The sequence below is a fragment of the Sparus aurata genome, chromosome 21 (genome assembly GCF_900880675.1).
Source record: "Sparus aurata chromosome 21, fSpaAur1.1, whole genome shotgun sequence".
Lineage (NCBI taxonomy): Eukaryota > Metazoa > Chordata > Actinopteri > Spariformes > Sparidae > Sparus > Sparus aurata.
Genome location: NC_044207.1, coordinates 21217308 through 21345652, shown reverse-complemented (window position 1 = coordinate 21345652; position 128345 = coordinate 21217308). Strand labels below are relative to the sequence as shown.

Genomic DNA, 128345 nt, shown 5'->3' with positions numbered 1-128345 from the left:
GGAAGCTCCAACAACCAGGACACGCTCAGACTTCAGCTGCTTTGCAGCAAATGTTTTAATGCATGATGCTTCTGAATTCATATTTTTGTCAAGTGTGGTGAATTCAAATGATGTTGAACCTGCCAGGTTTACACTGAATTAATAGGAATAAGATCCATCCAGCATCTAGTTCATAGGTTCTAGATGTTTTTAGCTCATTGTTTTGGTTTTCCAGTCCACAGCTGTTCTGTGTGGTTGAGTGTCACTGCTCTCAACAACCCTTCTGTATAAACTCACAAGCTGCTGTTTACACCAAAGATAAAATGACTGTATAGTGACTGTCAAAATGAAAAGCAGTGAACTGTTACATGTCTTGAGAAAGTTCTTGGTGACCGAGACGTTGACCTTTTTTAAATAAATCAGTGCAGAGATTAAAAAAAATGTGTGCGGGAATGACTTTTTTTCTTCGGGAGAGACCTGTTATAAACTAGCACTGGAGAGTAAAATTTGAGCACAGAGTAAGTTAAAAATCCATATGTTTTTGCAGAAGTTTGTGGACAAAGGCAGAGATTAAAGGTGACTGAAAACTGAAGTCAAATTTAAGCAATCTACCAACAGCACTGTGCTGTGTGTCTATGTAATTTTGTTAACATGATAAGCAGATATTATCCCAGAGCTGTACTTCCGTCCCCTGGTGGTCAAAAATCATACCATGCAGCTTTAACGCTTTTTTTTTGCTCAGTTTTCACTCCATTTGTTTACATACGTTTAACAGTCACTACAGCAAGCATGCCACATGTATTTACTTACATAGATTCGTCAGATTTTTTTTTCGTCATTTTTTTATGTTGTATTAAACTTTTAATTATTTATTTATTTTTTTTAATTGCTTGTATGTCCAGTGTTTTGAAACATGGCAAATATCTGTGTATGAATTCAGCAGGTGGTCAGTGTTCCTGTGATATAAAAGCTGTGCAATTGTAATCTGTTACAGTTGCTAAGGGAAAACTATCTACATATACATATTACATATAAGCATTTTACAGCCGATAATGTACGCAGATCTAACCCCTTCATTACCAAAATGTTTGTAATCGACAACATTTTGATGAAAAAACTGTTAGTTAACATTAATTATGCTGCTTTGCACATTCTTGCCGAGCAGGAATGTCTTTCTTTTCATATTTCGGAAAACAAGGGTCGCCAGAGTCGTGGGGACAAATTTGTGTGCAACACCACCAAGGGTTAGATGGTTTACATTATAGAGCTTAGCTATAGACAGTCATTGGACATTCATCGGACTGTGTGCACTCAAATGTCTGGCATTGCTTTTGGACTGACTCTCTTCGTCTATAAATCGAATCAACGTGCACTGCTCGCATTGGTTTGATTGGTTGATTTAATTGATATTAATGTGTGCTTAAGATGTAATTTGGCTCTTTATTTGGTCTGTGCCCGTGTATTAAGCTTTATTGGCCAGTTTAAAACAATTGGTAGGAAACTAATCTAAAAGTAATTAAATGTAAAAAGCTACATTACTTTAATGAAGTGATTAAAATAGTAACATTAGGCTGCTTATTATATTTGTATGAGGGTAACTAGTCATGGAGCCTTAAAAATATCAAAAAGGGCTCTGATAGTGTAAAAGCAAAAAAAACCAAAAAAAAACCTTATACTGTCTTGCACTTTATTCCCTCAGAACAATTTGTTCTCTGTATCCTGGGTGACTCTGACTATGTAGAAGCAGCTAACAGTGGTCGAAGGTTTGGATCAGAACTTGAAGGCGCCACCTGGAATACATTTCAAAGCTATCTAACTCTCTGAGGCAGGTCTCAAATCTATGCAAATTCATTTTCAAACCGAGCTGACATTAAACCGTGAACAGGGAATCCCCCAGAAAGCATTAAAAACACAGTGATCAATATAAAACTCTGTGATGTGCTTTGGGAAAATGTTTGGCAGTCAAACAGAAGATACACATTTAATACACGAGTAAATGTGATCATAATGGCTTTAACTGAGTCTACATGGCGCTCCTCTTGTGTTTTTTTTAGGAAACATTGGAACAAATGTCTATCTGATTTAATCACCGCGGACTTATGAGCTGTGATGACTATATCTTTTCATTGTAGTCCTCGTATTGTTTTCATTATTCTATACAGTTATGGACCCATGTGTCTGCAATAAAGTTAAAAAATAAAATTGAAATGAAATGTGCAAAAAAGAAGGTACTGTCCTGCAGAAATGTCCACAGACTGCTTCTCACTCTGCCTTCTCAGATGTTTGTTTTCGCCTGCAGGGACAGAGGTGACAGGTATAGACAGAAGCGCCTACCAGGGACAGGTTTACCTCAGGGAGCGCGGATCAAATGTTTCACCTGGACCTGCAGCAGTAGGGGACAAACCTGTATCAATTAAGAGCATCGTAATGATTACGACTGAGATCAAACAGCCGACCTGGGCGCTGCTTGTCAATTCGGGCAGACAGCAGCTTTTGGAGTGCCTATAATGTCTGTGAGAGCAGGGATGAGTACGCTGAGGGGGAACTCTCATTTTGATGATGTTTCATCAATCTGTTTGAAGTTTTTTTTCTTTTTTTTTCTGGTCCCCTTTTTTCTTTTTGGCCGTGCTCCTGCTTGGTTTGCAAAAGCTTTCAGTACTGGTTACTCATAGCAATATCTTGCTGTCCTAAAGTGTCCTTGAACCTGGATTTAAAAAAAAAAAAAAAAAAAAAGAAGCTAGCTGAAAACTCCTCATGGTGTTAGCAGGAAAAAACCTGTGGTATCTAAATGCACAATTCAATTAGAGCGAGCTACAAGTTAAGTGGTTTGTTGGCTGGGTTGTGTGGAAGTTTTCCAGATACGTTGCACTGAAAATGACTATATAGATGATAGTTGTCTTATCAGGTTAATCTTGGGCAGGTTTCTGACTCAACCTTTAATCTGTATTTATTCTCAGCATGGAGCACAACTCACCCTGTCAGCCAGCCGCCGCTTATTTTTATCTCTAGCGTGGCTTTGTATTATTTTTACTATCAGCCTCATCAATAGAGTTTTCTACGTTGGTGACGGTTTATAACTTTTTTATTGTTCTGCGTTCCCACTCCCGAGCTTTTTTTCCCGAGACTTTTTGGCATCGGCGCAGCAGACTGCGGTTGTGTGTTTCGAGCAAATAAAACGACTGCTGCCTCCGCTCTAAATATTTAGCCATCGCAAACCTGCAGTTCATGCACTGTGTCTGCCTTAACAAGATGTGACTGTGTCTGGATTTAAAACCCTTTCACGTTATTACAGTTTTCAAATAGCTCTAAATTTCGCCCTGGACACACGAGAGACAGTTTTGGCCTAAGGTACCAGTGTTCAGCAGGGAATGGGGTTGTTAAATAGCTTAAAATCAGAGCTGAGAAGTCTGCACTGGGCTTCTGACACATACTGCTCGAGACATTGCCGATTCCAGGAATACTTTCTGATCTTTCAGTATTCGTCTTCGCTCCAGCTCTCCCTTTGTAAATATAGAATGTGGGAGTGGTATTCTCCACTCATATAGTTTTTTTTTTTCTTCTAAAACCTCCTGATAGCTCTGCTTCCTGTCTTCAAAATCTTTTTCGGAGACCAGGTCTGCCTGCTACCACCGTAATTAAGACCAAAAATGATCAGACCCGAAACGTATGAAAGGCTCATAAAGCACCGCTGCATTTACAATTCAGTATGCCAGGGGCCAGCTCGGTTACAGACTTAATTCATATTCCCTTTGTTCGTCTCCAATCTCACAGAGGGCTCGAGGCAGCTGAAGGACTGGTGGGTCTAGTGACAATATAACAGGTATTAAATAGACCATTTCCAGTGTCACCATGTGGTAACTGAAGGCTTCAAAGAGCCAACAATTTGCTATGAAATTAAACCAGGGATCAGTCTGGCCCACACGATACTGTATGTCTTCAGCACTGCAATGTGAAATGTTATGATGCAGACATTTAACATGCCCACAGCAGAGACTCCTAAACAACATTATTTTCACGAAGATATTAGTCCACTGTGGCAATCGTGTGAGAGAGTTATGTTCCCCTCACTCTGTACATATATCATCATGTGTTTTCCTGGAGTATGTGGCGTGGGCTGGAGTGTGCTACATCATCCGTTTTGCTTTCCTTTTTTTTTTGGCTCCAAACCCTCTAATAGGCCGTTTCAAGTCTATTTCTGTAAACATGGCAGAAATTATGCTGCCTAACCTTGCAAGTAAAAAGGATTCTGTTTGTAAAGGCTGTTTGGTATTCCAGACATTCCCCAACTGAACCATCTGGTGGCGGTCTTTGCACTCTCCCTGTGGAACATTACTCTTAGTGATCTTGTTGTCCTATCATATGCTACCTCATTAAAATGAGTGATGATAATAAATCCCACCAGCCACGTGCAATGAAATCCTATTGATCTGCATACCGCCCACCCCCCCCAACATTATATGCATACATGTCAGTCCGCAAACAAGCCCATGCAGAAGCCGCACTCCACCGTTAAAATGTTTCCTTTCAAATTCACACTCCAGCACGTTTGTAGGTGCTCAATGCACGGACGCCACGGTCGCATATAGAATGGCAGGACTTCAGAATACAAACCAAAGCGGATTGTTTAATCAGCCAAGGTCACTGTGTGTTGCAATGCGCTGTTGTTGAAGGAGGATGTGGGAACGGAGGGGAACATCTCTCATCTGTATTCTCTTCAGATGGCTTGCGTTAGTAGGATCATGCAGATATGGGATTTTTCTCCCCCAGAATTAAAGCCCAGACGTCATGCTAACGGACACACACACATCCTCGCCACAGTAGAATATTATTTATAGTTCTGCAGTCAGCATAACTAAGGCACCCATACTCAGCAATCACTAACTGTGAACAATGCAAAAATAGTCCTCAATTTGAACTTGTTGGCTGTAATCCACTTCCACCCATGCACCAGAATTTATGTGCCTCCCCACCTCTGCTCCTCGCACACACACACACAGACACACACACACACACACAGACACACACACACACACACACACACACCTACACACACACACACACACACACACACACACACACACACAGTTGAAAGATTAACATTAAATGATTTCATTGAAAGCAACAAGAAAGCGCTGTTTCCTTGATTTTAATCTCACCACGGCCTCTGTTATTTCAGGATTTTGGTGCGAATGTCAGCTGAGCGATTTACTGCCCGCTGCATAAATACAGGTTAGGTTGTATTATTGATATATCCTTCACTTGAGAATTCACTAGCTGCCGCATTTAAATGTTCATGCAGTGTTAGATGTGAAAGGCGGGAATAGTGAATGCTGTTAATTAACAATTTGATACCAAGATGAGAGATGAAATCCAGCATCTACATTTCATACTGTAGCCTATAATATCAAATAAGCCTTCCACTGCACAGAGAGCGATAAGGTGATGCAATCGGAGGCGGTTCTCACACAGAGATTCATTTTTTAATGCATTTCTCTTCATTCAATGTAGTTATGATGAATTCATGTTTGAAGAGCGACACTGTATCGGCAGATAGATTTGCCAATATGACATGTTCATACATTTTGTTGTGCGGCAGGAATCCCTGATCCATCCTGAAGTGGCAATTGACTGAGCTGCAGATATGAAGCTGCCAAGAGCCTTTTCCGCTGTTTTACATAGAGAACAGAGGCTTTGATGTCCCAGATGAATTGTGCTGCAATAAGTGTGTCTCAATAGAAGAAATAACATCAACACTTCGCAGGTACAAGCAATGCAATGATAAGACGACGGCGTTTGATGCAATATTTGATTATGCTAATGAAGCAAATAAACAAGGTTACGGGAAGAATATAGACACCAAAGAGGAATTTAATACGTCTGTTCTTTCTCTTTGAGATCATCCAGATGCTACAATAATCACACGTGGAATTTATACTTTACAAAAGAGAACAAATATCCCCGACTTTTCATCCGATAATTCCCCGACTTCTTTTTTAAAACCCCTGATGGGATAATACAACTTGTAGTATGAACTGTTCTGCCCTACAAAGGCAGAGAGCATTACCTGCATAAGCAGGGAAGTTGAGCAAAAAAAGGGTTTCATGTTTTTAAGCGGTCTAACAAACCGGTGAAATGTAAGACGGTTGTAATGCTTTCATTTTATGTCATCTCAGGGTGATACTTTACTGAAAGATGATTACTATAAAAGCTGCATGATAATTACAAAAAAATGTTGCATTCTGCATTTGGAGTTCCGGATGGAAAACACAGTGTGAACCACTTTTATTGTCAACTTAAACAAGCCTTGTTTGTTTGAGAATGAAGTTATTACAGTAGTGTTACGTAGCCTATAGAGTGCCACAGGAATGAGCCTTGGAGTTAATCTTTATGAAAGTAAGTGTTAAATAGCTCTATATTCCGACAGTAATCACTGTTATGGAGTGTTCTTTCAGTAATTAGTGTCTCTCCTCTCGCGCTAATGTAGTGAAAGAGAGAACTGTATTTTCTGGAATCCCTGCCCAGTTTATCCAATCAGGATGGAGAACTCCATGAAGAGGCAGTCCTGTTAGTTAACACAAATAGCCGGATCCAAGAATAAAATGAATGATAACATATCTTTTAAAAGGCTATGTTAGACTACAGAAGTTGTCAGAGACATTAAACGTCATTACACGGAGACTCATTCCTGCTGGTCCGACTGTTGCAAACGATTCTAACTGCACCTTTACAGCTTGTAGATTGATCGCTTGGTGATCGCTGAAGTCTTGCGATTGCATTGTGGTTCATTTATAGCCTAAGATAAGCCGATAATTCAATCGATTGTATTAACTCTTTAAATATCATAATAGTGGAAGTCATTTGTAAAGTAAAATATTTTATAAAATATATATTTATATATATATATATATATATATATATATATGTATATATATATATTTGTAAAATATAAACTTGTCAAGGGACCCCGGGCGATGCTAACTTCATAGTTAGCTTCAGAAAATATGTCATCCCTGCAGCAAACTATATGAATCGAATGTGTCACCTGTATTAGTAGCTGCCTGAATGTCGAACTGTAAATTCATATTTAATATGATTAATTGATTTAAAGTTGAATACATTTACTTTATGTCTGTAATGTAATGGCAGCCTACTCAGGCAAAATGTCAGAGTCGATACGTAAAGAGACACGAGTTTAGCTGAGTTAGGCAATTTTTGCACCACTTCCTCGTTTAGTTATTTGAATAACTAACTAAATAACCAAGTTCATCAACACATATGTTTTTCAATTACAGGAAAAATGATACCTAGTTGCTCTCAGTAAGGTTTTTAGCTCTGTTTTGAAGCGGTTCCGACACAAATACCACATCTCTATGGTGGCCTATGATTTGTGCGTTTTAACACAGTGAAGAGGATGTAACAAATTCAGATTCGGGACGTCAGTGAATTTCAGACAAAACATGTAGCACCAGATAACTGATTTTGCCTTTGCAGGACAGACTGCTGTAGCCCATGTTGGATTAAAATGGTAATGCCAAAGAGATGAGCTTCTTTTGTCATTTTAATGTGTGCCCTGACATTTTTTGGCAAAACACAAAGTTCTTCTGGGCAACCTGCGAGCGAAAACCTTTTTGAATCAGCGCCAGTTTTATTTCATTCCCTGTCCTGTCATTATAATTCCACATAAAGGAGAGCACTCTGAGCCTGTGCCAGCCACCTATACTTAGAGCGGAAGACATTAAATGGAGACATACCTGAAGTGACACAAACTTGGCAGGGCTGAAATAGTTTCCAGATAGTTAATTAACCTTAGTGCCTGGTGCAGCAGTCATGCGTGGCCGGTCAGTGGCAACCTGTGCAGGGATAAATACGACCAGTAATGTTGACATGTCACAGTACATACATGTCATGTGTCTACTGCCAACCTTTACACTTTGTTTAGAGCTGAGCTCATGGGGTATTTTCATCAAGGAGGGGAAAATGTTGCACAGACGTAATGTTATGCAAACATACCAAATGTCCCTCTGCCCGCAACTAACTCAAGTAGTGTGTAAGATGGTATTTATGTAGACTGGTCCTTGCTCACTTTTGATAACCATAACAAATATATATCATCTTTACATAAAGGGCCAGTTCTCCAAAGTAATTAAATAAAAACACATTTTGTCACCTCCCTACGGTGGTATATGACCATGCAATTAGTTTTGGTTTGACCTTCCCAGAAATGTAATGGATGTGAACGGAATTTGATTCTGGAATTAAAGCATTAAAAATGACATTTAAAAATGTAAAAACAACATGTTTTATCTTTTTCTTGTGACCAGATTTTTTGGGGGGTTAAATATTGAACAGCCAAATAGCACTAATCAGTTAAGAGTGTGCACTTCTTGAAATCAGAGCTAAAATTCGTATTATTTGATTAGCAAGTCGACAGAAAATGAGTAAGTAATCATTTTCACAGTAAAAAGCCAAAAGTTGTCTGGTTCCGGCTCCTTAAATGTGAATATTTTCTTTGACGAGCATGCATTTTCTTAGTCTTCCTAATAGTAAATTGATTATCTTTAGGTTTTTGGCATTTAAATGTGTCAACTTAAAGATGCAATATGTAAGATTCTAGTTCAAAACATTTAGTGTAGCTAGCTGCACGGCTAACTGAGCTAACTAGCTAACGGTAACTACAGTCATGGAACAGAATAGAGTTAGCAGCAGTTAGCAGTTACGTATTGCACCATTAAGGCTGCTCTGGGCAATTGTGATTGCGACATTATGCTCTATTGTGTTTAATTTAGCAAATTAATGCATTGATTAATAAAAGTGCTGGTAAATTAACTGCTAATAAAAAGAATCGTTAATTGCAGCCAGACGTGAGATTCTTTTTTTTTGGTGAGTGAGTGAAGACGTTATTGCTTTTCTCTGTAGGAGGGGATTTTTATGGCAGATACTGTAGGTATTGAAAACCACCCTGACGTTCGAAGTATTACTGCGGTTTGCTGCATGAAGTCCAGACACCACTCTGCTGCGATTTTATGGCGAGAAAATGTCAAGCTAGGAGGTGGCAGCCCAGAGTAACCATTAACTCCACAGAGCGACATAGACATTCATGTGGATCACTCTCTCCTGGTTTTGAACGTTTCCATGTTTCCGCACATAGCTACATTTCAACAAGATCTTTAAAATCTATGTCTCCAAATCGAAATGTCTATGCGAGTGGACCGGGAATGAAACATCTGGCGGGTAACACCTCGCAGCTCCTGGGGAAAAGAGATCGCATGTGTCAGGAAAATGGTTATAAAGTTGGTGGAACTGTAATGAGGGAATGATGACACTTGCATGGCCGTGATTACGCAAATAAATAGAAAACAGGTGGAATCGGCATGCACCCACTAGAGACGCTCGATTTCACTTGTGTTAATATTTTGCAGGCTGGTTTTGTGAGTAAGACCCGTCTCCTTTGGTTGTGCACGAAGAATTCACACATGCCTTCTTAGCTGCAGAGTCTCCGTGTAGCTTTCCCCGCTGTATGCATCTCATACCAGGCTCATCCTCTTAGTGTAAGAGCTGAGGATTGAGACCTTTCTGTCCAGGCCTGGAACAAGGCCAGTTAGTTCAGCACACGACTCGATTCAATTCCTTGAATAAGACTTTTTGTCCAGACAAACAAAACGACAGCAATATTTTGTAGCAATTTGTTGGGCAAACCTTGTCAGTCTGAAAAGGCGTATTAACATGGTATTGATGCCAAAGGCAATCATGACTGACAAGTTGGATATACCAACTTCTTTTCTATATAAGCTCCACAAACGTCATACCCCGGCGTCCATTGCCCTGACGTGTTCCTGTCAAATTGCGCCCTGATATTTTGTTTAAACAGAGGCGGGGTGATTTAAGGAACCCTAACAGAAGAAGACATGCGGTTTGTATTCTCATGGCTGTCTCAGCTTAAATGTCTCCAGATTCCTCATGGAAAGGATTGTAGGGGGTGATTTGCTGACGTTATTTACATGGAGAAGGTTTTGTAGCCTCCCAGTTGGCCAGAACATCAGGATTTTGGAATTTTTTGGCAGTGACCTACATCTGGATTTCTGCACTAGAGGGTGCCCCACCCCCTGACAGCCTCTTGCAGAGCCACAAGCCTCTGCTCTATCCCTGAGTTGCAGGCCACACTGTTGTGAATGTAACCCTCCGGTGTTCCCTGTCACACCTATCTGAGCAAGTCCTGAATCAACACTTCCTCACTGCATGTCTGTTTCAAACGTGAAACAAAGGAGAAGGAGACAGAGAGCATCCTCCGGGTCTTATTCTTCACGCTGTATGTGGATCAGTATGTGGAGCACCCAATCTGGTTTTCATCGTCAGTGCCCCACCCTGGCTGAAATACAATGGATTGGGAGCAGGCCTGTGACTTCTAACTCACTCTGCAGATTCTGTGCTGTGCCGCCAGTCTGGCCAATCTGCAGCCCAGGAAATTCCCTTGATGTGCCGGCCAAAGCAGCTTTGAATCCAATCATAAGGCCATAGGTTCCCTTGTAATAGTACATCCATGCTTTTTCACTTAGACACAGGGGAATTGCGTTTATGGTCAGCAATGTGGAAAAAGACAGATTGATTTTAGCCATGAATCTCTGCTCCCACAGTGATGTATAGCACGACGCAGTTAGTTTAGTAAACCTTCTCAATAGTTAATCAGTGAACTCCCCGGCGTCCCATGGCTGGAAAACAGTTAAAATCTCATTTATTTTGTTGTCAGTTGTTGAAATTTTATCATAATTTTAATATACAGTCAAATATACCGATTGGCTCGCCGCCCAGGGTGTGTAATCAAATCTATATTTGTCTTTGTTACTTCCAGTCTGTTATTGCGGCACGGTTTTCCATAGCAGAACGAGAATGGACACTTTAATTAAAGAAAGCTGGATAGAACGAGGGAATGGCTATGTCAGTCTTTCAAAGCCCAGTTGTTCATCCGTCAAACTTTGAACCGCTGTACTACGGACTCGAGTGTCACCACAGTGGGTTTTGAATGATTTTCTTGTTGTAGCCACCGTACAAACAAAGGCACCCCTGTAGATTTATGTCTCATCCCTCTCTCTCATATTGGACTCTGAGGGCTTTAAGGCTGTAATTAAATTCCAATCCCTACTCTCACTTCTCCACCGACTGTCCCTGTCTCTGTGGGAGGCTGAGAAGCTGGGTTTACCGCCTGTTGTGGTTTGTTTGAACGATCCAGAATTCTCTGGAAACCCCAGCCATTATGATAGAATTCACACATGTGGTGCAGAAAAGAGAAAAAGAAAAAGGGCCTGTGCTCATGCACAGACGCAGGACTGGTGGGACATCCGGTCTGGTCAGGCAGTTGAGACGTGTGTGCCTCACCCACATCGCCATCTCTCCCTGTGAACTGCAGGATTTGAGCATTCTCACGTCAGAGCCAGGCATTGCCATTCCAACATGTTGCTATTTCATGCATATGATTGTGCTTGAGGGGTGTTAAGATGCCCATATGAATAACTCCATCATTGCACCTATCAAAGCTTTTCCTTACCAGACGGCCACCCACTGCCAGAGCACAGATTGCTGGCATCGGCCCATAGCGGGGCCAACAAACTGGAATCAGCTGCAGCAGCAGGCTGTCAGTTGGGACTCCTGACAGCGATATGAGGGGCTGGACCGAGCAAGTCCAGTCCGGCGGGGACCAGCGGGAGAGGAAGGATGAGTTCTGCACCACTGATCCAGAGTGACAGTGATGGACAGGTTCAGAGAGGAGAGCTGATGGCCAAGGTTTTTCTCCTGTCTGGACAGTGTTTGAAAAGATGGACATGACGGTCGCAAGGCTTCAAAGTCCAACAGGGCATGTGTGCCCGAGTGCAATGCGCGCGTGTTTGTGCGGGCCGCGTGTGTGCGGTGCGTGCATGTGTATAAGTGGCTGTGGGTGTGCATGCATGTCAAACGGTCAAGCAGAGCAATAAATGTGAAAAGTGACACTGAAATCTCAGATCAGAAACTTGTCTGTGTTCAATTTTAGGTCAATTGTAGACAGAGTGATCTTTTAAATACACTGCATGCAATGTAAAAATACATTAGGGCAACTTATATTCATTCATGCTCATTCATTCCACTGATTAATTTTACGATTAATTGATTAATATAAAATGTCAGAAAACAGTGAAAAGTGCACTTTGCAAATTACCAAAATCAATCAAAGTCACAATTTCAGATGTCTTGTTTTTTCTCTCCCTCACTCTGAAACTGAAGGATTTTCAATTTACTATCAAATGAGATGCATCTGCCAGAGAGGAATCGATTATCACCACTGTAATCGATTGATCCACTAATTCCTCCAGCTCCAGATTTCAGGAAGTTATGAACCAACATTAATACCGAACAAAGATATTTTCATTCTTGGTTCTAGCCTATGCTGGTAGCCCAATTACTATACAAGCACCAGTCACAGTGGGACACATTTGCTCTTTATAGTGTTGGGAATCAGCTCTGTCTTGTTAAAAACCTGAATTATTTGTCACAAAACACACTCCTCTGCAGCCTGCGTTTCATCGAGAGTCAGGGTTCCCTCTGACAAGTAATTACGTCAAGAACAAACACTCCCAATGGCGGCAATTAATGCTGAACTCATAACACACAATGATGCCCCAGGGCCTGGGATCTAATATGAACGTTTGCACCCCTTGTTGTGCCGTTTACCCAGTTGTCTGCTTTGATGACACATACTTACACAGTTTTTCTTATTAAGTTGCGTGCATGTGTGCACATGTTTCCCTCACTCACTCTCAATATTTTTCCTCTGTGTCCTTTCTGTTCTATGTGCTGATGTCAGAGAGAAGGATTATACGTGCTATCCTACCCAAGGACAGGTAACAGAACTTGTATTTTTCAGAGACATATATTATCAAATGGTACAACTTCCAGACCCAGCCTGGCTGTATATCCTCTTGATGATGAAATGAATCTCCTTTGACTATGACTTCTCCTTCAAGATTTGCTGTTCCTCCAGGAAATATATTTCCGGTACATCCAGGACAGATTCCCCCCCGCTCCCCCCCCCTGGAAATAAGCTACAGCACAAGCCTTGTCCTCCCCATTTCTCCTGGATGCCTTCAAGGTCTCCGCTATATCTCACACATCCCGTGTCCCCAAAATTTGAATTGTGTTTAGTAAAATTCAATCGTGGTCAGGGGATGCTTTCAAGATCAATACTTGATAGGCTCAGTCGCACAAATGAAAGTGAAATGACCATTGCATATGCCCAACAGGGAAGATTGACGTGCAGCATTTGGAGTCTGCAGTTTGAGGGACTGCTTCCTCTTGTGCGTGAGGTGGTCAGAGGCAGCTCTGGGTTTAGGCTTTAGGGGCTTTGTGAGGTTGTTAAAAATGTTCCTGTTCTCTTTTCCAGCTGTAGCCTTTTAACGGTGCATTAAATGATGGTCCCCCCCCCACAACCCCCCCATGAGAAGTCACCAGGGAAAACAAGAATTGCCGTTTAAAAATCAAGGGAGGGTCAAGAACAATCCTTTTGCGCTAGTCAATCTTTTTTTTTTTTTTTTTCCTTTAAGGAGTTGTGTGGACGTGCAAAGAGAAAAACCAGATACACTTTTAAGGCCATCTTATATAGGAAACAAAATTTCTTCCAAATCTTCACAGAAGTGCAGTTTTAGGAAAAACAAAACATGCACTTATGTGCTTTAACTGAAGCCATTCCAACACATATGTCATCCTATGGAATATTACTATCATAACTGTGTTTCTACCTCCAGTTATCTGCGCCCACAGGGCTCATAATTGTCTTATAAACCATTCATTGAATAATAGGCTACTGACTGATTGATATAATTTACATACTGCTTAGAAATACTTTAAGTTAAGTGTGGTGGAGGGAGCATTTGATATAACAGGCATGTTTAATTTAACACTCACAGTTTAGCACCCTTAATATAACAGAGTATGGTAAGCTATACAGTCTACAGTCATAGGCCAAGTACATTCTGTGAGGCTGTACTTGGAGGCAGAAGTGCTTTGAGCTAAATGCTAATTAAAAAAATGCACATTTACCTTAATATTTAGCTGATGTTCACATCTTACTTTAATTTCATATTTGACATTACATTTCACTGAGACTGAAGCTATACAATCTCATGTAAAAAGAAACTGAATTGATTGATGGATTGATCACATGCTTATTAGCTAATAAAAAATACAAGCGCTAAACAGAAAGTATAGCTGATTGTTAGTATGCTAACATTTGCTACTAAGCAATTAACGGTAGGTAGAGCTAAATGTTAGCATGTTTATATTTGCTAATAAGCGCTATACAAAGTATAGCTAAATGTTAGTTTGCTAGTATTTGCTTATAAGCACTAAACATAAAGTACAGCTAAATGTGAGTATGCTAACATTTTCTAATAAGCACCAAACACACTACTCTTATGTACTGCACATTTAAATGCAAAGTATCCTAGAAGTGTAGCTGGGAGGACATTTTGAAAGTACAGTATCAGAGGAATTCAAATTTTGAGAAATCGCCTTACATGTCCACGCATACAACTCAAAACGATAAATGTAGCCTTGAGGACAACTTGAGTCAAAGCCTTTTGAGTTGAAGTCAAAAGGATTAATCTGCTGACCATGAATGTGTTGAAATGAATGAAATAGATGTTGAAATGTTTCACTGAATGGGTCAAACTTTGACTTCATGGTGGCACGACAGGAGAATTAAGTCTGTCCCTAAAGACAGAAGGTGACAATGACTATCTGTACAAAATTTTGCAGCGATTCATCCAATAGTCAATCTATTTAAGTTTGAACTCAAGGAGGTGGACTGGCCAACATTTCAACATCCCTACAGAAAAACGCTAGCAACAAAAACTATATTGTTATCAGTTTTATATGTTATATTTCCTACATTTTGCTGTATTAGGCAGAAAGCCATTGTTTGAATTTGAGTTGTTAGACAAGGTTAATTTCTTGTTTGACCTCAGAGAAAAACAGCTCTGACTTAGAGCCTCATACTGTGTATTTATCCTTCCTTGTATGGGCATAAAACCAAGGAGAAATACTAGTGTCACTGCTACATATTTCTCTTCCTTCTTCCACAATGTTCTTTTTTCAATTAACGTCACGACACGGAGCGTTCACATTCTCAGCACTCCTATGGCAGCTCTGAGTCGAGACCTTTCCTGATCGAGAGAAAGCAAAGTGATAAGGAAAGGGGCAGAGGGCACGGAGCACAGACCCTGAGAGCAGTGGGGGGAGGTCGACTAAAAAAGACCCCTCTTGCCCTTCCTAATTCCTAGTTTCTCATCGCCACGGGGGACTGGTGGTCGTGCCCCCGAATACGAGGAATGGAAATTTGTCGCCTCCAATGGTATTTGTAGCCTAACCAGTCAGTGGGTTTCAGGGGACTTCTGAATGTCAAACACTGCATTCAGGTGAGTCACAGAGTGTGATTCTTTTTACCTCAATTTATAGTGGAAATGTCTTTATTTTCCAGGGGGAAAACAAAACATTCAGACATCAGATGACAGTTACAGATATAATGGAAATCTGAGATTCTCCTTTCAGATCAGCATCAAACATCCAGCTATTATTTAATACTGTCATGTGATTTTATAGGTTATATGTAAATTCCAACAGATACGATATCCCACACTACCCTAAATCTGATTGACTGATGACGTATTTTTGTAGGCTAACCCGGAAGGTAGCATGACCCTGGGTCCCTTGACAAAAGGGCCAGTGAGATGAGGATTTTTGTAATTGGTTTCCGGATTACAGCCAAAAATAATCACTGTGGCAAGAACAAGTCTATGATACGTACACATTTTGTTCAGCAGCATAATCCTCACAGATGAACACCACTTTTGTAATTTCTGAAGAATTAATTAAGTCACTAGAAGTATAAAGCTGATGTCAGGCTGTAGACAGACTACACTGCAGTTGCATGACTTGAACATCAGCACCACTGAGCGTCTCACTACACAATTACTGTACACGTTTTCTATAAAGAGTTCAGTGTACAAGTTGTAAAGTGAGAGCTAGAATAGTTTGTGACTACAGTCGGCCTGTAAGGATGGAACAAGTCTTGAGGACTATCTTTGAGATGAGGGGACTGGATGTGCAAAAATGATTTACAGGTTTCCGGATTACAAACTAACTAACTAATTTTGTCAAATTATACAGTATACATTTAAATATGTATGATTTCCTTTTACTTGTAGTTTTGCCACTTCTGGTTCACTTATTTCCACAAAATGACTTTTGATAGTTAAATACATTTAATGTCAGACAATGTAAAGACTTTTACTTAAGTGTTATATATCATATAGGTGTCTTTCAAATTTTACCAAAGCAATGCTTAAATGCAATATCCTTTACTTTTTCCTGAGTATGAGCACTTTGGGCACAGCTGGAGGCATTTGCTGCATCTATGGTGGTTCATTGAAACAAAAGTCCTCTGCTACGTTCATGCTTTATTAAGACAAATTCACATATTCTAAAGACTGAAGGGGAGGTTTAACCCTAACCCGAATCCCCCTACGAACAAGTAATCCAAAATGCCCCCAAAAAGCTAATAGACAGCAAATATTATCCCCATAATACCTGGTGTTAATTCGACTTAAACACTCTGGCTGATCATTGAACTCTTCCTGCTTCACGCTCCTGTTCATGTCAACCAGCAACAGCGAACACAACAGCTGTGCACTCTGTGTTTTTTTCAGGCCATTCTGTATCCTCTGCACACCACGCACAGTTGATTACTCACAGGTCTGCTGCACAGGTAAAACACAGTCTGTTTAAATCATAGCTCCACTGATGCACTGATTAAATATAAACCAATGTGTTACTGCTCTAGTTAGGCACATCTGCTCGGGTGTTTTCCAGTGTAACAGTTCAGAGGCTGATCCAGCCTTTTTTTTTTTTTTTTGAAAAACTGGGTCTGATTTGTCATGAAATTGTGCCACTGTGAAACAAGCAGCTTTTCGTCGTGTTAATGGCGAAAACACACTCATGCTCGCGGGTGTCACTGGTGGGTGTGTGTTGTCTGCGACACCCGGTCCTTACACTCCGTGTCCTGCGTGTGTTTTTACTGAGCATGAAAGTGTGGCTGAAGGTTTTTTGCCCCTGGACGTGACCGGGGGGGCAGGGATGAGCTTTGTACTGCACTCTCTGCAGACCGAGCTGCAAAAGACGTTAGGAGGTGTGGGATGAGAAACTTGGATATTTCTGGCTGCTTCAAGGTTTTTTTTTTCTTTTCTTTTTGGACTGATCTCTCACAGAACGGAGAACACAGAGCCGTGGCTCAGAGAGACTCAACATCAAAATTTTATATAAAGTCGACAGTCGACAGCAGAAAAGCCATAATATTTAAAATATTATGGTTCTTCTGCTGTCGACTTCTGAATGTTCCCCCTTAATACTGCACAAATGAAAGAAAAGAAGAAAAGCGATAACTTGTGAAGAGCGCAGGAGCAGACATTTGCCCTGGTATTTATTATTAATTTTGCAACATTTTTTGCAAAATCTTTTCTATCCAGGAGAACCTGCACTTCTGTGTGAGCAGGCTTGCTTTCATACCAGCACTATGATTCAATTTGAGTCATTCACAGCCATTAAAAAAGCTCTGGAGTAATTGGACCAGGGTCAGGAGGGTCCCACTGAAAAACCTCATGTCTGGTCTGTGAGCCAACGAGAGGAGAGAGGTCGATCTTTTTAGTTTTATTTCACCAGACATGATAATTGTAACATTTATCTCCCCCTTAAGATTTTGAGTTGCAGGAGCTAATCGCTTTTTTTGTGTGTGTTGAGCTTCCTTGGTTGTAATAAAACATGCAAGTGAAATTAACCATTTATGTTGGTTATGATATTTTTCTGTAATATGACAGCTGGAATGAAACTAAAAACCTTGCTTTTTCTTTTGTCAGTTTTTGATTTTTTTTCTTAACTCATACTGCCTTTTTCAACATGTATATACATATATATAAAAATATGTATTTCACCTGTATTTTTTAACTCCTTCCTGTTCACTGACTTTATTTGCCAAACACAAAATTATTATCTATTATCATCTTTAACTGTGCTTTAGAATGTAATACCAGCATATAATATTCAGTTACACAGTATTAAAAAAACTAAACTAAACTACAGGTACCTTTGTTACCGGAAAATAATTCTAATTTTCAATCTTAGAGTTGCTTTACATTGAATTATATTTCAGATTTTCACCACAGACGATCCTCTGACTCCTGCCGTCTGAGTGATAAGGAGTTAAATTAACTGTAAAAAGTAAAGTCGTATTTTTCTTCTGCGGCAGAAAAGGAAGTGTTGAATCTCAGTTCTGGAGACCCCGCTCTCCTCCCATTGGCTCACAACCCTGGAGTCCCCCAGACGAGAGGTCCCCAGTTGGACCTTTCTTGGAAAGCTGCTTTGCTTCGGGGCTCACTGATAGAAGGAAGATGAAACAGCTGAGGAGCTTTTTTCTGAAATTTGATCTCCACCTCTGTAAAAATGTCAGGAATCTTTCCAGAGCATCAAAGTGAAGCGCTCAGTATTTTGTGTATTCACGAGTCCATAGAAGGACATTTCTCGCATAAAAGTTAATATTTTTTTAAGCATTGTTTAGACAGCAGAACATTTCCAAAAACAAATGTCACAATGAAACACTCTGTGCTAGTTTTTCTTCTGTGTTTGTGTGTTTGCGGGTGGTTTGGCGCATGTGTGTCTGTTAACTCCCTAACTAAATATTTTGATGAAATCCAAACCTTTGTTGATGTTGTCAGCAGTAAATGTCACTTAGCGGCTACACGAAGGCAATAATAAAACATGTCACCATGTGTAGTAGCTCGGTTCGAGCTGACGCTGAACCTTTATTCAACTTTCTTTCTCCCTTTGTTTCTTTTTTTGGAAAAACGTCACTTTGATTTTCAAACTGGTGGCCCAAGAAAACATTGCTTTGGGCATCTTTTGAATGCGACTTCAAGCATGACATTGATTATGTTAGCCTCATAATTATCTCCACATGCTACTGTACCACTGTATCTCACAGTCAGACGAGGCTCACAACATCCTGGGTGAGTGATTATAACAACTGTAAGCAAATTAGCTGTGAATAAAAGCCTTTTAAATAAAGCATTAGTCAAAGAGGCTCCCCAAGGTTTTAATGCTGTAAATGTTCACAGCGATCCAACAGTGAAGTCTGTGGAAACACAATAAAAGTAGAAACAGCCACCGTGTCAGTCTGAAGATGACTTATAAAGCACCGCCACAGCAAAACTATCACGGAAACACTTAATAATAATAACCATCATCCATAAATGGTCATTTCATAGCTTTAGTTAATGGTTGGTTCACTGATAGCAAACAATGAAATGCTTTATAAACCATTTTGCTTATTTTAAAGTTGCACCTGCGACCTATACAATTGCATGTTTAAAGCAACCATTTACATAACATTCAGTTTTCAGTTTTCATTGGATATTTTCCTGATTTCTAGCCATGATATCTCATTATACTTAATATGAGACACGTGAACCTTGAAAGCAGCATCTCAGAGAGAGACAGGGACGCCTTTTTGACAATTCTCACTTGTTTTTTTTAGACATTTTTATTTCACTTTTTCACACTCGTCCATGAGAGGCTTTTGTTTGTTGTTAGTTAGAGCTAGGATGAATTAAAGAAAAGCGAAAAGAAAGAATAAGAGTAAAGCAAAAGGAAGACTGAGAGTAAAGCGAAAGGAAGAATAAGAGTAAAGCAAATTGAAGAACAAGACTAAAGCAAAAACAAGAATAAGAGTAAAGCAAAAGGAAGAATAAAAATACATTGAATTAAAAATGCAGTGCAGGTAGAAATACAAGCAGACATTAACATACAGCTCTGTGTAAGTACATACATGCGTGTGCTTGTGTATTAGATCTGAGAACAGTGTTGTTTCTCTTTCAGCTGTGACCTGACACTTCTGCTAAAAACATTAAGGCTGCACTTTCAACTCGCTGGGTAGGTGGTTCCAAAAGTTTTCCTCCTTTAACAGAGAAGTCTGATCGTCTGAATGACATTTTTGAGCATTGCAATGCAACGGTGAGTATTTAATGAGGCCCGCGTGTTGAATCTACTGGGAACTCTAACCCTCTGCAGGGAAGGTGCATTGCCATGTAGGCATTAAAAAAAAAAAAAAAGGGTTTAGATTGCAATATCTTTTGAAGCTTTCAAAGCTGAACAGCTGACCGCCTTTTTTGTGATGGATTGGAAATGTAAAATAGGCGCATATGCGTATGATAGTGGGGTTTACATGTAAATCATGACTATACAGTTTCAGAGATAATACAGAAAACATCTGTGAGAACAATCCGAGAATGACACGAGTGAGGCTTTTTCCCTTGAAGGATTTATATTCTATCCTACATATAAGTTTCAGTGAGAAGAAAAAATAAAATTCTTATTTCTCAAAGATTTTTCTGTCCAAGGTGTTTTTGACAATACTGCCTCTTCGTAAATTGGCATATCAAAAGAGACTTTGAAGTGGCACGAAAAAAAAAAAAAAAAAGAAAGGCCAGATTTAATGTTCGCGTGTGTTTTTCACATGTTTGATGTCGGGTGTGATTGACTGGAATTTATTCACAAATTCACTTTTCTCTCTTTCCCAGTCCCGCGTCTTCAAAATTGCAATCATTACGCTGAGTCTCAAATGGCCCAAAAAACTGTGGGACCAATTGCTTAAATATGGGAAAATTCCTCTCTTGAGCCTTTTGACTAATAGCAGTCATGTGTTATGTTTCTTTTTCTCACCGGGGGGAACGCATTGCTATTATTTTAACAGAGACAACCCAACAAAAACACGGGCCTCTGTTGAGTGTTTACTGTATAATGGGTGTGACAGGCTACCTTAGTCCAATCCTGAGGTCACTGCTGGTGTTTCCTACGAGGTATGACAGTTTTACAACTGCGCGGTTCAGACCCGGATTGTTCCTGACATCTTGGACCGCTGCTGTTCTCCGTCTTTCTCACAATTTCTCCCTCTCTTTCTCTCTTGTTCTTCTCACTTTCTCCTCTCCTCTCCCCTCTCTCTCCTCCATTTCCTCTCTCTATAACACACACACACACACACACACACACACACACACACACAGGCAAGAAATTATATCAAGCCTTTCTCAGCCCGACTCAAAGAGGACTCTGGAGCATATTCTAAGCTGAAAGTCTTAATCTCTCATAATAGGCTTCTTTGTGGAAGTCGTAGAGGAAGCCCCATATTTCTTTTTAAACAGCCCACTGTCGGAGGGGGTTAGTTGTGGTGATATCCTAACAAGCGTTGAAACAACAAACTAAAAAATGCCATGAGGCTAAAATTGAAAATTCTGCAGCACAGGTATATTGTTATAATTGTACGGAGAAGATTATGTAACAGAAACACGATGACGGCAGGGTTTTCAGGGCAACATGTGCAGCTTTTTCCTCAACGCATGCTCTCGCACGTTTACATCCAGCCTATAACGCAGCCTATAAGTGCTGTTTGCATTGTGTGTCACGGCTATAAACATCTGGAGGAACCTGATTTCGGCTTGTTTTCACTGGCAGGAATTCTCCGGATCTTTTTTAAATGCTCACAGAGAAAGCCGAGTCAGCCAAGGCGCTGCTGCTGTTGTTGTTCGTCAGGACAGTGGCAGCCGAGCAGGAGGGATTCAGATGTTCTTTATCTTCCCGCTGCAGAGTGAAATGTAGAGGAATGTAAGCTGTACATTTACAGAGGCCCCGAGGAAATATAATACTCCTTCTCTGCATTGTGGCTGGGCTAATGTAATTATGCATAGTTCCTCCACGTGCTAAAGAAACGATTGCTATCCAACACTGTAAACACTGTCTGCAAGAACTCTCTATCATTTTAATAATGACAATGTTGGGACTGTATTGTGTTGTTGTCTTTGTAACCCTCAGCCGACATGTTGAACATACGAGAAATACCAACCGGGGTCCCTGGGAACTTAAGAATCATCAACATTAAGATACAATCGTCATAGTAATTATATTTGGAAATTAAGTTAATTTGTATATTGTGTAAAAGATAAATATTTTACTTTAATGTATACTGCAGCTCTTATCCCAAGTACAATCCACATTAGTACTAGAAATGTTCTTCACTGAGAAAACCAACTTCTGTCTTCATTTAAAGGCCATTTAAAGTCCTCCCTCCTCCATTTACACACAGGCTGAAGAATTATTTCATAAATCAGTCGATCCTGTTGCTAAACCAAAATTATTGTGCTGCTAACTCAGATCTAATTCTGTGGATAGTATGCAACATGTTTATGGTCATTTGCTTTTAATGTGCTTTTCTACGTCTAGGAATATGTGTAATTGTATTTTTGACCAGTGTTTAAACTTATCGTATCGCATTGCATCGCATTGTATTGTACGGCACAGCACTATACCGTATCCTACTGTACCGTACCATAAGGTATTGTGTCTTATTGTATCATATCATATCGAATCGTATCGTGTCGTATTGTATCAGAAAAACCTTATTTGCCATCCTTTGAGTTGTGGTACTTACATGCAAATACATACTTAATACACTCATATCCAATCAATACATAAAGCCTTCAAATGGCAAGAGTTCATATAGTTTGTATGATTTTCTTTGAATCTGCCAAAATCCAACCCACAGAGCAATGTGTGTACGCCATGGTCCACTCTAATGAATCTTATGAAGGCACATCCTCACAATAAATAATCATCTCATTATCTTGGGCAAATAATTTTGTGATAGTGACATAAAAACGATTGTAAGTAAATCTCACATTATATCTGGAAAACCCCATTTGTTACTGTGTGATAATGACATAAATCGCTCGCCAGCTCGAGAAAACAAATGAAGCTTAATTCGTTATCATTGGGAGACGGAGGAAACGATATGTTAGATCAATGAGCATCCATTAGGGCGTAATCCTGGTATTAATTAGTTTTTAGTAATTTCAAGAAAACCCACAGTCACACATCTGTCTGCTCCATCTGTGTCTGTCTCCCTCAGAGTGAGTGACAGAGTGCCCCTGTGACACTTTATTAAATTAGGGCCCTTGGCAAACATGAACTCAATGAATAGTTCCATCTATAAACACTGCAGAGGCGGGATTGTTTAGTTTTTTTTTTCTTGACTGGGCTCCCGCAGGACGCAAATGCTATGATATTTTTCAAAAAGAACTAATTAAAACAGAAACAGAAAAACAATGATTTGCAGCAATTAGGAGCAAACTGACAATGACAGGATTTAAAAAAAAAAAAAAAAAAAAGCACCTGTGAGAGATCATGAAAAGTTGAACTGGAGTCCGCGGGTGCCCCAGCCGATGGAGCTGAATAACATATGCAGTATTCATCCCAGTTACTGCAAAGTTTAGGATAATCCATGAAAAAATATGTGTACCTCAAAAGCACACACACGTTCAAGTATATATAGGCTACATGCAGTCAGCACACACACCAAATTTTTGGCCGTCCGCTGTGATCTGACTTTGAATCCAGCATCTTGTTTGATGTCTTTTTGATGATGGACATGAAATAATGTCCAAATCACCAGAGGCTGCAACATCAAACGGATTCAAATGAAAACACGGTAATGTCTTCTCGGACTGAGCTTTATTGCGCCTTCATTTGCCACTGCCCCATGGAAGCTGGGCTTTGACTGCGCGTAGATAAAAGATGAGTCGATAAGTGAAGCACTTTCATCTCCAACAAACTTTGACAACTTTTTTTTTTTTTTTTTACTTGCAACACAAACACTGCATGACTAATGCGCCGCATCATAATATAATCAGATAATCACAGAGGGGAAACGCCGGTGGCTCATTGAGGAGTCAAAAGGTTGGTGGTTGTATCTTTGACGAGGATAAATGGCGGGAAATCATCGCAGCAGGATAAAGAGAGTCCAGAATGTGATGATCTTTAAATCAAGAACCCCCTCCACCACCAACACCACCAGCACCACCAGCACCACCCAGTCTTTATGGGGAAAAAGACATGATCATCTATATATTGTTCAATTTCAGGATCCAATGTTCTTTAAGATAATGGGGTGAGGGAGCTAATACTGAGCACAGGTGACTTAGTGATAATGAACCAATATATATGCATCATGCAAAACCGATCCTTATGCTCGGCTAAGGGATCTCGGCACATTCATTCATCACGATTTTGCCTGTTATGAAAATGCAGACGAGGAAACTTCCCCTTCCTCGAAGTGACATCACCGACGCCCCGTAGGGGTTAGTCTCATGCGAGGCCGATCTGCGGGTGTTTATAATAAAGAAATTCTTGCAAGACATTGCCGGCCCGCTCCTGGTGAAACGTGAGCAGGGTCATTGACTTTGCATTTAATTCAAATCCATCTATAACTGAACAGAAGCCAGCTTTCTGTATAATTTACAGACCGGTGCTGGCTTTTGGACGGCTCTGTGTAAACTGAGAGGCTGATGTTCAAACAACAAGGCAGACAGCCCTGGTGGACTCAGAGCTTTGCTTTGGCCTCCGTGTCAGTCTCATGACAGCAAGCTGGCACCCGGCTCCGACTAATAAAAGTACACCACCCATATCCCTCAGTGACTGCATGTACTGTTCGCCTGCTGAGTGTGTGTGTGTGTGGTCAGTCGGACTCCTGGAGAGACACGGATGAAAGACACTAAATCTGCTGAATCTGTGATGTGTCTCCTCCTTAGATGATGTGCTGCAGTTCAGCACATGGAATGATTTAGATGCTGATGAGCAATGATTATGGTACATCTCATTAAACTTGCATAATTACTGTCATAGTGTGTTTATAAAGTGACAGTTAAAGGATTAGGCTGGCGCTATTCTATATTTTACTTACTGTCAACAGTAGAACAAAACAATTCATGAACTGATTGTGTAGCCAAAGCCTGATATAGCTTCTTCATCTGTGTCACAGACATTGATGGTTGTCCAAAAGCTATTTACATTTCTTCTCAGTCGCTTTGGCACGATCGTCAAATGCCAATCATCACATAATTTTAATTAATTTGATCACAAAATTAACTGCATTTTCCTGTCGCTCTCATACAGAAATCAAACGTGGGAGGAGAAAATTCTTCAGATATCCAAAATGGTGTTTATCAGCTACGTACCATATTGACATTCCTATAAAATGTTTCATATCACATTAACGTTACGGGTTTATGACTTGACTTTCATGTCATGAGGTGGAGGGGATGTTGGCAGAGGCTGCCAAGCCAAAGACCGCAGTTCAAGACTGCGTTTCAACTTTCGTAAGCGTGACACTGCCGGATATTTTTAAGAAGATTTCGGAACGATTTCCAACTTTGTTTGTGGCAACCAAAACAGGTATTTTTTACGCCAAAACACGATCTTTTCCTAACCCTAATCAAGTGTTTTTTGTGCCAATTAACCTGACTAGACAAGGTTGCCTCAACATAAAAGAGACAATCTTGTTTTGCACAATGAGATGAAAGCCCTGAATTTAAATGATCTATATATGCCTGAAAAACAAAGAGTAACAGTTTATACTCGTGACGAGGTCACTGGTCGAGGAACCCTTTCAACCCTTGTAGGTTGCTAGCTTGGAGGTTGTTGGAGCAGCCTGAAAAAGATGGAGGGCTTTATACCAACAATCCATATCTGGTGAGTGAGACTAACACAAACAGCTCGACCCTGCAGAATGTTTGCGTCATTCAATATGTATTTGCTTATATAACTCGACTGAAACAGGATGTGTACCCCAGGAATTCACCAACATTATTATTTTCTTTATAACATCTCAAACTCGCGTCAGAGGATCAGGGCCTGGTGCAAATAAACGTCCACTCCCGATCCACTCTTGAGAAAAGCGTGGGGTGGGGATGTTGGTTCATTAAATATTTATACTATATGTTACTGATGTCATAGATCATAACTGTTTACATGTATTACAGAACAGCTAAGCCACTGGCATTTGTGCCCAAGGGTACGATTATAAAGTTGTTCGGTAGAATGAACAACGATCAAAAATTAGGCATGTTTATGTTCATTTTATAAATAATATCAGTTGACTGATGTTAGTTATATCAAGCAGGGATGTTATTAAAATTCTGCTTTGTTTAAAATTATTTAACTGTACTGCAAGTCCCCACGACTGTCGGTGCAGCCGGCAGACTACGGCCTCTTTCCAGTGCCCACACTGCTAGTCAGAACATGATTTAGTGCGCCCCAATGTATGTCAAATGTTGTATGCCAAAAATACCAAGATGTCCTCTTGCATCCGGTCGCATTTTGCAGTATGCAAGCCAGAATGATTTTCTGGCTGTTCCGACCAACAGTCCTCTGTGCAACAGAAGATATGCCACATCGACTGAGGCGGCGACAGAGCACAGGCAGATTTCAGCTGCCTTCCAAACTCTTAGTTTTTCTGTTCACTTGCAGTTTTGCTCTCTGCAAACTGCAAAGAATGTACGAACAAAAGTCTCAAATAACGGTGCAATGACATGACGAAGTAGTGTGTCCCGAATACGCATACTGCAAGAAACAGTACGTACATTGCAGCTGCAGTACTTACTAAAAGTAAAAAGAAAAAAAGTCTGAGATGTAAAGGTTGCCACATCTAGGGCATTCACAACTTCTGCATTTTAGTAGTCATCGGCGAATCCAATGAAATAGTCGAGGAATCAAGGGAGATTTATCATCAATTCTTTTGAATAGCAGACATATAAACCCTCAGTAAGCTGAATCTTTCATTCTCTATATAGCTTAAATTATGTTTTTTGTTTTTTATGTGGCATAATGTAGGAAATTATTGTTTAAACAAAAAAATAACAACTAAAGCTACTGAGTGTCCACCTTCTGTCATTATGATGTCACTTTTTACAGCACGGTGCTAAAATCTCAGTGATTTTGATGTTCCACTGGTCAATTATTCTGCAAAACCTCGAGCCGAATCATCAGGTCAGGTATCCGCCATGTCTCGCTCTTTCACACCTCATCATAAATGCCCCAGTTTATGCAGGATATAACCAAACCTAGAAACTTACAAAGATCTTACTGAAAACACTATGACCTTACCAAAAAACACTATATATTCCTGTGTTTGCTTAAAAACAATCTAAAGTTCCCTTCTGTTGAAGTGTGTTATTTTTGCTTAAGTAAATATTGGTGACCAGAAAGTAAAGACAAACATCTTCATCGGGAGCTGATGGGTTAGGGGCTTTGAAAGTCACACATATTTTAGTTTTGGTCTTTTTGTCGACAAATGTAAGTATATCCCCAGCTTTTGGTCATTTTCCTACATAAATGGATCACAGTTAATCTTCTAAGCAAAGCGTGAATAAGCAGCCAGACGTCTGCGAACAAGAAAAAATTTCACATTTATTTGATATCAAACAGGAGTTGAATTAAATATCAGCTGATGATGGGCTCTTACAAAAGAAATAAAATGAACCTAATCAGTGCTGCAACAACTTTTTCACACTTTCCAACCATGTTCTTTTTTTTCTTCTTCAGTTTTTTGTTTTCTTCTTCTGAATAGTTCAGTTAATAAATTAATTAGTGTCAAAGGATGAAACATGTCCGCAAAAACTGCACTTCGCATTGACATGAACAGAAGTCCTCAAACCTGACAATTTTCTTTCAAGTAAAATAAATTACACAAGTTTTCCAAATTCACCCCAAATCTGTGCATGGCCTGGTGTTAACAAATATACTACTGGCAAAAAACTCATCATTCATGAAAGCAAAAAGCACTTCACAAGCAGAGACGTGAGCATGACTTCATATGGACTGATATCTCTCGAAACTTTTTTTTGTTTTTTTTTCATATTCAAACATACTACAACGAGTCAAGTGTGAGAGGAAAAAGCACATTTCCACCATTTTGATTAACCTTGTCTGAAGAATCTTATTAACATCGAAAGGGCATTACTACTGAATGGTTGCCGTTTCTTTTCTTTTTTTTTTTTTTCTTTGTTTTTTTTTTTGTTTACTTACACTAGTGGTACAGCAAAATATATTTTCTTTAGCTGTTACTTTGACAACAGTTAAATGTGCAATAGAGAAAATATAAGGCCTGAGTCTGAATTAGTGGTTTCTTAACTTTTACAGTCCCGACTGTGTAGTGGAGCCACACTAGTACTAGTTCTGTACTTTCCTCATGACTATAAAGACCCTGGTTCTGTAAAGTCCCCCAGGAATATGACAGGAGTTTCATAGTTCTTTGCTTCGAGTATTTTTTTTTTTTGTATCCCTTATTCATCGACAGTACAGAACAGAAATGCCAGACGTCTCTCTGTCACGGCAGCATGTGTGTCGTTCTCCGCACCTCTTTTAGTCCAACAGCAGAGCTTTCACAGTCCACATTTGTCTGGCCTCGGATGGACGTGTTTTGTGTGTTGATGAGATTTGTGTGCAAAAGTCATTTCTTCATTCCTTTTTCCCACCCAACAACATTTCACTTCCTGTCCTAACAGGAAGGGCATGTTGAGTGCGGAGCCGGGCTTGCTGGCTCTCTTGACATCGACTGAACGGACCCATCTGTTAAATCCTATGCAAATAAAGACTCAGAGGCTGGTAATGAGCTGCATTTGTCCGTCGGTGGGTGCCTCTCCCTCCTGTACGCAGTCTTCATTGTTGGGTGGGATGATGCACCCGTCGCTGGTGCCTCGGTTTATGTGGTAGTAGGACATGGGCTGCGGCGCGTCGCCGAGCTCGGGCATGCTTTTATGATACGCATCCTCGCCTTCGCTTCGGGGTGAGGGGGAGAGCTCCTCCTCCTCCTCCTCAGGGGGGTAAGGCGAAGCCGAGGGCGAGGGTGAGTCTCTCAAGTTTGGCATGCTTGTGTAAAGGGAGTCTCTGTTATTGTTGGGTGAACTGGAGCCCATGTCCTCCACTGCGGTAACAGTCTCAGAGCCATGGCCACCCTGCCCCTCCAGGCGCCTGGGGGCCTTCTGGGCGCTGTAGAGCAGGGAGTGAGTCCTCTGGGGCAGGAGGGGGGCCTCCAGTGCCTCCTTGTGGTGGGGGTGCAGGAGCAGCTCCAGGGTGGCGTGTCCTCCTCTTCCACTTACTCTCTGGGGGGATGAGGCCTCGGGGTGATCTGCCACGATGGCGTCATCCTCGCTGCCGCTCCCACCCCCGCCACGGTCAACTGTCACTCTGGTCTGGGGAGGCAACGGTCTGTCCCGCTCCCTCTGGGCGTCGCGACCTTTGGGGGCCACGCGGGGCCTCAGGTTGTTGTGGACAATCTCAGATATGATCATCTTCTCAAAGGCGGCATCGTCCAGGTTGAGGCCCCCCAGCTCACCCGGGGCTCTGACGCCCACGGACTCATAGTCGTCGTCGCGCAGGGAGTAGCTGTTGTTGAAATTGCCATTGAGGGGGAGGGTGTCCATGGCGCTGATGTCCCTGCTGTTGCTCAGAGAGTGCTGTCCTGCAAGAAAATGCAGAAAGAGTGCATGAGGTATGATTTCATGCCTTTAAATAGAACAAAACAATCTCCACCACGCCATTCACATACAACTTGATACTGCTCAGGACACTTCACTCTTGTGCTCTTTGATCTCTGGGTTAATTTTAATTTTATGCAAATACGACAAGTTTTAAAATTCAAAGGAGAACCCAATTAGCTCCCCACCATGTCCATCCTCATCACAGCTGAATATCATTATAGCCAATCTAAGCGATTATCCTGAACAATATTGGAGAAATGAAAACAAAAGATGACTTCAAAAACTTTTAAAAAGTATAGTATGAGAAGATGGCATACAGGAGCTGATGACCAGGTAACAACACAGCGGCATACAGAGAGCGGCTGACTGGATGGGAGTTAAAGAAATAAATAAATGCAAGCTGATGAGGAAGTGTTGTGACATCGACAATGAATAAAACATTCCAGCCGTTAAAGGAAGGCAAGACAAAAGAGTAATGTCGAACACAGATGGCCAGCCACCTCTCTGCACTGGGGCCCCACAAGCACAGCAACAGCCCCGACACACCACGGACAGACAGGCACGGTGCAATGACTCACTTTGCCACCACTCACATCAAGTGTGTCTGCTCAGGCTATCTGGCCTAAGAACAGCTGATGTGCAAAAAAAGTAAAACAGATGCTTTCTTTCAATTGCAGCAAGAAACAACAAAATCACCGAAATAAGACAAAAGTGGAAGCTCGTAACATCCAACCGGGATTCAGTCAATCCGGCTCGGATCGTGTCCTTGCAATTAACTGTAATTTAGCCCACGTGATGCTTTGCTCAAATTGTTGAAGGTGGGTGGAGAATGACAGCGAAATTACGTGTTTTAACAGTTTGAGTGGAGCTAAAGGACAAACCAAGGACAACTGAATCCTGGACTCAGCAGGTGAAAGGGTTCAGCAGCAAGCACAGTCTTTATTTCAACACAAAGAGTAACAGAACACATCCTGACTAGATCATTTCTTCCTGAATGACACATATACTTTAAAAAAAAAAAAAAATGTTTTACCCCCTTGCAGAAGCGTAACATCTATCACTTTTATGTGAACAAAACACACGCACGCACACACACACACACACACACACACACACACACACATATAATTTTGTGCAGCACTATGACTAAGCTCGAGTAGCAGGATGAAAGTGAAGGCGGGGGGCTAGTTTGATTTGATATGAGGATTTTATTTATTGGGTACACTGTGAGCCTGTTACATTTTGTAGGGTGTGGTGTGGTGGGGGTGGGGGGGGATGATGTCACAGTCACTCAGAAAAAGGGGAAACTGTAGTCTTAGGTTTCAAACCAATGTGTCAGAAAATGGATGAATTGAATTGAGGGGAAGAAAGAAAACGACATCAAAGACATTTCTAAGAAGAGTGAAAGGAGCAAAAGGGCAAAAAAAAAAAAAAATAAATAATAGGGAGGAGGGAAGATTATTAGACACTTCTCTGAATAGACCCCACTTCCAAATTTGCATTTGTTTATGCCCGGCCTGTAATTTTATCGCAGACAGGTATTGTCTACTGGGAGCGAGGGAAATGATGTGAACAGAATTCAACTGGACACGGCGACAGCTGCACTCTGGGAACTGTTCCAGCAGAGATTGTTCCCCTTACCGAGTTTTTACTGCATCGGATGAACATCTGCAGAGTATTACTTAGTATTAATACACTTATAATAGAAGACACGCTCATCCCTTTTCCAGGAGCTAAGTGTAATGACTTTAGCAGGCGCTGAAGTTGACAGTCTCTCTGCGCGCATTTCATACTTGGTTGGTGATCTTCACACCAGGTTTTGACGTTTGTGTGTCACTGCGTTGCCTCCTAGCCTCAAACTGTTTTCCATATGTAAAATCTTTGAATTTTCCTCCCTGCTTTTTCCTGATCTGCCTGTTCAGCGGGTCGCCTCGGGGGAAGAAGTGTTTTCTACAGGTAGAGGAGAGTCTTATGTCGACATTCAAAAAACTGCCTGCTAATTAAACATTGCTCCGTTTTTTTCTTTCTTTTTTTTTTTTATCTGTCTCTGGTGCTCTCCTGTGTTAACGCGCAATTATCCTTACAATAATTAAGTAGGTAAACATTTTAGAGCAATAAAGCACAAGCTGTCTGCATACGCGCCGAGTTCTGTGTCGGAGCTGCTCGGCTGCTGCTGCTGAGCTCTCTCACACACACGCAGGGAGGGGAAATTTTTTTTTTTTAAAAATGTCTTTGATTTTCTGTGAAGACATTGTTTGGTCCCAGCCCTGCTTCATTATCTCTGAGTGTGAAGAAGTCTCGTTGTGCTGTAAGCAACCTCGCGGTAAAAAACAAAGGCCGGGCCCGACTGCAGAAGGTTAACGCTATATGTTGCTGCACATCCTCTCTTTACACACGCTCTCCATACTGCTGTTTTTCTATATTCTCTTTTATCATCAAATGCCTGTGAATATCTGAGGGCTATGACTCTGCCCGCATTGCGTCATGTGCTTCTGTTTTTTTTTCTCCTTCTTTGATTGGGGTTTCTTTTGCTCTGCCAGTGAGGAACTAGGTCACCATAAACACTGACATGCTTTAAATCAGTCTAATTCGAGGTAAAGAAAATGAATGCAGGGTGACAACGTAAATGATTTGAACCAAAGTGTGAAGCTCATATTCAACACAGAGGAATTCCCAATCGACTGCTCGGCAGACGAGATTATCTCCTTCTGAGTTTACAAAGGAGGGAACTTGCTCCTAGATAAGAACTACTGGTAATGCAGAGAAGGTGTGAATGAAGAAGAACAAAAGGCAAATCTGGAATAATTGCTCTCAACATTTCTCAATGCATGCTGCGTCACAGCCACAAACCATTTTTTCATGTTTTTTAATTAGTCACACACTTAAAGGAGAGAGTGAGATGAGACAATCGATGCCGCCCTCATATCTGTCCCTTACCATGAAGCGAGAGCCAGTCGGTTAGCTTAGCTTAGCACAAAAACTCCAAATCAGGGGGGAAAGAGCTAGCCTGGCTCTGTCAAAAGGCTTCTGAAGCTCACTAAGAAACACATTGTGTCTCCTTTGTTCAGTTTGTGTAAAAAAGATAACTACAGCGGATGATGTGCTGTGACCAGCAACTTCTGTGTGTCTCTGTTGGTTTGCTTACAATTGCTCAGGGCCAAGAAGTAGCCAGTCAGCAAATTGTTGCTTTTGTATGGATCAGACAAATTATATATTTGTTAATATTGGAGCTTTGAAAAGCTAGCTTAAGCTCGTTTCCCATTAGGACCGCAGCCTGTTGCTTTTACAGCTCGGTTTTGGTATAAATGAAATAAACATGATATAACGTCAATAAAACCTCACTTCTACCAAATTAGCTCCACCAGTTCATCATCGTAGCCGACACCAAGAATGATTGGCTGGAAAGACGTAATGTAGATGCATTATCCAAAAAAAAAAACAAGCACAGAACAACTGTTACTGATACAAAAAAATATTAAAAAACCTATTTCAGAGAATGCCATTTGCCATCTCCATCCTCTCTTTCCAACCTGTAATATATGACAAGCCCACTACAGTTTGCACTTCATGTCAAGGAAGAACCTGCTCATTTTGGTTCCAGGTTCAGAACCAATTTGTCGTTGGTTTAACAGATTAAAATCAGGCGTGCAAACCGGACTGTTCAATGTTGGTGAAATAAGGGTAATGGTGAGCTTTAAAGATTTCCGTACCATTTTAGCTGTTTGTTCCCCACTTTCCAGTCTTTCTGCTAAGCTAAGCTAACTAGCTGCTAGCTGACGTGACACGTGAGTGGTATAGATTGTCTCATCAAACTCTCCCCGATAAGACGACAAACCTAACACACAAAAACACAAATCTGCGTAAGAATAAAAGGTGGAGGGTGGATGTGCACCTGGGGAGTGAAAGGCCGGTGGAGAGGGGGTGTTGCACACCACAGTTTCTGCCAGCAGGTTGTTATAAGGGTTAGTGTCGTGGGTTCGGAGGAGAGGGTTAGTTAGGAGGTAGTTGCCAGTCATCCCTGAAATAACAGGAAGAAGAGAGAGAGGGAGAAAAAATCAGGAGGGAAAAAAACAGTTGAGGAAAAAAAGAGCTGGAGGTACTGCGCCCCACGGTCTGTGGTGGTGCGCTGGGTAGCTGTCGACATAAACAAAACACTGACATTCCCTGTCCAACATCTGACAACACAAAAGATGTATGACCTCCAACATGTCTGCGTTCTATTACGGACAAAGCAGCCGCAGAAAAGTTGGTCACAGCATGACATTATCCAAACAGTCAGATGATGTGACTGACAAACAATATTATTATAACAAGTGTTGACCAAGGCCTGGCAACACAATCAACTCCAGTGTTTACTTGAGACAAATTTATCTAAACAACCTCATCCAGCGGAGACACTAGACAAAACACGTCTAAGTGGTCTGTCCTGAATTATACAGTATCCCTATCATCGCTTGTGTAAATCCTAAAGAATGTAATAACTATCCTCTGTCGTTTGGACGGTTCGCTGAGAAAGTCTGGCATGTGTGTTTCTTTAAAAAAAAAAAAAAAAAAAACTAAACTAATTCATAAGTACAGCCAAATCTGCGCTGGCACAGTCTGGAGCCTGAGCTTCACGAAGCCGGGATGACTCCCAAAAATCCGCTCTGACCTCAGCCTGACTTTGCTCATCTCCCCTTCAACCCCTGCATTCCCGCTGACAATCAGTCTCGAGTGAAGAAGAGTTAGGAGGCTGCGTCACAGTCGGCCTCTCCAGTCAGGGTCGTTAGGACCTGAACTCCTCGTCAGGAAATGTTTCATGCCACCTCTTTTTCTGTCTCTGTTCCACTCCTCTCACCTGATCCCAGCCGCAAAAATGCTCTGATTCAGCGGCAGCATTTAACACTGTTCTCTCCACTGAAAAGAGAAATGCAACATTGACTATGGTCTCATTTTCCTCTTTTCTGAGCCGACACAGAGCCTCGTAAGCTGCATCCACTGAAGTGTTTATTGTGAATTCAGAGCTTGATCACAAAGAGAATGGCAAATGTGTCTCGTCTGGTGGCGGTGGAAGAAACGCTTGCTTACCCTGGTTGAGCGTAGAGGTGCTGTTTATGTCTCCCGAGATGAAGGAGGACTCTGACTGCTTCCTCACAGTGTCGTTCCACATCCGCCTGATGCGGCTCTGGGTGGAGAGAAAAGCAAAGCATTGATCAGGACTCGACATGGTGCTGCTGTTATTTAAGGATTGTGACCCCCGAGGATCAAGCGGCTACGCGGGATCATGATTCGAACCCGAATTTTGTGGACAAGATTCAACTCTTGGGTCACCGCTTGATACACGACGGTGCCTTTAATGAATACTCCAAAAAATCTCACAGCGCTGTAATGTGAGGGATCAGCGCTGTGAGGCACTTTCTTCTCCACTTCAAGACACCCAGAAGTGCTTTCAATGTAGAAGAGACTAGAGATATGGTACGGTATGTTCAGTTGAACGATACTTTCTTATCTGTTCTGAAATTCTCTCAGTTTCTCTCTTTTCAAATAGGTTTCAAATAGGCTCTCGACAATGATAACAGGTATAAAAGGAGATTCAAATAAGAAAAGCTGAAACACACTTCACTGCCCTGATGTATGAAAAGTTTCACTCCCGTCTCCTGACAAACAACCTTGGCAGCCCTGACACTAAAGCCGAACACCACAAAGGAAAATCAAGTACTGCAGTGAAATCTCTATTTCAATGTTCAGACTGTGTGTTTAGCTGAAAGAATCAAAAGGCTTGGCTTTATGATTACAATATTCAGGTGAAATAAACGGAGAGTTTTGAGTCCATATTGACAGTCACTCAATACTTTCTGACTTTTCTGGCCAAGGCCGTTCGCTCTTCAGAACCTAAGTCTTGAAGGAGAATGTGGACTTGCACTGGCAGGCTTTATCGGCGCTTCAAACATTTTTCTCCACCATGGGAAGAGTCAAACAAAGGCTGTTTCTGATGAATGATGAACGCTGATGTTGGACATCGAAAGGACGTTTAATTATGGCTTCTAAAGAAAGAAACATAATGGGTGGAAATATTTTCTACATTTTTCTTTTTTATGAATGTCACACTTCATCTATGTTGTACTTTTGTAGTATTTTATAGTATTTCTTTTATTTCCTGAATGTGTTGATATGGCTTCCTTCTGTTTGTATTGTGACATGTTCCTCATTGATTTACTGTAACATTTGACCTCGTGTTGCACTATGTTGTTTATGTGTTGGAAAAATTAAAAACAGGGCCATCTGGACACTGTATTTCTTTAATAATTATTATCATTATTTTTTATCTTTTTAAAGATTTTTTTGTGGCATAGACACCTTTATTAGCAGTAGACAGAGAGAAAACATGGGAGAGAGAGGGGGAGGTGACATGCAGCAAAGGACCTCCGTTTTGAGGCATGTGCTCTAACTACTCGACCACCTGCGCTCCTATTTTTATTTATTTTATTTTTTTTTGTTTTACCAAAAAGCTCTGGACTTTTTGGGGCTAATTTTGTTAGTTTATCTTTATTTTTGAGATGAATATTCAATTGTTGCCCTCGGGAGTGATTTCACCACCGAGATGGTGTATCCTTGATCAGCTCAAATAAACTGCAGTACCCATGTTTGTCCTGATGAAGGAACATGTCATCCATTGCAACAGTGTTAATAACATACATTCATTCATGTTTTGGCTTCACATACAGCCAAATCAATTCATGGTTGATTTTGATGGATTTTCTGACCACAAAAAAAACAACTACCACCAGAATGATCCCTTAATTTGTTTTTAAGAAATAAAGAATATTGTTGTTTTTTCGTGCGGAGAAATTCACAGACCAGGATCTCCCATATCATCACATAAACCAGGAAATAATCAGAGGGTTTGAGGATGCAAGACATAACTAAAAGTGCCGCCAAGTCAAATTGTTAATCGAAGCAAAATCAGGCATTCTCAGTGTCAAATCATGGCTAAACTCTTCTTCTAAGGGGGCACTAACTGACTTAAAACACTTTACATAAACTGTATCTGTTGCACCCCAAGCAGAATCAGGCAGACCCAACGTGACCACCCTAAAAGCTCTTTGGATCATTGTCAAATCATGCTGGGACGACATGAGTCATCATGTTTTGTACAAACTTGTGGAGTCCATGCCAGCTTAGGTGCATGCTGTCATTAATGCAAAAAGGGGAACACACAGAATAAAAAGATATTCTTACATTTATTGTTTTTTTTTTCAAGGATTTCAGTCAAATTATTAAGCTGATATTATAATTTCTCATGAAAGAAAATGACATTACATTAGAAACAAATGTAAAATAGAAGTATCTGGATGATTTTCTAAATCCTTAACCCTCATATATCTGATTCCTGGTGGCGTTCACGTACATACCTGTGTTGCGGAGGAGTAGCGGGCCGTGGATCGAGATGTTGCTGTCTTGGCTGAACTGTGTGGACCCTCCGGCGGCAGCGCACCGCAGCACTGAGACTGACGGAAACATTTGCTGTACTCTTTGCGGACCTGCAGAGGAACAAGTGGTCAGGACGGACTGAGGACACAGACAGCGACACAATCTGTCCCTTGAGAGAGTCTTCCATCCTCCATTAGCTATACCCACTTATCCTTGAGGGGCGAGAGGCGGGGTAACACCTTGGACACGCCGCATTCACACCATCCACATTATTCACCCCTAGGGCCAATTTAGAATCGCCGTTTAACTTAACCTGCATGTCTTTGGACGGTAGCAGGAAACTGGAGGCCCTGGGGGGAAAGGGACACTGGGAGAAGATGCCCCCCCCCCATGAGAGATCTCTATCTGATGCCTATCTGATTCCACACCTGCAGTTAGGAAGGGAGAAGGCTGGGTTTGACATTAAATAAAATAAATTAATTTGTTTATTCTTTTTTCAAGTAATTGTTTTGTCTATAAAATGTCAGGGGAAAAAAAAGCTAATCTCTCACCTAAAGGCAACATTTTCAAAATGTCTGGATTGGTCTCAACAGCCTAAAACCCCCAAACCTTAATTTTATCATCAGACAAAGAAACGTAAGAAATCCTCACATTCTGAAAAGCTGAAATAAGAGATTTTTTGAGTTTTTAAATGGTTAAAGATGATGAATCAGTCAATTATTTATTTGAATAATTAATTATTAGTTGCTCTGAACAGTTCAAAATTGCACCATTTCCAAGGTAATGTCTAATTTTATCAGACCATCAGTCTGAAAATCAAAGAATCAGGTTTGTCACCAATATTGACAATAATTGCGATAGTTAAGGAAATGCTGATAGCTTGTTAATAATACACATATTATAAGTAAATAACACATCGCCTTTTAAATAATGTGTTTCTTCCTGTTCTTGCTATGTCAAAGTAGGTGGCGGTTATGCAACTAAACGCTGGTTGCCACCCGACATAATCCAGTTCTCTATCCACCTCCCTCAACCTATATTGAGTCTAATTCATTTACCAAATCAGAGGAAAAAAACACACAATAAACCAAGTTAGAAATCAATTTGACCGATCTTCTGTCTTCATATTTTTTTTATAGGTATCACAAAACTATTGTTATCGTAAGTTCTTTAGAAAATAGGAAGAAAAACTTTTTCTTTACTCTGAAATGATCAAAACAGCAAAACCTTTTCGTGTTTGGTTTTTCACAATTAATAAATGACTTGTTAATTTCACAATTTAAAACTCAAAACTGCCGGATCAACATGACAACTAATGATTTCCAAAGAGTGACAGAGGAGGACATTTGACCTTTTTCTGCAGCAGACAGTGGAAAATGAAGATGAACATCCCTTGCAGGGTGTTGAAGATGGTGAAGAGGTACGCCATCACTATGGAGGATTCATTGAGGAAGAACAAGCCAAAGGACCACGTGAGCCCCAGCAGACAGAGGAGGGCGAACGCTCCCAACACCCACGACCTGCAAAAAGAGAAAGAAGATCGATATTAACGAGTGAAACGGCAAAACTGGGGCAGAAGTCGTCTTTGCTTGGTTTGACGTTTCTCTCCTCCTGGTCAGCAGCTTGTTAAAAAGACAAAAAAAAAAAAACAGACACCCCTATTTGCTATTTTCCCTCTAGACAAGTTGCCCAAGAGGCAGCATAGTGTAGAGATGCTGATGCAAAGTTTCAACAGTGAATGTGCATTCTGCATTTGACACGTCAAAAATATGTTCTCCCTGTCTTCCTCGCAGTTGCCGGTCAGAGGGACTGCGAACACAGCAGGTTTCCAGGAAAGCCTAGAAGAAATAAGATAACTTCACAGTCACTTTCAATGACGACGGCTGGCCGTTATTGATACAGAAGAGAGAAGCGAGCCACCCTGTGAGAGACACGGCGAGCATGCAGGGAGGAAGAGGAAGAAAAGGGACGACAACATATCACATGAGAGAGCGTCCACAGAAAGACATGAGACTTTCTGTCTGAATGATCAGACAAATGCAACCAATTATTTCACTTTTTTTTACACTAAATACAAAGCGGATCTGAGGTAGGCTCGTTAATGACAGTTAATGAGTTTTGACTTCTTAGAATAATGTGTGAAATCCAGCATCCACTAATGCGGCTTCCAGTGTGCTAAAAACAAACCTGGAAAGCCCAATTCAATGCCTATTTTTTTTTGGGGTTTGGACCAAAATCCGAGTGGCAACCTCAAAATCATGCGCCCACATAACATGTCTTGGCCTTCCCTCAAACATGCTGTTGAAGACGAATCCAGGCACGGTAATGTACAGGAACCTGTCTTTTTTATCAAGCCCACTGGAAGCAGAAAGATGAGGGAGGGAGGGGGAGAGGGCTTTTCTTTTCCATTTTTATCATCTTTAAATCTGTGATGCATGTGGTTGAGTCTGTCTTCCAAGGAAGCCTGTAAACTATGCCAGCACAGGAGCAAAGAGATACTGAAGGTCAAACACGCAGTTATGAAGGAATAGCAAAGGCAATATAACCCTGCGCAGTGCAAATACTGAAATCATAAAGTGAAGTAAAAAGGCAGCACCTAAACGGGCCAAAATATAAATCTGAGAGGGGAAAATATAAAATATTGGTCCTGTCGACTTTAAGAGAGGAGAAAATCAAATAAACGTCTTGGTCAAATGCAGCTTCTTTTGGGAGGAAGGCAGAAGCAGTAATGGTGCATATTATTTTTCTTTTTCACACATAAGTGACCCTCCCATCCTGTACTCAACACACACACACACACGCACACACACACGCACACACACACGCACACACACACACACACACACACACAGAGCCTCAGAGCAAGCAACCGCAGTGCGGCCAGCTAATCTCCCAGAGTGACACTCCTCACCTGATACCCCCCAGCCTGGACGAGTCGGGTTTCATGGAGGTGGAGTGCTTCACCATCTTGAACATCGTCACCACCAGGAAGATGACATTGACCTGTCAAAACACACGCGGATCAGGGGTTAACAGACTGCACTTAGACAGGCATCAAATTCCTGTTGCCGCTGTAACAGCGGTGGAGGAAGTATTCAAATACTTTAATTAAAGTACTAATAGCACACTGATAGCACAAACACTACAGGATATAAAAAGAGCTACTTAAGTACATAGGAAAATGCACAAGTATTACGGACCTCCTCAATGCAGAAAAATGGCCCATGTGACTGTTACGCATTCGATCATTATCACTCATTAATTATTTGTAAACAACATTTTATTGTTGTAGTTGGATGTAAGCTTAGGATTTTGGGGGATTTTCATCAAACTGTTCTCACTGAAAGATACCAGCCACCTAAATAAGCCTGATCCATACATTTTTCCATACACATCAGCTTGTCGTATAAAAGAAAGTGAAGAAAAAATGCCTGTACCCGTCCATTTATTGGCACCAAAAATCCATGGTGTCTATTCAATCCAATTTTTATGGAAATTTGTGCAGTAGTTTTTGTGTAATCCTGCTCACAAACCACCCAACAGACAGACATGAGCAAAAACATAACCTCCTCTGAGCTAGAGAAAAAAGGTCTGCACACTAGCAAATGCTCCCATGAACATTTATTACCTCCATGTGTTGTTTCAGGCACCAGCCCTTCTTCAGACTCTATTTGTCATGTCTAAAAATCTGTTTTCTATCTAGTGTGTGTATTTTTCCCTTTCAGTGTGCACAATTCTGCACTTTATTATTTCATTATTTAGCATGGAGTGGAATGTTTCCCTGAAAAAAACAAAACAAACCAAAAAAAAACCTATAATCAAAATGGTTGTTTATTGGTTTTCTGTCAGTCAATCAATTGTTGCAGCTCTACTTGTACCCACTGTATTATGCTGGGTAGTTTAGGCATGACAAAGGATCATATTGAAAAAGCTCTTTTGGGTTTTGAGTGCACACATATACAAAGTAAAGAAACCAAGATAGGCACAGTGGGGTAAAAAGTAAATTTCTGCCTGAAATGGAGTAGAAGAATAAAGTGGCATTACAAGAAGAGATGTCTTACAAGAACGTTAAATGTATGTATACTTGAGTAAATGTAGATAGTTTCATCCCACCACTGGTTGTGAAGCCCTGTCGTTCTGTTTCACATCGACGTAGAGTATTTCTCAATCTTTTGTGGTTTTGGCTCAATAGTGAGCACCACCACCAGCCTACCTTTACTGAGAGGAAAAAGAAAATGTAACGCCTCAGTGCAGATCATAAAGCACACTGACTCCAGGTTAAAGCTTTGGTCTACTTCACACAGCTCTGGCCTTCACCATAAGTTTCTCTTCCATCCTTTGTTTGACATTACAGTCAATCCCAGAGTGCAAATCCACACTGAATATGAGAATGTATATCAGCTCAAGTCCAAACAGAACTGATGTACCGTGGACAAAGAGCTCGGAGACGAAAAGAACGGAGCCCAGCGCCATATTTTAGAAACAATTTTTTACTGAGGCCAGGAAAAACATTTAAGTGATTCAAGCCATACATCCAGAAAGCTTTCCATGCTCTCAGGATGTCTCTCTGCATGCACTGGAGGGCCCGTGGTCACCGAGGTAACGGGAGGAGATGTGCTTCAATTTGGCCTGATATCAATATCAAACATTTGAAATGCTTTTCTGTGAATATTAAACGAAAAACAGAAAATGAATTTGGATTTCTTTTTTTTTTCCGCTATTAAAAATATCTGCTCCCAGCGACCCTTTCTTACAAGCGTGACCAATTGTCTGTACATGAAGGGAAACAAACGGCGAAAAGCATGAGCTGGCAGGAAAACAAGGCAGAACGATCTCCATGTTGTGTTCTCGGTGCGTCACATACCTTATTTTCTCATGTCTTTAAATGGAACGACAATATGACGAGTGGAAAGCAGACGGAAACCCCCCAAAAAAGAAAGATGGAAGGAAAACAAGTGGCTAAGAGGACAGAAAGAGGCTTTTAGATCACGGCTTAGAGTAATGGCGAGTTATGTCTCCCAGCCACTGGGGCCGATTTACGTCCGCATGAGTCGAGTGGCTGGAGATGCATTTAACACAGCCGCAAGAGATGACACAGATCCGATGAGACAGACAGACAGACGGACGGACAGCGAGGCGAGGCGAGGAGGTAGGGAGGCACTCTGCAGAAAGCTGAGGCAAACTACATATGGACCCCCCCCCGCCTCATGCCCAGTCTCTAAGGGACTGTCCTCTACAATATTCAGGTCTCCGGCTTCTCTGCCAAATCCGGCGCGAGAGAAAACAACGCTGCACTTCTTTGGTTTTACATGTATTTACAGCCTATGGACAGATTTACATGTTTTGTTTAAGTATGCGCCTATATGGATACACCGTGTTTTTGTTCAGGACTGCGTGCATGCATTCCTGCATGCATGTGTCTTAAATGTGTGTGTGTGTGTGTGTGCGCGCATTGTGAACACCCAGCGCACCACATGAAATATTAAAAGGTGAAGATGGAGATGTCCGTGCGCCGGGATTGGCTGGGGATGTGTCATGATCCTCAGCAGGGCTATGAGCTGTGGTAATGGTTGTCTGGCCCACCCACTCATTACTTCCATGTTCACCCCCCCCCCCCCCCCCCCCCCCCCCCAACACCACCACCACCGCCGTCGCCACCATCACCCTTGTTTTCCCACTGAGCAAATGACCTTCATGCCTGAGACGATTTCTCCTCCTGATTGCAAAAGGGGAGTATTTTCTAGATGTACAGCAAGAGCACCAAACAGCTTTAAGTTGTTGCCGCTCACCAATTCTGATTTCAGAGGATTTCATAGCTGAGTGGACACTGATGTCCTTGTGTCAGCTATAATGGGACCACTTTCCTTTCATGCAAATTGATCGAAGAAAGCAGAGCTAAGAGGCTGACAGCACGGACAGAAAGAAAATCTATGAACTGTTTTCAAAGCTTTTCTTCAAAAGGAAACAAAAAATAAATAAATTAATTAAAAAAAAAAAAAATATATATATATATATATATATATATATCACACACGTGCATGAAAATTACAACTTACCAGGATTATGAAGGTTACAGGCCCGATAAAGCTCCAGATGAAATGGTTATCAACCCTCAGCCAGCATCTACGGAGGGGGGCAAAAAGGTGATATTCAGTTCATTAAATCATCTCATTGCCAAAACAAAGTTGTGTCTCATCGATCAGGGCCGAGCAGAGCTGGCAGGATGATCGGCCGCAGCAACAGACTCCTCTGACCACAGAGAAGAAAACCCGACCTTGAAGGAGTGTTGGCCTCGTGCCACGAGAATCTGCAGTCTGAAAGCCAGTGGTTATTGGACTCATGACTTCACAGTCTGCGAATGTCTACAAATGTGGGATGTCGGAGTGTGTACCTAAGACTCTGAACAGTAAACAATGTATTGTAGACGGCTGGAGAATGAATTGCAACTCGGCCTGTGTTTATCGCCAGGAAACAGAAACGAAGTGAAGACTACAGCAGTAAAAATGAAGTTTACTTAAATCCCATAAATTAGAGGATTGCAGGCTCGCTGCTTGGATAAAGACCAGCAGAGAAGTGCATAAACTTTTAACTGACAAGGCGGCAATTATCCTCATGCAAAGAATAAAAACCCAGCAGGCCAGCGCGGCTAGCCGGTGTATTCATTAATATTGCGGCTTTGCTCGCTGCCTCTTCTTTTAGCGGTGACAGGGTGTAAATTTGCCAGGGGGCAGAGGTGGACTACTCTTTGTTATATTACTATCATTAGCACATACATGAACGCTGTGTGGTTCTGTCATGATGGGGAGACAGGAGGACTAATGCTCCTGATTTTAATCCCGCAGGAGAAAAATGAATCTCTGCAGAGACGCCACACTCACGCTCTGTGTGTCCCGTAGCTCCTGTAGTCGATGGCTGCCGAGATGCCCACCACCACAGCTGGGATGAGGTACCCGGAGATGTAGTAGTACTTCCTGCGGGAGAACTCGCTCTCAAACACCTCGACCAGCATGAGGTACAGCTGCACACCCTCCAGACACATCCAGGCGAACGCAGCCAGGAAGCAGAAGTGGAGGATGCCGGCGATGATGGAGCACACCAGCTGACAGGAGGACACATGCAGAATTAGACACAAAGGTAAGAGGTCGTTCAGAGGGGAAAAATTGGGGTTAGTTCAATTTGATGTTTCGCAGTTACCCGGAATGACTTTTCTTTTTAACCTTGCTCGCCCGAGGAGTTGAAAAGTTCAATGAGTTGGATCGCAATGTCTCTGGGATCAAGTAGTGACTCTGATTAAAGCGGCCCTAAATCAATATTTTTAACTGGATGAAGAGACCACATATAGAGTTAAAGACATCCCTTGAGCTTTTTTAAGCATCGTTCAGCTCAACATTTTACGGCACACGACCACTGTTCACTACTTGTCCAAAACAGGAGAGGACTTAATTACAAGCTGGTGAACAAAGTGGAGCGGTCAGCTGCGTAAAGGGCGACTCCACCAATTTTAAAAATTGAAGTGTGTTTACAGGTCTTAGAGACATACCATTGCTAATTTCGCAAACAACCCGGGAATGAGATTGAAGTATTTGTTAAATTTAATATTTGATAAAAATACAATCAAAGAGTACAAACACTCGTGAAAATTTGAGACCGCATATCTCATGCGACCCCAACATCCTGTAACTATTCAACAAATGAGCTAGCTAATATCACTAGCGAACAAACAGCATACAATATTATACACAGGCATCTCTGGCATCAATGGTCAGTCCATCGTTAGAATGCACATTATGTAACTAAGCTGTGTTCAAATCCATAGAGGGTTCATTGAGTTTCAGTTAAGTTCGCAATGTTGATGTAGGAGACCTGTGAATAAAATCGTTCGATGAAATGGTGCAGCCACAAAAGAAAAACATCCCACATATGAATCTTCCACTCAGAATCAGCATCACACATCCTCAAGTGTTAGAACATCAGATACTGAATAACAGTGTGGTATTTTAAACTTTGAAGTCTCTTGAAAAAAAAAACTGAAGGAGAAACTCGAGTGCTTAAAGGTTAATCACGGCAGATGAGCCCATTCATCAGCGGCATGAAAGTTAACACCCTCGGCGCTATAATTTCCACGGTACCTTTGGTTCCGTCATGTTGATGCCCACGAGGTAGACGAGCTCGCCGATGAAGAGGTTGAGGCAGAGGTTTTTGTGGATGGTGTTGCGGTCACTTTGCAGACCTCTGAAGAAGCAGAAGGTGAAGAGGCTGATGGCGAGGCAGACGAGGGACACGGCGATGCCCATCCGTGTGATGACGGTGAGGAGGAGCTCGTGGACGCTGCCGTCGCCCTGCGGAGAGACAGACTGACCTTCAGCCCCATGCTTTTCATAATGATCGGTGGCATTCAAGCAGACAGAGCTAGACTTGTTGAAACGCAAATATTAACCTGTTGGAAAACTTGATGATTTGAATGAATTTGAAATGAACATGTCTGAGCTGTAGAGTCTTTAAATCTGTATGTGTATTGAGACACTTCTGCTTTACGTAATCAGTCCTCCCGTTTGTACAAGCTGATAAAAAAGTCCCGTCCTCGTGCTCTTTAAGCAGAAAAGTGAAAATGTTTACTTGAAGCTAGAGCTGCAACAGTTACTCGAATAGTCAATCGCTCAAATGAAAGAACATGATTTGCTAATTTATTTGCCACGCAGAAGTGTTTTAATTTTGGTGTTTTCTTTGGCAAAGGATTTCACAATTTTGACGATCAATCAAATGTTTCAGTCATTTCTCATGCTCTTTCGGTTCCAGTTTCTCACTAGATTTGTCGGCCAATAGTATATTGCCGTTGGTATCATGTGGTATCAGTCTTTTGTCTGCGTCAAAAGTCTGGCTGAGTTCTACCGCACGTGCCCAGTTCAGTGTCCTGCTCTAAAGATAGCTGGCGAGTGTTAGCAGCGTTTGCTAGTGCAACAAACTAGCAACCACTTGGAGTATTGGACTGTTGGTTGACCAATCCTAGCAAACTGAACACGTCACTTTGGGCTCAGGGAGATTGTGATGAGAATTTTTCACAACACACCCGTAAATGGATTAATAATGGGAATAATTGTTAGTTGCAGCCCTATTCGGAGCTAAAATGAGACCTCATCAGTCTGAGGTGACGAATGAAGTTGATACCTTCCAAAGTTCTGTCTTTTAATCACAAAAAACCCTCTTCATGTTTCCACAGTGTTTCCTTCTTGGGCTGCAGTGATAAATAGTATCAAAAGCAGGAATTTTGTACAGAAATAGTAACTTTGTATGATATCTACTTCATTTGTCTAACTCAGACTGCTGAAGCCTCATTTTAGCTTCGGGGAAACTCTGGAATGTATTTTTGCTTGAACAAGCACTGTGGATTTTGTCCCCCATCACTGCAAAGAGTCACGTTGAAAGAACATTAGGAAGGGATATTTTCACTTAAATTTCACTGCAGTGAGTAAAAACTGATTCAATCCCCACATGGGAACATGAATACTGTCTTCAGACTTGAAAGACTGTGAAGCTATCCTTAAACCTGATCATACCTGATGACATTCGGCACAAACAAAGATCAAAAAAATTGGGGTGCAGAAAGTGACAACAGTTGTAAAAATCTGCAAAAAGGAACCACGAACATGTCGCGTGACGTCTGCATGAGGTTTCCCTTTGAGGTCAAATCACGTCATGTTTCAGGAAGTCTAAAAACTGAGTATTTTACAAGACTCTCAGGAGGAAAATGTGGAAATAGCAGACCAGACCATACAAAATATCACTCAAGGACACGACGGCCTGAAAGTGAGGCAATTCCTCCTGTGATATTTGTAATTTTATTGAGGGCAGGAGTTGCATTTGAGGTGATGTGTAGGGAATCGGTGTGAGGCTAATCCTGGCCTCGGGGCTCTGGTTTCAAGCTGTGGTTAAGGTTGAGGTTAAGACAGATGACAGGGACAGAGTTCACGAGTATAGACTTATTATTAAATGAACCGCAAACTTATCCTCCACATTTAATACTGGCAAGGTCCTTTCTACACATGCTATTTATCATGTAATTGGATTGTAATTGCATTCTGCAACCAAATGGATCCTACACCACTTCAAGAGGGGTGGAAACACAAATTAGAGCTGAGGTTATACGTTTTTTTTTCCCATGATTCTCGGGACATATGCATGGAGGAATATTAGACACGGACCATAGGTAAAATATAATTAATCCTGATAATGGTACGGCACCTCCTCTCCTGATCCACAATCTCGCTCTTTTAAAGTGACAGTCCGCTTCTTTCTCTCCACCTCTCCCCCCTCCTCCCGCCGCCCCTTACCTTCTCCTCCAGCAATAATCTAATTATCTCCCCTGAAATGCCATTCTTGTTCTTGCCGTGCGTGCACAAATCTATCAGCGAGACGGAAGAGCAGCTAACCGAGACAGAAAAATAGCTTGTGCAAAACCACATGGAGAGGGCCACTTACCACATTTCCCCGATGAGCCATGAGGATGGCGAAGTTGGTCAAGTGACTGCAGGAGCAAGTAGTGTGGCTCTTGTTGGTTTCCAGAAGTTTGCAGCCCTGAGTAGACCAGTATCCCATCATGCTGCGCTCCGAGTAATTCCAGAAGGAACAGTTGGGATTGTAGTAGTGCTCCTTCTACAAAAAAAACAAACGCAGAGAGAAAAAAATATAATTAATCATATATGAACATGTGCTGCAATATGCACAATTGTACACAAACACACCTTGTATATTTCATATGTGTAACAGTGGGAAACAGGATGGCGGTGTACCACATGTTTCAATATTTATATGTGCTCGTTTTACCGGCTAGTATCTGCACACTTATATATCTTCTGATGTGAAACATTTTGCCAAGAAAAGGGAGGAATGAGATCCGTATAAAGAAAAAATAACCAAGGCGAAACGCGACACAGATGAACATAGCGTAATAAAGATGACATTTTTTCTTCGACAGTACATTAAAGCTCTGCATTTGTCCTTCGCCAAGAAAGGCTGTGCAGCCGTTTCAGTATTTTTCGCTCTGCAGTGTCTGGGGAGTCTTACATCCAGGTGCTCCAGTGTGAAGATCACAGGGTCGGCCACAAACACACGACTGGACTCCTTAGTTATAGAGGCTGACAGGATGTGGGAGTTGACGGTGAGGGAGAGGTTGCGTTTGTTCAGGTCGCCCATTCCCCTCAGTGTAGCGTTCTCAGTGCTGAGGAACTGACCCAGGTGTTTGTAGAGCACAAAGACCAGCTTGGCCACACCTGCAACCGGCAATGATACAATCATCAGGCGTCCACATTAACAAGCACAAATGATCTGTTCATTGAGTGTCTTTTTCATTCACTTTCTTGCAGAGAGTTAGATTAAAAGATTCAATTAGAAGACACATTAGAAGAAGAGCTTGGAAGGCCTATATCTAAAATATATATATATATATATTTCCCCCTGCTCCCAGTCTTTATGCTAAGATAAGCTCACCACCTCACATGTCAAGCTCTATGTTAATGTGTGATATCACAGTCTTCTCATCTAACTCTTGGTAAGAAAGTGACTAAGCATATTTACCAAAATGGTGAAATCCTCATGCACGAAAGACCAAAAACACGTCAGCCAGGGTTAGAATTGAAAAGGAATATTCTGCATTTCTCTCACCGTTTTTGCTGTTGACTTTGACCGTGTTGGAGGAAAGCTGAAGGGTCGCTCCACCCTTGCTCGTCTGAGGAAACCTGAAGTCTTGCACCTGACCATCGGTGCTCAACACATACACATCCAGCACTGAGAGACAGTGGGAGGTGAGGGCAAATAGAGAGAGGGAAAGAGAGAAAGGGATGCATTATAGGCAACATTTAAAAAGCAGCACACATGTTGTTTGATAGCTCTCTACCCTTCAGGCTCAGCAGGGTACGTGTGAAGACGCGAGGTTCACCGTGCTCGTAACAGAACTAGATCTTATTGGCGAGACCCTGCAGAGTGTCGTACACTTAAAAAATCATGTCACTAAGCTGATGGTTGGCATTGTGAAGGCCTCTGAGGCAAAAAAAATAACAACAAGGGCGGCAATAGAGGGATGAGCGAATGCGAGTGCGCAGCCTACTGCAGCATGAATGTCAAATATTCATAGGATCAAAAATATCATTGAGCTTTTTACTTTTACTTTTTCTTTCCCCTGTGGCTTCAGATAACTCTGGGCTCGACGAGCAAATCTCTGAAAATCCTCCAAATTCCTGCAGCCCCCTCTCTCTCCGGTATGCCAGCTGCCGGGTGGTGCTCCCTTTGATGTGTGAAATTACTGAAGGGTCAGGAGGACACACGTATCAGCACACTCCCTCCCATCAGAAACGGCCTCACTTCCTCAGATAGATGGCTTCTGACAGACGGAGATGAGGAATTGTTCTCTGGTTGCTCTCTCTCCTCCTCTATCTAGTTTTTTTTTTTTTTTTCTTTTTTTTTTTAGCTCCCTCGTTTTTGCCCTTGATGCTTGCCCGGGGGTGCCATTTGGGCTTTGGCAAACTGCTAATTAGGAGCAACAATCATTTTCACATTTTTTTCTTTCCCCGACGCTTCAAGGGAGGTCAGGTAAGCTGCTCTCCGAGGGTGTGTGTTTTGCTTTATGTGGTTGTATTTATGTTTCTAGGCTGGAGAATTATCTCCGTTGAGCAGATAAGTGAGAGCTCGACAAGCTCATAAAAATTGCCTGAATGCGGCGAATAAAGTAGCCAATATACTGCATATTACACAATGTATTAATCAGCGCCTGTGGTAGAGACAGAGCAACTAGTTTCTTATCAGCTTAGCTAACTACCACTTAATGGGAAAGGCTCGGAGAGCGCAGATAGAGTGCTGTATGAATGGAACAATGCTATTCAATTGGTTTCTTTGTTTTCCCCAAGAGGTCTGGACAGTTCATCTTGCAGCGTATATTGAATGAGGTGACTGCACGATGCAGGAAAAAGATTAAAAATCAGTGAGGTATAAGACAAAAGAGGGCGAGTCGGAGACCATAACCGTTGCAGCAATGAGATATGAGCAGAAATGTGACAGTTCACTGCACAAAGGCGACTTAAATGAATGAGATCACGTTGCTAATAAACTGCCTGTGAGGACACATTTGCTTGTTTAAATCTTTTAAATGTGACGTCAGCAAGATGTGGGCCGTTTTTTTAAATGAGATTCTCCTGGTAAATAGCTGTCCAGGTACCAGAAGAGAAAAAAAAATCACTCTGAAGTCAGTTTGAATCAATTTTGCTGAGAAATGGTGCAAAGGCAGAAGAAGAAAAACAACCATCAGCATCATAAATTGTGACTGACAGATGTGTGAATGTGGTTTTCATCTGTTTTATAGTTATTGGAGAGGAACTTACTGATATTTTCGGCAGGCACTTTTACGATCGCCGGCTCGATCAGGTTTTCTGCAAGGACAAACGCTCCTTCCTCCAGTGTGTCCAGCAGCATTGTGGCAGCGTGACTTTGTTCTGTTGAATTCATGTCTTTCCAGGATTTCAGAGCTTCCGGCCTCAGGAGGTTGTCAACAGTGTCCACGATTGCCTGTATCCATGGAGACGAGTGAAATGTCAGCGTGCTGTTTCCTCCCATCATAATTTCAGTTTAATAACAAATGGGAGGGGACTGAGCAGCACATGATAAAAAAAAGGGCATGCATGGCCAACAGTGACAGCGGCAGCAACAATGACTGAAACTGAAATATCAAGATCACTCCCGCTGATGAGACGAGGGTTCAAGGACATCAAGGGTAACTAAAATAATGATGATGATGATAAAAAATGCAGGATGTATTATTTAAAATTCTGTTTACACGACATAGGCCTAATCTGAGGAAGCTTCTTTTAGACTACTTCCTTTATTGAATAATGTAAAAGTGCTTGAGGGGGAAAAGAAATACAAACCAAATGTTTGTTTTTTTTTTCCTTTCATTGAATGACATCTCCACAGTGCTGCATTCTCAGTTCCTGGTTTTAAGTAGCTTTGTCCCAAAAGAACAATTATCATGAACAATGGTCCTATTTTCTCCGAACAGGATCTGCCTATCAAAGGCTTCTGAATGCTATTCTCCAGGAGGAAAGGGGGCATTACCAAGAAAGCCATGTCCAGAGTGGCCATCTGAGTCAAGATAGGGGGAAATTTCTGCTTGTTTTCATTTGCAATCCTTTCATTTCCTGCTTTCTGATAAGCGGTAAGTAAGCCAAACATTCCACAAAACCCACACAAGTATCATATGTTGATAAAACAAGAGTTTCCTTTGACCCTGATGGGGGGAGTTCATCACTCCTGCCTGCTGACACAATCAACCACAATGTCGATAACTTCCTCAAAATCCCAGATTCAGAATCTACAGCCAACCCCTGGTGTGATAAATCAGAATGACAATTTAACCATAGGTGCCATTAACCAGAGCAAGGCCCACCACAATAACGGTAATTAACCACAACAAGCCCTTGCTCACTGTACCAATTAGTCACAGCTATGATTATCCAAAACACTAATTGACCACAGACAGGATTATCCGTTCGCCTGGAATAACAAGAAAGGGGATCAACCCAAGTCTGCACCAATATATGATTAACCGCAACATTTAACCACTGAGCTCATATTAACCACAGTGATGATGACTGTATCCAGACGCAGGGCTCGCAGCGTGTCTTTTTATCCCGCGCCGGAGCACAGAAATCAATCTCTGTGGCCCTGACCTTGCAGGCAACTAGACGCTTGTGAGCTGTGACTATGATGGGAGTTAAGTGTGTGTATGTGTGTGTGTGTGTGTATGTGAAAGACTAGTAGCTATTACAGGGTCGGAGCCATTACAACCAGACAGACACTAAATGTTCTTCTCCCCCTGGTGAGCGATCCTCAAAGGGCCCATGAAATCCAAAAGGATGAAAAAAAAAAAAAAGTCTGCTGTCTCTAATATGTGTCGCACAGAAGGGATCTGTGTTCTGATTGAATCCTCTTTAATTCCCGCTTGGGTGGAGGTCACTTTACAAATCACAGGGGTCCTGAAAGGGGAGCCCCTATGGCTCGTTATGGCTTTGTTAAAGTATCACGTGGTGGGAGCTCGATGGACACTCGAAAAGCGGCGACCTCGAGACCAACAGCTAGCAGCCATTATAGCAGCTCTGAGTCACCATATTCCTTCTTAGTGCAGCATGTCAGCATGCTAACATTTGCTAGTTAGAACTGTGATATCTGGATTACTGTAACAAAGCCTTGAGTTTGCATTATGTTGCCATCTTGGATTTTCTGGGCCAGAAGTGACCAAATTTGGAAAAGAGGGTGGAGCTGGGGAGAGTATACGTAGCTTCACCACTTCTCCTGATTAATGGCTGCAGTGGTAACGTGACTTGTCGATCAAAGTTAGCCACGGCCAAAAGCATACCGTGGATTAATGCCCACTTCTCTAAATGGAGCCATAATGTACAAAGTGAACAAGAAACTGTTTACTGATACAATAAATCAAGTGAGAAGATATTTTTCTCATAAGCTTATATACAATCAGACAAAATTTTGAAACCAGTTATTTTGCACAGTTCTGCACAGTTATCCTTGAGGCCCGGTCCACAGAAACATGCTACTCTGGCAACGTCCTTCTTTTAAACATTATACATTGGACACCCTCAGTGCAAGATGAGTCATCAACATTTTTTACTGTTTTCCAGAAAATTACTAACTCTAAAATAGCATTCAAAATACTTATAAATGACTTTTAAGCCATTGTTGGAACTGGTACTGGTGTATAAGTGAGATATAGAGCAAGAAATATGTAACACAAACATCAATTTTGATTTCATGGGAACTTTAAAACCACAAATGTCAACCTCATTATGGCAGCTCAGTAAAAAGTCAGGGGATTACCAGAGTCTTGATTCATCCTCTGGGCACAACGACAAAAAACGATTAACAAAATTCCATGGCAATCCATCCAACATATTTCAATCTAGTCCAACTGGATGTACTGAAGGACCGCCCGACTTCACCGTCCATAGAGCCGCTAACATGGCTAAAACAACATTTCTAAATCAGTTAAAAGGAATGGCATTGCCCTTTTCTCTCAGTAAAGTGAGACCTCAAGTAAAAACAACTCATTCTTTAGGGATCCCCCAAGACCCACAGAGAAATACAAAATCAGATCATTTGTATTATGCAAGGCATCTCCTCTTGAGTGTTTACACCAGGCTCTTGTCTTTCAGCAGAACCTACCCAAGGCAATAAATCCCCCCACTGCACATGCAAAGCAAAATGTCTGCAGGAAAAGGCGAAAAATCAGAATGGAACACAAACATATTAATGGGCTCAGAAATTAATATCGCACACAACACAACTGCAACAGGAGAGGGGACTTTTTTTTTTTTTTTTTTTTTTTGCGAAGGGGACAAGGGAGACTAGAAATTGTACAATGTAAGCAAGTGAAAATTGAGCACACTGCCACTTTGATCACACTTCTAGCTGACAGGGAGGTGCAATTACGACCGTGGGAAGGCAATTATTCACACAAGGTATGAAAAGCCGACAAGAGGGATGGAGAGAGAGAACGAGTGGGGAAGCAAGAAAAGAACGCGAGAGACAAATGAAAGAAAGATGCACGAGTGATAGCACACAGAGGGGAGAGAAAACAGGGCAAAGATGGAGTGATATTGACGGCGGCATACTCAGATGGACAGAAAGACAGGAGAACAGACAGTTGAGTCAGGCGAGGCAGAAGCCTTATCATGTTCATGCAGTTCACCAGGCACATACTGTCACAAGACAATCAAGGACGCGCTGCATGCTGCCAGTCAGGCGTTAGGGATCGGGACTAAAAACATGAAACAGCTCTGAAACAGAGTGGTAGTTATACCTTCATGTACGCCCTGCATGTCTTCTCTCTTTTTTGAAGCTTTTTCCACACAAGAAGATTAAGCAGAAAAGACAGATAGTAAGAAAACCGGAGGCATTATTAAAAATCATGCTACTTACCATGAATTACAGATTCAATAGAGAGAAACGAAAAGGCACAGGTGTATGAAACTACAACCTTAAAGTGATGCAAGAGCGCTAAATGCTTTTCAGGAGAAACGATGGCTGAATTCTAAATATGAAAATGGACCGGTGGTGAAGAGATGAAAAATGCAAGGCGGCACGCAGGGAAAAAAAACGCTGAGAACAGATTCCTCTGCTCTCCATTAGTGATGCTTTAAAATACATTGAGAGGATAAACAATGTGGGATGAGGTCATTTGTATTTCACAGTATGGAGAGAATAACACAGCACCAGCTCCTTGTTGGTCTCTTGGCATTAAATAAGTCGCCTCCTCCTCCTAATTGAGTGGATCCGGAGGAAAACCACAGACTGTTGCTCGGCACAGAATTGGAAAACAAAGCGATGAAAAATGCTCCTTGTATCGAGATTAAAACCTCCATATCCTAACTCTCACACACACTTTGAACCAAAAATGTTTCTTCGGCTGAGTAAAGGATGCTTGACAGACACGAGTGTTTACTTGTTGTGTGCTGTTGATGTGCTTTTTCATTTACCGTACATGCTGTACGCTTTTAAAGAATTTTAAATGTGTATTTTTCTTTCATCGTAAGCACCCTTCTGGCTTCCATTGATTTCTATACGGCATGAAAATCCTTGACACTCAAGTTGTCTTATACGCGTTTACATTTAGCACAGCTGCAGGCGGCTTTCTGCAGTGACCTGATTTCTTCGCCGTGTAAACGAGAAAAGACAGTTTCCGTAATCAGGGCAGGGGAATCAGGGCAAAACCTGATTTGGAAAAAAAGTTGATGTCTTGGCCGTTTATATATGTGTGACTAGGTTTCTTATCAGCTTTTTAGGAGTACGCATGCGATCAAAGAGTGACACCAGGCCCTCTCTGGTTGCAAAGTTTAAGTCTGTTTTTCCTCTCACTGGGTGCGATCAGAGGTGCGCTCTGTTGCGTCTTTAACCACACCCAATAGTGATGTCACCAGGTCCCAAATAACTGCAGAGGGGCTTCACCACTGGGGAGCAGTGGAAACAAAATGATCAGGTGTTGTTGAGCTACTCTTCAGATAAAGAAACCCCTGCTTCACACGCTATCTTACAATGAATCTACTCGCTTTTTTCATCATGTTTATTTTATACATCTAATTCATCCAATGTTGATGTTTTCATATCTCATCTTCAGATGAAGACCTATTTATTCTGTTGTGTCACAAAATTAAGAAAAAAATAACAGCTTGAGTTTACGCAAAACCAGCAGTTATTCTTGGATGTCGCTGTTGGATATATAATTTAAAAAACAGACCCCAGTATTTAATTAGATATCTATGAATGTTTTAGTTAAGGTCGAAAATCATAGCAGATGAAAACATGTTTTCACATATTTCTGCAATGCAAATCAACTGCCAGTTCCTGCCTGAGGACATTTCCCTGAGACATGGTTCCAAAATGAGGCTGATAACTGTTTCGTTACATGTATATGTGGATTTAACAGTATTCAGGTTACTATAGGTTGTGTACTGTAAACGTATGTATAGCTTGATTTTTCAAATCAACCAAGTTTTCTGTCGTGCATGTAACCATTAATATCAAGTATGCATACATTTTTGTCAGAGCTGCATTATCGCCGTGCAACTCTAATTCAGCTGAATTAACAAGTGGCAGTAATGCAATTTTGACAAAAAACTAATGCAGGCGTGATTTTCACTACAGGAACTAAAGCAACTCTGCTGATAGAGTTTAGTATCATAGAGATATGAGGAGGAAGCGATGGCTACCTGGAACGGTAGGAAAAAATTAAAAACACAGCAGCCTGGTTTGAAGAGTAGTACTACGTGATTTCAAGCGACAGCAATAAAATTTGCAAAGTCACCTTTATGGTTCTTTAACTCCTGTCATTGTTGCTTGTAATCAGCCAATCACATGCTCTTGATGCTGTGATGTAGGACTCCAACACGATCGGCACTACAGTGACAAACGTTTCAGCTCTTATCTTCAAATGCACTAATAGCAAACGTAGCTGTCTGAACATTAGGGCACAAACGACAGGCGTCATTTTAGTGAAAATCACCTTGTTTACGGAGGAACTGCTGTCGAGACAAGTCTGAATAACAATGTAATTTTTCAAACTGTCACTCATCTCTCCATGGGCCTGCCAGCAGCTGAGAGTTGTAGGTGCGTCTTAGGTCTGCTCTTTTCTCGCAGAGTGCTTGCAGAGGCTCCAGGGGAGAGTTCCACACTTGTCAGCAATGAAGAGTTATTCTTTGTGTTGGTGGGGGGCTCATGGCCATTAGCTCCTTTAAGGTAGAACTGTCAGGTGAGCCTGTGTTCCCAAAGCCAGTAATTACCAAGGAGCTGCAGAGGAATGAGCTACCCCTCGGGGCTAGACCTGCCTCTAGCCCCCTCACCTGAGACTGTGTGTGTGTGTCCATGAATGTGTGTGTGCATGTTAGTGAATGCATCTGTTTGTGTGTGTTTGTAGGTGTCCTGCTAATGAATGTCCTGAGTCATGCTGACACAGAGCAGAGCCAAGGGGGGGGGACAAAGTCTAGGGCAGACAGGAGTTTTCACGGTACCTTGTTGAAGCTGCGTCCAGCTGAGTCTTTCTCGCTGGGCCTGAGCTCCTGCAGCTGAGCATCCAGGATATCCACGAGCTGCTCCATCAGGCGCACCGAGGAGCTGACATCTCCGGCAAACACCGGGCCCTGTGTGTGGCGTGCCAGCTCATTGGCTAAATTAGCAGCGTTTTCGCCACTTCGAATCTAAAAACAGCAATGGGGGAAAACGTGGGTGTCAGTGAGGCGTCAATGAGGCCGTCCTGAGATGGCTCTGCAATATGAAGCTGAAATAATGTATCCCACAGACACCGCAGAGTCATAATCCATTATAAGAGGGCACGTTCAGATGAAAGGAAGTCATTGTGCGCAGCATGAATGTAAACACTCAGGGATCACATATTGAGCAGGAAATGTAATAGCATGAACCTGCCTCGACTGAATTGTGACCTGATTTCATCCAACATACTAATGTTATTCAGTCTACACTAGATACCAATATTCATCGTGTGGTGCTTTTTTCTGTTAGTGTCCAAGAAATCAATGTGCTTTTCCATTTTGCACTAAGAGGAAATGAAGCCACACATACACAGACATCAATTAAAAAGCAACCTTGGAATTCCACTGCCAATTAAAGTTGACAAAGGGAAGGCTAATGCAGCTAATGTCTTATCATGCAGGCCATAATTATGAGAGGCAGAGTGGGAAAAACATTCATACCATCCAGCCTCCAAGGTGTAATTCCAAGTCAGAGATACAAGAAATTTTCTGACAGCTGCAATATCTCCCAAAGAACAACAGAAGCGGCAGCAATCTGGTGGCATAGTGGCTGCAAAACCACTGTTGCTGGCAATTGCATCTAAATTATATTCGACACCAGCGGTAATACAATCAGTTCAGCCAATTACAAATGTTTTCTGTTGATGAGCAATTATGTAAAAATACAAATAAATAGCTAAGGTTTCTCCTGTGTCGGTCTGGCAATGGCTGAAAGGAGGGACGGACCGATTATTGGGGCCATTAATCAGCATTTTTCTGATAATCAGCCTCAGTGTTTTTTGTGTCCAATTGCAGAGGAAATAAATCAGTTCTGTGCGTTCACTCAATGTCCTGCTTACAACACTATGTGAATGGTTACACAATAATCTGAGTATGCAAAGGAACTTGTAACTGAAGTCAGCAAACAGGGGAGTTTAAAAGAGAGAGGGTGCTGCTAGACTGGACAGTATGAGAAAACCGATATGTTTTTTTTGAGCACTCAAGCATGTAAACCTATTCTATTGACCCTGAAAAAACTATAGCGGTTGATCCTGATGTGTTGCCATCTTGGAATCATGCCTGAATCAGTCTAAAGCTGTCTCGCCACTGTCCATAATTTATTTCAATGTTTCGCATCTGTGATTAGCTTCTACATGCTCTTCTGGTGCATTGCATCTTGGGCAAACTGCGTCAACTGCACACTCAAACATCGAGCTGATGTACTGTGGATTCTGCCTGTTTTTTGCAGTATACTTTCCGCACTTTTCCAAAAACCTGGCTACAATTAGTAGTTTTGCATTCCCATCTGCTAAAATCCTGTCTGTACCTGCTGTGTGGAAGGTGTTTTTCCAGGTCAAGAGAAAAAAAAACAACTTTATGTACAATGTGTTGTCTGTTTGAGTTGCAATACAGTCCGTTCAGGCTACCAACACTGTTATCAGTGCATCTACATTAGATTTCTAACTGTGTGACTCTGAACATCAAAGAAGACGAGTCGAGCTCTTTGATTCTCAGCAACTGACTGCAGAACTTGGCATTTACTCCTGCTGTTTTAGATAGCTCATTTCTTTCTGCTCCCACTCTGTATCTTAGCTACACATGAAAAAATAAATATTTTCATCACCACAAAGAGCAAGCTCTATGCTGCTATAAGGAAAAACAAACCAAACAAAAAGGTCAAAAACTGCCACTCGATGTTTGATTTTACCTGCGCAACGTGTTGGTTCGCTGCTATATTTTGTAACTGACACATTCCTGCTTTACCTTTTGTGCCACTTGAGTCACCCAGTGGGAGGTGCAGTTGCTGAGGTCCGGGCCTTTGGAGCACCAGGTCCCTGCCACGGTGCAGAGGAAGGAGGCGATGCCTGCAGTACCACAGAATATAAACACAGCAGTTGGAGGGAAGCCAAAACCTTGCTCAAATACAGTTTCTCCTGCTGATCCTTCATTCACACCGACTCTCTGGTGCAGGAGACTAACTGTTGGGCAGGAACAACCATTTCCAAAGAATTTGAAAAGCCTGCGAGGTCTATACAGTCTGCACGAACAAAACAGAATTGTATAAGCGATGCTAAAACACGATCAGGCTCCTACATAGCTTAGATAAAACTGACAATGGACTCTGGTTTGTTGGTGCAAACATTTCAAAACACTAAACACTTCATATACACGTCTAAATAAAATACAAGATATCTCCTAATGATTGCCTCCTTGCTGACAACATATGTAATACAAGACTTGTTCTCTTTTCACCCCCACAGTCAAAACACTGTCTCTTTTTGGCTTTCATCCTCCGATAGCCCTGCTTTATATTTTGACAGCTCTGTCAGTCTCTGTGATGGGGTGTTAAGGTAACTTGTGAGAGATTCCTGCGTGAGTATCATTGTCAACTGAAATGGTACAACTGCAATCAACACAATGTTTCCCCCTCACCGCAGTAGTGATTTTAAAAGTGAGAAGTGACTGTGAGTGTACAGTCTGGATGTAATTAAGAAAATCAGCAGTCATTGGAATTTGGTAGAGATTTCCATTTTGTAACTGCAAACATCTTCATTTCGTTTATGTGCTTTGTTACGTATGAAATGGGCAACAGCATTTCCTTTTCTTTTTGCAAATCTCAAATAAATGGGCTTTAAAACAGGAACAATGCACATTATGCCATTATATGAAACATGATATCCCCCCCAGCATAAATGTCAGACACTTGGCAGACGGAAGCAAAGATGGAATCAGCATGTTAACACCTAAATAAGCACAAATAAAGTGCCATTTTCACTTTTTTTTTCAGCATGTTTGAAGCTTCGTTTCTGATCATTTGTACGCTGAAAGTGTGATTCTGAGACTCTTTGAAATGTTTGATTGGTAATGGAGAAAAACACCACCCCTGTTTACCCCCTGCGGAGCTTAGTAGCGAGCAATCAAGATGATTAAAAATAGATGGACTTATACGAGGTGAAAAAATAGCAGAAAATCATGTACACGGCAAAACAATGAAATGTTATTGACCTTATGCGTTGCAGCAACACAAGGTGCTCCAGCTCCATTAAATTGTCATTAACTTCCTGTCTATAACAAGAGTGTATGTTGCGTGGCAACATGAGGAAATACTGAACCGATTTTACATCAGAAAGATGAGCATGAAGGACTGACGGAGCTGGAAGAAAATAAGACCTCCTTCTCTGACCACTATTTACGTAGCAGCAATTAGATCAGTTCACACACAGCTCACAGGTCAGCTGGTTTTCTGAGTGTGGCTGTTCAAAGTGTGCAAAACAATATTTCTTCATCACAGTGGTTGTACAAAGTCCTTTTTTCCCTATGCATATGCTTACTATTATGCAACGGGATGATTTTACACGATTATATAATCAATGACATTCAGTACATTTCCTTTTGTGTTGATAAATCAGATTCCAGACCAGAAAAGGAAAAAAATCATCTGGTTGAGTGATTGTAATGACTCATAAAAGTTTGACCACGGAAAAAAACTGCTGCAACTAATAAGCTAGCAAGGCTACTTGTAATCAGATATCTGTGTGTGTGTGTACAGCTCACTGGTAATAGAGCTCTGCAGGGATGACATATTTTTGTGGGCTAGCTCTGACGTCAGCATCGCTCTGGTTCTCCAGACAAAAAGCAAATGGGATTTTTCAACGGGATTCTGGATTATCACAGAAAATAAAATCTTTTGGAAAACACAAGTAAAATCTGTGTAAGGTGAGGAGACTGTTAGCCTACTGCTTCCATGTCTGTATGCTATAAAACAAAGCTAAATCTCAGAAGCGCTTAGCTTAGTCTAGAGTAAAGTGTGGAAGCAGAGTGAAACCTCTAGCTCAAAATCTATCTAGCCTTCTTGAACCTCCTCTAAAGTGAAGTAATAAAACAAATGTAACACACACATTCTTTTTTAAACGTGCCAAATCTTTGTTGTGTTTTAGAAATCTAATAAATCATCATAAATATCGGACAGCGGTCCTACCTCTGGTCCCTTTGGGGCAGGGCCTCTCCACAGTGCTACCAGTGTGGGTCTGGGGCCAGTCGATGGCTCTCCTCCTGGTCGCCTCACAGAAGCGTCTGGGTGTTGGCGGCAGCTCAGGGACGGTGGGCTCCGCTGTGCTGGGGTTACGACTGTCCTCAAATGGGTCCCTCCCCTCTCTTGGATCGGCTCCTCCAACAGTGACTGTGTCACCCTGCCCCTTCGCAGTGGACGCAGTGGTGGTGGTGACAGCTGAGGTGGTCTTGGGCATGGATGGGGAGACGGAGAAATCTTCAATGGTTGGCACTAGAATGAGAGAAGAGCGGGGCTGTTAGAGCTGGAGTCATAAATGCCCTTGGCTCAAACTCCCGGTGTTTCCAGCAGCGGGGAAACTGCAACTGTTTTGAGTCCTTTGGCTCGTTGGTATCTCTGGAGTTACTGCTGCCCATAATTCCTAGAAATAAAAGGCTTCCACCTCTTTTCTGCTCCTGCACTAAACAAAATGAAGGCAAACTTGCCAATGCAACACTGCATCTATCTCTTGCTATTTTTGGTTTACTTATGCCCATAAATAAGCCAAGCAGTGATGGTGGCATCCTTTGACATATCCGTGATTTCCTCCCAACAGAGTCAGTACCTTGGGCTGATTAAATGTCAACAATGAAGACAAAGTCTGGCTGCATTTCACTTTTTTCCTGCCTTGTTCATCTCTCTCACTTTGATAAAACTGGTGTGCGGAAGGAGAACCGCACCGCTCCGAGCAAAAAACATACATCAGCAATAATGCAATTCCACTGTATTCAATCCACGCCTACCCTGCGAAGCAAATCTATGCGTGAATGTGCACATGCACGTGTGCACAGGCGCTCGTGTTTGCTTCATCGCTCAGGTGTGTTCCTGCTTAAAACCACTACGTGTGCACGGATGGATATCTGCTGCTGAGAGCCCGGAGATAACTACAGAATGAGAGCAGAAATAGGAAATCTATAAATTTTATACAGTATGAATAGCCAATATGAATAAAACAGGAAACACAGTGGATGGTTTGAGTGTGTGTGTGTGTGTGTGTGTGTGTGCGCGTGAGTTTCTACATGGATATACTAGTATCCTGCATGAATGATCATAGATTTTTACCCACAACCACCTGATTGTACTTGGAGATAAATGCAGCTTCCTACAATGAGGTCTGCTGATGTGAAAGGCACTATCGTGTTGGTTCCCTTGGTGCTTCTGGGAAAAAAATGCAATATCATGCTATCTGACACTCCATCATCAGACACATATCTCCATTTCCTGAGAGAGAATGGTGACAAAGCCCACATTTCACGTTTCACACGAGTCAGCCAGTCAGCGGCTTTGCTTTTTTTCATTCCAGTGGAATATTTGAGTTTATTACAAAGCTTATATCAGGCAATGTGGTCAGGAGGTCACAGCGGGGAGGGAACAGTGTTCCTGTGATGCGCTCTATTAAAAAAATAAACCTCAAACCACCCTACAGTGAGGCTGAATTGTGACATTTTACATAGTGACCTTTTCCCCTGGCAGGAGCCCTGGCTAATTACCCTTACACTCATTCAGTCATTGTGTTTCTGTCACCCGGACATTAACAGGTTGGCCAGGCCAGCATGGCCGCAAAAAGTAGCAGCTGACAAGTGTGGTTACTGTGAGCACCCACAGCTATGAAGGTGTTCCTAATTGCTCCAAGGAAACATGTTCAGACTGACCTACAAAATGGCAGACAGACCAAGAAAATGATGATCAGAATTTTTCTTAATAGAAACAGGATCACTTCGGTCAGATAGGAAATCTGATTAAGAGTAAAATAACATTAATCTCCTAAATGCATGAATAAGTCTAAACAACATAACAGTACAACAACGCAACATTTAAAAAAGTTAAAAAAGAAGTGTTTCAAATTTGTAATGCCGGTGAAGATTTTTTTTTATTGACTCAGGAAAACTGAGATGATTCATAGGCTGACTCCGTTGATTCAATATACGCATATAATGCAATACCAGGGCAAGCGTAATTGGGTTTTAGATTATTAAACCTCTCCATACCTGAGCAAACTTCTGCTCCTCCACCGGCTGATATAAGCTTTAATATGCATCTGCCTGTAACAGCATGCTGGCATCACCTGATTAACCTGCTCCTGAGACCTCAGGAGTCCAAAGCCCTGTGCCACCCACATCTCAGCTCACAGCATCATGACATCTTTTGTTCCGTCTTGGCCTTACTTTTTTTTAAACGTTTCTCTGTCATCGTGGCAAATGCAAACACTTGTAATAGAGCACATTATCATTAGTGATTCGATCAATATAAAGATCTTCATATCTTTCTATGGTGTTGCAACCAATGTTTTTTTTCATTCATGGATTATGCTTGCTGGTTGGTTTGTAACCAGGATCACGAAAAAACTGCTGAAAGGATTTCTGCGGAACTTGGGCCGAATATGGCTCTCGGCCCACGATAGACCCAAGTAACCTTTGGTATGGATCCAGGGATTTCTTTCTCACTTTCTTCACCATTTGTTCTGAGTGAATAATACATGAATATTGATGGGGTGGCTTGTATCTATAGGAGAGTACAAAAGGGGATTGTTGGGCTCTCTAAATGTTTTGAAACATTTACAATTTGCTGAAGATCTAACTTGAGTAAAATAATCTATCAAAAAATGTACAATGTTTCGTATGATCCATCAATTGTTGTTGTTTTTTTAGCAAAAATCTTAAAAATCTCTAGTTCAAGCTTTGACAACCAGGTGAGGATTTTCTGCATTTCTCCGTTATTTCATTGCAAATCGAAGCTTCACCTTGGGTTTTCTGGGCGACTGTGATGGATCTTTTTCGCTCTTTTCTTCTCTTACTGATTGATTGCAAAAATATTTGGCAGAGAAATTGCCCAATTAAAAAATAATCGCTAGTTGTAGCCTGATTTCCAGCGAATTTCAGCGAGCACTAACAAAATCCAACCGAGATAAACCTGAGTAATATTACGATGACATGTTCTATACAAGCACCAAGTTAACATTCATTCCCACCATCAGAAATATCTCCTTTCATGCGATGAGACACTTGGTCACCGTCTCTCATGTTCAGTTTTTCAGGCAGAGTCATCAAATCATCTCGATTTAATTAGGAGGGGCACTCAGATGTCGACTGAGTGATTTTCTTTTTCAATCAAAGGCAAGATACAATCTTTGTGGATGTTTTCAGTCAGTGTGATTAGGATTATCAGAGTGTGATTGTGAAGAATATCAAGAACATTAAACATACGACACGTCTATCAAACACTACAGAAATGTGCTTGGCGGGTGTTGACGTATTCGCGGGCTTATTTTGATGCCCGAGCACCAGGCGCGCTGCAATTTTCTTTTGATTGTGGAGAGCAAATTCTCGGCCAGCAAGAGCTGCGTCCTCTGATAGCACTCGACTCAGAGAGGGCTGCACCAATTAGCTACCATTTCTCCCAAGAGGCAGTGAAGTCATTCTTTATGGGCAATCTGACACCAAAGGCATACTGTTGCCATATGCTGAATAATACCTCTTGTAAATAATGGAAGAGTTTGAGATGGAACACTTGAAAAATGGCCGTCACCCGAGTCTAAACAGAGTGTGTAAATTAAAACGGAGCTAAAAGGAAGAAAAACGATTATCCGAGCTCATCAATCAGGACATCAGAGATGAAAGAGAATTAGTTTTATCACTTTATGGCCCCCCAGAGTCTTTTAGGTATCTGCGAGGAAGATGACAAAAAATATTAAACCATAATCAGATGATCCAAAGCCTAGGTATTCTGTTTGTCCTTGCTGTTGCAGCGTATAACAAAGCATTAAAGAGAGTTTTTTTATTTGTTTTTATCTCAGATTACACACATAGAGTCAGAGCAATAAAAACTACCTACCTGTCCACACAAACACCCAGGATAAATGGATCATAAGCTGTCTAATACCCGCTATTAGGGAAGATAACTCGCAGCCAAATCAAGCTGTTTTAAGTGGCTTCATTTTGTGATAATGAATCACTTACAAGGCTAATCCTCCCAGTGCAAAAACAAACAGACAGACATATAGTGGAAAGGAAATATTGAATAGGCAGAGCTCAGTTCAAAATCATCCCTAATTTAGCCGGATATGTTTACACCATTAAAGGCTGCAAAATCAATCAGTGTGCTCTTGTCTTCTTTAGTTTGTCTTTGAAATTTGCTATCCTCGAACTAAGAAGCACCTGATTCAGCTGCATAATGCAAACAAATGAGCAAAGAACCCTGTTTTAAATTGCGGGGGGGGGGGGGGGGGGGGGGGGAAGTTACACTTTCTGTCAATGCACCGTGAACATACAAGAACAAGAAAAGAGCACTGCAAATGAAAGGAAGGGTAAATCTAAGGCTATATCCAGCAGCTGGTTAGCTTAGCTGAGCATAAAGAATTTAAACAAGAGGGAAACAGCTAACCAAAGATAACACAATCCAATTATCAGCACATCTACAGCTCACTTAAAAAAGCTTAACATCTTGTTTGTTCAATCATGCAAAAAATAAAACAAAATACTTGTTTTAATGTTTTATGGTGGGTTATGTATCAGATTATTTCCTGGCACATTAACTTTCTTGAAGTCTCTGCTGGTTGCCTGACGACTGCTCACAGCCAACAACGTGCAGCAGATACAGCAGCAAATTGTCTTTTTGTAAGCAAACCAAATGCAACATGCTAATTACCAATGTACGCAATTATCACAATCCCACTGTGTCTATGTGCACATGTAAAAATAGATTAAAAAAGATCCTGTGGTTAAACAAGAAGTCTAAGTACCCAAGTACAAGAAGAAAGCGTGGTAAATGCACTAAACAGTAAATTAAAGGCTATATCCAGTTGCTAATTATGTTAGGCTATAAACTAATTACATTGCAGTCACATGACTTAAATGTCACCACGACTAAGCGTCCTACTACACTACACTACACAACACAAACTTAACTAAAAACTGATCGATCTACAAGCTGGACAGTAGATGTAGACTAAAGCCACCTTTAAAGATGGAATGGTTTCTGTGTTTGGTGTTCGACAACCTCTGTAGTCTCATTCAGACAACTGTTAGCAAACCAGAAATGGAAAAGCTTAAAAATTCACATGTGAGGTGTTTACTTATGTGTTTCATGTCACAGGGCAAAATGTGAAAGTCTCTTCAGCTATTGCGTTAACTTTACTCCAAATATATTCAGAAATCGTAAATTATTTCCAGGTTTCAGAACTCATTCCTACTTTATAAATAAACATCTGACATTTGCTGAAAATGTCAGACTTTTGCTTTAACTAAATAAAGACCAATAGGCTTCTTGCCACACTAATGATGCCCATTATACCTCAGTGAATAAGGCACGGTGTGACTCCATGTGTGTTATATATCCATGCTTCTTTATTCTCTGAGCATCTTCTCTTGACTCAATAACAAGGCTGTCTAAGAGGACCGTGTAAGTGCTACAGTTGGTCTTTTTGCCCCCTTTACCTAGAGCCAGTGCTGGTAATTAATGACAGTGAGACAAATCCCACAAGACATGAATTTTACATTAGGCTGTTTATATGCACTCGTGCTGTTCTGCTTCATTCGGCCTACGTGACGGGAGCACACGGCTTGGCATGGAAGGTAAAGGGCCACAAGACACATCATGTGCCTTATCCAACACTGTAGAATATGTCATTATTTCTGCTAAATAAAACAAACGCAAGCCATTGAGAAAATTGTTGCAGGGCTCGCCGCTTTATTAGACAGAAAAAGCTCTGCCGGACATATCCTGTGTCTTTGCCGGGTAATTTATGAGGCCTGAAACTGAGCACTGTGGAGCAGCAGACATGGGGCGGTCACAACTAGACGGTTTAAATCAGAGGAAGGTGGCAAAGCGCCTCACACATGCAGACAGGAAGATGTATGTGTAGACAGAAAGGGCAAAACTCTCTCACTCCCTGCCTCTCTGTCTACGCCTGTAATGTCCACTTAAACAATTTCCTTCCATAATCTCGCCAGCTTTCGCCATGACAGCGGAACAATTGCAGCTCTCGCAAATCTCCAGACTCCCTCACCTCAGCCGCTATTTTGGTTGCCAAACATGATGCTTCTGAGGGTGGAACACAGGCTTAGCGCATGATACATCTATAAATGTCCCCGGTCTTGAAGGCTCACCTGGAGGCGTCGTTCAGGGATTCAAAAGCAAACCAAGGAGCAGCGAGGTGCAAAGCCGGGTTTAGCCACAAAATGGCTTCAGCTTTGTGACGAAAAGGTCTCTATCGCGTTGCACGCAGGATACAAAATAGTGTTTTTTCCTTGACATTTCAATTCAGCTCGGAGCCCACTTGTGCTCGCTGCGACCAGATTACGCTGAGTGGCAAAGCCTTTTCGGACAAAGCCATTAATTTTATGCCTCTCGTCTTTAAGGCCTCAGATCAATGCTACCTCAAAGACAAATTAATTTTCTCCTTTCTCCCCTTGTTAGTTTGAAATGCTCTCGGCAATTACTGGCTCAACTGATTGGTTTTTCTGAATTCATTGGCCTGAAATCAGTTAATGCCTGTGCACATCACAAAGAATACATTACCGGTGTCCCTCCAAGTTGTGTAACATCGGGCACTTAGATGTGTTTTTTTATTGGCATGCCCCTCTTTTAGAGAGACCTCTGAGGAGGTGGACTCTCTAACTATTGATTAACGCCGCTCTGTGTTCACAATGCATTAGCAGCGAAAAGGCGCTTTCTTTAAATGTGTGTGAATTGTTTGGAACAGTAAGCAGAAAGATCAATGTGGGGAATGATCTTGGCTAATCACGTCAACTAGGGCCAGAATTAAGAAACCTGCAACGTTACAAACACTCCTGCACAAGGTAAAGGAAATAAAGACAAGTTGCTTAACTCAATCATTTTGTGCTTTGATCACTTTCCCAAAACTCCCTCAGTATAAAGCCCTAATCCTGCTGGCACTTCAGCGGTTCTCCGGGATGAGCCTCGCAGCCAAGGTTGACGCGTCTGACAGAAAAGGACACAGACGCTCATTGTGTTACATGAGTTCTACAAAGGAGAGAAAACACACTGGGTTTGGTGTTCGAGGTAACTTCACTCTGTGGTCGATGAATCTTAATGGGCACAATTAATTTCCTTTACGCCTCAAGTGCCCCTCAGTTTCAGAGAGAGAGACATTATTTCAGCACCATTAGATTACCCTGCAGAACAGGTTGTTTAATTCAACGCCATATCACGGGCAGCAATAAATCCTAATAGCTACACAGTAAAGAAGTTAAAGGTGTAGATCTGAAAAAAACCCTAATAAACAAGAACCAATTATTTTCAAGTGCTTTTCACGAAAGCCCGGCATGCCGCCACTGGTCGAGGCATCTCGAGATGCCTCCTCTCTCCTTCTTGAGCACAAAATGTTCCCACAAAACACACTTAATGATCCAAAGTGACGTGTTCTGCAGCGAGGACGCATTTCTGATTGGATCCCAATAACAAAACTGTGGCGGGAGAGCGGGTCCTCAGAATAATGAGGGAAATCAACAGCTATGTTCTGTTGGGTTCCTTGAATTAAACGCACTGCTCCAGCAGCAAGTGGCAACACTAAGCCTATGTGGCATTTATGTTTACTGAGGCATTACAGTAGCTGAGAGAGCACATTAAACCCTTCATTGGAAATGCTCTGTGATGGCCACTTTCCTCTTCTCCTCTTTTGGAGCCTCTTTTGAGACAAGGAGGGTAATTATGATAATTCACTTGTTAATTACATTTACATACATCAGGACGTGAACAGTTGAGAAGGCAGTTTGCATGCATGACGAACTCATTAAAGTTTGAGTATTTTTCATATCTTTCCTCTAACATGCTCTTAATTGAGGGCTCTGGCTGTTCAGCAAAACAGACACAAACTTGGAGACCCCTTGGGTGTCGAGTTATCATGCTAGGAGAGATTCCAGGAAAAAAAGAAACAGACGTGTTGACAAGAGGCCAGAGTTCAGGCGCACACAGCCGCCATTGAGACATCTACACCAACCCCCCCCTCCCCCCTCCCCTTCCTTCGACAACACAGGTCAAGACTCAGATTTCCCCCTGGCATGAATTTCCAGAAGTTAAAAATCATAACCTAATCCAGACCAGCGCTCGGGGGCAACCTGAGCCGTGACACTGGGTCAAGCTCCTTGTTTCCCCACTTCATGCAGGAGACTTAGCCCGGCTCTGTGGGGTGCAGTCAGGTAATTAAGCCCATCATCAGTTTAATGTAAGGTCCCAGTCTCATGTCACATATGTCGCCTCTCAGCACTTCACAGATTAATTTAAGCCCCCTAACAGCCTGACAAGATCCTTCACTGTAATTGATCTCTCTTTCCAGCTATTCTTCTTCCCTGATTCACCATGTGGTGCATTACTCACACACACTTCAGCCTGGTGGTTTTAGAAATATTATGCCACAATAGGATGGCGATTATCTTCTGATCTATCATAGAAAATGGCTTCTGTTAGGTAACCATGGCAACACAACTTGAAATCCCAAGGTAAGGAGGAGAGGATAACCTCTGCCATACTGGCACAATACTTCTCAGATGCATTCCCAGCAATATATATACACACATTATAGTATTCTAAATTTATATATAAAATTATAAATTCAGAATGGTTTTGGATGAGGCCTAAGGTTAAAGAATTTGATAGGGTCCAAGCTACAGCCGGAGTGAGTGCCTCAGCTCGCCTCATGGTAATAAAGAAATGTGTTTGTGAGGCGCCGTGATACCACTGGGAGCTATCCCTCATTCTAAGGTGAATCTGTAATTTCTGTCTGCAAATGAGCCTTTTCCCCAAGACTAACACAACCCTCTTTTCTCTATCACACCTGAATTGCATCCTAAATTAAAAGGCAACCATTTGTGACATGCCACGCTCCAACCAAACAATAGAGGGACTGCCGAAAGATTGGTGGACCACCAAAAGAATAAGGCTGGCGCAGCTCTCACCTTCTGCAGGATCGGGCGGCCCGAAGTCCAGGTCGTACCGCAGGATGTAAAAGTTATTCCACACGTACAGCTGGTTGTCCCTGGGGTTGTAATCCACAGCGGTGATGTACTGGTACTGGTTGGGGAAGAGGATGTCGGTGTACTCGCCCTGGCTCAGCTTGGTGTTGTAGATGTAATCAATTTGGCTCCTGCTGGCCTCGCTCTCGTTCTCTTCGTAGGTCGAGCGCACCACGTGTAGCACACCGCACACCATGAAGGCGTTGGAGGCGGACCGCTTGTCATACGCCGTCTCCCACGTGGCCTCAAAGCGGAGCGTGTACGGGTTGAGCTGGCTGACCACAATGCGCCCATTGTTCTGCTCCGTGGCGTAGATCACCCACAAACCCCTCTCATCTACCGCCAGGTCGATGTCCGTCTTGCCGCCCCAGCGATAAGGTGAGGTATCGTGATAATTGGCATTATTGACAATAGCCTCGCCGCTTTTGATGCGAGTGCGCAGGTCAAACTTGACAATGTTGCGAGTGCGTTCCTTATTAAAGAAGATAGCACCATCGTAGGCTACGAAGCCTGTCCCGTCAACGCGGTGTGGCAGTTTATAAGTGGTTGTCTGGCGTCCATTTTTGAAGTCCTCCAGAGAGGCGTACTCGATGAGGGTGTCTGTGCGGTATGGCGTCCAGGGCATGAAGAAGACTTTGTCACCGGCCTGCAGCGGGTCTTTGCACCATGAGCCCGCTTGCTGCTCTGCCTCGAACAGGAAGGTGGCGTCTCCTACACCCTTCAGAGTCCCGGGACAAATGAATACTAGTGACAGAGAAGAGAGTGAAACAAAACACAATAAGGCAATATATTTGAAACACACACGACACATGTGACACACATCATTCTCGCTGCTGACAAAAAGATCAGGGACTGTGAATTTTGAGGATTCTTTTAACTAGCGCTTTTGTGCTACTGCTAATGATTCGGGGGGAAAAAGAAAAAACAATGAATGCGTCATAGGGATTATTCAGGATGAGAAATGTAAGGTTAAGAGAGCTTGCATCTCATGGGTCTGCTGCTACGACCTAACAGGGACAAAACAAAACAAAATGTGAACGAAAAAAGGTAAAAATCCTGCAAATGAAAGACATGGGAAATGGAAGAAGTAGTGGTCACACTGTTTCTGTAAATACCAGCATGTCTTTGACGTCAAATGCCACATGAACTGCTGGGAAGATGGACACACTGCACATGCATACTCACATGACTGAGGTCATGAACCAAAATGATAAGGGAACATACTTCACGTCTTGTGATAAGAGTGAACAACAGGTTGTAGATGGTGGTGGCGGCAGCAAAGCAGAGGTAAAATGAAAGTGGAAGGTTGGGGGGATAGATCGAACAACAGTGGTAAAGGATTTTCACTACTTCTGAGACAGGAGAAACCACTGATGGGTGAGGGAGGTCATGGCAAGATTCCCATTTAGACGCTTTTAAATTGATTTTGTTCAGGATTTAAAAAGAAAAAAGGGACACAGTGAATTCTTGTTTTTCCTTTCAAACTTTTTGCGCCAATCTCACTCAGCCATCACTGCTATTTCACATCACGTGCTATGGGTGCAGCAGAAGTTGGGCCAAGCAAACTAAGACTAATATACAAAACACAACTACTGTTCTTCAAAGGTTAACACAGTGCTATGCAAGAGTCCCCGGAACAAATCGACACCGAGCAGCTGGTGTTTTTCGTTCACATTGCCCGGGGAAAAAAAAACTACATTCGATGACCGTGGATGTCATTTGAAAATTCTGTATTTGAAATTCTTTTTTTTTTTTTGACTCCATGGGTGCAAACAATCCTCCTATGGGTCTAGCAACTGACAGGAGAGGCAATCAGGAGGGGGGAGGAGACGTGAGGGGAGCTGTACTCAACACCACAGAACAAGGAGCCAGAGGAGGAGGGGTGGGGGAGGACCAGACCACTCATTTACCTTTTTGCTCCACTTCTATTTCAGGCATTGGAAAAGAAAGCAAAAAAAGAGTGCAAAAAGGGAGAGAAAGGTTATCATGAGTCAACCACCAGGTACAAAGAGAAGAATTAGTCGGAGGATATGACCATGAGCTGAACTGCAGGGCTGCTATAGGAAAAAAAGAGCTAGGGAGAAAAAAAAAGGTTGTTTGTTAGTTGAAATGGCCTCTCTTCCTAGGATATGAAAACAGACAAGTTATGGCTGGAGACAAGCTATGTGCTATGTTTTCCAGCACATTAAACTCCTCATTCCTACAATCTTTTAACTGCCAACAAAATAATGCATTGGCCACTGTAAAAGCAGAATAAATCCCTCTTAAAAATGCTTCTCCTAAGTGGCAGCAGAGAGAAAAAAATGTGAAAAAAAAAAAACTCCCGGTCATATGTAGACGGATAAGATTCTTAGAGAAACAGCACAGCAGTTATTTTTGGCATGTATCGACTGCGGGTGGAATTTGTTCAAACTTTCTAAACACAAATCAGAAATTGATTCCAAACTAGCTCGCCCACACACGTAAAACATGACACGGTGCTAATGTTACAGACCAAACTCCTAAATGAGCCAAAGAGAGCAACAGCACATGAGATGACTGATGAACAGTCAGCCTAATATGGAGCTTTCTTTAGCGGACTGTCGAAGCTACAGAGAGAGGCTGGAGACAATATGTGAAAAATTGGCAAGTTAAAAAAAAAAAAGGAAAAATTTGAGAGCAAAGAGGTTAATCAGGGGGGAGGAAAAGGGGGGAGGCAGGAGGTGAAAGGGAGGTCTGTTTGAAAGGAGAAGAAAAAAAGAGGTGAATATTTCTGAAAATGTTTACAATTCATCAGTTGAAATACAACGTACAGTCACGGGCAGCGACAAAGCCTAAAGCTGCTCTTATAAACTAATCTAAAACACCCTTTTAAGGTAGATTAGCTCAAATCAGATACTGTAGACAGAGTTTAAAATAGTGCCGGATTTAACTAACTCCACAGTACATTTAATTAAACAATTTTCACGGAGAGACACTAAAGCCGATTCATGACCGGAATACAGGAATTCGGTTAATCTCCGAAAAACATGCAGAGTCATCACAGACTTTCAGGATTTTTATACTATTTTACTCTAATATCCTCTGTAATGTGTTTCCACAGGACATTAGTGAATGTAAGACCAAATTCTGTGTGATCTCTCCTTTTATTATCTCGGCAAAAGACACCAAATCTAAAGTCACTATTATTTAAGCTATTTAAAGGGTCAGTTCACCCAAATTGCAAGAAAATATGTATTTTCTCTGTTACCCCCAAGTGGTATCCAGTCATGCATATAGTTATGGTTTTATCTCCTGCCTCTGAGATTTCTTCCACCACCCAAATGTAATAGAAGTGAGTGGAATTTTATTTCTGGTACTCACAGCAGGGGAGGAGAAAACATTTTCTTATGGAATATTTCTTAAGTGGAAAGTTATTCCAGTCAAAACAGTGAGAAAGAATAACAGGGACACTGTTTCTGAAAAGTATAATTTACTTCTGTTGTATTGTGGTGGAGGCTGAAATCTCACAAGAACAGGGATGGGATTCGATAACCTTGAACCGAATCCAGAAAAGGAATATTTGCAGCCTGAAGCTACAACCTTCAAGTGGAAACAGGCAACATTTTGTCACCTAGTGTTTTCAAGTGGTGCTATTGTCAAGACTTTTTTTCCCTACAGCACATGACAAAATGCAAGTTTCTTCATTCATTTACTCTATAATGGAGACGTGAAGGCAGATAGAAACGGAGCCGGGCTGCCAGCCGGACTGGATGGCCAGTCTGGCTTCATTTTCCAGAGAGAGTTCGTGCCCGGTGGCAAGAAAAATTGCATATTGAGCCAATCTACACGCAGATGGTGTCAATATTCTACAGCCACTACTTGGTGCAATCACCATTTTTCTCATAATGATACATTAGAGCAAAACACTTTGTTGTTGCTAGTTTAAAAATGAACCACTATATTGTAATGAAAGGTGTATCCTACTAACTTATAGACCAAATGTTCACAAGCTAGTTGACCTAAAACCTGGAGATCCAGTTGATCTTATATTGATTATGCTTTGCAGTAGCCACCCCTCAACTGTGAATAGCCTGCCCTTGTCCATCTGATCCGCCCCCTCTGTCGACTCATTCGAGTCTCGGCTAAGAACATACTTTGACATTCAAAGCATCTGAGCCCTGCTGATCTGTACATGGCTGCTTGTTTACTGTGTTTGTGTTTTTTTATACTTTGTACATTTTGGTGTTGATCTTTAAATCTTTGTGATGTTTTATGCTCTTTTCCACAGATGCTGGCTTTGGACAGCACTTTGGTCAGCTGTAGTTGTTTTTAAATGTGTTTCATAAGAAAATAAACTCAAACTTGATTATGGATGTTCCTAACTACTCATTTCCTTATGTTTGAAACAAAGTTTAAACTTTGACTAGTCAACAGGCCTTAAAGTAACAGTCAAAACTATGTACAATTTTGTCTATAAGGCTAAACATTGTCCAAAAGAATGACGTAAGATCTTAAGAGGAATGGTTAAGCAACACTGTAAGCATTAGTGACAGAAGCTCGTCTTATATGAAGTAATATTTGACCAAGAAGGCATGAAACTACAGTACGAAATATGTCAAGATGAAATTCAAATCCTTAACGCTGATATAAGATGTTTAAATGTTGGGAAAAAAATGGAACCCGTGCTGATCTGGTTCGGACACCAATTTTGAACTATTCAGATCAATAACCAAAAGGTAATTGGTTTGGAACCCCAAGAGTTGGTTCCTGGCTGGAACCAAAGAAAAGTGCGAAGCAAACTGGGTGTGTCATATTTTACAGATCGGTTTCACGATCTACGATGGTTCTGCTCAAATCACGTGAATACTAGCGGCTGGTTGCGAGATAGCACCAAGTTTGAAGAAACCTGAACGGAACCGAAAGTCTACGAGAGTAATCCTTCTTTTCCCTCACGGACAATCTCTGGCTGAGTGCAGACGGTGGCTTGCAGAGAACACATTAACCAGAGAGCTGCCAGAAGTTTCATTTAGGCCATTACAGAATTAACATTAATTAACAAATACAATAAGGTCCAATTAAAGTTTCTTTAGCCTTTGAGCTTAACAAAGCCGGGTGTTTCGCCAACTTGGAACAACGTCCAAAATGGAAGCAGCTTTCAAAACACAAGCCTAAAGACGGATGTCTCAAAACGCGGTTAAGACAAATCTATCTGCATGGCTGACTTCCACCAGAGTCATTACGGTGAACTGACCCTTTAAATGACTGTACTGCTTAATGCCTCACCTTAATCTATCATCATTAATGCCTTCCAAATACTTACAGTTTCCAGCTGAGGGATCATCTGTAAAACAGACATATATTTGCAACTGAACAGAGACTGTAGTTACAGCACATCTGTCTACTCTACAGACGCTTGAAAAACACACAGTAAGAGTTCAGGAGGAGATTTGGATGGCGATACTTACTATAGGGAACACACTCATACTGGACCTCTAAGTACTTGTAGGTGCCAGGGCATGGGTCGGGAAAGACATCAGAGCCAGTGACAACCACACACTGCGTACGGTTGTTGCACCTAGAGGACAGAAAAAGATTGACCAGAGATTTCATCATGACTCCCCACAGCAAGAGTACTCGGCAAAAGACAACATTAATAACACAGAGGGGGGAAAAGTTCATTGTTACAGCTACAAAGAAAATTGATGAAATCCCCGCCTGGGCTGTCACATATGCATTCTAGTTTAAACCTTGGCAAACAGAGAGAGGAATGAAAGCATTAAGGCAGAGTAAACGGATGCGATGATGAATAGCAGAGTGAGAGGGCTGCTAAGGCATGTTGGGAATTAGGGATTGCATTTCCTCTCTTGGCATCTTTGTGTCACTACTGAAAGGGTTAATGTTCATTAGAACACACACGACAGGTGGCGGTGACATGCGGTGGACTGGCCTCTGGTGAAAACGCGGAGGCTTTCAGCCCATGCACGCATCAAACACAACATGAATGTTGTCGTTTCTGCCTTCTAAATTGATATAGCGCCCTTCAATGTATTACCAATGTGTGAACTGCAAGGTTGGTGTGAGTGTCTTTGCAGATGTTTGCGTGTGCTAAAAAAAAGTTCAAGTAAAGAGGAAAAAGGAGGAAAAAAAAAAAGAACAGCAGAGCACCAAGTGTGTGTAAATACTGTATAGGGTGAAATTGGCGCCGCTTCAATCGAGCTCACTTGAAGCAGAGGGATCGAGAATAATGTCAGCAGTAACAGAGGCAAACAAGGAGAAAACCGGCACCAAAATAGGACATTCAACAATTTGCAAGACGGAGATAAATATTTCAGAAGGTCAGCAGCAGTCATGCAAGTTGGACATCACATTTCGACACTGGACATGACTTTCAAAGAACCATTAGTAATTAAAGAGGCTTTTCTGTCGCTGCAAAATGGGATTTCTGCTGCACAACAAACCACACAAAAACCATGACTGAGCGCTTTTAACTACGCAGCGTTGAATAAAAAAAGGTGAACGTACATTAAGCAGAAAGAAACTTTACTTTTTCAGGCTGCACTCTAAATCCAGCTATGCATTTTCAAAAGAAACCCCCCCCCCCCCCCCCCCCCCCAAAAAAAAAAAAAACTAATGGGTTATTGAACATTATATAAGGATATAAAAAATAAAGGTGCGAGGCCCATTATGAAGTTAACAAATAGCCTCAGAAGCATCATGAGCGATGGTTTAAAACATCACGGACAATACGGTGCCAGCTGCACTTAAGAGATTCACTTTTATGGGCTTCACTGCAGTGAGAGCTGCTGCGAGGGAGAAGGGTCACTGCATCAAAATGTGAACTGACTGACAGCCGATGAGAGCTCTTCAAATACACTCTGAGATATTTGGTTTGATTCAGTGTTTAGAGTTGAGAAGTCTGGCTGACACTGTAGTTCTGAAACCCAGAAAGTGCATTAAACGGAGCCTTTATATACAATTTTGAGATAACAATAACTCCAGAAGAAGATAATGTTCTCCACTCCAAAGGATATAAATGTCAGCTATGGATACTGTGGTGGATTTAACATAGGCAAGACATGATGTGAAGTTCATTTGATATATATGTAAGTGTCATAATGTTCTTAAAACAGGTATTAATGAGACATTAATCAACAGAAACCAAACTGTACAAAGTGCGACAGCTCACTAAAAGCACAGAAAGAGAACACTTTACTTCAATGTTCCTGCCTTAACACTGGCTGCCCATTGCTTTTATGATTGATTTTAAGATCTTACTTATTACTTTTAAAGCCGTTCACGGCCCGGCCCCATATTATTTATCAGAACTGCTTTCCCCTTACCGACCTGCCTGAGATCCTCCGGCAGAAACCTGCTGCTCGTTCCCAACTGACACTTAAACACTAAAGGGGACGGAGCGTTTTGCTGTTCGGGTTCCTCGGCTCTGGAGGATACTGCACTTGCACAGCTCTGTTTGAATGTATCCATTGTTCTGCCCATTTCATCTCGATCGATTCATATTTTACTGTGTATCTTTTGATAAGTGCTGTTCAAATATAATGAAGCTGCATTATATATGTATAGTATCCTCCACTTCCAGAGGCCACAATATTATAATCCTGTTTATCTGCTGAAGCATCAGTGATAATACATTAACCAAATTAACTCATAGGTGTGATTGGCAAAGTACAAAACAATTGAAAATATACGGGCTGGCTCACTTGCCAGGTCATGTAAGGGGTAGACTACAGAATTTATTATACTTGTCAAAACGAAAATAGGAACTCCACTATGTCTCTCTTTACATTTATTTTGTCCCGTTGTCAGCTTCAGCTGAGAAAGAAATAGTTCGCCCCACACGTCCAAAATTCTTAGAATACATCAGATAACCTTCCGCAATGATTGTAGGCTCTTTGGTGGAGCTCTGCTCTGAATGAAGTTCTATCGGCGGCCTAATTGGCTGGATAAGAGCGGTGAGACTGAACAAAATCATTAAAATTGCGAACTGGAAAGACAAAAAAACCATCTGAGATGTACCAATACTATTTTTTCCTTCCTGAAACCAATTCTGATATCTTAACTACCAAATACAGAGTACCAATCCATAAATGTACATTTATGTACATATATATACTGTATCATTTCTATTTTTTAACAGCTGTATTGAACTCATTCTGTATGGATGTGCTTGAGGTTACACAAGTCATTCAGTGTTTATGAATACTGATTGGAAAAAATATATATTTTAAGTGCACATACAGGTGTACGGGAAATAGCAGGATCCCTTCCCTAATATATAAATTAAATGATATTATACATTCCAGTCCAGCATTTTAGAGAAGCATCGGATGCATTTCTGAGCTGGTATCAACATCAAAAAACTCTGAAATCAGTGAGCTAAAAGACATTAAAGCTGCAGTGTGTAATTCTCTGCGGGTTTGTCACTGCAAATGAGCCTGTTTACATCAATTTATCTTTTGATCCACTGTCAATATAAAAAAAACTATTGATTAGTGCAGCTTTAAGTAAACACTAAATACATCTGTATGATTTTCTCTCAGAATTTGCTCTGGCATTTACTCCGCTGCAGTTTTTAGATGCTTCGGCTGCTGAGTAAAGGGAGGTGTTGTTGCTAAGCATTTTGACACGCTTGCTCTGTTTTAAAGTGCCACTGAAATCACTGCTTGTAATCTCTATTGCACTGAGCACAATCTCATGGTAGTAAAGTATTTGAATCCTGCTTGCTTTCCATCTAAGAGTTGTACCTCTGACCGGCTAAAAAGATTTATTTTGTCAGTTCCGCTGGGCCGGAGAATAGGTGACCAAGTCAGCAAAAACAACCTTGTTTAGATGATCATCTTGTATGTGAACAGTTTTTAAAAAAAAAAATGTTATACCTACGCTGGTAGAAAATAGAGATGTTGGCAGAAACAGAGAGGTCAGAGGAGACGTCCATTTACAGTACATCTTGACAGACTCTGAGTTTCCATCAGGTCCTTCATCCATTTTTCATCCAGCCACTTTTTTCTTTGTCAACAACCTCACATTTTACTCCACAGATCACTCCTGATGTAAATGTTGCTGAAAATCAAGCAGTCTGATTCCTGTCTATTTGGTGTTTGTTTTGAGAAACGGGCCGCTGATGATTACTTTTTGCCACAATTTCCAAACCAACAGAACTGCCACTCTGTGCAGCAGGCATCCCACTGTTTCTATCTATCCAATCTTGTCTAATATGTTTGTTTATCTGTCTGCCGTGCTATTGCCTTTTGTTAATCTCTCCACAATATTGCAGCACATTTTGTCCTAATTTGATGCACTTAAAATATCCTCCTTGTTTCACTTGCTGCAGACTGAAGGAGGACTAATCAGAAGGCTCCCAAAGCCTTGCGACTGCTTTAACACTCCTGGTTATCGCATCAACCTTAATTACGGTCAGGAGCCCATTTCCTCTGATCTGAATCATTAGAATAATTCTGGTTAAGGGCTTGTGGTGCAAAGTCTTTCTCAAAAGCTTGCGCGCCGCCTCCGGGGGATCTACGACAGAGATAAGTTTGAAGTGCAGCTCCGCCGAGTGCGAGTCAGACTTGTCAACAGATGTGATGCACAATGTAGCACGTCGCAGTCAAACCGAAGGGCATGGACACTGTCAGCTGCGTGTTACTGTATGAGAGCGCTGGGACTGGGCTGTAAATTTAGACAGACATAGCAAGACTGGAGGAGCTGATCTATGCCTCAGCTATTCTGTAGTGTTGCATCTCATGGGAGTAAATACAGAAGTGAATGATGCAAGGGGAAAAACCCAGAGGTGTAAGATAGTGGGCGATGAGGCTCAGAAGCCAGCTAAAGGGGGGGGTACAGGTTAGGGCAGAGCGGTGCATTAGAAGATGAACTGCGCTGGTTACTATTTATGAATAGTTCATCTGGCGCCCTTTAAAAATACACACACCTCTAGGGGTAGAGCAGTGGTGAAGTGAAGTGTTGCTGCACCGTCGTTTGACAGCGAAGCAGCGTCCTGTGAGAGGGTAACGGGGATAAAAGGCAGCGATGATGGGCATTGCTCACTACCTGAGGCACAGCCACTTCAATGCGGTACAAGTGTTTGAACAAAGCAAAGCCCAATGTTCCGGAGAGGGAATCAAGAAGGTGTTCATGCGACTTTGCAGCCTCTGTGAGCTACGCTGATTATGACTCAAACAGCAGCAACAACGCGCAGCTGGTGTGAAGAGCTGCGCCGCACGCATGTCAATTCCTGCCTGTCAAGAATTAATCTGCGCCCCAGTTTTCTGAATTTCAAAAAACCGCCACCTACATAATCTAGTCAATGAAGGGATAAAAGGTGTGAGATGTTGATTAATTGTCCGGTATGTAGGTGGCTGCAAGAGCAGGGTGATAATTTAAGCATTTTATTTTGTCTGCGAATCAGAGAGGGTTAAAAAAAAAAAGAAAGAAGAAAATAAGTCTCTCTAGCTCCTGGTTATGTTTGTGAAATCAAATCCCTCCTCTCCCCAGAGTTTTACCTTTGTGATATAATCTTGTAGGCATCGGGGAGGTAGCAGTTGACGTTCTCCATCTGGAACGGGTCAGCGTCACAGATCTTGTCGTCAGTCCGGCCATAGTTGGCCGTCTCGATCATAATGACATCACTCCCCGGGCAGCGGAGATCAATTGCATATCCTTCGCATGAGAGCTCTCTCCTGACCAGCCCGAAAGGCAAGGCCGCACGGCTGAACCCTGACGGAGGAGACAGAGACGAAAAAACTTTAGACAAATAATGAAATTAATGAGTGGAAAAGGGATCGCTGCTTCAGTACAATAAGACCACACAAGTCAGATCCACTGGCACAAAATAAATAGGCAACAGCAGTCCAATGTTTACCGCAGTTTTAAACAGACGGGGCCATTACACGCTATAGAGGAATGGGGAAAGACGAAACAATTCATCTCTCCATCTCTCTGTGGCTTTGGATGTTGGCTATAGGCATCTAATCTAAGTCATCGGAGACCTATGTTAACCTCATAAATTCTTGAGCAAACACAAAGGCTACAGAGACATCAGGAAGGTCTCCACCTAGAGAGCATCTACCGCAGAGCCGAAGCTATCTGGACGGAGATGAGTCGTACAGCCCCGCTCATTTGTTTCTTTGCTTTACTTGCTCTGTAAAGGAAGATGGAGAAAAAAGGCAGAATCCCGGCAGAATGGAGTGTAATATAATCCATTTTACAGTGTCGGCGATCGAAGAGTCTGGAGTCCACACAGGAGGAAAAATCTATACACGGAACACAGCAGATGGGAGCGCAGCCAAATAGCTCTACTTTGGGGGAAAATTAACTATTTCACTCAAAGCTGGCGCCCCCTCCTCCTTTTTTTCAAGAAGATTACAATGAAATCGGGTATTCTTTGGTATTTCCTTCTTCTGCGTACTAAAAAAGTCATGTCACAAATGGTGTGGAGCTACAGATGTGGAGATTTGCACAGAGAGAACAAAACAATGAGGAAAAGAAAACAAAAGAAAGCGAAATCCATTATCTGAGGTTAAAATGATCCAAAGTGAGAAAAAAAGAAGAAAAGAAATGTAACTGTCTGCAATTCTGAGAAAACAATTAGGTAAAATCTAAGCAGAACATGCAAATGCGTTCCATTTAAAAAGTGCAAGCAGAGCGCTGCATGAACTGTCAATAATCGCTGTTGTTTGCAGCAATAGTGGGTCCCTGAGGGGGCAGCTACCATTTGTATTTTCTGCACTGCTCTCTGCTAATTAGCCCTCCTTTCAGCCTGTTACCTTTTCCATGCTCCCATTGGCTCCCGAGCATTGTCATGTACTAACGCTTACCACCCCGGGTTCACTTTGCCCCCTCACTCTAATTATCCTCACACTTTCTGACAGTCAGGGCCCTACGCAATTAGCATTGTTTGAACCGCTCAAAGTTGAAGTGATTCCGGCTTGAAATTCCTACCCCGAAACCCCCCGACCCACATGTCTGCTAGTCATTTCAGCCTGCTGCGCCCTGGCTCAGATATAATGATATTCTATGTCAGTCTGTTCATGTCACACTAGTAAACAGAGGGGAAAAAAACACCCAGACATCTGTGAAACATACACTGTTGAGAGTATAGAAAAGTCATCGTGTATTAGGAGAAACTCCCACACGCACAAGTAGTGGTAGCCGTATTACAAAATATGAAACTAATGGTATAAATTCTCTGGCATCCTGCCACTAGACATTTCATTATAATACCATGATCTATCTAATGGCCAGTAGATTCTGCTTAGCTGGACTGTTTATCACCTCATTAGGAGACGTCAGTGTAGCCCGACTGTAAGTGGAGGGCTGTGGGGTCACTCCATCTATTCCAATAACCACGACAATTACCCGAGCCTTTCAGAAAACCTGTCCAGAAATGGTGGATGATAAAACCCAGAGTGAAGTTGCCGGCTTTACGGGCGAAGACTAATGATCGTCCCGCCTGCCATTCCTCATGGAAGGAGTGACGGGTTTATCACGGCAGCGACAGAGAGCACACAGAAAGAATGCATTTCATAGGGTTTTAAAAATCCGGAGCTGGGAGACCGTCTTTCGGCTAAAAAACAGCCTCACGGACGCACACATGCGCGCCATCTGCCTTCGTAACCCCATTTCGCCGACTCTGCCCATCTATCAGAGCACTATGGCATGATGGCACGCTGCTGTCAACAGAAGCCGAGCGATTGATTAGGCTTGTGCCTCGCCGGCCTCCTCCTTCCTCGCCTGTATAGATCTCTCTGGTCATAGGCTAACACTACATCAATTAGGGGGAGTATCGAGACTGTACTGGAGGCCTAAAGTACAAATTGCCTCTTCTCCAAACTGCGGATAGTCTCGGCCTCATTAATGACTGCCTTGTCAACTTGTAATTGGGCAAGTAATGACAAATCTGTCTAAAAAGTTAAAATATATATAAAGGAGATTTTCTACTCTGCAGGAGGAGGAGGAGAGCTGATTTTCAGAGAATGTATTTCTGGTTGACTTAACGGGATGTTGCTTAAGATCTAAGGATTTAAGCACAGCTAGGAAGGAAAAACCTTGTGACAACAAAGGTTTCTGGATGTAGGTATTTTTTTGTGTTGATTTTCTCGGTTTAAACAAGTTTGGCGAGATTTTGGGGAGCGAGGAAGACTGTTTGTGTGCACAAATGTCAATGTCTTAGGGAGCTACGAAAAGCTTTTCATCTCACGTTCTGTGCTTTGTTTGACTGCTCAACTTTGCAGAAGTTGAAGACTGCGACAGAAGGGCACCAGCTGCATGGGGAAATCGGTGTCAAGAAAACTGCAGGAAAAAATCCATAACACGATCCTTGTGCACGCTTGTGTGTGTGTGTGCAAGAAAAGGAAGAAGGAGAACGAGGTTGCTCCCTCTGTATCTGTACCTGAGATTAACGTTAAATTACACAATCAGGAAGGGAATTGAACAATCTCTATGAAGAACAGTTAGTCAAATTGCCATGGTAGCCTCTTTGACTTAGCTATAATTGGCTGTGATCCCTATCCCTGGCCTTGTTGACATGAAGCCTTATCATGCATTCTGGTCAGTGAGTGACTGCAAGGAAAGTAGCTTTTCAGATTCCTCCCCCCTGACCTGCCTGCTAAGCCGTCTATTGAGCTCAAGAGAGCAAAGCATTGGCCGAGTCGGCTTCTCAATATGTCGCGTTCTGGGAGTTTTTCTTCTTCTCCAGTTGACAGCCTATAATTCACTGGCAACAATCCCCCCACCACCTCATAATACATATTTTGTTTTCTATCAACACCCTTGAAATTGGAAGTGGCACTGTGGCCCAGATGGGTGCATCTGAAACGATCCGCAGAGTTACACTTGGCGGCTTTTAAAACCCTGGAGATGAAACGAAGAGATAATGGAGTTTTTTTTGGTGTCGACATGTTGCCGTTTGGCGACTGCGAGCGCCAGACCGAGGCGCAAAAGGTTGAGGCTCGTGTTTTCTGTGTGTGAGTGCAGTCGTGACCAACCTTCAACCCTGACAAACTCCTCGGGAGAAAGAAGTGGAGGAATGTTTGATCACCCAAGAAAAAAAAAAAAAAAAAAAAAACTGGGCCATTTTTGGAGGGTAGACAGAGTGGTGAGGGCTGGCATGGACAGAGAGCAAAGGCGTTGGTTGACGCTTGTCATCCTCCATTAAGGTTCCTTTGATTGGCCTTTGTGGTCCTGGAAACGGCAAACAGCTGCATGCAAATGGCCCTGTTTCCCAAAGGCTGGCCCCCATTGTTCTGCGCTTGGGTTTGACAGGGACGCTTTCTCTGCAGCATAAAGGAGGGTGTAGCCTTTAGTCAAATAAGAGTGCCCCCACCGTGGTCACAGCAGGAGTACTTCAAGATTGTTTGTCTGTTAACGTTGTTTTATTCGTGATATTACTGGTAGCCAACATCTTTGGAAGAAAGAGCAGATCTTAGAGTCAAGCTTTTCCTCCAACAGCAGGGGATGCCTCCATAATCCAATATCCGGAGTGACAGAGTGGTCATACAGCATGTTTTGCTCTGGTGGAGTAAAGATTTTCAAAGCGCAATCAGAGTTTTTGCTCTTTTTTTTCCCAGCTCCTTTGTTCTTTGCTGCAGCACTTCTAATCTGTTCAGAGGAACGGTTTGATTGTTGGCCAAGGAGTAAAATAAGCTTGGGAAAAAAATATAATATTCAAGAGACCACTGCGGCAAACCTTTTATGTATTAAATAAAGCAAAAGCACACTTCACTGTCTGAGCACATGCCTCTAAACCTACAAACATAATACTTGGACTAAGTCAGCTCACATTGTACCAAAAAAAAAAAAAAAAAAAAAACAGCCTTCAAAATGTCCATTTCCACACCCCCGAAATTTGTGAGGCGTGCGACACAAGTTCCGGAAATGCAGAACATGACCGCCCATCAGAAGTGCGAAACACAAAGGGCTGAGGTGGGAGATGAGAAAGGAGATTTGGGATTCGCAAAATAACACCTGCTTTTCAAATACAGGCAACACCCCGAGAACCCCTCACTATGCCACAGCGGCTCGTATTTCATTTCAACAGTTGAGATGCGGTGAAACACTGGAAATCTAGTTGGACATATGGCACCATTTCCCATGACACTTTAGTCCCCGCTCTAGTCCACATTGCTGGGAATTGTTTCTAAAGACAGTGTCAGACAAGACCACAAACCCCGGGGCTACACCCGCCTTTCCCAGACAACTGCTATCAGACACTCTTGATTCCGATATAAGTATTCTAAAATAGAAACTGGCGATATAAGACCGAGTCCATTTGTGGTTAGACGGAGCGCTCTGAGTCATATCTCTTTTCTCTTTCTGTTGATACGAAGAATTCAGAGTTGCCACTTCAAATTCTAGAGCCGCGGTTTTGTATTCATGACCATGCTTCTTCTCTAATGCATCTCTTGAATGTTTCCTTGACTTACAGAAAACAAAAAGACAAAAAAAAAAGAAGAAAAACAGTGGGTGGGAGGAGAGAATCACATGCTTCGTGTTGACGCATGTCTCCTTGAAGAAGTTTAAGGGTGAGGATTTGTCATATTGCTGAGGCTAAGCGTGACAGACCCTGCTGCTGCCTCTTAACTCCTCAGGTGGGTCCATTTAGAGACAGCTAGATCCTATCACACCAAACGCAGGCGTGGGATGTTTTCTCTTTTAGCTGAGCAGCAAGAATTTTAAAGGGAAAATTGACTATTTTTTCAACCTGGGTCTTATTCTGATAACGGAGAAGTGAAGTCACACCCCTTCCGGTTTTCCACATATGATCTTATTTCAGAAAAACAATTTGGACAGTGGTCGAGAGATGAATACATTTTTAACCCCATTTCAATTGTGCCATGATTTACACATAAAATGTTTGTCAATTTAAAAGACAATTTTGTGAGTCAAGAAGGTTGCAGTTTGCCTTGAAGATAACTTAGCATTGTGGAAAGTGGACTACAGTGTCTCGCTTCAAATACTTCATGGATGTTATCACGTCAAAGGAAAAGGTATTTAAAAGGTAAAAAATTACAAGAAGCCGGGCCATAACTACTGCTGCAGTCATGTGAAAAGAGAGGTCATCAGTTTTATGAACTAGCTAATATACATGACAAAGCTCTATAAGGTTTCAGTTATTGTTTTAAGTGAACATTACATGTGCAGACGTCACATACAGGACACCATTGGGTGAGTATTCTAACTTTGCACGAACCACCTTCATTGTTATGTTTCAGCAACTGTGGAAAAACACCTTAGGCTAACTGTTGTATCTGGGCTAGCCACACAAGCCTCCTAGATCTTACCAGATACATTTAAATTTCACATAAATTATTTAAATCTAAAGACTACTTTCATAATTTGAGAGAGTTAGACGAGAAGATGGACAACAGTCTCATGTGTATGGTAAAATATGAAGCTAGCAGCAAGTTAGCTTGATTGGCGCAAAGACTGAAAATAGCTGTAAAGAGCTAGCTCTGTTCAAAACAGAATACATTTGCAAATCTACCTACTTTCACTTACCACCTACGAGTTCAACAACTAAAACAGAACATTGTGTTTCTTCGATCAAAACAGACTATTTCCTGGAGTATTGTTGTCTCCATGTGCACCTTAATGTTTTAACATCCTTATGCTAATCTTAGCTTACCTGATGCTAGCACCAGCTACATAATCATTGTACAACTTGCTCCCTCGTCTGACACTCAGTGAAAAATGTGAACAAATGATTTCCCAAAGTCTTTAGCTATTCAATTTGGAGTCTTACCCAAAGTAAACACAATGGATTACCTATTGTGGCTAATTACATGAAATAACATGTATTTCTGGGGAAATGTGTTGCCTGTTCTTCTGCACATACTAGCTTCATTACATTATTGTGCTAAAGACTGTTTAATCTTAAAAAATATCAGTTTCTCTTTGTTTAAAGTATACTCATAATATACATGATACAATAAGTAATAGCTTGAGATGAATACGCAAGTTACTTGTAGGCAGAACAAACTAGGTAGCTCAGTTAACTGGTTGGTTGGCTACAACCGCCACTATTGTCTGGACGAACATTTGAAATTGTGTAAAGCTAAAATTAATTAGGAAACTCATTTATTGTAGGAATTATGAAAAATAAATCTGGGGCTTAATTAATACCAGACTTTTCCCTGAAATGTGCAAATCCATGTATAAAGTATCCAACAGTGCCACACTGTACACACACTATTTGACATGCACAAATATTTTGATGCCGCATGAATCGCAGTCTGAAAAAAAAAAAACACGACACAGAGGAAAAATGTTTAAGTTTTGCCACAACTGATGCACAGTCGCCACGGTGGATTATTTCGTTTCGGCAGAACAGCCGGCTCAGCTGCAGAAGACTGCAGATGAAGAATTTCACCCAGGGGAGTGAAGAACTGAAGGGAAAAAAAAGCCTGAAAGAGGAGGCTATAATGACTGTGTCTTAATTTGCCCGCGAGAATCAAGGTTTCTCTCCTCCGTCGATTGGTTGGATGATCCCTGACCCTGTGGGCGCACATCAAAGACCGCTACCAGGGTAAGAGAGGAGCATCATTACATTACTAATACGTATAATCCTCTAAATGCAAAGAGGGTCAGTGCTTAATATAAGTCACACTGACAAGTGACAAGAGTAATTCAGTTGCAGGAGACATTACCAAGATGTAACGTCTGCTTTTGTTCGGTCCACGGACTCATCACTTGGATTAAAGCAGAGTATAATTCGACGCCTTGTACAGTCTACTGAGAAAACAACCCTTTTGTAAAGAGACAAATAACTGTCACGGAGGCTAAACATTTGAAAGGGGAAAAAAAATCGTTCGACTTGGAAGATGGAAAAAAAAACCTATATGCTCCTGGGAGGGTGCCATTTTGACAGAATTAGTTCAATGCTGGTTGGATATCTCACACACTGTTGCATCTCTGTTTGCAGGGGAGTTGATGAAACGCGTAGAAAGAGATGAGTTAAAGGAACACTCCAGAGTGCAGCGGGGGGGTATAGTTTCACCGGTTTGATCTGCCCTGAGTGATGCTTAACTCCCCTCAAAGCCCATATTTTACCAATGCACTTAAACCTTGGCTGGATTTTCTGCTCAACAAGACGTCCCACGATAAGTCAGGTGCCTCCCTCGGGTGGGGGTGGTGGGGATGGAGAGGAAGAAAAAAAAAGGAGGATGAGGAGAGAAGAGGAGGACCTGGGTTTGCCTCCGTCGCCTGCGTTTGTCTCTAGTTCTTGTTTGCTCATGCAACGTCTCCCCATTTCATCCTCACAATCAACCCCCCACCTCCTCCACCCCGCCCCAGAGCCGAGCCCAGGAGGCTTTCTCAGTACGTCACACAGACAGGGTGTCAGGCGAAACTGCAACTGGAACACCGATTACATGAATAATGAGCCAGAGACTACGAGGATGACTAGGAACAGAGATCAGGGCTTGAGATGATAGCGAACAGACAATTCTGATAAGAGACACAGGTTTTATCTTCATGCGGAGCCTGAAGTGGCTGTTAACACAGTAGGGCTGTCACTTTCATTGGGCACAAGTCCAGTTTGGTACTTTCGTGCCTTGAAACAAACCCACTGGTGCCAACGTGGATGGTGTAGTTGAGGTCGTGGTTATGCTGATGAGGCGGTGCAGTGCAATTTTGAGCTTAAAATTATGTTTTTTGTGTTTCATCCCCACACAAGAATTTTTTGCGGCTTTAGTCGCAGCACACAAGAGGAATAAAAAAAAAAAACCTTTCATGTATGTTTTTGTTTTTCCTCTTTTGTCTGACATACGTTTTTAATCTAGTGCACATTTCACTGTGCATTAAAATTCAATTTTTAATGCAATCAAGGGAGTCTGTGCTGGCAGCGATCAATGGATGATTGTTATCGGGAATGTCATCCTCAGCTTCTGCTCACAATGTTTTCCAGATTGCATATATACGAGGTTAAAGAGTGGACCGACCAGATTCAGAGAAAACTGGGTCAATATAATTAACAGGTAAACTTCGCACTGACTCGAGACTGCTACAGTCTGTAAAGCGAGGGTGACGGTCCGAGCTAGCAAGCTAATCTGCTAGAATGCTCACGGCCAGCTGACAACTGTTGGATGTGCAAAAAAAGGTTCCAAAAGAAACATTTAAGAGGATATCATTGTTGAAAAATAACATTTGTTGTTCATGAACTCAAATGGATGTGAACTTTAACTTCCATGCCACACATTCTGAGTACAGCTGGTGGAAAAGAGTGGCTGGGTAACAATTTGAGAAATCTGTGATGATAAAAACTTGAAGGCACAGAATTTGAACTTTGAAGGGATGTTTAAAGGCGCAATTTGTTAGAAATGGCCAGAATTTGAAAGTAGCTCCGAAACTAATATGGAGCAGCACTGAACTGATATAATGATATAATCGAACGATGGGCCCGGTCTAGCTGGTTAGCATGCTAACTTCAGTGAAACACAAAACATAGAAGTCAAAGACACTGTTGTTTCATCACACTCTTCTCACACTAACAGACATGTTAGTTCATTTTTTGGAATGTTTTAAACAAAAATTCTGGCCGGATGTTTCGTATTGTTCCTTCAAATGTGGCTTTCAAAATCTCATAAGTGATATAAATCGATTGGTCAACTAGCTAAAAAGAGTTTATTTTCATAGTCATTTTATGCATTGAGATTGTTTTTTGGCTCAAATCCCAGTTTGTCAAATACTTAAGAAATGAACAGCATTGGTTAGCAAACTTTGCTGCATTTTTTTCTGTACACATTTTTACACATTTTTCTGTACAGTTGCTACGTGCTTCATCCTCACTTGCCCTATTAGTTGCCGTGCTTGTAAGGCTACCAAAAATAAGCATGTGACCGTCACTTCGCAGATTGAAAGGGTCCGTCGAAGATTTCGCAAGCACACTGCAAATGCGCGCTACACAATGTACAAAGGGCACAACAGGGGAAGCCTTTGTGTGATTTCAAACAGCTCTGTTTGGAGTCTCTCTGAGATTTACCAGGAAAGTCAGTGAAAATAAAACATCCAGGCACATTCCTTGGCAATAACCCCCTGCTATCTCTGGAACACTGACCACTTTGATTGGCTTGAGCGCGATGACCTTGCCCCATTCCCTTCCACCAGCATTCCGGTCAATGCGAGCAGAAAACAGGAACGCTGATAAGAGATGCACAGATGGGGAGATCTTGATGACAGACAGTTTCCTGCCCCTCATCTTCGATGAGGCCATTGTGCCTCTCGTACACTCAGTGGGGATACACGCTACAAGAGGGAGTCAATACCGATAGCATAAGGCAAACAAAAACGTCCTTTGTGCTTCGCCGTTTCTCAGACTTTTTTCTTGCTGCATACTTATTCAATTTCCTGCACGGCAGGAGAGGGCTTCCTTATCTTAGACTGTTTATACCTGCAAATCGGCTGGTGGCCTTTTGTTTGCAGGTGACCCACCCTGAGGTGACATTTAATTCCTGGACAAAAAAAATGTGTGGTCATGCTCTATGGCACAGCCTCTCAGCCTGAGGAGATTACTAATACAGTGAATGCAACAGAGCTGCATTCATGACCCGTAGTGAGAGCTAGCCGGCAGCCACGGAGAGAGAGGGGGATCCAACACACGTTATTACACTGATTCGAATCATACGTGACCTCAAGCCATGCAAGAGTGGGTGAAATGAATAAAAACCACTGGTAGGCGAGCAAAAGTGGAACCAGCTAAATGTTATATTTACACATCAGTCGCTCCTCTCCTCTCTTTGTCTGAAGATGAATCAGAACGTCTGCACACACACGAAAAAACACACTCTCGCCACAGAAAGCACACAAAAAGCACATTTACAGGATCCATCATAATTTCTTTTATTGATTGTCATCCTTTCCCCCACTGTCGGCATTAGTTTTGACACCGGCGTTTACTGTGCAAATCACAACCGGCAGTGACAAAAATGTGCGACCTGAGCTGTTGTGACATTTCTGAAACGGATCGAGGAGGACAGGTGGAGACAAATGCAGCACTTTTCTTTTTTTTGAACAACTCTCACACAGTATAACTATAATTGCACCCTCGCTCTCCCTTTCTTTTCCTAACAGCGAGGGGCTTTCTGTTCAAATGGCCTTCGTGTTCCTTTGCACACGCAATGTGTCTCCAAATCAAGCTCTCATGAACAAATTAATGAACAAAACGTATGTGACTACAAAACAGCTGGCGTGGCTGCACTGAAAAAGAAAACCCGCTGCCGCAGGTATTTAGTCGGAGCAACAATCTGCTTTGATTGCCTTAACACATTGTCCCTTTGGTGTTAAATGTTACATGCTTGCTTTTGTTTTCGCATGTTTGTTTGGCTCTGGTGCCTTTTTTTGTTCAAACAAAATTAGCTACGACATGCCTCCAAGCTATTTAAAAGTATTGGGCGAGCGTCGAGCGACACCGAAATCCGACAGGTTCTTGTTGCCTCCGTAAATACTTTTGTTTCCCTTCCAAGCCTGATGTATATTGTTGGCAAACACCTCCCCACGCACAAAGAAGGGGAAAGGAAAGGAAAGGAAAGGAAAGGAAAGAAAAAAGTCTACAGCTTTTTCTATGGCGTAGACTTCTGCTTCCTTTCAAGATTAAATGCATTACTTTGTTATGACAGCTGAACCCCTCATGTGATGCAGTGACTTACACCGAGCAAATCCAAAAGTTTAGACTCTGAGGCGAACTACTTTGTGGTCGTAAGCTGGACTCATCTATTACTTGAATTAGGCTGCCCGGAGAAGAAGAAAAAAACAAGTGTGGACAGCATTTAAGAAAGGAAAGAGTGAGGTAGGCATCTGGTCCAATGTTTATACAACTTGTTACCATAAGGGGTGTGAATTGAATGGGCTCCGAGACGCCGAGAGCGAGTGAGATTTAAAGCATGCTTAACAAATGAAATCAAACTGTCAGAAAAGTGTAGCTCCTGGCCCATTAAATTAAGTGTTTGTTCATCAGCTGCCTATGTAAGAGCCACTTTTACAATCACCGCTAAACATGCGATAAAACACAAGCTTCTTCTCTCCTGAAGGGGGGAAAGAAGAAAAAAAAAAAAAGGTTTGCTCTCCTCTCACATTCACATATTTGGATGGAGACACTTCTTTGCTGCTTTTTTGCTTTACCAAAAACGCACTCAGGAAATCGCTGTTGCAATAAATCTAGGATGACCCCATCAAGGGTGATATTGTATTTCATTTCCTCTGAGTGAAACACTGATCCTGGAGATTCATGTGACTCTGGCTCATTTCAATTTCATGTTCTCTTATGATTCAAAACTTTCCAGGTCCTCAGTTATTATTAAAACAGCGTATTGTTACGCAATGCTATACAGAAATATATCTGGGGCTCTGTGCAGGATCTGAGAAAGCTGCATACTGCAGGCGTTGCGGTAAAGTGCTGACAAAATGCATTAGAAATAAAGCAAAAAAGGTCAATAAATGTGATGATTTATCTGTCTCCATGTGGCACCAAATCTCCAAGAAAGTCCATTCAATCCAGATGATGAACCCCTGCACTACTTACTGAAATGCTTCCAGTTGGGGCAGAATTTCCATGCAATACTGATATATCAGAATTTTATTTTTTTTTCTCCTCCTCTCTGCTTGTTCTCGCCACACAGATTGACCAGTCATCTGTGAATCTCCCATGGTTTAGCTGATAATTCATGATCGCCCTGCCATGGACCCGCAGTATTCAATATGAATTATAAAATGGCAAGCCAAGCATATCAATGGATGACAGACTGGATGTGTATGGCCCGGGGCCAGAGAGGAGTTAGAGCACAATGGCTCCTCCATTCAGTCAACCCCAGGACTGGAAATACCAGTGTGGCACGAGGGAGGGTCTTCCATCAGCACAATGTACGGCACTGCTTGAGACAAATGTTGCGCTGAGACGTATTCTTAACCTTTACAACCTTTCCTGGGAGAGACACAAGCATGCTGCTATGTTCAACCGAGGAACATTTCACACTAACAAAAAAAAAAAAAAAAATCTCCATTGTGCAGTCTGTGTTTTCTAGAGCGGAACAGAAAAAAAGACAACGGAGAATTTTTTTTTTTTCTAGGAATCCACTGCTTCTTTTTGCATTTCCGTCATGCGCAATTTTTACATGACTTTTAAAAAAAACCCAAAACACTGCATCCTAATGCGTCTCATTCTCTTACCACGCTGCATCAATACAGGACCTCAACAAACACTGCACCTTCACTCCGATGCTCTCCTCATCTCTGCAGATATGAAACAGCTATCCAACACAAGCCACTTAATTTCCCTTCTGTGCAATATTCGCATTTAAAGGCTGAGGTGGCTGCTCTCCTTTTGGCATTTAAACAGAGCACAAACACAAGAGCTAACTAAAAGTGTTGACACTGACTGCACGACATAATCCCCCCACCCCCCCAAATCTGTCTTTCTTTACTTTAAAGACTCAGATAACAGCTTGCATTGCACTCGCAGTAGGTATGTGTCTGTGCACTCGCCCCACCTTCGTGGCTGCTCCCCTTGATCTGGTTGTCTTCTTTCATTTCTGTAGACTGGGCGGTCGGAAACATCTAAAACAACTGATACCTGCATGACCTAGTTTTTTTCTCTTTCGCAGTGGCGTCATTTCATAGATGCGTTATATAATGGCACAAGGATGCAGAGGAATCGGAGTACAAAGAGTGAGAACAAGAAGCGGCAGCGAATTCAGAAAAAGTCATGCTGGTGTTTTCTCCACACCGGTATACTCAATTTAAATATCAAAAAGGTAAATCTCGATCCTTCAGATTTTTACGCAATCAAAGCCAGTTTTTGATACTATATATGGTTGGCATTCGATATATATTACACTCTGTACTTATCTCTCTATGTATATAATTCTTTCTTAGTGGCAGGTTTCCCAGGCTAAATTCAACTTGTCCTTACATGCAGGAAACTTAAATTCACAGGAAAACGAAGCACGCACGTAATCCAGCGTTCCTGCTTTTCAACTACTTGCAGCATCCGTGCCATGAGAACAGACTGTGGACGCTCATGGCGTGACGGAAAATAGACCACTCATTTAGTTTATTTATATATATCAACTAGAACACTTGTTTTTTGTTTCTTGATTCCCTTGGTGCATCTTGGATAAAACATCAAAAATGGTTTTAGTTTTTATGATTCATCCAACCCCAGACACGTCAGAATCAAGTGACAGGCAAAGTCCCCATCTCGCTGATGGTCCTATTATGTGAGTCATAAAGAGGCATCAGGGTTACATTGAGACTGTTTCATAAACCAGTTAAAAGTTCCTTGTAGTATGTTTAATCGTATTTCTGACCAAGTAGCAGCTCAAAGAGTGTTTGCTGTCTGCTGTCACCAAATCAACCTGGGCTGAAATCTGAATCCTGCATTAATCGACTTTTTCGGGGCACTTGGGGACAGCTGGACACAAGCTGTGGACACAACACTAACGAATCATAATCTGTTAAATTGACAAACTTAGCAAACAGCTGTTGATTTATACATCCAGCAAAGTTATCATTCATTTTGAGTCAGGGTGAATGTAGCTCTGTATTCACTCTCTATCGGTCTCTACCAGCTCTTGAGGGAAATACTATGTTCACTCGGTGAGGCTCTGAATTCGGCTCGCTGTCTGCTGGTGCTGAACAGGTAGTGTACAATGTCCTTGGAGCTTTTTGTGCTGCTGTAGCTGCAGCCTAAATCGACCCTATGAGAGCATTCGGGAGTGAACCAAGACGGACGAGTTGGTACCGAACAGCTAAAAATTAGCTGAGACTCTCTCGGGCTTTGTAAAGCTGAGGAGGAGCGCTGCGGATCCAGGTAATAATTCTGTGTAGGTTCATCACTTCAAGTGACCCCTTTTCACATTGTTACTATTGACTAAAGCCGCTTTAAGGATTAAAACTTTAACTGAATAATCTATGCCTGACTACGTGCATTAGCTGCAACTCCCCTGTTAGCAGTTAATTCAATCTGATTTTGCGCAAATTGACGAAGTTTGTCAAAACAGAAGCTCGACGGGCGTTCGTTCTTCATACCGAGCCGGGGGAAAGTCAATACCAGGAGAGAGAAAAATCACTCTCTCCTGAGCGATGTCGATGCAGATATCAAAGCGTGAGGAATGTTATGGGTGAAAGCGATAACCTGATTATACTCGCTCCTGGTGAGGGACAGGAGGTAATTATCAGGTGGGAGTTTTTTTTTTTTTTTGCGGTGACTCTGACGGAAACGTAGATCATAAGCTCTGGGATGCTGGCCCTCAGGTCTGGAGGGGCTGGAGGTGAGTGGCATGTGATAGAATCAGATATTGTTTTCAGAGGGACACACACACACACACACACACACACACACACACACACACACACACACACACACACACACACACATTCCCTTACTGATGGATGGGCAAATATGCATTCTTAGGCCTGAGAGCCCTCACATCAAGTGAAACCCAAAACCTGGACTTTCTGCATACCAAAGCAGTATTGCTCTTTTAAGAAATTCAACGGGACTATTCAACTCAGATGAAAAGCCAGGCCGAATCAGAAGGCCATTCTTCATATGCCTCGGTAAGACTCTTTCATATTACCTAAAATTGCTAATCTTCAAAAAGAAAAAAAACTGCATCTCTTATTGAAAGACTGCTGGGATAGCCTGCTCCATGGCAATCTGTCTTTGTTAACAAATTGTGCACTGCAGCCAAACCTAAAATAAAACTGAAGGAGAAACCTTGGGTGGAACAAAACACCAAGAGCAAAGAGAGAGAAAAAAAAAAAACATGGAAATCTGAATTGAAAAGGAAAGCCCCCAAAATAATGCGCTTCAACGTCTATCTGTAATCAATGCCTGGCATGCAAGCATGTGATTTTGGGTTACTTTATTTCCTGGTACAATGGGACTGAAAGGGGGAAAAAAATGTAATGATCATCATTAAGCAGACATACCAGCATCAGCGGTTTTGATGGGCATGTAACAGACGGGTGTGTTTTGTGACAATACTTGTAATTACAGCCAAATGTACTAATCAAAAGTGAGGGGAAGGAACCAAGAATGAAAGAAGAGCCCTGGGATGTCACTGCACACAATTAAAAAACAGTGACACATTCTATCCCAGTGCAGCGAGTCTGGCGTCGAATCAAGTGCCCTGCTTTTGATGGTTGCAGGTGGGCCGGCTGTACGAAATGATCTGATTCAGATAAATGTAAAAAATGCGTATATCCCCTACGGCCTCCTATGCCTCAAAACACACTCAATCTGCACTTTATGGTGTAAAAGGTAAACGTTTAGGGGACAGTCTCATCATAATTCTGCAAGTGACGAAATGTGACGCTGAGAGTGTCGATGGGCCGGCCAGGAATTTTCAATGAGTTCGTTACAAAGTGAGAGAATCTTCAAGGGTGAAACCGCTGAAGAGAAACTATTAGCACACACAGAAGAATGTGTGCTTATAAATTCAACACATTCATAAGCTGAATAATAAGTGGCTTCTTGAACGCTGACCAGAATCAAATTAACGCCCCGGCTCTGCCACAGAAAGCCCCGGAAACTGGTAACTCACCTTCTGAAGTCTGCGAGCAGAAGAGAAGGAGCAGGAGGCAGCGAAACACTGGACACCTCCACAGTGCAGAGGCCATTGTGTGTTGTATGCAAACGATCCAGGAGCCTGGTGGCTAATAATAGTGATTCAGCGCGTTGCAGCAGGAGAGCGGAATGCTGGAGCGATGTCAACGATCAGTGGTTCTCGGAGAAGCATCACCAGTCATCTTCTCATCTGGAAAAGAGGAGAGGAGAAGAGCATAAAAACGGAGGCAAATGGACGATCATTACCGGAGCCATCACAGTCATCACAGCCTCGCGTGTCATGTTTTTACGGCTTTTTTAGGGGAAAGAGACTCGAGCACTTTTAGAGCACTTCCAAGAAATATAAACCAAAAATGTTCCAGGCTTCCAGATACCCACAGCAATCAGCATATACTGCCACTGTGTTTATTTTGCCAGCTGTTTATATGACCTTTGATTCTGTGTTTTGTTCATGTGTACTCAATGCTGCGTTAAGGTTGGTCTGGTGTAAGTCACTAGGGTCAACAAGCAAATATGAGGACAGGATTGTTTTACTTTAGTTATCAAAATATTTTTGCCGCACCGTTTTCCATGCCTGTACTCAAAGGGGGCGGGGCTTAACCTGGAAGTGGGTGGGATTTCATCAATTTAAATGGAGGTTATGTTTCCCCCCCCCCCCCCCCCGTGTCGGTTTGTTGGTTGGTTTGTAAGCAGGACTGAACAAAAACTTCTCAACAGAGTTCCATGACACATAGATGGAGGATGGGGCACAGCCACAGAATAGACCCCATTAACTTATCGAATCCACATAGACAGATGGAATCAGGAATTGTTGTTGATTTTCTTTAATATTGCAAGGATACATATTACTCAGATGATACTCAAATCTGCTTATCCCTAGTTGACATGAGCGATTACACTGACAATCAAGCATCTTTAAAGAATTATACGCAAGTTCAAGCACATTCCTAACCTTGAAAGCATAACTGTTAAATTTAAGCATTTTCTGAAGACTTTGTACAGACCCTGTTTTTACCTTGGCTCTACTTGTGTGCATGACAATACAAGATGTTCGTATAACAATGAGCTCCAGTCAAACACAAATTTTGACACATTCCTGACTGTTTGATTGATTAGACAAAAGTGTTTTTCAGAAGTTCTGCAGAAATACCAAAACTTTGTTCTCAAATGTTCTTGAGCGCGCCGACACGGAACACAAAGCGGATAGCGTGCCGCACTTCTGCAGCACTCCGCGGCGTGTTACAACTCAGTGTTTACACTGCCTCATTCTCCCACTCTTTCGCCTGTTCCACCTTCCCTGTGTACTCCCCGATCCCCCCGCGGGAGAAAGCTTGTCGCTCTGGCAACACGTTCACACAGGACGCCATTAGAGACACGGCTGCTCTGTGAGTTACTTTTGTCTCCTTCCTTATCGAGGGGAGGCAAAAAACAGCCCTTTGTCTACAAAAGCGGCAAAAGGTTAGAGCCTTACACACCAGACAGATAAGCTGCTTACCAAAGTCAAATACTAAGGAGGGATGTGTTGTGTCATATGTGAAATGCCACACACACACACACATGCATGCCTGCACACACATATAACCGAGGACATGCAGACACGGACACACGCGCAGAAAGGGCACGCACACACACACACACACGGACATATCACATCTTGTTTGTTCCCAACATCTCCCTGGTGCTCATGCACACACACGTATCAACATCATAAGCAGGATTGGTCACTTGGTAGCCGTCGCTATGCAGAGGGGAGTGAATGTTTCCTGTCTCTGAATGCTGCTCCTCCAGAGCCACCCGTCAACCACGCTGATTATTTTATAATGAACCCAAATTTGAGCAGCAGAGCAGTCAGCTCTGATCGCTCTCCAGGCCGTGCTAATGCGCTCGGATATTTTTGGCAACAAGAAAAACCCACAAAACATGGCAAGCTTTCACATTAGCACACTGAGTAATAATTTAAGTCACTATTGGATTCATTCTATACATGACCAATGCCTTGTCGAGGGGGGATAATAGCTGGAAAAGGAGCCCCAGCAAATCTGCACCTAGCCTGACAGCCTGAGAGTGTTTATTTTCATTTGAGGTCACCTTGGCCGAGCCAAGGAAACACACGGGCAGCTAACTTATAATTTATCAGTTAAACTCTGGTGTTTTTTATAGGAATTGAGGTTTTATTTGTCTTCCAGTTGTTTATCTCCCAGTGGCGCCCAAGCAGATCAGATAAGACCGAAATGGAGGGTACAAGCTCTCCTGCAACACCAGCAGTCTACCGAGGCTGCTCACGCTCTCAAGTCTTCTAGCAGCGCTGCCACCAGTTCAATACTGGGCAGACCACCAAATCTCCAGAGACACACGTGACCTCTTCCTCCGCCATTTATCTTCTGCAAATATGAGGCCTGGGGCCATGGGGTAACCATAATGGTGGTTGACAGGAGGAGATTGGAAACTGTTGGGGGGACATCCCCCTGCCCTTCAGGCCTGCTGAGCCCGCTGAGCCACTCAGCCCCTCCAGACACCAGGGGGCGAGAGCCTGTCGGGGCCTTGTGGATGCAGACTTGCCCTCACCACCCCGGGGTTCTTTCTCCTGATCGGCCGTCGCCCCGCTGGGTAACATGTCTCCTTTCTCCCTTAAGCTGGCAGAGGACACAGCCATGCTCATCTTCCTAAAAAAACAGTTTTGTTTGGTGGGATTTCTGCACTGAATCGGTCCAGACTTGAGATAAAAGGATTAGGCGATTAACATTAAGATGCTTTACACAAGCGCTGACAGACGTATCATAATTTCACATCAGGGGACAGAGAGGGGGGGCAGGATGATGGTTGTGGGGGGCTAAGATGTTCTCGAGCAGAAAATGATTTTAAGAGTTAAGTGAGGCATCGTTAGCCCCTCAGAGATTGTGCTGAAGAATTAGTTACCCCTCCCCAAGCCTGGGAATTGAGGTTAGTTGTTTCTCGGCCAGCAAATTCCACATAATGATCATCATGTTCCACTGAGGCAGATATTTAAAAAAAGAGGTACACAGTTATGACTAACTGTCACCACCTACACTAAATCTAATGAGCTCCAATACACCAGCAGACCACTGGCTGCACAAAAAGTTATTCATTTTGATCAGTGCCTTGAGCTCCTCTGTGCTAAAAAATTACACGTATATACTGTATATATTCCCTCAGGTTTTTCCTTCCATATTAACAGTATATATTTCTGGGTACAACACCAAAAAAAGAAGAAAAAAAAATTCCAGCATTGAAATGAAAAATGATATGCAAACATCCAGGACATCTGTTTTTCTTTTGTCTCCATACATACACAGTGGAAACCCAAGGAGGGAAATCTATCATCAGTTAAGATAATGGAGGAAATCACAGTCCACAGCCAATTTTTCACATCAGCCTGATAGAAATAATAAGCAAGCGTTTAAAAAGAGGACGGCGAGCAATTAAAACATAATTAAAATAAATGGATAGATGGAGACAGCCCACATGTCTTAACATGAAACACAAGGCTGCGTGCAACAGCCGGCTGAATGAATGTGAGTCCGCTTTGACAAAGCTTGTGTCTGCCTCACTCAAGCTGGAGAGGCGTCCAATGAAAGAGAGAGTGAGAGAAGGAGGGAGGAAGGAGGAGGGTGGGTGGAGGAGGTTTTCTAAGCCGGGAGGGACTAAATAGATGGGAGAGGGAGAGCAGAAGAGGAGAAGAATGGAAGGGGGAGAAAGGAAGGGGCGGCGGGGTCACTGCGGAGGATTGACAGCCTGTGAGTATGGCCTGACCTTGTGGGTTCGCCTCCAAGTTTTCTCCACAGGCTTAGAGAAGACAAAAATAAAGCCCAGGAATGTTAATTTATTTTCAATTGTCAACGCCGAGGAGCGACAGATAAAGAGCGCATACATACATATCAAGTAAGACTGGAAACAAAACTAATGCGCAAGTCCAAGTGTAAGCTGAAAACCTACAAGTGAAATAGAGATGTGGCTCTGTTGAGCTGCATCTCGCCAACACAATGATCCGTCTTCCACTCTTTGAATAACTACTAATTTGGAGAACTTTCGGCTCCGCCCCCATGCCCTACATTCAGGACAGAAAAAGACGCACATGTGAGAGGGGAATTTCAAACAACAGAAAATGGTTGATGGGCTAGAAGTGGGAGACGGGAACTACAGGAACTAAGAAAACACAGCCTCCAGACACTTTTTTTTTTCCCTCCCTGTCTTCGGTGCACCCTGACGTTCCCAAGGAACTCTTTTGTCATGACAGTCCTGTCAGGGCTGCGCTTTCAACCCCTGCAGGGACATGATGTCATTTCCTTGGCTCCACCAGTGATGTAGAGAACTTGCCATCAACTGCCAGACAGAGATGAGCCGACACCAAGCGCAGTCTGCACGAGCACGGGGCTGATAATATACTGTATACACTCGTCAGATAAACAGGTCGTAAAACTGCGACTTACAACCTGTGAAGCGCACTAAAACAACAAGGTTTTCTCAAGTGTGCCGTGAGACAAGCTGAAGGGATTTGTTGCCGACAGAAAATTAGACATATGGAGCAACTGGCTGTTTTTCAATATCTTTTTTGAGAGTACACTAATTATTTGGACATATGGACAGTTGGTTGTGCAAAACAAACAACCTGAACACATAAAGAGAAGTTTTTCATGCTTTTCTAATTCAAGTAAATCTGCAACTGACACATTTATTTATTTTGACAAAATATCTCAATATTGTATTGTGTGACAGTGTTATAGGGATGACTATTGGTGCTTTACCAGATTATTAACACAATGATATTTTTGATAAATAATCCTCAGTAATGTGGATATAATGACTAACCAATAAAAGACAAAGTATAGGAGCAAGTAGGACAATCGGTCAATTTCAGAATATCAAATCAATTTACTGTAATGCAGCCAAAACCAGGACAACACAAAACTTAATTTGTGACAATTGCAATATAATATCGACATAATGAAATGAAAATGAAAATGAATCGATTAATCTACTATTTTGATCATTTATAATCCTTTTGAGTGACATTTAGAAAAAAAATAAAAAAGCTCTGGTGAAACGCTTCCTCAGCTACACTCCCGATTTTCCCAGTGGACAATTTTTTCACACTTTTTCCACTTTAAGAACTCTTAACCTGTTCCTGAGAATATTTTAACACATTCCAGATGTCCTGTAGAGACAAATTCCCATTTCTTACTCAGGGTTTTAAAGGAAACGGTCAATAAAATTTGTCAGTTGCATTGAATTGTGATTGAATGAATCAAAAGTGATTAAAAAAAAAACGTCACGCTAGAGGGCAAGGTCGTCTGCGAGAATTAAAAGTCAAAAAAGTCAAAAAAAAGGATGCAAATGTAAACCTTTGGACTTTTCCAGTTATAGGTTAGCAGCCAGTCACATGGTCAGTATAAGCAGGCTCGTAGTCATGTAAATACAGAATTATGACTACAATCAAAATAATTTGACATAAAATTGTGATTGCATTGTATTGTATATATTTCGTTCTGTCATTATTTATGAGTCACCAGAATGTAGGAATCCTTGAATCTCTCACTTTTGAGACCTCGAGGTCGGCAATTATGGTCAAATGAGTACATCTATAAGGATGTTTTGGACTATTGGTCGGACAAAAGAAACAAAAATTGTGAAAATGTGTGCTTGATTCTTTGAGAAAAGGTTTGAAGATTGACAAAAACCCTAAAACAAACCACTTCATCCCAAGTTCCTACGAACCTGTTAGTGCTTGTTTCAGTGCCTATAAATAACTGATATGTCAACAGGTGTTTTTTTTTTATGATGATAGATCACAGAACTTCTCACATCGTCTCTGTTTGGGTCCGGGTCACACTGAGTTCCTGTAACATCTAAACATGCAAAAACTCTAATTCAAGGCACATAAATTGCCGCTTTTATGTCTTGTTTGGTTTTGGGGGGATAAATGGCTCTGGATTAAAAGGGAGAGATCTAACAAAAACGAGAAAAAAAAAAAAAATCTTCAGCGCAGCTCAAAAAGCCCAAACAGAAAGAAAAAACCCTGAAAGGTGCAACGCTTCACTATTTTATTGAGAGAGGACAACAGTTGGTGTGTTCAGCGGCTCTTGGCCAAATGATTGAGGCAGCAGATAAGATAGAGTGCCAGCGGGCAGATGGACATGGTGAAACAGAGAGGGGTGAGCAAAGAAGCTTAGTAAAGTGAAAGAGAACAAAGAAGACCCAGACTGAACAACCAGGTTAGTGTCAGGCGAAATGAAGAGAGGGTGGTGTGTCGGCGTTCGGAAAAAAAAAAAAAAGAAGAAGAAGGAGCTGCAGAGGAGCAGACACTTGCAGAAAAAGGGTAAGAGTGGATGTTTTCTGTCGATGTCTGTAGTCGGAATCACACGGAAATAATGAAACACGGCCAAAAGACTCTTAGACTTTACTATCGTCTCTGTCTGCTTCACCTTTTTAACAGCAACACCGACATAAGAGGCTGCGACGTGCTACTCATTATCAATTCATCTTTCATTTTTCACATATTCAATCGATGTAATGTGTTAGAAAATTGGGAAAGAATTCAAGTGCTGGTTGAAAACATTCACTTTAGTAGCACGAAAGGTCAACAGAACTGGAGAATATTCACATTTAGAGGGCTAATTTTGCTAAAAGTAAATTAATTGATAAATAACAAAATGGTAATCTTGACATTTGAGCCACATTCTTTTTGCAGAAACGTTTCATAGTAATACTCCTATTTTTTTATTTATTTGTTTTTTTTAAAGATTCTCTGCCTGAGCATTTTGTGCAGGCTACATCGTTGGGCTCGTTGAGGACCGCGCGCGAGAAAGGAGATGCTTGTTTGCCGCCCAAGTGAATAGGCTGACCTCTGAGCAGTTGGTTAAGCAGCGGGGTCACCGGAGAGGGGCAGGAGACGCTGACATGGAAAAAGAGAGGTTGCTCCTTTTCAATCAGTCTCTTCGTAAATGTACCAACAGCCTCACTTCTCACCTCCTCCACGCATGATTCTAGCACTCCCTGCCTGCTCTTTATCCACACAAACACACCCACACACACACTGCTCACCTCCAGCTCGCTCCGACGCTACAGTTTTTTTTTGTTTTTTTTTACAGCGGAAACCAGGATTGGCCCGGCAGCATCACCCCTCACTTGTACGCGACCATCACACACACACACACACACACACACACACACATAACAAATTCATTCACTCCTTCAGTACGTTTTTCAGCAGATGATGTGTTGATGTTCACACCTTCTAGGGGGGGAAATACACTGACACCACATTAAAATGTTTAACACACTGTAGCCCCATTCAGGCTGGATTAGTTTTCAGCAAAGGTGTACGTGGAGTAACTGCTAATACGTAACATCTGTGATGTTGCTAAACAAAAAGCTGGGGAGGGGAGATCTGTGTAATCATTCTCCAGTGTTACAGAGCTCCATTCATGTGCTGCCATCGCACCTTGAGAACGCATCTCGATAATCAAACATAATTTCCGCAAACTGACAGCGACTTGGTTAAATAATGCCAAAACTGCGATGGAGAAGAAATGTTCCATCTGGAGAAATCAAATCTCCTCCCTCCCCCCCCCAAAAAATGACACATTATTTGCAAACTATCTCAGGGTTGTCATTCGGGATGGGACTTGCAGACGATTTTTTTTTTTTTTTTTTTTTAATCTCAGGTTATTTCTGCCTGGAGATCCCAGATTTGGCCAGCCACTAAAAATCCGCCCAAGTTACTGACACGCAAGATTCATGCGGGACGAAGAAAATTTACAGGCACGCTCTATTTTCGATTAGGTTTCCCCCTCCCTCCAACCCCCCGTGAAACTAATCCCATCCAAAAGGGGGCTTATGACAAAGTGGTATAATGACAGAGTGTCATTTTTGTTGCCAAAAGCGACGAGCAGTTAGTTTTCCAAACACTATTAATGCTGGAGGGGAGCAAGTGGTTGGCGGTGTAACCACAAAAAAAAGTACATTTTGAATTGTTTGCGAGGGCGTGCATTTGGTTTCAGGAGTGGTGCGGAGACGCGTGAAGTCAGAGGTGATATTTCCTGTATTTACATATTTATATCCATTGAGCAAATAATACATATTATTAGAACGGGTTATTGAGAATTCCAAATTAATGGTAGTCTCATAAAAAAAACGTATTCATCCTAACATTATTGAAACCATTTAGTTTCGGTCATAAAACCCACACTACAGTTGGAACACTTAGTTAACATAAATGGAACTCGGTAGAGCGCAAACCTCCCCCGAAACCCAAAAGTACTCTTTAATTTATTCAACCTAATCCAGTATCAATTAAAAACATATCTCAACACACTAGATCTGGATTTTTATTTGGATCCACACCAACATTTTACAAAATTTGCCTGATTTTTTTCATCAAGCTCCATGAGATTAATGTCAAAAAAACACCCTACCTCGCTACGTTACAGAAAGTGAGAAAAAGATTCTGTATCCGCACCAAAAGTTAACGGGATCTAATCTGGACCGAGACCCATCTTCCATCCAAGTGTCATGGAAATCTGTTTAGTAGTTGTTTTGACTGGCTCATAAAATTCACTCGATACTGAACACAAATAAAACTAAGTTTTCGTTGCTCCCACTCAACTTTGGATAAAACTCTTGCAACACCTACGACAAATAACTCAGATCTGCTAACATCTGACTTTTTCCTGCTTGTATCTCAGCCACACAGCTGTTAGATCCATGTCTGAGAGACTGTGTTCTTATCTCAAGAACCTAAACTGTTAACCAGACATTTCACATCACTCAGACAAGCTGCTCGCTGTCTCTCTCTCCCGAAATCCACATTTACACTTCATGCTCAATGCATTTTTCGTCCTGATTGTAGCAGCTATTTAAAGTTGTGTGGCTTCTGTCGACTGGAAACAATCTGATGTTTTTCACATACACGGGTGCATCAATCCTCCTGGTTTCATCACCTTCCTGTAGTGGATTCATCGCACAGTTATTTTTTCAGTTTTGTCAGACTTGGAGCGCATTTTTGTCCAGAAACGCAGTCTGCTTTGCATTACATATGCATGGCCAGCACATGGGCTGCATTCTAACTGTGGACGGTATGTGTGGTCCCTATTCATTCAGCGTGTTGAATGACTAACATTGCATTAATTTGCCTTAATTCAGAGATGGAGTGTGCACTCAAAAGCACAGTGACAATACTGAATGTATATAAAACACACACGTCACTGTTACAAAGGCACAAAACACTTCAGCTGAATCACGATAGTGACAAGAATATTTTTCTAACATTAAAATCCACTCACAGTTTAACAATAAGCCTCTGAAATGAGAATAAAGTTGAGTTCAGCTCTTTTCAGACCTTCATCTAGTTAGGATTTATTGCAGGGCTAATGTATTAAATTGCATTCATTGTAGCTTTAGGTGTACCAGGTTCCTGGCGACTGTGAATCGTGATATCTTGAACACAAAACAGTTCAAAATGATCTCATTATCTGGAGCTGAATTAAGATGTCGATTAACAAAACAGAACAAAAACGACGACAACAATTTTGATAATAAGTTCATTGTTACGTCTTTATGAAGGAAAATGCCAAACATCTGTTGTTTTTCTCTGTAAACTGAATATTTTTCAGCTTGTCAGACAAAGCAGGCTGTTTGAAGATGTTCCAGTGGATACTGGGAGGTTGTGATTTTTCAGTGATGTGTAACATATTGTGGACTAAACGATTAAAAAAGTTTTTTGGGAAAAAAACAGTCAGAAATGATTAAAGCAATCGTCAGCTGCAGCCCATAAAACGCTAAAATTTCCATTCAAGTCATTTAACTTTGTTAAAATGGTCTATCTGAAATTACCATGTTGGTGTTGGGTTAGGGAAAATGTTACTTATTATTTTTACACTAAGTTCCTTTTTCCATGTTTTTTCAGTTTTCTGTTGCTGTTTGGTTAGAGTTAGGGAACTAACATGATTGGTTAGATTCAGGGGACTAAATGATTTAGGGAACTAAAATATTCAGGGAACTGGAATACTTGGTTACGTTTAGGGAACTAAAAGGTTTGGGCATATAATATACTTGGTAGGGTTTGGGAAAAACGTGCTTTGAGTTGAAATAACACCCTTTCACAATGTTAAAACGCATGTTTGAATGGATAATTTGTCCGAAAAGCACTATTTCCACTTGTCTTCCCCCTGTTGCTAAGCTATGACATTCCTAAAACATGGCTGGTCAGCTTAATGAAGGTCCTGGAACAACAACATTTGTTTCCACGTTCTGCGAACAACACCAACGCAGATCAGATCGTGTGTGTGTGTGTGTTACGATATCAATGTGTTTCAACATGGCCAAAATCTCTACACATGTAAAACCAAGACTTCTGCGACTCTTCCTCTTTGTTTTTTAACGAGAACTTGGACCACACAGTATTGCAGTGGTCTTCAGCGCTGGTCCTCGAGGCCCCTGCCCTGCATGTTTAAGATGTTTCCCTGCCGCAGCACACCTGATTCAAATGATCAGCTCATCATCGAGCTCTGCCGAGGCCTGATAACGACCCATTCATTTGAATGAGGTGTGTTGGAGCAGGACCAAGCCTGAAGGACACTGCAATATTGTAAAATGGTATCACAGTATGCCACAATAGACCTCACTGAAGTCAATATGATAAAATGGATTTTCTTTCACCAACACAACGCACGACAAACACAAAAATACCACAGAACAATGCTCAATCACGCCAAACACCTTGAACGATGTTAGACCTCAAAAGAGCCACACTGATCAATATAGCGGAGCTCTGGGGCAGCAGTAAGTCCTTTCCGTTGGGACTTGGCCTGGGAACAGAGGGGTTGCTGGTTCAAGTCCAGCGTGAACCTTTCAATCAGTATGCAGCGTGGACTGGTAGATGGAGAGCCGCCAGCTCACCTCCTGGCAAGGCAGCGCACCCCTAACTGCTCGGGGCGCCTGACTGCATGGAGGCCCCCCTCAACATGGCATCTCTCCATACAATGATGCATGTGTATAGGTCCTGTTTGTGCACCAGTGTATTTTGGGTTTGTGTGTGTGTGTGTGTAAAATAACAAGAGTGGAAAATATTGAATTCCCCCTGGGGGGATTAATAAAGAATGTCTTCTTCTATAGTGAGTGAAAACGTATTAGTATGTAAATATCAAGATCCTGACAAGAGGTAGGTATGACTACAGCGTCTACAAGTCCTGAAGGGCATAATTTTCTAGGAGAGGTAAATTATGCACTTCTTTGCCGCGCGAGAGCTGAATGAGGTGGAAATCGACTCCACACTTCCCCTACATGTTAAATGATGTTTAGATCTGGTGACGGGGGAAAACCAGACCAGGAATCTGATTTAATTCGTGGAAAACCACCACAAACACACAGCGCAGCTACCGGAGTCCTGTAAAATTGCCTCATATACCTTGGCCATTACACAACAGTGCAAAGTAATTGTCGGTCCTAATGAGTCCCGTGAGACAGCTGCCTGTGCTATTAAAGACCAACAGTTGACAGCGGACATATTCTAGCTTTCTCTGCAGGTAAACTCAACAGAGCGCAGGAAAAAGGTCTTATTTCTCTTCTTACTCTGGGTAACCTACTGAATGTCTTTGCCTGCCTCTCTGCTTTTCGTTTCCACCAGATGCCCTCAAACTTCTGACCTTCCCCGCCCCACCTGCTCACCTGTCCTCATTTTCCTCATCTTTCCTCCAGCTATTTAACCAGCCTATTCTCATTCACCCCCTGTCACTTCACCCTTGTCGCTATATTGTTTTCTCGTCCTTTTTTCTGCTTTCCAGCTACTGCCTCCTGAACCTGCGTTTCAACCTTTCACATACAGAATCTTAAGTCTTTCACTACCAATAAATCACTTGAGTCATCCCACTGCTTCCTCTGGGCACTGTCTGCTTTCTTAAAGGCAATGTATTTTGCTTTGGGATGCTTAATAGATTACATTTAAGGTCAGTGTCATTGTGTTTACTAGCTCTCCCAGTAGGTGTCTTTGTATCTACATTTTTGTAATTGCTGTAAAAAACAACATATTCCACATCATCTGTTTACACGATTGGTGGGAACGCTCTGTTTTTTGCAGCACAATTTTACATACACGTCTAAGGAACAAGATCTGTTGGTCAGGGCACCTTATAGTGAACATGCTGGCAGACAGTGGCCTCCTCATCCAGCATACACAGAGCGCCAATAGCACTAATGTGTAGTTGTGTTTCAGCCACCTGATGAGTGTTAGTCAGACATTCACTCGCCTTTTAACTCTGTTTTTGGTCTCAACCAGCTCCCGAGGGAAATATCTGTCTCCACAGATATCTCTATCTTTTACTGTGTTCACCTGCCATTTGCTAACTTTGTCTGTATGTCATTAGCAGGTAGTGTAGTAAGTTTGCCTGCCATGACTGGGTGTGTGTGCGTGTAACACCTAAACAAAAAGGCTATATCATTGGCAGTGACCAATTTCACATTGCACCTGGTCGTTTGAACCGTTGTTTAAGGATAAGTTCACCCAAAAAGAGACAATTTGGAGAAGATTCAGTCAGATGTGGATGGGAGGTCTGGTGTTTTAGTCCACAAGAATATTTCGGGAGCTTCACAGCAAAACAGCAACGCACAACACAGCTCGTCTCCAGAAGTCCCCGATGTGTAGTTCACTTGAAAATTGTTATTATCACCCTTTCAGTGCAGTCGAGATTGTTCGTCCACTTCAGATCGGGCGTGTGCAAACACTTGGGATCGTGGGGCTTTTGTAGACTTATTAGACAAATTAGGGTGGATGAGCTGTATAGAGCCATTTTATGATTATTTTTCTGTGTTTTTATTTTTATTTTTTCATTTTAAAACATGTCTTCTTCAGTTGTTTAGGATGCAATGCTGCAATAAGCTCCATAAAATGTTCATCTACTCACCCACTTTCCACTTAGTTAGTGCAGCTTCGGTTGTAATTCTTTCCAACTATTTCATGAAACCAATGTTTTTGTTTAGTCCTCATATCAAAAATTAAACACTAACCACCACTGCTGCCATCAATTTTGTGCACTGATTCCAATTCCACCGTCATTATTCTGTGGATGATACATCCGCAATTCAGACACTAACGTCTTGCTGGAACTGATGGTTGCATCATTTTAGTCTAAAAAGTGGTGATTATCCTCTTTTGAAGCGGACACATAACCGACAATTTAGTAAAATTTCTGATTAAAGAAATACTGAAAGAGAAAAATAAGGCACGCCTGATGACATGTTGATGGTGGCGGCTAATGTTAGTGTGTGTACACTGATTTTGGAGTAAGGGGATATCAAAATTATTCCATGAAAGAAAAACTGATGATGATTTATGGAAGTATTCTGGGCCTTTTGTAATCACAGAAAAACTCTCCAAGTTCCTGGAGGGACAGTCTTGGACACAAACCCTGATTATTTTGACTTAACATTTGCTAAAATATCATTACATATGCTTTATAATCTTGAATGAAAACATGATTGTGCAGGGCCTGTTCAAAATCAAATAGCATTTATTAGAGGCAGATTATTCTGAATTACTGCTCTAATTAGAGGAAATCCTTTGTGGAGATGCAGTATTTCACCAAGGCGTACAATATCAAGTGATTATCTGTTAGCCATATTGCCCAGCTCTACCATTTGGCTGTATTGAGTTGGAAATGAGCCATGGACTTAATATGCATGTACGCGCTGTAGGCCTGGACAGGTTTCTGGTGCTTATTTTCAATTCAAAGTCGATTTCGTCTCAGTATTGGTTTCTATTAATTTGTCCACCCACTCTGTCTGTTCCTTTGGAAACCAAGACACAGCCACCAATCTGCAGCGCTTCCAGTGGGAAATGGGAACTGGTTGGACCTGTTTGTCTTGCTGAATTGTACATAATCACTTTCTTGTTCTTTTCCTGTCCTCGCCCGTGACAGTCTCAGCGATATTACTGAAGATTTACTGACCCGATTTCTGCTGGTAACCACTTAATTTTCATTTTGAAAGATGGACACAGCAAGTTTACTGTTGGGCTTGAAAAGTCTCTCCCTCTAGAGCAGCTACGCTCGTGTCTGCTGGTTAAAATGAAGCATGTGCTTTTTTTTCAGGGGGGCTATTCACAGACTTGACTTATTAACAAGTCAGAATGGACAAAAAAACATATACACACAACATAACCTCTACAACAACTAGATAAGTCTAAACAAAATTGAGTCCAATCTTGGACTGCAGCATTGGCCAGACTCCATGTTTTAAATGCACAAAATCTGTGAGATTTGGACCAAAGACAGACTGTTTGCAGGGCCAAACGTAGCAATTTCTGGCTGAGAAACTTCAACATCTCTAAATCAGTGTTAAAATTGGAATCTAAAATGAAGCTCAAACAACAATGTGGCTGAATTTCTGCATGCCAAATTGCACGCTTTACCAGTATTTCCATGAGTTTGTTCTGCTCGGCCCATTGTGATGCAAACAAGAGGGCCATACGAGTGCAGGGTGAATGAATTGGAACAATGCTGAAAGTGCGAGCTATAAGAATCTGGACAGCTGTCAGAGTGCAAGAGTGTACATTTAGAGGTAAGGCAGTGATTTTATTTTACCAAAATGTAGATGTGTGTTTATGTCTAGGTGGTCGCTCTAAGTTTGCAGCCCATTTCAGAGTTTGTCAGTCAGGGTCGAAGCTCCATTTAAAAGTAAAGTATCTCTTGTGGCTGTGATGTTTTCTTCTCCAGGAAATGTTCAGAATTATTGTTTGTGCTGCCTTGGACCAAGGATATAACAATAATAAGACTTATTCTCCTCCAAAAAGAAAAAGACACTTGAAATATGAATGCTATGCATCATCTGTCCAGTTAACTGTCTTGGCCAGGGCTGCATTTATCTGTGAATATGTTGGTCATATTCATGATGAATCAAATAACCTTTAAGTCTTTTTGAACAGACAGAGAAAAAAGCCACAAAAAGAAGTTAACAGAATCCTCTTATTGCTTGATTTGTCAAACAAACAGTCCAAACCCTGAAGATACTCAAGCTACAGGATGTCAAACAAAGAAAAGCAAAGAATCCACCTAGAAGTCGGAGAACGACTGCTCAAAGTTTTAATCTGAAGAATTTGACTGAAACAGTCAGTCGACTGTCAAAATGGCTGCTGATTCATTTTCTTTTGACTGACTACTCGATTAATGAACTAACCACTTCCGCTCTGGTGGCTGCAGATATTAAATGTCCACTCAAACTCCAGAACAATAACTTTGAAGCAATGCAATGGCATCCCAGTCCCAGCCTCCTTCTGCTAACAAAACTACCTAACTTGAAACATTTGTCTTTACAAAGAAAAATAATAAAGCAGCACCAGAGAGCGCTGTGTGTACTCCCATACAATCCAACAAACATAAGCAACAAATACACAGCCGCCATACCGCTCCTCAATGCTTCAAAAACAGAGAAAGGGCTTCTGTAGATGCAACGCTTTCCTCTGCTGCCAAGTTTCCCTTGCGCTGTGGCTTAGCCCAACACTAGTGTAAAGGATGCATGCTTCTTTTATTTTAATTTCAGCCCCCTGCCTCCGTTTTTTTTTTTCTCTTCCTTCTCCTCCAGTACATCATTCTTTTGGGTGTTTGTGCGGTGTCCCTTAGTTACAGGATAAGAGACCCAGCAGCTCAGAGAGTTAAAAGCCTGCCCTGTCCCACTCATACGAACATGACCATCAATAATTCACCCTCATCGGGAAGCATTATCTAACAGCCTTATGAAAATTTAAAGGTTGTGGGTGACAACACGGAACCATGAAGAAAGTGCCCCGTAAGAGGACACTCCAGGTGACAACAATGTATGTTGAAGCAGAAGGCGGGTGAAGACTTGTCTGCGACGCCGTGCCAGCCAGGCAGCTGATTTAACCGTTACGCGTATAAAAAAAAAAGACAGACGCCTGGCCGAATTAAGGCAAAGTCAAGCAGAAGAGCTCCCCTCGCCTCCACCAGCACAGGGGTGGAAGCATTTGCTCGGCTGTATTAACGCCCAGGCTCATTCTCATTGACAGTGAAATCCCTCTAAGCCTAGATCAATTACATCCAGCTCTGCTGTAATTAAAATGTCCTAACAAAGGTCTTAGGAGCACAGCACAGAAACCTACCCATTGAAAATAAGCTCAGTCCAAATTATTGCACTGTCTCCTAGAAAATAGTTAAAGATTAGATTCAGGCTTTTCCTCTGCTGGATAAAAAAAAAAAGTGTCCATGCATGGCTGTTGTGCTCCAAATAAGTCTTTTTCATCCCTTAATAAGGTCAAGTAATGATTTAACATAACGTGTAACCTGCATCAGCTCACACGAAGCACAATTATGCTGCAATATTTTTAATCAATGCAAAGCACATGAAATAAAAAATACTCATTAATCGACGGTACAAAAAAAAAAAAAAGGAGCCCTGTGCTTGTTTTCGCCGCCCTTAACTAACAGGAAAACTAATTATTTGTTCTTTTAAGTTCGTCTGATGCCTGACTATGCTCTGCCGAGGGATGACATAATGCTTATAAGTCTCCTAATTAAAACTCAGCAGTGGAGTGATTAGCAATCACAACTCCACTCTTCAAATATCAAGATCTGATTTGCTTGGCTGATCAACAACAAGGTTCCTTCTCTCGCTGCATCTCACAGAGCCTGCAGTCTCTCCCCCTCCTCCTCCCCCCCCTCTCTGTGTTTTAAGGAGGCTTCTGAAATGGAGGAAATCAGCACAACTCCACATGAAAGGGCGCAGCTGAATTTCAACTTCTATATTGCTTTTTTTTTTTTTTCCTCCCTAAAGACGCCATTCACGTTGCAATAAAATTATTTGAATTTTCTTTTACGTTGACTGCCAGCAAATCAGAAAAACGGATTACACACCGTCGCTGATGAGCGTCTTAAATGTTTTTGGTGGTTTTTACATGATAATTCATCATTCTACGAAACCTTTGCAAAAAATAAAAAAAGAGAAAAAAAAGAGCCATCAATAATATTACTTATGGCAGCCACCGAAATTAAACTTGAAAGCTGTTCCCCTGGTTGTGCAGAGGAGGGACCGCTCCGCAGACACAGAGAGAGCAAGATGGCTGACTGCACTGACACATTGTGAAAGCGCGCCTAGCCATCCTAGGTAATAGATTCTCTTTGCCGAGCGACTCCCACCGCTTCTCATCTTCCGTGACAACGCCTGCCAATCAAAGCCGCGGGAACATTCGAGGGGGCTCTGACAATATCTCCTCACCTTGAAAACACATTGGCCTCATCGCGAGACGCCCAAGTCACACCAAGTAGGCATCAAATAGCCATTAGACATGGCAGACAAAGAGGCAGCAGACTAAAGGTGATGATCCGACGTGAAAACATCTCTCTGGAAATTCGCTTTTAAAAGCATACTTTCTGTACATAAAGCCGCGACAACAAACGCCAGCAGCAAAGTGGGAGGTGTGAGAATGCATGTGGCAGGATTTTTATGATAATTCAAGAGCTGCAAAACGTATGAAAATATTGAATTTAGCCTTTCAACACGGTGAATATGTTTATGTGAAAGCTTTTAATAGAAGACTTCGAGCCCGGCAGAAGACTTATTTGGAGAAGTAAAACATTAGTTTGGGTGTTTACCTGTTACATTCCCCTTTTCTACCCTGTGCAGAACGAGATATAACAATGTTACGCTACATCAGCCGAGTGATTTACATTTTTATACGATTCATGAATACCGTGAACGGAGGACAGGGGAGAGATTTCTCTGCAGTGAGGCATGTCCTGAACCTCAATTTCTGGGATAATTACATGATGGGCTACTATTTAGGAATTTCGGGAAGAGAAAAGCACTTCCACAGTTGGAAGACAGATGACCTGTCAGATACACCTAATACCAAGAAAAAGCCCTCAGCCTTTAATCTGCACACTTCCTGTGACCTGTGCTATGACAGAACCAAATAAAGAACACTATCTTTGTATCCCCCTGAGACAGAGCAGTGTCCTCGTATGCTAATGCCGGGACGGTGCTGGAGAAGAAGCTCCGAGGGCGGCCCAGACAACTCACAGGTCACTGCTAATCTTCTGATATATGGAGCCTAAAGACCCGGGACACATCCATCACACGCCGCCAGCGGCTCCCCAACCGAGCGAGATGAGCACACACTAAAGAGTTAACACGCACAAACACACACACACACACACACACACACACACACACACACCCCTGAAGAGACCTCTGATGATCCATCACTCAAGAAGCAGCCTCCTTTTGAGCGCAGCGACACCGAGGGGGTAGCTTTCTTAGCAGAGGCTCAGGCGTTGAGTGCGCACAGAGGCCTGCGTGACTGCTAGACCTAAGCTCCAAGCCTCTGTTGATCATTAAACATCCATTTTGAACCAGTGGGGGAAAGTTAACTGTCATTTTAAACACAGGAGGAGGCAGCTTTGGAGAGCTGTTTTCCTCCTCCCCTCGGATGTGATGAGGAGCGACACCATATATCCATCCATCGGGTTAACTACCCTAACACATAATCATTCGTTCCAGTCGTCTGTCTATTTATTTTATTTTGAGGCGAGCCACCAAATAGCTACGCTGGGCTTTTTCATCGCAGTTAAATGAGAAACTCACCCCGAAGCATTTTTTGGGTTCAATAAATAAAAATGCCCTCGTTGTTTTTTAAACCTGCACCCTCTGTTCTGTATTCTTCGTCCAACATGGCCAAATGTGAACAACGAGCGTGACGCTTCGATGTTCTTTCAAGACATAAAAAAAATTAATCATTTGAAGGCAGTTGGAGGGGCGCCTCTTCACAGCATCAGCAGTAAATGTCAGGTTCAGTGTCAGCCCCTCAGAATCAGAGGCTACTTTCTAGACCATTTTGCAGCAACACTCACCCAGGAAGAAATCCATCCGAGGAGGGGGCACCGACGCCAATTTCTCCACCGATAGCGGCCTCGACGGAGCAGAAATGCGTGCACCTCTCCTCCTCTTCGGCAGACTTTTTAATAATTTGAACAACCAGGCCCGGCTCAGCACACCACAGCATGGTTCCCCGCTCCACACACTTTTTTTTTTTCCTTAACTCAACAAAACTTACTATGCTCGCTATTGTTTTCGCTCCTGCCCTATCCTCCTACACGAAACGCAACACAGACGGCGCTGTTCTTTGGGGCGTTTGTCAGAAACCCTTGCAGGAAAACATAGGAAATCACTAGCAGGAAGAAGTGCAGACTGGCGAAAAGTCAACAAAGAATTTCAGCCAAACATCTAAAATTGATTATGTGTAGCTGATGCAGAAGTATTTCACCTCCTCAAAAACCGTCTCACCCACCAACCGTGCGTCCCCCTCTTTATTCGACCTCTCCCTCTGTCCATTTGTTTGTCCAACTTCTCACAGCGAGCGTGTCAGAGGAATTGGACAAGACAGCTGTCAAACCCGTCCGCCGTGAGTGAAGATGGCAGGTGAAGTCCTCTTTTTTTTTTTATTCCCCTCCTTCCTGCTCTCTGGTTCAAAACTCCCACTTCTTTTTTTAAGTTTTTCTTTTTTGTTATTTTGTCCAAACAAAGGCAGCAAGAGAGGAGAGGGGAGGGTGGGGGGGGGGGACGAGCCCTCTCTTCTCCGGCAGGTTGGGGCGCAGTTGGCTCGTGTTATTACCCGGGAGCGGGATGACCATGAAGGGGCCACCGACCCCTACTGCGCTCCCCGATGGCATTTACATTCCCTGTCTCTGCGTAATAACATCTCACACGCTTGCACTTTCTTTTCACCATTAACCTTACGCTGATACACTCCTTTCCAAAGTGAGGCCGCGGACAAAGGCGAGAAAGCCCCTCTTTTTTCGTGCGTTCTCTCTTTGTGCGTGGTCGAAAACGAGTGTTTATTTCTCCTCGACTAAATTGCCTAAAATTGCAGAGAACATTAGTCCATGCAGCGCAAGACAAAGAAGTGAGAAGGAAAAAAAAAGAGGGAAGGAATCCGTCAAAATAAACAGTGTCTTTCTGCGTTCTCTCACTGACAAACAACAGCTGCACAGAATGGGAAATAAATATTATCTCTGCGACGGAAAAACAATCAGACAGCACTAGGTGCTCGGAGTGACTCACAGAGCCTGAAATGCTCTGCGTCTTTACATCGACACTCACTGAATGTCGAATTAAACCCCGTTTTTATTGTGCTAAGGAAGCCACTTGAAAGCAAATTCACTTTGGAGCTTCTGCTGCGGCCGAAGCGCAGGTCGGAATATGCAAACAGAAGTTGTTTATGCTTTATTTTTTTTTCTTCCCTCGGCTTGGACGCAGCGGTTTCTTGTTGCGCTTGAAAATAAATCGCAGACCTTTGTTGATGTTTCATGCTCGCGTGGAGACGTTCTGTGGGGGGGGGGGTAATACTGTAGCAGACTGAAAAATCTTTTTAACATGACCACGTCTCTGAGTGGCCGTCCAGAAAAATGTTCCACTAAATACATGGCTTGTTGCTGCGAGATTATGACCAGGCAAATTCTCCCAATCCACACCAAATCTGTTTCCAACACTTGCCTCTCACACACAACCAACTGCAGTGTCCAGCAATTCCCTGTCAGTATCCTCCACCACCGCCAGCAGCAGCAGCAGCAGCAGCAGCAACACTATCAGAACAAAACTGCTTAGAGGAAGGGGGCTGGTAGCTCAAGTTCTCCCCATTGAAATGCAGACACTTTGATATGGAAATTGGCAGTTACAAAAACCCGCTAGAATTCACACTAGCACGCATTGAAACCATTTGCGCAATGTGAGATGAGATGGCACTTCCCCTTCCCAAGACAACGCAGACAAATGGACCAAACCAGCACGTCTGGGGTGGGTGAGAGATGGAGTGAAGGTAGAGGAGGGTGGAGAGGAAGGAGGAGGAGGAGGTGGAGGAGGAGGAGGAGGAGGAGGAGGAGGAAGAGGCAACAGAACATTTGTCCCCCAACACACACACAGACACACACAAACCCTGCTCCCTCCCTACAATCCACTGTCCCAGCATTTGTTTGCAAGAAATAGCCTCAGCCCGAGCATTTTCAAAGTAAAACATCCCATAACGGCCCACAGGCGGGGGGGGGGCACGAAATGACCTTTTCATCTCCTTTCCACTGATGGGCCATGTCAGTATCATCCCATTCTTTATTTGTCTATTCCATCCAAAATGGCTGGCGTGAAAGGGAGAAAAAAAAAACTAAAAAAAACTTCTCCTTCACGGTCACAATATGCTTGAATTTTAGGTGGTGGCAAGTCAATTTCTCACACTGTGCATATGATGGCTTCTGTTATGTTGCAGTTTTTCTCTTTGCTCAAAAAACTCTTTGAGTTTTGAGAAGAAAAAAAAAAGATTTGAAACAAGTCATCATCCATACTTCCACTTTGCACGAAAAAAAAGGCTGTTATATAAGTGAACACCGGCTTGGGGCAGCTCTCGATTCCCCCTCAACTTGTCAGTATGGCTTATATAATGTTGCACCACTATCCTGATGTGGCATTGACAGTATGGATTTACGTGTAGAGGTTATTTAACCTTGATATTTCAGTCCACCGCTGGCCGTGGCCCTCCTGGGGGTTTTCTCACTCAAGTCTATGCAGGCCCCCCTATCTCTAAAAGCTTCACGTGAGAGTGAGATATGGTTCCCTGAGCCTGTAAAAAACTGTGTCTCTGTGTGTGTGTATGTCTATGTTAGTGTGTGTGTGTGTGTGTGTGTGTCCCATCATCACACATGGCTGGCTCAGGTCTGTGAATTATACATGCTCTGTGAAATGATCTTATTTTATAGCCGCAAAATGGAGAGAAGTAAATGGAGACAGTAACTGACATCCAACTACTCAGCTACCCGGTGTCCTGGACCGGGGTGGAGATGTTTGTGTGAGCTCTTGTTTTTTGTTTTTTTTCCACCATGATATCACGCCCGATTTGTCATAATTAAATATCTTATAAATCCTTTTTAATTAAACCCCCCCGCCCCCCAGTTATTTATAGACGTTTTTCTTTGACATCCAGGACTTTCTGCTGTCTCGGTGTTCAACTCAAAAAACAAAAAATAAATAACCTCTTTCACAGCTGAAAGCACCTCCAATTTGAGCATTTCTTTCTTCTTCTTTTAAAAAAAAAAAAAAATACACATTTTGTCATGCAATACATCTTTTGATTTAATTTGTATGCGCTCACAATTGGGGGGGGGGGGGGGGGGGGGGGTGATCCTATTAGACAAGCAACTTTACATTAATCAGAAGTCTGGAGGCAACAGACGCCGGGGCTGCTGAATAACATCATAGCCCCCCATGCCACGGGGCCGTGCGTATTGATCTCATCGCAACACTTTTAAACTGCTGGAGGAGCCCGTGGGCCCGTTTTTCTGACATTTGCCTTTATCACATCCTGGGAGTGTAAATAAATGGTATCGATTCAGAGAGGCATAACCCAGCATCTCCCTCCTTGAAAGACTCAAAATTTCCTCCTTTTTTTTTTTTTTTTTTTTAAAGAGGCTACTTACAGTGGGTACGCGGTGCCAAAATATGGATCCCGGCATGGAGTGTGAATTTCAGATGAACACCAGGAGCCCCCCTTCTTCTCTTCGCTTCTCCTTCTCCTCTCTGTTTTTCAGAAGAGGCCCCCAGAAACTAAGCAGCGGGTCGCACAAAGACGGCTGGTGCTCGGCTGCATGCTCCACTTTCTTCTTCTTCTTCTTCTTCTTCACAGCGGACACACGGCGCTGGTGTTTCCAGTGGCAGGTTTCTGTTCAAGCCGATACGTCCGGGGCCGGACGGATAGCTCCATGGCGAGTGCGGTGGGTTGAGAGAGGGGGTGCTGGTTCTGTTCTGTTCAAAAGTAATGATCGTTACTTGCCCCCTCTTCTTCCTCCGCCACCTCCGCCTCCTCTTCCTCTACTAGTGCGTGCACCCTGGCTCCTTCCGACGGGAGCGCTACGGTTTGACTGCATTAAAAAAAAAAAGGAAAAAAAAAAAAAAAAGGAGCACTTCAAGGAGACGAGATGTGCCCGTCGGTCTCGCCACGAAATGAAACTCCGAGCACGTCTTCCCCACTGTCAAGTCTTGTCTGAGACGTCTGCGGCTTTGGGGGGCCTGGTTCACAGATACAGCCCGGAGAGGGATGGTACGACTTCTCGAGTCTGGCTTTCGGTGCGCTCCCGGTTGTTCCCCCTGCGCCTCATCCACACGCCGCGCAGACAGTCGGAGCTACAGCCGGACTGGAGGCGAACAAGGCGAAGGAGAGACGGCGCACCGGTCCCCTGCTCTGCAGCAGCTGGCCGTGGAAAGGCGACGCGCAAAACCTGGAGCGGATCGCCTGTCTGGGAGTGGACTGGACTCCTGATGCTAATTATGACAGCCCTCATTGAGGCTACTGTTAAACCCCCTATATCTGGTGTGTGTGTGTGTGTGTGTGTGTGTGTGTGTGTGTGTGCTCAGATTTAAATCGCAAACAGACAACTGCTGTGTGTTTCTCCAAGTTTTCTAGACTTAAACAAACCTAGAAGCACGTTTGTTTTTTGTTGTTGTTGTTGTTGTTGTTGTTGTTTTTATCAGGATCCCCCGCTGTTTAATCAGGAGTGCAAAAAAGTCCAAGGCCAGTCATTACTAAGAAAGCATGCTACTGAAAGCAGCTCATATAAATAGCATACTAATTCTCTTTTCCTGCTGGATTTTATCGTATTGTGGGCAGCAGTTTTTTCACCTGGATAATTAGAAGTTTGTAACAACAGCAGCAAATAATGAGGCCGACTTCAACTTGTTTTAATTGGGTGAGTGTACAGACTTCAGGAATAAAGTAGGTTAGTAAACGTAGAGGGTGATAAAAATCCACCTTGTATGAGAAGCGTCTGACTTTCTTTAAAAAGGGGGTACATATAACAGGGTCATGCAACCTGAGACGAAGACGTCTGGCTGTGTCATGTACAATATAATGTAGCCTACAGTGTTGCTACATAACTGCATCAAACCCAAACACACTTGAAGGAAAATGGCAATACAAATGTAACCCTCAGCTTTAACTGTGCACAAGAGGAACACAATCATATTCGCACAATCATGTTCTCGAGGGTACACAGTGCTCATTTAGAGAGCCGAGCAAACGCTTATATATGTTGCAGCGCTCTCAGTATCATACGTTATGCATATATTCACGGCGAGAAATCCCATTGTTCATTGCCTCCCTTTGAATTTTTTACTTGTCGACACGGAAAAGCATCTGAAACAGGATTTTGGCCCCGAGACTGAAATCTCAAGTATTTGTTTGCACACATTTGATTGTCATTGTCAGTCCCTTACATATGTTATAACCTCTCAAAACCACAATAGCTTTATAGTTACCTTCATTTATTACTGATTTGTGGTTTTTGCATCAAGTAAAAAATCCGATTGAACTTCATATGCGGGAAAGGTAAATTCTTTTATGTATGAATATCATTTTCACGATTATGTAGACTTTATAATGTCTAGTTGTGTAATTCTACGACTACTTGTTTTACTCGTGTTTTTGCTAATGCTCGGGGCAGCCATTGTTTTTTTTTCCATTCATTTCTTACATTACGAACATCAATTAAAAGGTTTGTGTACATTTTTGACTGACTTTTAAACCAGTCTTCAGTTAGAATAAATGACCACTCAGCAATATATTTAATAGTCTTAATTTTGACTGTGATGCATTTTCAGTTTGTCAATTGATTTTGTACCATATGGAAATGAATAGAAATCAATGGCTGCCAGGATTGAATTTCTAAATTACAGCAGTGTGGTTTATTTATTTTTTTAGCTTTGATATTAAGTGTTTACGATTCGTAGATAATGTAAACTATGTACTAGATTATACTTATTCTGTGTGGCAAAGCACACTTTTAAACCAAACTTCTGTGAGCGTGAATTACCATTCAACAAAAATATAATTTTTTTCCGTGTCAACTTTGAGGCATTTTCAGTTTGTCAACTGATTTCTACACTGGATATAAATTAATAGAAGTCAGTGGCTTCCAGGACATTATTTAAAAAATAGAGCAGCATCATTTACAAATTGGTTGGTATTAATGTAAAGTGTACACCTTTGTAGTAAATGTACTGTATCATACTATGTGGTGCATTATAATATGATTATGAGGCGGTGCAGACTTTCACATCTCAAATCAGTGGCTGCCAAGAAATACAGCAACACAGTTTACAAATCGTTGAGCTTTGAAGTTAGGTGTACACCATTTGAAAGTGAACTTTATAATAGTAAATTATACTGTTTTTGTGAGGCAGTGCAGACTTCTAAATCCATCTGCCATTAAAGTGACCTACCATGGGTAGATAATTTCTTTTCAGTCATAATTTCAACGGTGATGTATTTTGAGGTTGTTAACTGATTTCTATAATGAATAAATAGGAGTCAATGGTTGCTAGGGTCAAATTTCTAAAATACATCTGCATGGTTTAACGATAGGTTAACTTTGAACAAAATTGTACACCATTTGTAGAAACTAAGTGCAGGTTAATGTGATATTCAGGGAAATGTTAAATTGTATGTATTGGTGTCCAAATCTGTGGAAAAACACATACAGTAGGCTTCAAGTGGTTTTTATGCTTTTATGTAAGAGAAACAATGATCTACAATAAACAAACAGTGCCATATATATTTAATTAAAGCTATAAGGTGAGTGGGTGATGTCTATTCATTAAGCAAAGGAAACAATACATCTCTCTACTGCATACCGAGATCATTTCAAGAATATTATCACACTATGAGATAAAATAACAAAATGTCCTGAAGGCACAGTACAAATCATTATAGCAAAGTTGTTGATCAAGGCTCTCAGTCATGGGGGTGAAGGTAGATCTAAGTGCTGTATCGTGGCAACTGGACTTGTGTGGATTTTTCTGTATTCTTGGTAATTTTGTTGTTTGTTGCAGGATATCACCATTAATTCATTTAGGTGGAAAGTATTGTCACTGTTTCCACAGATGGCCTGCCTTTAAATGAAGTAATAACCCATGATGCAAAGAGGAAATTTCTTGCATTAGCCTTGCCTTCATGTTTAAAGCACACAGCGTCTCTGCCTTGGTTACTATGGAGAGGGGGGCAAATTAAATCCTGATTTTTATGGCGGTGAATGGCGACCAGGATTGTAACTGACTTGGCACCTCCCAAAAAACATGAAACTATAACTGAGTTGACTGGGAATGATTCGGCTTTGTCGATGAAATTACACTTCAAAGCTGAAAGCCCATTAGGATTTCACTGTAAACTGCAAAACATTAGCATTAAATTGCCATTTGCAAACAAATGTGATATAATCTTAATGACAAACTGGACAACTACATGTTTGTGCACTGCAGATCCCCAATTATTTAGTCATGATTTGTTGACTGCTTTGGATGTGGCAGCTGCAGGCTACATATTTTTCCATCTTGCAAATGCAGGAACAAATCAAATGAAGAAATAAATGTATTTCATAATGTTCTGACTTTTTCAGTCACCACACTGGGGCTATCATTAGAAACCATTACACCCATTATCAGCCAAAAGCAACACAGCACATTAACGGTTCATGAGATGTGTAATTTTTACCTGTGCCGGTACAACCAGCTGTGTCCTCTTTGTGAGCCAAGGTGTCTCTGCACATCCACCTAACTCCTCGGGGGACATGAGATTTTTAATATGCTGTCTGAGCTCTGTCATTCTGCCTCTAAATACCATGTCAAGTTTCTGTTGTCATTTCTCAGCAATCGATGTACTGAGAGGAAAATGATCTGCCCAGCTGGAAGCAGGTTTATGGTAACATTTTCCTCAGGTTTCGAAAAGTTCAGCCCCATGCAGCTTTCTTTTGAACATGATATTATACTGTTCGTAAGAGCTTTCATTCTTTCTCCAACACTGATTCTATTTTTAGATCCTTTACTTTTCAGCATTGTAATAAAAGAGCTACCTCTGTGGTGCGAAATCAGGAGGAGGACATTTTTGCCTGAGAAAAGTCTGTCAGAGAACAAACACTCGATTGCCAAGATTGGAGCTTCTAATGTCCTAAATATCATTTCTCCTCTCTTCGCTGCGTGAGCCGAAGTACATAGCCAGGTCAGTGGTCTCTGTTACACGTGGCTTCAATAAAAAACAGTCCCCTAGCCGCATAGGGGAAATGTGAATTTGGGTCAAATTCACCAGGTGGAAAAGGGAGACAGGATTAGTGCAGAGCTTGCATGTTTTCTGTGGCGTAGTTTTACATAATAAAGAAAAAGCAGAGTAAAAGAAAGCAGCTGTAATGATGCTGATCCACTGGCACATATTCTTATTTAGAGAAACAATGTTTATGTATGGCCTACTACTGAAAGTGCAAACTCTCTATTTCATTTGAACTGACCCGAGAGAGCTTGGTTTGCTGGTGTTTTATTCATTGTGGTCAATGCAGAATATATGTAAATAAACACAGCCGGCCCTTGTCTCTGTTTCTTCTTCTTCTTTTTTCTTTATTCTTTTAGGACTGATGACGTTGTCAGGAAATGCCTTGGTTTGCTCTTTTCATTCCTGCGTTCAATGTGCAATGAAAACACTAAGTAATGTCACAAAAGGGCTATAAGTTTTGCTGCTGGCAAATCTTGAGAGAGCCAGTGCATTTCACTGCGAGAGATCAGTCGTTATCATAAGAACAGACTTGGCGCTGTAATTACGGGTCTCTATGAATCTCCAATTTAAGCCGCATTGAAATCACAGCAGCGCAAGAAAACAACAACATGCTCCCTTATTCTTGTATGGTTCGCTAACTTCATGCCATAGATTCACTTCCACAGTTGAACTAGCTTTTGCTAACTAAATCTGTGTTAATTAACTTTGGGGAGAATAATTACCATCTATACACATCACATCACCAACAACTGCTTGTGGTTGCTACCCCTTTACAGAATGTTATAGATTAGGACAGAAACAAACATCCTACTGGCTCACACTCAGTGTTGAGGGGGTTACTTCAAAAATCTATTCTGATACAGTTACAGATCACCTGTGAAAAACTTAAGTCAGTAATGTAGTCCAAGCATCACAATATTAAAGTCATGTAACTTGATTACTTTTGGATAACCGCAGTACCAAACATTTGCAAATAAAGAAAAGATTAAGTAAATATTAATAAGTTGGGTTCTGTTTGAAGGTTAAATATGTAAGAATGTACGTTTAAAACATTCAAATATTAACTAAAATGATGATCAGAATGTGAGGAGGTAACATTTTGTCAAAGATATCTACGTATTGTGTTAAAGAGATGTCTTCTGAAGTTAGCATATTAACCAGCTAAAATTCTCCCGGCAGTCCAAAGCTTCTGTTATAGCGATATAAAAACCAGCGCTTCCCCTGGTAGTCCTGCTGGCCGCCCTGCTAACTGAGCTAACAGTGGCTACAGTCATGGATAAAAGGAATACAGTTATCAAGAACTCCTAGGATAAGCCTCCCTATTTGTTGAGGTCATGGTGATACTAAGTGCTGTATCGTAGCAACCGGACTTGTTTCAGTTTCTTGAAGACATTTCACCTCTCATCCAACAGGCCTCTTCAGTTCTAACATAAATGGAGGGGAGTTGCAAGCTTTAAACCCTGTAGTTTCCTCACAGAGTCGTTAAGGGCACGTGTGAACTCTGAGTTTCAGAGTCAGAACAGCCACGCGTGAGTCGTTGACCCAACCGGCCTTCATATTAGGCAGTGAGTCTCGGTGTGAATGATCCTGTCAGAATACACACTTGTGTATCCGGTTTCTTTCAAGACTAAAGTGATGCTGTGTGCAAATGTGTTGTCATGTGTGCACGTGTGTAAGGTTACAGACAAGCCTGTTATTCTTTATTTTTCAAACTGCAATCCTGTTTATCCCTTTTTACTGAATGTATGTGTAATCTAATTACATGTTTCTTTTCTGATTACATATTCCCGTTACACATATTCCTTTGCTCACTTTGGTCACCAACACATATCAAAACTTGTACAACTGTACATTTGTGTTTGCCATTTGTAGGTGTGTTGTATGAATGCATTTGTATTTGTTTCATTTGTTATTTAGCTGATGATTCATTACAATGCATAATAACCAGGGGTGGAAAGAGTACTGAAAATCTGTGATCAAGTACAAGTTCAGTTACATTACTGAAATAATTACTTAATCACAAGTAAAACTACTGCTGTTCTTCTCAAACAATACTAAGAGTAGAAGTTACTTTCTAAATGTTGAGGATATCGGGTTTTCATTGGCCTGTTTGTGATCAGATAACCGTATTGGCCACAAAAATGCAGATGAAAGGTTTAGATATTCATTCAGATTGGACTCAGTAAACATTTTGCTTCCAAAAATAACTAAGTACATTACATGGTCTAATGCATACTAAAGTATGAGTAAAATTATACCCCAGTACCCCAAAAAATGTACTTAATGACAGTAATTTGAGTATGTGTAATGAGTTACTTCCACCCCTGATAATAACACACCCGCTGCTTTGAAATTCCAATCATGTCACTGATTCTTTCGCTTGAAATTTAGCTGCCGACACACAAGAAGACAGGAGCCCGCATGCCTTAATTCAAAGTCAGCTCCACTTCTTGTGAATCCAGACTTCAGATGTTACACTGGATTATAGGGGTGCTAATTAAATCTTTTTTTGTGGTAGGTTTTATGTGGTATTTTTCAGCCGCAGAGACCCCACAGAGAGAGACAGTTTCAGAAGTCCTTTCACCTCGACATGTTATCTTTGATTTTGTCCTCTCATGCGTTGTGTGTGTCCCCACCTCCTCCAAACGTGCAGTTAACATTATGGCCCAAAACCTGATGCAATAATGTGGGGTGTTTCAACAAACATTCATGCGGTAAATAAGAGGGGAGCTGGGAATGCTGCGGTAAATATGTCTGGAGTCATTATTAGGTGGTTTTACTCATTAAGATCAAAAGCCGCAAAATTCAAAGGCGATCGCTAACTTTAAAGGGAAAAGCCATTCACTGGAAAAGGAAAAAAATCAAAGGATTGACGCTTGAGTTTTTGAGGATTTTCTATGGGATTTGATAAATGCTCTTGTTTCACGCAGACAGAAACCCTCTCTGTTCTTTCCACACTGAGAGGAAGCTAATTCTTTGAATCAACCATCTCCCGGCTTATTGTGCAGAGCAGTTTTCTATAGTTCTGTAATCACAGGGCAACATGAAAACGGGCGGGTATCGTCATGATCTTGATGGTCATATAATGGTGGCTCCTGTGATGGAATGGGCTCCATTATAAGACTCAACCGCAATTGAAATCGACCATGTTCGGGAAGACAACAAACTACTTCAATGTAAGGAGGGGCATTCGTTTGCACCAGCGATTAGACTCGGATGTCGTCCCTCAATTCTTAGAAACTACTAGCTAGTTTCAAACTTACCAGTTAAATCAGGTTGCATCCTTAAAGCGTAAGGAATGCGTTCACTATAAGCGACTTTAGAAGTGTTTAAACCAGTGCTCAGAAAACATTTGCAACCCCTCATGATCAATACACAGCTACACTAACATAATTGTAATTCTGTTTTATTTACAGACATCCATGGAGAAATTAGGGTTTCTGAGTTATTTGTGCATATGGGTGGAAATAACATGCACTAAGTGACGGTTAGCTTGACATTAACAGACTCAGACTCATTTTATTGTCATTTCATTCGCCAAAAAACATGGAAAAACAAGAAATGAGACACAGTGCTCAGGTCCCAGTGCTAAATTAAAATATAAATAGATACGTTACTAAAAAAAAAAAAAAATCAATTAAATCAGGTTGCATTGTTAAAACATAAGGAATGTGTTAACTATAAGCGACTGTAGAGATGTGTAAACCAGTGCTCAGAAAACATCTGCAGCACCTCAAGATCAACACACAACTAATTTGCATAACGCTTTGTAATTTGAGGTGTCATTTTTTTTCCTCCAAAAAACGGATAAAAGATTTCCCAGTTCGCATTGTTATTAAACAAAATTTCAATCAAGTTTCAAACATAGTTCATATTCCCTTAGAGTTAAATTTCCAAGAATAGCGTCGCAACAGTAACCCCCAGTTATCAGTAGTGTGGTGCAACCACTTTTACTTTTACTTACTTAGTTCTTGGTAACTGCTAGCTAGTTTCCAACTTATTTAGTAGAATAAATCAGGTTTTACCATTAAAATAATAAGGTTGCACCACCATGTTTGTTCAGAAGACCAAAAGGTCACATTTTTTTTTTTTTTTTTCTGTTTTTGGCCATCATAGGTTCCCTTCACAGCAAGATGCCACTAAGTCCTACATGCTTTTCAATATATGAATGCATTTTTGACTTTTGTAGTGTGTAAATCAGTTCCCAGGAAGCGTCCTTAGCACCTTCAGGTCACATCACATAACTTAAAAAAACAATGTGATCATAATTATAAATCCATGAAGAAATACTGTATGCTGACATACTGAGTGTTAGCCTGACCCAGTAAACACAGTTATGAAACCAAATTTCAAATGTCAGGTCACATATGTTTCCATTATTTAAGATTGTGTCTCTTAGCAAGGCTACTTTTTACCTAACATGAGTCAGAAAGCTAACTTTAGCTTTGCCAAACATTAACCTACACCTGGCAGTTAGTGGGTGGAGATATTTAGTTATAACTGATCTCGATGTAAGAGCTACTTTCATTAACACTCGACATTACAACAAGGCTAACTTGGATACAGTATAAACTGGTCAAAATGGCTCTATCTTTACATAAAACTGAGCGCAGTAGCAGACATGACATCTTTATTTCTTACATTTTCGTCTTGTTGACAGAAGAATGGGTACTCAGTCACTTCCTCAAATGTTATTCTTGGACTTACAAACTAATAATAATAAGTCCAGGCTTAATGGAGCCTGCACAGTTCACCAGGAGTGTGAAACAATCTAGATCCTTATGCTATAGGTCGCCCACATAAGATAAAAATATGGCTGCCATAATTTATAGGACCTGTCTGTCAGTTGAGCCCCTGTAGACCTACTTAATTTTTTCTAGGAGGAGAAACTGCATAAGGTCTGTAATATACTGAATGTTTGATGTTGGAGATTGTTGCTTCCAACTCAGCAGAATAAGCCATCTATAGCTGCTAGAGAAGCAAAAAGCTACCGGACGGCTTTGAGCTTCAGAACCATACAGTACATTCTCCCTTCCAGAAGTTATGTAGTCCTCCATTTTTTTCCACCCCATGAGACTTGTGTC

The 128345-nt window shown here is 41.9% G+C and overlaps 1 protein-coding gene across 13 annotated transcripts; it reads right to left on the bottom strand.

Annotated features, from left to right (window-relative positions):
- Positions 1-27315: 27315 nt before the first annotated feature.
- On the bottom strand, positions 27316-118781 carry adgrl2b.1 (adhesion G protein-coupled receptor L2b, tandem duplicate 1). 13 transcript variants are annotated; one of them, XM_030402101.1, is made up of 24 exons: positions 118649-118781; positions 96148-96360; positions 80113-80326; positions 75061-75170; positions 71545-71559; positions 69578-70378; positions 60597-60899; positions 58382-58482; positions 56381-56566; positions 53677-53715; positions 50189-50372; positions 48480-48602; positions 47883-48088; positions 47298-47471; positions 44951-45160; positions 43700-43920; positions 42878-42944; positions 39733-39824; positions 38173-38341; positions 36803-36931; positions 34479-34575; positions 33304-33429; positions 29990-30043; positions 29256-29392 (listed from the first exon to the last, which is right to left on the bottom strand). In XM_030402101.1, exons 2-23 carry the CDS (start codon positions 96221-96223, stop codon positions 30006-30008), a joined length of 3681 nt encoding a protein of 1226 aa, XP_030257961.1. In that variant the 5' UTR covers positions 96224-96360; positions 118649-118781; the 3' UTR covers positions 29256-29392; positions 29990-30005. The 13 variants fall into 13 exon arrangements, with proteins under 13 accessions (XP_030257954.1, XP_030257955.1, XP_030257958.1 ...); XM_030402102.1 differs by having other exon boundaries at positions 29277-29392; positions 30005-30043; XM_030402094.1 differs by lacking the exon at positions 29990-30043 and having other exon boundaries at positions 27316-29392.
- Positions 118782-128345: the final 9564 nt, after the last annotated feature.

Coding starts and splice junctions, on each gene's coding strand:
- adgrl2b.1 (XM_030402094.1), bottom strand. CDS start 96,223: ATGGCCTCTGCACTGTGGAGGTGTCCAGTGTTTCGCTGCCTCCTGCTC. Junction 80,327..96,147: donor CTGCTCGCAGACTTCAGAAG/GTGAGTTACCAG, acceptor CTCCTCCGTCAG/GGTTCAGCCGTGCGGCCTTG. Junction 45,161..47,297: donor TGGCTCATCGGGGAAATGTG/GTAAGTGGCCCT, acceptor GTCTCTCCGCAG/GGCGACGGCAGCGTCCACGA.